General features: G+C 46.0%; 1 protein-coding gene across 15 annotated transcripts; it reads right to left on the bottom strand.

Annotated features, from left to right (window-relative positions):
* Nucleotides 1–23,476: 23,476 nt before the first annotated feature.
* MVB12B (multivesicular body subunit 12B) lies at nt 23,477–136,168 on the bottom strand. Of its 15 annotated transcripts, none has more exons than XM_073314858.2 (10): nt 135,894–136,168; nt 122,520–122,642; nt 112,430–112,537; nt 109,351–109,447; nt 105,555–105,684; nt 105,124–105,246; nt 87,336–87,433; nt 50,796–50,851; nt 48,369–48,428; nt 33,537–39,475 (listed from the first exon to the last, which is right to left on the bottom strand). In XM_073314858.2, exons 2-10 carry the CDS (start codon nt 122,628–122,630, stop codon nt 39,389–39,391), a joined length of 870 nt encoding a protein of 289 aa, XP_073170959.1. In that variant the 5' UTR covers nt 122,631–122,642; nt 135,894–136,168; the 3' UTR covers nt 33,537–39,388. The 15 variants fall into 15 exon arrangements, with proteins under 15 accessions (XP_073170957.1, XP_073170966.1, XP_073170959.1 ...); XM_073314867.2 differs by lacking the exon at nt 135,894–136,168 and adding an exon at nt 135,665–135,745; XM_073314851.2 differs by lacking the exon at nt 135,894–136,168 and adding an exon at nt 135,483–135,621.
* Nucleotides 136,169–144,179: the final 8,011 nt, after the last annotated feature.

Genomic DNA, 144,179 nt, shown 5'->3' with positions numbered 1-144,179 from the left:
CACTTTTGTAACCCAAACCAAAGATAAATTGCTGGACTATGTCATAAATATGAGGACCTGTAAGAGCTCAGTACATTATTATGTTATTATTATAATTTTATACAGAAGGTGAAATTTACATCTAATGCTTACGTCAATATGACAACAGCAAACTGAGGTTTAGAACTGTGCTTCCTTCATCTCACAACAGACAGCTGATGTTTCTTACTCTGTGCAGGCTGTTATTTATTTCTGGTAGCAGAGCTAATCATTTTGATGAGCACATATGGTCCTAGATTTATTTTGCTTTTTGAAAAACAAACAAACAAATGTGGCCTCAGCCAGTTGACCCAGTTAATAAATAGTTAAAGCAAATTAATTAGGAAACAGGAATTTTATAGATTTAGTTAAATGTTTCTTCCTATTTATGTCACTGAGAAATGATAAAATTCCTTTTATCACTCTACAACTTGTTAATGTTTTACCCCAGGACCACTTCATCTGTAATAAACATCTTAACAAAATATGCATCCCTAGGGAGGAACTGTTAATTTCCTTAAGGCCTCACACATGTAATAGGTTTTTATTGCATGCAGGTGCTTTGTGAAATTGCATTGACTTGTAATAAATGTCCAGTAAAGAGCAGGTAGCACCTACAAGGGGGAAGTGTTTGTGCACCTGTCTGAAGAGAGACTTAACACACCCTAATCCTCCATGGGCTTCTTCTCAGCTCAGCATACGAACATCATTGAGTCTCACCTTAAAGGGTGTCTGCTGCACCTAGTCACAACAAGGTAAATGCTTGGATATTTATAATAATATTTAACAAGTGAATGCTTGATGAATTTAACATATCTTTAAATATACTTATAACCATACAAGCTAAGTTATGGCATAAATTCCAATTATAAAACTCCTTAAAGCATGGGGGAAAATGCATGACTCTTTCCTCCTTATTACAAAATAAAAAGTAAGTGTGAATTTATAAGAATGTTCATGGAATTAATGCATATTTATCAACCATTATTTTTCCTAACCTTAAATGTTTCCTAATTCATTTATTCAATTAAGTTAAATTTAATAGACATAAATGTTAAAGTTTACTTTAAAAAGAAATCTACTGCCTTTAAAATGGTCATTTGTACTACTACTAGGCTGATAATTATTTAAACTTCCTCCTTTTGAAAAAGTTTTTGCTATATAATTTTGTAATTATTTATACAAAGAAGAACGATTCTGTATGGTTTTCTTTCAAAAGTTTGTTTTAAAAGGAGGTGCTCTTTGGCTCATCATGGTAATTGGAGGAATAAGAACACGGCATGTCAGTAGCATTCCAACCTAGCATCAGAATTAATTATATGTGCAGATATTAAAACTCTCTCATTGTTACTCCACAATCCCTTTATTGGTGTCTCCTTAATCTACTGCTACTGGAATGTTAACAATGTCAAGAAGCAGAGAATTATACCCACTAGGTATGGGAAAGTGGGAGATGTTTCCAGGGGAAAATGTTTCTAAAGATTAGCTAGTTAATATTAACCATTGCTGTCCAGGAAATCCTGAGTGCAGACAAGTTAGTCTGCAAAATTAACTATTCTATATATTTTACCTGAGTGTGAAAGCCCAGCTGTTTGGGGACGGACAGTTGTAATGACAGTTCTATAGTTGAGACCCATTCTTTTCCCCATGAATATTTTTTTACCAGGCTACATGAACTATGGACAAAAGGGGAGAGTTACGGATGGAATTCAAATAGCTCACACAGAAATTTTTCAAGAAGAGACCACATGAAAAATCCTTGATCAAAAATCCATCAACAGCCCATTTAGTATCCGGCCTGAAATACTGTTTATGAAAAGCAGGCAAATGAAGCAGCTGGGCATGTCCTTCAATAAGACAGGATAAATGTTTTCAAAAGCACTTGAATCTTAGACGCCTAAGTCCCATTTTCAAAAGAGACTTAGGCACTTAGGAAACCCCCTTGACTTCAGTGGGACTTGGGCTCCTGCATACCTCAGTCTCTTCGGAATGTGTGCAGAGCATTGTGGAAAATTTTACCCATATTTAAAACGAGGACAGTAGAATGTTCTGATTGTTTGTTTTATGAAAAGTGACATAGGCTTCTTAATCAAAATTTCACTTTAAATCCCTACGGACATGTCTTGGCTGGATAGACGAAGGCCTCGATTCAGAAAACTTTAAGGATGCGCTTGAGTTTTTTTGATGCTCTACTGAATTGGGCCAATATGTGGGATAGTGCAACATGACGTTAAAAATCCAACATTCCTGAAACTGAAAGCTTTGCAAAGAAAAGAAGAATAGCAAATGGACATACTATGACGCAGAGCTTCTGAAGAACAGAAGCTGAATAATTAATCACTAATTAAGTGGAAAAATATATTCAGTGCTATGGAGAAAACCACTCCGAAACTGAGAATAATGAAATGAGACAAATTTGAAGTCTTGCCTGAATAAATAACAAATGTTAGAGAAAAGATTGAACACCAGCCACTATGTGTCTGCAAAGAACTGAGGCCAAGGGTAAGATGGGAAATAGGGAGAAGAATGCTGGATTCTTAAAGCAAACACCAATTGAAATGTATAAAAGAGAAAATGAAAGGGAAACAATAGTTAACTTCAATGCTGGGCAAAGAATGGAAAAATAATTGTTAGGGTAAAGATAATTAAGTCCCTATTCCAGCAATATACCTAAGCACATGCTTTACTTGAGCTCATGATTAATCCTGTTGAAGGCAAAAGGAATTAGGCACATGCTAAAGTGCTTTGCTGAATCGGGGCCTAAGAGACTGGGAGATTGTGGTAATTTTACTCACTGGTGGCATTCCGCGCTCCTGGAATGAGAGTGCATTGTCATGTGCAAGGCATCTCTGAAGGACCAGCAGAAAAAGTTGCACAGGCCACCAGGAGCAGGAAGAGGCTTTGAGTAGGAGTAGGTGCTATGCTAGTTACATGAGATGATGAAGAATACCAGACCTGGAAACAAACTGCTGAGATGTGACTATAATGAACAGCAGGACACCAGGCAGTTGGGACACTGGTATTCACACGTCTAAAGGGAAACGTGGAGGACAGCAAGCCTGCTGTCTGTGCTTTACAATAGCTTGAGATCAGACAATAGGGACTTCTTAGGGTTAGTTGAAGTTCAGAACAGGCAGGAAGCAATTCCTAAATCAAGGGTCACTGACACACAATGAATCAGGTACTGGAGAAGGCTGCTTGGGATAGCCGTGTGTTGGACAATGTAAAGCAGGGGCAACTGGCTTTGTGTAGCTATTTGGTGCCATCAGGGCTCAGAGTGATATGAGCACCAATCACAGGAGGGCTAGATCCACCGCCTGGTACATGTGAGTACTAAGTATATGTACTAGTGGTACGGAAACTGCCAGCACCCGACATCCAGAGGAACAAAAAAGTAGCCACCAGTCCCGCCCCCCTCTGGATTCATGTGGAGCGGCAGAACCCAAAATAACCAGAGAGAGAGCGAGCGCTCCTCTCGCTGCTTTACGACAGCGAATGCACTGAATATGGTGACATTATTATGCCACCATGTTGATGTGACCCCAGGATGCAGCCATGGCAATCCAATTGTATACACTCACACCAGAATTATTTCTGGGGGCCCTGAAACTCCTTGACAGCAGTTGAGCACTGCTGATAAAGGGCTTGGGGCGAAGAGGAGTTGGAAGCGGTATGGGGAAAGACGAAATGATGACAGCGGGTGGGAAGGAATTAGAAGTTGTGTCTTCATGGACCATTCAAACTAGAGAAGTAGAAGGAAGAGAACACAGCATGAAGCTACTCTGAGGGCCTTGGACTAAAGAAAGTATTACAAATAGCAAACGTCCTCACTTCTCGAAGAGGACTCCATGGATACAGCCCCAGGCCAGCGCTCACAGGCCAATCAGGACATGAATCTTCGGCTTTTACCAGGGGCTGAGGTAGACTGAAACAAGAAGGGGAACTGTCACTGCACCAGCTAATGAGGAGGGGGAGCTGCTCCTTCCTGTTGGGGGTCTGGGGTGGGCCTGGGGAAATCTCCCTGTACTCTGAGTAGAGGCAGGTGAGATGCACTTCCCCTTGTTCCCTCTAACTTTAACACTTGGCCCCTACCAAAAAACAAACAAAAAACGGGAGCTGAAGGCTGGACAGCATTGCATGGCAAGTTAGCTACAAGGCATCACAGGACAGAGAACAACACAACATTCTTAGAGGATATCAAAGCGCAATCATCTGCCCCTGTGAGCAGCAGGGAATGACACTATTGCTGTGGTCATGTGATGCTCTAAGCATCAGTAATGTGATAACTCCGGGAATCATTGGTTCCAATATCAGCGGCGTCAGCTCAGCCCTGGTTCTCACCCAGAGCTCCATGTCGGCTGCTATGTGGAGGTCTTTCAGGTGAAACCTCATAATCAGTCTGTTGTGTGAGGAGGACATTAGAAATCCCATGGATTTATTTATTTGCATGTGAGTCAATGTCAGAGGCAGCTACAAACTGTAGAGAGAAAACATCACTTCAGGGCAAAAAGGACTTCGATGTTCTGTGGGATGAAAGATGTGACAGAAGAGTAAATGATCACTCCTGTCACTGTGTACCATGTCCTCATAGAGACGGAATGGGCAGTCAGTTAGGAATGTCAGACCAAGAGAAGCTGCAACATGTGTAGCAATGCACTGAATCCCTCCAGGGTGGACTGAAGGTGATTTAAATCACCAATTTTAATCGTGATTTAAATCAGCAACAGGAAACCTTGATTTAAATGATAGATTTTAATATTCTTTTGCATTTGTACATTTTAGTTATTTTCCTAAAGAAAGGTGGATTCTCATTGCTTGGTAACCATTAAAACAGGTTATTTAGCAACTAGATACAGCCTTTCCACTGTATACCAGTGCATATTTATTTAAGCAGTTATGTACCATAACTTACATTTATTCAGATTCTTAATTTTTACATTTTTAGTATGTTGGAAAATGGTGAATAATGCTTTTCTTATTTACTAGAAGATGATTAAATTGACTCATTGTTTGTGTCAAGCTACATTTAGATGGAAATTTATTTAACCAATAAACAATTTTAGAGTGCTGGTTTTGTGCTTTTTAATTAAATTTAAAACTTCCTTATATGTGCTGGATACATAAGGGAAAAAAGAAATTTTATCAAAATATATTTTGCATTTAAAATTAACCAGCTTATTAACAAAGGAAGTAAATGTAAACTATGTAAATATAGTTAGAGAATTTATAGTGATTGTTTCTGGTCACTGTGTCCTTCACATTTTTAGAAACAATAGATCTCATCCTCACACCTCATTTTTATTCATAGATTGAAGAGGAAAACACACTTTCCTGCTTTTTCAAATTCCTGTTGTTTTCTCAACTCTGAATGAACTAGTCATTGAACTGAACTACTTGAATAAACTGAAATGAAAATATTATCTCTGAGCTACTGCTGTCGAAAGCTGGGTTAACTCTTGAATAAACTCTGGTTCCAGATGCCTGCTCAAGGATTTCCAGCAGTTCAGTGGTCTGAGTTTCTCTCAAACTTGGGCAGCAAACATGTACTGCTTGGATATTGTTTTTAAAAAATAATTTATATTATTTTAATAGATTATTGTAAGTTTAGGCCTTATATTTATTGTCATTCTTTCAAATTTAATATTAAACAGTTTTATTTTTTAACAAGGAAAACATCATTTAAATAGAAAAACAATTTAAAATATAAAATCTAATGTTTTTAATTAAAAAAAATCCTTGATTTTTGTCCATCCCGGCCCCCTCTCAGAGGGAAGCGGGAGAATATAAACAGTGACAGGAGATATTCTTGCCCCTTCTGCCTTTCCCAGATATTTCAATAAAACCCGTTCAATTTTTAGTTTGTCTCTAAATTGGATGAGATCTTGTTCATGAGAAGCACTGTGAAATCATGAATACACCATTAGAACTGGCTACAAGAAGAGGTGGGGATTATTTTAAACTTGTCAGTAAACAGGAGCAGATTGCATTTTTCTTGGAAAATAGATAATAGCCACAGGATCATTACTGTGTAAAACAGCCATGTCCCCAGATCCCAGTCAGGGCCCCTTTGCACCAGACACTGTACAGACCTGACGTAAAGAGACAGTTCCTGCCCCAAAGAGCTTATGGTCTTGGTAATGACAAGGTGCCACAGGCAGACAAAATTTCTCTTCTGCCCCATGGTGCAGCGTGCTATGTGTTAGTGGTGGGGGAAGGAATGGCTGCACGTACAAATGCACAGTCTGTCAGTGCTTTGGGATCCTTCAAGATCCCAAATGGACAAACCCCAGTCCCCGAGATATCCATTCCTGCACGGGCATGCCATCAGAGCTGAATTCTACCCTAGCAAGAGAGGCAGGTGGGCTAAATAAAAGCCAAGATATAAGTGACTGGTGATTTTCAGTGTTCTGCTTCAGAGCCCTTAGAAGGGCCTGACTCTCAGAAAACACGGAGTGCCAGCTCCCTGAGAATCTGCCCCCTCGAAGGGTTTTCAGGGTAGGCACCAAAATCACCAGTCACTTTTGGAAATCTTGGCTAGTAGTAATAATGGGCTACCATTATTAGCAGTTTTCTGTCACATCTTATGGCAGAAACTCCTAGGAGCTCCGGGTCACTAGACGCAAGAAGGGGTCAGCTCATCCTCGCCAGCTAGTAATTTTTCTCAAGATTTCTGAAAAATATTCAGACTGGAACACATTCTATCTGTTACCAAGAGAAATGTTTGTTATGCTAAAGCATACTCACCCTCCAGGGGAAACAGGGAGGAAAAAGAAACATTTATTCAATTTTTGTTTTCCATGGAGGGACCAGTCCTGCCAGTCCTTTATGTGCCCAATGACTGCTAACCCCAGTTAATAATTCTGGGGCCTGGAGGATCAGGTCCAAACAGAGTAATTTGTATTTCCTGTCAGTTTGAGTCAGTAGCTTTTTAAAGAGATTAAATAGTAGGAATGAGAATCTTCAAATAAAGAGAAGGTATTAACAGCCTCTTTCAGGTTTCTGGAGCTGCCAGTCACAGAAAGGAGAAAATCTTAAATAAACTCACTTATTTTATCTACGCATTAGCTTCATTTTCCACTGTTTTGTGGGCACTTGTGATTTCTGAATCATATTGACTGTTTTTCCAAATATTCTCCCAAAAAGGCCGGGTATGGTGTTTTTATGTTTCATGTTAAAAGACTCTTAGTAGAAGGGGAAAAATATTGAAACAGGAATCATAAAGGCAAATGTAATTAGGAAACATATGAGAAGATTCAAAAAAGTTCAAAAGAATATGAGAAAGGAAATGGATAAAAAGTAAATAAAACACATTGTTTAAAAATGTTTCATATTAGACTGTTCCTATAAATGTTTTAGCTTTTTATTTTATAGATTTCATGCTATTCTAATCAAATTGATTTTTGTAACTTCACAACTGAAACTGCAAACCGTCCAGCCTGTTTTCACATTGCTGGGGTGGCCTGTCACGCTTTTATATTTCTCTTGCTGGGGAAAAATAAAGTCAGTGAAGTGAGCCAAAAAATTCTAATTCCAAATCTTTTATAGAAACTTCTACTGAAGAAACTCAGGCACCACCTCATGGAAAGATCAGAACAATTGGGTCAGAACAATTCCAACTCCCGGGCAAATCAAAACCTGACTTAGTTTACTCTTGTTCATGAAGAGTATGTAAACTTGTAAAAGGTAGTAATGAAAGTATAAACTCGTACTGAGGAAAAACAAATCTTTGCTGGAGAGGATTTGGGTATTAAAAATAAAGCAAACACTGTGTCAAAATAGTAGAATTAGAGTTGCCAGGGTAATCTAAAAAACAATTTAGAGATGCAAGGGTTTTGCTGGCCAGCAGTCATCTGGACGAAGGTCCAATCTCATCTTTACAATCAAAGAGTTAACTGTGATGTCCCAGCACACAAATAAGTAAATGTGGTATAATTAGGAAACAAATTCTTCAGACATCTTGAAAGGGGCTAAAGACCTTTGATCTTTATAGAAAAGAAAACATTACAATACAGGCTAGCTTTTGGGCTCTGTACACATTTTATACCAAGGCAGAGGATGGTATCTTTCTTAAAAATCAAGTAACACCTAATTCCATCATACCCTAATTATCTTAACTGATTTCATATGTCTAAAGGTATTTTACCAAAAGATTAGAGTAGAAAGAGGGACTGACAAAATAATTAAATATGCAATTTGCCAACCTTGGGCAATATGGCTTTGAAATCACCTTTTCAGGAAGTTTTACAGCTTGTTCAGTGACATATATATTGCAGCCTTCACATTCTTATTTAAGCTCGTTTGATTACTTTAATGGATTAATACCTGAGTACCATCAGCGTAAAGACTAATACTCAAGCCTGTTTCTAATTTGACAGACGGCACTAGTTCCCTTCTGGTGTTATGACAAAAACTATATATGGACTCCTGAATTTTTTTTAAATCACAAAATTCCACTTTCCAAAATAGTTCTTTGAATATAAAAATATGCCTCTATCTAGTGTTGTTTTCAGTTAGTTGAAATGCTTTCCTGCACTATAAGGTTTCTGTGACCTACCCAGCATGCACACAGCCAAACGCAATATGTGGCATGGTACTTTCTAACAGAATAGTGCAGAATTGCCACTTTAATCCTTCTGGATTTATTCTGGGTGGTAACTTCTTAACGACTCCATCATTTGAGTTTTGCAGCAATTCACAGTTCTAAGGCACTTGCCAGTATGAAAGTATGCTGATTGTGCTGCAGTTTATCAATACGCTACTGAAAGAGGGAAAGAGTCATCGTATGGGAAATTGGTTCTGTTTCTGTCTGCAAAGGGACGTCACTCAGACTTGGCTTACAAACAGGCTTGTCTTCTGGGATTGAGGAGACCAACCCACAGCTTCCCAAATCTGCCGTATTTTAATGTTTTGTATTAGGGAGTCTTTCGAAGTCTGTGTTTGCATTAGAGAAGGCTAGTCACAGTATACCCCTTGTATAGCTCAGAACAGTCCTGGGGGATGTACAGCCATATTTTGCCATGTGTTTTCAGTATATTCTGAGCTTTGATACCTGAGAGACAAGTGGGAATGTATAAAGTATCTTGTTTTCCTTGTCTGTGAGCTTCAGATGAGTGTTTCGCTGCAGATAGATGCTGCGATATGGCCACAGTGGCTTTGTGCCATATTAGCAGATTCTGGCCTTCAGCGGTTGTATCCAGTTCTGAGATGATCACTTCAGTATAAGGGGGATCATCCAGTGGCAAAGAACCAGCCCCTGGCTCCTATGGCGTCCCCCACCCTGGTGCCAATATAGCGGGCTTGGGTGCAGGATGCGCTGATATGGCACCAAGCCCTGGCTGCTCTCTAGCCCCTTAGGGCTGTTAGCCACTGGTCTCAGTTAGACCAGCCTGGGGACTGCTCTACCCTGGCCAGGGGCTGGCCCTGTACACAACATATTCAGGACTGGGAGAGGGCACAGGGGAGCTACAAGCCACCTTTCTACCCCAATGCACACTACACACTTCTATGCTCTAGCCAAGGATCTGGCACAAAGGTGTCTTTTGCCTCTTAGCTGGCTGGTAGCCCCAGATTAAAAATAACAATTTCATTTTGTATAATGCATTAATTGTACGAATAAAATTTTGGTAGAGTTCCTGCATTTGCATGCATGCCCCCTCTCCTTCCCGCCACAAAATTATGTGCGCAAGTTTCATTTATTCAGTGTCCAGAAAACTGTTTTTTCCTGAACGTTATATAACTATGAAAGAAAATGCTAAATGATAGAAGCTGATAAGAATGAATGTTTTCTTTTTTGTGCCAAGGACATTTAGAGATAAAGATGTTTTTATATTCTTTTTAAAATGAAACTAAAATATTTAGCTATGCCCCCCCCCCACACACACACTATTTTTAGAGAGAATGAATTTGCCTCCATCCTTAGTTGTGACATTGCCAGGCTCCTCTCTAATGCTGAGCATCACCAGTTCCCACAAGCTGCCCAATCAGCCTCTCAGTTGTGTGTGTAACTCCCAGGGATGTCTGAGGGGGCTGCACATGCACAACGGAGAGAATGAGGAGGCCCAAGGCATTTCCAGGTCAGTTCCCTGGTCTAGCATAGAGAGAACGTCTGCAATGAGAAGACATGGAGTTTCCCCAATACGTGTCAGCAGTAAGTGGTGGAAATACAGCATTTCCGGTTTTTAAATTTTGTACGTTTCATGGCACATTTGCAGAACAACAGCATCTTTCACTCAAAGATCTCAAAGTGATTTGCTAACAGAGACTGCTCACGCATCACAAAACCTCTGTGAGGTGCAGTTGGTCAGCATTATTATTGCATAAAGGGCCACATTTGGATCTCATTTACCCAGGTGAAAATCAGGCCTACCTTTTCTGAAATTAACAGGGGACAACTAAGCGAGAGCAAAATGCAAGCCCAGAGGCATTACGTGATTTGGCCCTGATCACCCAGAAAGTCTGCAGCCAGAATAGAACCCAGAATTCTTGAGTCCCAGTTCCCAACTCTGACTACCTGACTGCAATTCAGGTATAAAACCAGATAAACTAGAGTAAAGGGAAATATGCTACTAACTTAAAAGTAATTAAGTAACAAGGCTCACGCTGAGGTAATTAACACACCTAGTGAGGCATTCACTCTGCACTAGATGAGGGGAAGTATACTAGTTCAAGCCTCTCTTGGAAACCAGCCTTTTGCTCCTAGTGCTCATCTTACAAGAGCCCCCTCGGCTACTACTGTTCTGGCCTTGTGTACTCCAAATGCTGGTGTTTCCAAGGGCCCTAAGAAAACCAGGCTCCAGGCAAAAGATGCCCTGCTCACAGATCAGTTCAGTTTGGGTTTTGTAACACAGAATATATTGGGCCATTTATTGTTATAGTTTTAGGATGGAAAGAGAAGCTTTAAATATTCAATGTAAATAGCAAGTGAGCTCATGTTTGAAAATTCACAGAGTTCGAGTCATTAGAGATGGGAAAGTCCTCCTACTTCAGCCATTCCACCCAGCAGCCAGCACACACTGTTCTCTAACTTAGCCCAATGTTAATGTCCCAAACCATGGGACTTCCACCTCTGTTCTCAGGAGACCATTTCCCCAGCCTGAGGGAAAGTGGCAGGCAGGGTTTCCTGATCTTCCCACCTCTGAGAACACGCTCCTGGGCACTCAGAAAAGGGGAAGACGTCGGCGTAGTTCAGAAATACATACTGGTTTGAGGAACAGAAGATAAGAATATAAAAACAGCCCTACTGGGTTAGACCAAAGGTCTATCTAGCCCGGTATCCTGTCTTCCAACAGTGGCCAATGCCAGGTGCCCCAGAGGGAATGAATAGAACAGGCAATCATCAAGTGATCCATCCCCTGTCGCCCATTCCCAGCTTCTGGCAAACAGAGCCTTGGGACACTATCTCTGCCCATCCTGGCTAATAGCCATTGATGGACCTATCCTCCATGAACTTACCTAGTTCTTTTTGGAACCCTGTTATAGTCTTGGCCTTCACAACATCCTCTGGCAAGGAGTTCCACAGGTTGACTGTGCGTTGTATGAAAAAATACTTCATTTTGTTTGTTTTAAACCTGCTGCTTATTAATTTCATTTAGTGACCCCTAGTTCTTGTTTTATGAGGAGTAAATAACACTTCCTTATTTACTGTCTCCACACCGGTCATGACTGTTTAGACCTCTATCATATCCCTCCTTAGTCATCTCTTTTCCTAGCAGAAAAGTCCCAGTCTTATTAATCTCTCCTCCTACTGAAGCCATTCCAACCCCCTCATCATTTTTTTGCCCCTTTCTGAACCTTTTCCAATGCCAATATATCTGTTTTTGAGATGGGGTAACCACTTTTGCACGCAGTATTCAAGATGTGGGCATACCATGGATTTATATAGAGGCAATATGATATTTTGTGTCTTATTATCTGTCCCTTTCTTAATGATTCACAACATTCTGTTTACATTTTTGACGGCTTCTGCACATTGAGTGGATGTTTTCAGAGAACTATTCACAATGACTCCAAGATCTCTTTCTTGAGTGGGAACAGCTAATTTAGACCCCATCATTTTATATGTATAGTTGGTATTATGTTTTCCAATGTGCATTAATTTGCATTTATCAACATTGAATTTAATCTGCCTTTTTGTTGCCCAGTCACCCAGTTTTGAGAGATCCTTTTGTAGCTCTTTGCAGTCTGCCTAGGTCTGAACTATCTTGAGTAGTTTTGTATCATCTGCAAATTTTGCCACCTCACTGCTTACCCCTTTTTCCAGATCATTTAGGAATATGTTGAATAGGACTGGTCCCAGTACAGACCCCTGGGGGACACCATTATTTACCGCTCTCCATTCTGAAAACTGACCATTTATTCCTACCCTTTGTTTCCTGTCTTTTAACCAGTTCCCAATCCATCAGAGCCCCTTCCCTCTTATCCCATGGCAGCTTACTTTGCTTAAGAGCCTTTGGTGAGGGACCTTGTCAAAGGCTTTCTGAAAATCTAAGTACACTCTATCCACTGGCTCACTCTTGTCCACATGCTTGTTGACCCCCTCAAAGAATTCTAGTAGATTGGTGAGCCATGATTTCCCTTTACAAAAACCATGGTTGTGGAATCTCCATCATTGGGGATTTTTAAGAGCAGGCTGGACAAACTCCTGTCAGGGATGGTCTAGATAATACTTAGTCCTGCCTTGAGTGCGGGCACTGGACAAAATGACATCTCGAGGGTCCCTCCAGTCCTATGATTCTAGGCCTGTGTATCTGTTTAGTTGGCCTGGCTTAGTTTCACTCTGTGACTCCTCGTTATTCCCCCGGGGACCCAGCACAATTCCTCTCTCTCTGTGGTGTTTACCCAGTTCAGATATCTGGTGTCTATGGTTATGTCCCTCACACTGCTGGCAGTAATCAAATGGGCTGTGATTGTGCAAACATGCACATGCTTAGCTGTAGGCAAGTGTCTTCACATTGCCTCCAAGGGACTGGTCTCATGCTTCAGGTTGGGCACGTGGGTAGGTGTTGGCAGGCCCTGGGCCTCAGCCCTCTTAGTCCTTCTCCACAATCAGTCCCAGCATCTGATCCTTTTTGCTGTTCTTTCCTGACTCTTTCTAGGGCAGGGGGTCTCAAACTGGGCATTGGGACCCCTCAGGGGGTCGCGAGGTTATTACACGGGGGGTTGAGAGCTGTCAGCCTCCACCCAAGCCCCGCTTCGCCTCCAGCATTTATAATGGTGTTAACTATATAAGCAGTGTTTTTAATTGATAAGGGGGGTTGCACTCAGAGGCTTGCTCTGTGAAAGGGGCCACCAGTACAAAAGTTTGAGAATCACTGAACTAGCCTCTTTGCGGTTGCAATGGAGTGGGATTAGGACAGCAAGAGAAGCAGAATTTGTTAACATAGAAGCTGCACTGCAAATGTGGCACAATGGACTGCTGACAATAAGGGTAAAGCTCATCTGTGCCAGAGACCAGTGCTGGTCCCAGACTGTGGAACAAACTCTCTAAGAACTAAGGAGCATCACAAACCTCCCCTCCTTTCACACCAAGTTCAAGGCACAGTTCTTTGCCCTGCCTTCTCAAACACAAACACATAGCAACATGTGTGTATAATTTATTATAAAATAATTCCTGAACAAAACTCTGCACACACTCCTCCCCCAGGGAGATGATGAGAGACCAAACACGACACACGTGCTGGTCCCATCACTTAAAGCATGGCTACAGAGTGCTCAGCTACTACAGTGATGAGCCTGGTATAAGCAGAGCCCTGCGTGGATACAAACTTTGTATCCGCATCCAAGGTCTGTGGAGATAAAGCAGATTTGCAGGGCTGTAGGTATAAGAATCTCCACAGAATAGAATAGAATCATCCCCGTCCTGATCTCTACTGACATAAGAAGCCCCAAATGCTTTCATCCATCGCAGGATTGTTTTCTTGCTTTCAGGAAGGATGGGTTTCTATTAGTTTTCTTTGTAAGTTGCCATGAAAAGAAAGAAATTAAAATCCTCTCCTCCCCTCACAAATCGCAGCCCCAGGAATGGCCACTGTCTGGGTTAACCTGTAAAAGGAAGGACATGTGAAGTGATGGCTGACCTGTAGCTCATCAGGTTGGGTTCTAGACGGAGTGTTGGTCACCCAGATCCCGAGGAGCCATGCTGGCTCAGGGAACACTGTGCGTCAGTTCTCAGTGCCAAGGGATTTAACAAAGCAAGCCCAGGGCTTCGGTGACGTTTGTGGCACTGCATGTGGTGCCAGGAGCCATATTGCTCTGAGCACTGAACATCAGACGCACTCAGAGAGAAGGTGAATCTCTGCTCAGCCTCTGTTCTTTCTCCTTTCTCCTGATAAGCGGCCAATGAGCTGACAATGGCTCTCCTGGCACCATGAATGATCCCTGGGAGACCTATGCCCATCAGCCTTCAGCAGCACTGTACTTCCCTAGGGATGGAGAACTTCAGGTGATTTAAAGGTTTGCCTGGCGTAAAGCATCCTGCATCTATTAGATAAACCAGGCTGGATCTAAGGGACCAAGTGGTAAGCATCTTCGGAAAGCCATGGGGGGGGGGTAGATCAATAGCTCTTAAGGTCAGACTGCCGCAGGGGGTTTGCAGTCTGCCTTGTTCTCCATGAAATCAGATTTCATGAGAGCTTCACTAGCTATATTTCACTTTTTCTGCTTCCAGACCTGGCTGAAGCCAGAAGGGGCAGAGGATGGGGAAACCGAGAAAAACAATGACACTTCTTAGAACTCTGACAAATATTTCAGGTTCTGTTTGGTTCTGAGTCACTAGGTACACTTAGTCAATGACACAGATTAGGATTAAAAAGAATGGAATGTCAGAAAGCCCTCTGAGAAGCTGCAGTGAAGTAAATAAACTGCTGCCCTAAAATATGAAACACCCTCCTCTTCCCCCGTTTTGGTGACATACAAACAGCATTGCACCACTGCCCCAAGACCTAACTGTTTTAATCTTTAAAATCAGAGACAAACAATTTAGCTGAGCGTCAATTTATCACAACATGCCCCCTCCTCACTGGCGCACACACAGACCTACTTATCAGCTGTTGTAAATATAGCCATGCTAAAATAAATCCACACATGATTATACAACCAAGTGATGCATGGCAGGAGGGGAAGTGTCGCAGAGATGCTGGACCACGGAATCCACAGCTAAATCCTTTGTGTGGGCCCACGTTCCTCAGGGATGGGTGGGAGCTTTCGAATGGGGGCCTCTCTCCCCTCCCCAGCGCCTGGGCCAAGCTCAGTTCAGTGGGATGGGGCTTAGGCTTTTCCTATTTGAAAGTTGCATAAGTGAGCAGGCAGGGAGAGCTGGGTAGTAAAACTTGCCCTCTGCGCACCCTTTTCCCCTTGAATATTCCCCTTAAACTTTATCTGGTCACATTTTGAGCATAAAGAACCAAACTTTACCAGGCAAGTTTTTCTCAGCTTACACTGGTCGGGTCTTGGATCTAAAACTCTTTTAATATGACCTGTAAAGCACCTAAAGAAATGCCCCACTGTCCTCTAGAGATTCACCAATAACGAACGCTACCTCGTCTCAAAATCTGACCTGTCATCAGTTTACTCTAATCGAACTGACAATGTCTTCCAGTTTCTAAATATCCCTTCAACTAAAAGAACTAACCAAACTCCATGCACACTCCCAGATGTTGTGGCTGCCATTCCTTCCCCTCCCCTCTCTTTATAGTAGGAGCAGGTTGCCAGCCAATCTCTAGGTATGGATGGGTCCCGACGTCAGCCTTGCCAATGAGGCTGGAGCAAAGACAGAAAAGCGACCAGGGATACTTTCTAACTATCAAGGCCCCTTTAGGATGCCCACCTTTGCATATTTTGGCTCCTGCCAGACTCGGAAAACACCTGAGGATGAAAGTATGCCAAATGGAGAATGAAAAACGATGGGGGGGGGGAGCGTGGGAAATTGGGTTCATTTTCAAACGAACAACAAAAGGCTAAAATAAGGTTGGGAAGTGTGTAGATTCCTAGGAGTGGAGCTAATGCGAATCATCATGGAAGATCTGGACCCAAGGAATAAAGAGAGCATTTTGAATGAGTTTACTGTGAAGAGAAACCAAGTATTTAGCAGTTAGAAATGGCAGCAAATGCTTCAGAATTAGAGCTGCTAATGTTTCCCAGCAGTACCACTTCATAACCCACCTAGTCCTGTGACTGGATGGTCAGGCCTTCGAAGGACATACTGATTAAAGAACATTTTGCAACCTATAAACTTGGTGCAGTTTAAAAGAAGTCTTTTAACCTTGGAGGTCTTATTTTCATTACTAAGAAGCTGGGAAACACCTTGCTTTCCGCAGTTTGATCCGCTAATTAAGGAACTGACAATATCTCAGGAGCTGCTGATACTCAATGCTTTTAATAATAACATCTGCTTACTTCCTTCGGGCCTTTTTAGAAGAAATTAGGTACAGGTTTGTATGCCAAGGAAATCAGGGATGTCATGAATCTGCACCCTGCTGGGAAATGCATAGGGGCTGCAGAGCTATTTTTGCCAAGCTCCACAGTTGTCTCCCAGGAGAAGCCCTGGCAAGAGGAGGCAGATTTCATTCTAATACCTGCCTCCCCTGGGGAGGGAAACGAACCTGCAATCACCATTCCCATCCCAAAACGGAGCCTTCGTACTGTACTGGAAACAATGTTTTGGATGTGGCCTACCAGTGATCTGGGGATCACAGAAAGATCCAGCAGAGCCAGGCCCGATGCTGTGAAGTTTTTCTACCATTTACTTTTTGGCTTTGGGAGTTTGGGTTGTGGCTGAGGGTCTGACGGTGTTCTGTGGGCATGATCAACCAGTTCTAACCTACAGAAATTTGTCTTTTGTCAAAGCAAAAAACATATGAGGCAAAACAACCAATGCTTTGTTCTCTGCAGTTCAGCAGAATCCTCACTAAGAGTCTCTGACTACCCTGCCCATCCTGTCTGGGGCTTTGGGATCGCTGTCCGTTTTTGTGATACCTGGCATCCCACTCCCACCCCTGCACTTTTTCTGTCTCCTGTAATCAGCAGACGAGTTCCTTTTTGGCTTTGTAGCTCTTTCTGGGGAAGGCCAGTGTTGATTTTGAAGGGGGGGGGGCACTTTTGGTGGCCTACAGCTGCTGCTCAATAATCCACTTCCTGGCTACGGGGAAGGGAGGGCTTTAAACTAGGTTCACCGGGGGAAGGAGACGAAAGCCCTGAGGTAAGTGGGAAAGCGGGATACCGGGAGGAAGCACAGGCAGGAATGTCTGTGAGGGGAGGGCTCCTGCCTCACACTGGGAATGGGGGGCGATCAACAGGTTATCTCAAGTGCTTATATACAAATGCACAAAGCCTTGGAAACAAGCAGGGAGAACTGGAGGTCCTGGTGATGTCAAGGAACTATGACGTGATCGGAATAACAGAGACTTGGTGGGATAACTCACATGACTGGAGTACTGTCATGGATGGTTATAAACTGTTCAGGAAGGACAGGCAGGGCAGAAAAGGTGGGGGAGTAGCACTGTATGTAAGGGAGCAGTATGACTGCTCAGAGCTCCGGTACGAAACTGCAGAAAAACCTGAGTGTCTCTGGATTAAGTTTAGAAGTGTGAGCAACAGGAGTGATGTAGTGGTGGGAGTCTGCTATAGACCCCCGGACCAGGGGGAGGAGGTGGATGAGGCTTTCTTCCGGCAGCTCATGGAAGCTACTAGATCGCATGCCCTGATTCTCATGGGTGACTTTAATCATCCTGGTATCTGCTGGGAGAGCAATGCAGCGGTGCATAGACAATCCAGGAAGTTTTTGGAAAGCATAGGGGACAATTTCCTGGTGCAAGTGCTAGAGGAGCCAACTAGGGGGGGAGCTTTTCTTGACCTGCTGCTCACAAACCGGGAAGAATTAGTAGGGGAAGCAAAAGTGGATGGGAATCTGGGAGGCAGTGACCATGAGTTGGTTGAGTTCAGGATCCTGACACAGGGAAGAAAGGTAAGCAGCAGGATATGGACCCTGGACTTCAGGAAAGCAGACTTCGACTCCCTCAGGGAACAGATGGGTAGGATCCCCTGGGGGACTAACATGAAGGGGAAAGGAGTCCAGGAGAGCTGGCTGTATTTCAAGGAATCCCTGTTGAGGTTACAGGGACAAACCATCCCGACGTGTTGAAAGAATAGTAAATATGGCAGGCGACCAGCTTGGCTTAATGGTGAAATCCTAGCGGATCTTAAGCATAAAAAAGAAGCTTACAAGAAGTGGAAGGTTGGACATATGACCAGGGAGGAGTATAAAAATATTGCTCGGGCATGTAGGAATGAAATTAGGAGGGCCAAATCGCACCTGGAGCTGCAGCTAGCCAGAGATGTCAAGAGTAACAAGAAGGGTTTCTTCAGGTATGTTGGCAACAAGAAGAAAGCCAAGGAAAGTGTGGGCCCCTTAATGAATGAGGGAGGCAACCTAGTGACAGAGGATGTAGAAAAAGCTAATGTACTCAATGCTTTTTTTGCCTCTGTCTTCATGAACAAGGTCAGCTCCCAGACTGCTGCGCTGGGCATCACAACATGGGGAATAGATGGCCAGCCCTCTGTGGAGAAAGAGGTGGTTAGGGACTATTTAGAAAAGCTGGACGTGCACAAGTCCATGGGGCCGGACGAGTTGCATCCGAGAGTGTTAAAGGAACTGGCGGCTGTGATTGCAGAGCCATTGACCATTATCTTTGAAAACTCGTGGCGAACGGGGGAAGTCCCGGATGACTGGAAAAAGGCTAATGTAGTGCCAATCTTTAAAAAAGGGAAGAAGGAGGATCCTGGGAACTACAGGCCAGTCAGCCTCACCTCAGTCCCTGGAAAAATCATGGAGCAGGTCCTCAAAGAATCAATCCTGAAGCACTTACATGAGAGGAAAGTGATCAGGAACAGTCAGCATGGATTCACCAAGGGAAGGTCATGCCTGACTAATCTAATCGCCTTCTGTGATGAGATTACTGGTTCTGTGGATGAAGGGAAAGCAGTGGATGTATTGTATCTTGACTTTAGCAAAGCTTTTGACACTGTCTCCCACAGTATTCTTGTCAGCAAGTTAAAGAAGTACGGGCTGGATGAATGCACTATAAGGTGGGTAGAAAGTTGGCTAGATTGTCGGGCTCAACAGGTAGTGATCAATGGCTCCATGTCTAGTTGGCAGCCGGTGTCAAGTGGAGTGCCCCAAGGGTCGGTCCTAGGGCCGGTTTTGTTCAATGTCTTCATAAATGATCTGGAGGAAGGTGTGGATTGCACCCTCAGCAAATTTGCGGATGATACTAAACTGGGAGGAGTGGTAGATACGCTGGAGGGCAGGGATAGGATACAGAGGGACCTAGACAAATTGGGGGATTGGGCCAAAAGAAATCTGATGGGTTCAATAAGGATAAGTGCAGGGTCCTGCACTTAGGACGGAAGAACCCAATGCACAGCTACAGACTAGGGACCGAATGGCTAGGCAGCAGTTCTGCGGAAAAGGACCTAGGAGTGACAGTGGACGAGAAGCTGGATATGAGTCAGCAGTGTGCCCTTGTTGCCAAGAAGGCCAATGGGATTTTGGGATGTATAAGTAGGGGCATAGCCAACAGATCGAGGGACGTGATCATCCCCCTCTATTCGACATTGGTGAGGCCTCATCTGGAGTACTGTGTCCAGTTTTGGGCCCCACACTTCAAGAAGGATGTGGATAAATTGGAAAGAGTCCAGCGAAGGGCAACAAAAATGATTAGGGGTCTGGAACACATGACTTATGAGGAGAGGCTGAGGGAACTGGGATTGTTTAGTCTGCGGAAGAGAAGAATGAAGGGGGATTTGATAGCTGCTTTCAACTACCTGAGAGGTGGTTCCAGAGAGGATGGTTCTAGACTATTCTGAGTGATGGAAGAGGACAGGACAAGGAGTAATGGTCTCAAGTTGCAGTGGGGGAGGTTTAGGTTGGATATTAGGAAAAACTTTTTCACTAGGAGGGTGGTGAAACACTGGAATGCGTTACCTAGGGAGGTGGTGGAATCTCCTTCCTTAGAAGTTTTTAAGGTCAGGCTTGACAAAGCCCTGGCTGGGATGATTTAATTGGGGATGGGTCCTGCTTTTGAGCAGGGGGTTAGACTAGATGACTTCCTGAGGTCCCTTCCAACCCTGATATTCTATGATTCTATGATTAAGGGAGCTTTTGAATATGATGCTCCCTATTGGTAAGACAAGCCAAAATCACAGAAAGTTTTACTCTAAGAAAATTCCCGCCAGCAGCCAATTCCATTCTCTTGTATCTCTTCATAGGTTGTTCCCAGTGCTAGGAGTTTAGATTCTGGTGATGGAAGGTGTCCGTGGAGGACACGCAAATACAGACAGCGGTTCAAAATAAAAGTAGAAACAGGCAGTGGCTATTCTAATAAAATAGGGAATAATTCAGACCAGCCCAGGTTGGTGAACTGGTGACCATACGTCTGTATGAGCATCCCATTTCCTCCCTTGACGTCCCTCCCTGTCCCCTGTTGTTGCTTGCACTCGCTTGTCATGCCTTTCTGTAGCATGCAGCCTGCCAAATGGATCCTGGCCGAGGCCTTCGGGTGCTACCGCGATAAATAGCAATTAGTAATTATAGGCTGCTTGTACTTTATAAAGAGTAATTCTTGGCTGACTCTAGCCAAGTGGGACAGTCGTGTTTTGGCAGAGGGATGGCCTGCAAAGATTGAATAGCTCATTAGCTTCGATAGCTTCATGTCCTGCTGCCGTCAGGGATGCAGCAGCTTACCCCCAAACAGAAGACATACACAATGATCATGGGAAATGTTTATAAGATGCATCCAACTTGGGAATAAAGCAAATGTCATGCAACACGTCATTTGTCAGGGACGCACTCTGTATACCAGGATCAGCTCCTTCATGGTAGACATTCTGGCCTTCGCAGGTACCTCGTGCGCGGCCCGTGACAGCCTGACATGCCATCAGCTTCAGTGACTCTAGTACAGTTGCTTGCACAATCCAAGCACAGTGTTCCCGCAACCTTGGGTGGTCAACAAGCATCGAGTGCTCTGCTCTCAGACATGGACTTTGACACCTACCTAACGCAGCAGCCTGCACCGAAGGTTTTACATTTGAAGGTGAAAATGAAACTAACATGGGCATAGTTAGTCCCACCCCCACCTGATGATACAATTTAAATTTGTTCAGTTCCACAATCTGGGAGAGTTCGTGTCCTGTGTAACATGGACCCAGATTATACTTTCGAAACAAAAGGCTCTAACTGGCAGCTTCCAAGGAGCACACAGTACCTCGTGTGCGAGGCATTAGTTAGCAGGGAAACTGCTCGTGTGCATGAGCAGGGTGTTGTGTACCTATCAGAATGTCCTTGATTGTTCCAGGGAGCAGCTGTGTTTGTGCTCATTGACCTCAACTAAGCTCCACACACACAAGTCAATTTTCCCACTAATCTGTTGTCAGCTACAGGCCTGCTCCCCCAGCCCAGAAAGCCCTGCCACCACACCCAGAGACTGGGCAAGGCCTTTTTTCTCAGGGCTTCAGCTTTATTTCTTCTGCATAAACCTGGTAACACAAATCCTACATCGATCACCCCTTCCCCCTAATCCAGGGTCTTCAACAGGGGCCTATTGATGCCCTACAGATTTCCACACTCCAGACTCCCTGCCTGCGGGTCAGCCACAGACTGTGCTCTTCCCCAAGCCCTGACCCAGAAGCATCCTGGAAGCTCTTTTCCAATCCTCCTAGAGACCTTTTGCCTGGGAGTCACTCTGCTCCAAGGCCTGCCCCAGACACCAACCCCCTTTCCCTCAAGCACTGTTCTCCAACAGAACCCTTCCAGCTCCATGCAGCCCACAGCCCTACTTGCTGGCTTTGATAGCACCAGATCACTAGCTGATCTGTCTCAGCTGCGAGGCAGCTGATCCATCACAGGTGAGGCTGGGCTCAACTCCCTTAAAAGGCCAGCCCCACTGTGACACCCATATTTTACTCTTCAACCTGAGACATAAAATTTGAAAGGGGGAATTAATTAGTCATGTTGGATCTTTGGGTTTATTGCCCGCACCCTATGTGTATCTGACTCTGCCCTCACTGCTTGAAATGCGCACACACACATTTTCCCAGTGTCATTTCCAGCTCTCTCTCATGGACAGTGAATTGCTGAATGTTTTTTCATTGGCACCTATTACAATAACAGGGCCAGAATGTGCAAATATAATATGTCAGAGACTCGGCATGAGAAGTAGCAGATGTGTGATGCATGCAGCAGAGGTTTTCTAGGGAGGAGACACAAACTCTCCCACAGCAGCCATCAAATTTCATTGCCTGTCCTTCCACTCAGTGTTTTCCCTTTGGGTGTGAGCCAGCCGCTTAGGTATGTGAGTAAACCAGGTGTATTTATGAAGTGCCCATTTCCAAAGGGTACAGGACTGCGTTTCTGGACGCAGTTGGTACTAAGCAGTAGAATTATGCTGCTGCTATTTGGCTACCATTGTTCTGAATTTTAACAAACACGTAATGTAGCCTCCCTCACTAATATCATTTCATTCACCCTGGGCATATGCCTAGGCACATACAACTAGTTACCCCTAACAAATGTATCAACTGGCTACCGGACAGCCAGACTGAGCCCCATTGCCTGGACAGGCATCTCCCCTTCAATTCTGGACCACAACTAAGTTAAAAAATAAAATATGAGCAAATTGAGTGAGGCCTTTTTTATCAGTCTGCTATTCAATACTGAACGAGTAAGGCCTGTTTTCTTTCTTTCCTTTGTGCATGTGTGTTGATGTAATTTTCTCATGAAAAGTCCAGAACTCAGGCAGCCACAGAAAAGTGCAGGCCTCCTGCTGCAGAAACCAGAAGAAAATCCATTGGCAGCGGCTTGATGTTCCTCCAGTCCACAGCAGGAAAGTTGCCAGCTCCACAAACTGCTACATCCTATTGCAATTAAAGACTTCAGTTGGAGATACTTCTACGCCCATATAGCGAACTGCTTGCTTTCTTTAGCTTGTCTGATAGGACACTCTAGATGTCTAATGTGTCATAGACAGCAACAGCCTGTCCTTCACATAAGGTTCTGCACGAGCCATGTACATTGTTTTATGTGCAATAAATAGAACATGTTGGGAACTAACTAAAAATATGCCATTTTTTTACAATTCAAGTTTTCTTTCTGTTTTCTTAAATCCTATGTTGTTAGTGGGCTCACCAGTACTTGCTAGAGACAGCATTCTGAAAGCCCTACCTCTGGGACCAGAGACACTGGGATGGGTTAGGTTTAAACTTCATCACAGACACTTGCTTTTAACAGTTGCTCTTACAGCCCACAATAGCAGGAGACAAATAAGTCTAGCAAAATAATGTTATAATATTCAAAATACCATCTAAAGGCATTTCCTCTTACCTAAGCCACACAGTAGTTCTTGCTTACACTGTGAGCTTTGGCAAAGGTAAAGAGAAGATGACTCAAGAGTAAACAAAGCTGAAAACATAAAAGCTGTGTAATAATATGTGTAACCAAAGCTCCAGGAAACAGCATAGTGCACAAGCAGTGACTCAGCCAGAACCCCCAGTACAGGACAGTAACAGACACAGAGAAAGGTTGCCCCTTTCTTTTTGTTTTCTTCCTTTTTTTCAATAAGAATTCCCAAAATAACTGAGGACAATGGAAATGTTTCCCTGAGAATTTCCAGTTAATCCAAAAGCCATTGTCTGTCAGAAACATGTGTCAGTGAACCCTTTAATGGGCTGTAAGATCCCTTTGGGCATGGCAGAAAGGGTCACGGGGATGAGGGAAATTCCACAGGGCTGACCCCTCTGAGCTTCCAGCTCATGATTTGCCCAGGTCAGAGGGATTTCTGAGAGGGGCTGGGGAGATGGGAATAAGGGAGTATGAAATGGAAGACTCTGGGCATCCATTGGGAAGGAGACCTGCAGATCTGTCTTGGGTAACACCATTCTGAGCAGGACCTCTGGACTTGTGGAAGTTGAAGTCCTAGTTATAACAGAGAGGGAGAGAAAAACTAAATAAGAAGGGTTTTGCATATGGGGTTACGTGCATCGTGTTAGTCACTTAATGACAATGGTAATTTCTAAGTGAGGTATAGTATCATCACTATAGTATCATCATCAGTACAATCTCTTAGGCCTAATACCACATGCACAAAAGTTATCTGGTCCTACTTAATGTACATGCAAGTTGCCCTGAGAGCCCTCTTTGCTTTCCCATGATAACCGGACTGCTAATAGGCATAAATAACTTTAGCTTCAGCTGTAGTAAAGCTGAAGCCTATAGATCATGTCATGGGTCTCAACAAATCCTGTCTGATCTATCACTGTTTAGAACCAAAGGAGGTCACATTAACAAACAGGTGGTCTACATAAAACGCATGTAGAGTGTGCTGGAAACAGTGAGCTTGTTTGTGAAATGGCCTATTAAGGGGCAGCTTTGTTTTAGTGAGAGTTCCCTGGGCTTATGGCGCTGAGCACGGACTCAGACCTTCCCACTAATGGCTTGAGCACCCTCTGCTCCCCCGACCAGGCTGCAATAGCCTTTCGCAGAATTTCTGCTTGATGTATCATTGGGACTAATTAATCTGGCACAGTTCCATCATTTGCTTTGCTGCAGAGCGCATCAGCTGAGACATTTTACCCTTTTGTGCAACATATTTGTTTTAAGTCTCTCCAAATGGTCATGATGGGTTTGGATTAAAATATGAGGGCCTGATCCAGAATCCCATTAAAATCAATGGACATTGGATCAGGCCCCTATAGTATAATCCTATAGTTCAAGGATCTTTGCTTCACTCGTTGCAGAACATCCAGCATTTAAAGTGGGCATGCCAAAAGAGTCATTAAAGTTGTGCTAAGAAAATTACCTTGGCTTTGTTTTTTAGCCATCACCACATCTCAGCAAAGTTTCCTGAGGGACATTCCATTACCTGCGCATTATTGTGTGTGTGTGTGTGAGAGAGTGAGAAACCTGCACCATGACCAGTTATTCAGCATGACAACAAGGACAACTACAATACAGTACAGGCTCCACAGTGCAGGTTGGTGGGAAGTGTGTAAAATGACGTCTGGCAGAGCAGCTGGATGAATACTCATTTTAATTTAGATCCAACACTCATAAGTCAAACTACAAAGTGGTCCCATTTGGGGTATTCTCACAGTTTTTGGTTTAATCAAGCAAAATTCTAGAGGTCAAATTTCACCTTGGGAAGAAGTATGTCACTAGACTTCCAAGATTTCTGGTGGAAAAAAAAATAACTTGAACCTGTGTTCTCTAGAGAATTACACCATGATTTGATTAGACTTTTTTCCCTGACATCTAGCCCATTTTATTAACTTCTGCTTTGCTTTTAAAGGAGGCATCTACTGTTATGCTTCTCTGAAGAAGCTCATAATGTTATAATTCAAGTGTCAGGACAGATTAGGTTAAACGTACTGTATAATTCCCAAAGGAAAACAAACTTCAAAACATACTCTATTTGCCTTGTAACATGTCATGGATTGCATTAGAGTTGAACGTGTAATTCTGTCGCCTAATGTGTTAAAGTTGGCATGGATTTTATTCTGTATGCAAGGTGAGAAATTACTTAGCTAACAAAACATTTCGTTTCCCCCTCTTTGCGTTCTTTCTTTATGAGATTCTGAATGTGACATTTTCACAAAAAAACCCTGCACTTATTTGTGAAAAATGTATATTAAAACCAAAACACATCAAATGGAAAGAAATCACAGATGGTTTTATTCACAACCAGTAGAATTAATGGCCTTCTCTACTCTTTATAAATATTGGAAGCAGATGAGTTCATTACTATTTCACTCTAATAAAGAAAACCTGCTTTATTTTGAAAAAGACATCTACTTATCTAGTGTTTCTATTCAATAATAAATCTATTTTCTTTGAAAATAAAAGAAAGGCTATTAACAAACAAAAAAATCTACCTGCATGATTTGTCAACTAAATTTAAAAAATTATCTTCATTTCTGAAAATGGAATTCAAGGGATTTTGAAAATGTCACTAATTTTCAAAATAGAAAGTTTTGAAATGTTTACTTTGTGGTTGTCTTAAATTTTTACATCTTTCAACAAAGCAAGCACAAAAGTGAAAACATCTGAAAAGGCTTTTGAAAAGAAGAGAGTCAGCAATAGTCGGGTAAAGCTGTGGGCTCCTTTATCTTTAAGAAATCTGCACACATGGAGTAGAGTTTAAAAGTTTTTTATTTTATTTTTTTTAACTGTGCATTCAAACATTTCCTAGTTTTGAACACAAGTTATATTGAGTTTGTCAGACCTTCAAAGTACTGTTGGCAGCCTCTCTTGCAATGGAATAAAACATCTTACCCTAGGGAGGCAAAAGCTGAGTCATTTGTAACCCCAAACAACATTCACTGATGTGGTCATCTTGTTAGTCATGGAAATCCTGTGTTATTTCTATTTATGCTTCTTTCAACACTTATTAACTGAGAAGTGAGAGGGTTTTATATTAAACTGCATAAGATGTTTCCCTCTCCAGGGCCATGACAATCAGTTAGGTGGCTTATCAATCATTTCAGAGATACGTGTTAAAAAGGAAAATATCTGAAAAAATTCCCAATGCAAGTTAATTTTTAATACTATAGGAAAAACAAACAATAGTGAAAAACAAAACCAACCAAGCAATCAAATCCCCAAAGTGTGTGTCCAGGCTTCTAGAGTCCTTTGGCTGGCTTTCTCTCTAACTTTCATGCATGTAGTTCCCTGCTTTCTTTTTTTTTTTACAAAACAAAGACTGTTTTGGGGTTAAAATTTGCCAGGCAGTGACATTTTTGAAGACAAATTGCAGCTCTCGGTGGTTTGAGTATTAAACAGAGCAGAAGTCTGCCTTCAATGTTCAAATTCATTTATTACATTTCCTTAGAAAACAAACTGTAGAACCATAGACAACTCAAAAGAAGCCAGCTCAAGTCTTACTTTGTAACACTTGCTCCAGGTACAGGTCTGTGCAAGGAGAATGCAAACAAGTATTTTTAAATACTGGTGGCAATGTGGAAGATAACTAGTTCATTTGAATGCAATCTTCAATTCATTATATCTATTGATGATGGAAACTCAGAGCATTTCGGTTTTGTGTCATTAAGTGCATAGCAAGTTGTGGTATTTTGCATGCATGCCTGTGTTTTTTTTCCCTGGCAGCTAGTATGAGGATTGCCAAGTTCCAGATCCACCAGGAGTGGAATGTGAACTGAGTTCAGCCATTTCCCTCCTGTCCAACCCCCTTAGGCAGCCACAGACTGAATCTTCCCTGATAGCTCCAGGGGAAATCACGCCTCTCACCCAGCAACTGAGCTCTGCATTCTGCTTCAATAAATCCCGCAGGGTGGAGTTTTAAAGTCTGTAGTTTGTCTACGAAGGAAGGAATTGAGGAGGAGTAATTGAAACATCAAACAGAGAATAGCAGCTGAAGGGGAGAAGATGATTCAATGCGCAGAGATTTATGGAGCAAAATGGCTTATGTTTTTATAACAAAAGACAACTTCATTCAGAACTCTGTATGTTTGCTGCCGGCAGAGAGCAGCATGGCAGGCAGGGCTCTGCAGCCCTTGCCCTGGGGTTTATCATCCCCGGCAGGTTATGTTTGCAGCAGACAGGAAAGCACCTTCCTTTCAACAGTTACAGCCTGATGAGTGTTGCACAAACCCCCATCACTATGGGAAGTGTGTGACCTCACATCAGAACACAGCCACTCAAAGCTTTTCTACCATCTCACTCTGCCAAGCGAAGGACGAAGGCAGCACCATCCTTCCAAGGTGTCTCCTGCTCCCATGGAACAGACGTGCAGTTCCTAACCATGTGGGGTTGGTTCCCACTGTAGGTACCTGCCTCCCAGAAATGAACCCAATGACAACAGTAATTTCAGAACAGAGCCTCGGGGCTGAAATTGTTTCGGGGGGGAAGTACTGGGAATCAGTTACTTGGGAAAGGCAGAGAGTTTTGGGTTGAAAAAAACTTCCCCTTTTTGGACGTTTCAACAAAAATGGCAACATTTTTGATGAACTCTATTGGGAAATGAGAAGAGCAGCAGGAGACTAGGAGAAGCCAGGAGAACAGAGATTTTGGTAAAGTCTGGGGTATTGCATCCTGTACGTGCGTGCAAATACAAATAAGACTTTGAATGGAAGTAACTTGCCCCCTGGCCTTTGGAGACATTACTGCATGATTCTCTGACACTGTCGTTCTGATAAGAACATTGTATTTGTATTGCCCAGAAATGCAGAACCTCACACTTTGAAGGGCTATAGAGCCTGGCCACTTAAAGTAGCAAGAGCAAATTACCCAGAGGTGCTTTGATATTCTCAGTCATTACCTGAGCACAGCACTCTTCCTAAAAAAGGTCTCAGGTTTAAAAGCATCATACGGACAATAGGGGAAGAGCTCAATCATGGAAGCGTGGGATGGGCTAATTCTGCTTTACATCCAACCCACCACCTCCTCCCATTCAGCAGGTGCCACGGCAATTCTAAGATGAAGTTTCTTATTTTTTGGTTGGGGAAATGGTGCTGATTTGAAAAGGGAGGTTATAAAACATATGCCTGCAGAGAATCTCAGAGAGTCAGGTATTCATCTGATTGAATTCAAAGATGACTAAATATTTGAGTTAGCAAGAGGAGTGGGGTGAAAGAAGAAGCCAAAGGTCACAATTTACTGTGTCAGGTTGGGTACAATTTAGAAGTCAATCTCTAGCATGAAAGGCAAACCTCTTTATTTGGCGTGTCTTGAAAATATTCTTGCTCTGATTCTGGGGCAGCCTGTCTCTCCAGTCCCCCGAGGTTGGAGGTTTGCTGCTGCCCATGCACAGACATGTTCCTGTTATGGCCAATATAACTGATACCCATCAGGTGGGCTGTAGCTGTGAAAGGGGAGGGATTAAGCCTGTGATGCATCTCAGGGACTCTCTACTGTCAGCCTCCCGGCTGTTCACTTGCTCTGCAGCGCCAGTGCAAACTGTAAACATTTACTCCAGCTCAGAGCCCAGATGGAAACGGCCGGCCAAAGCTCGACACTGGCAGGTCACCCTGAGCCTGCTGAAGCAGCCCTGGCACATTTCCCAGGCTGGGTTCTGGAGCTCACCACCCGCACGTGCCACGGGGAAGGTTCCACTTGTTCTGAGAGCCCTGCGGACGTTCATTATCCCCCCACAACACTGGTCCCAATCCAGACAACTCCCCTGTGCCGTCCCAGCACTGGGTGAAAGGACTCCGTGGAGAGCGATATGCCACTGGTGAGGGAGATCTCCTCCCAGGCAGGGGAGAGCGTAGCCAGCGTGTGGCTGTTACTCCTTGTAGTTCACGAAGACGATGCACACGCAGTGCCCCGCGCATAAAGCCTCCACCCCACGCAGCTGGGCCCCCCCCGCTCTGGGAGACTGCCACCTGCAATTCGCACTGCCAAGCTGCTGGCACCTGGGGAGAGACCTTCTGGAGTTACTGGAGTGACACGGGGCTCTCCCTCCCTCTGTGACCTGGGCACGTCGTCTCCGTAGAGCTCCCAGTTCCTCAGGGCAAGGGACTGGGCGTAAGCACCAAGTTCTGGGCAGGCGTTACCATAGCTATTGACGGGTGTCACTGCCTGGGACCCCTTCGGGGACAGGCTCCAGTGGCCCTTGGCTGTGACGTGCCAGCCACATCCCCGCATTGGTCCCAGCTCAGGCACTGTGTTCAGGCCAAACATTGCGTGACCCCGCCATCGCCTTCCAGAGGGAGGTCAGCCGGGACCTGAAGTTCCTTCTCCAGCCACGGAGACACGTCAAGCTGTAAAGTTACACTTGCCAGGCAGCCCAGCTGATCTACCAGTGCCGTGGAAGCTCTGGAGCAGCTTATTCCATTACGCTTCCTTGGGAAAACATAGGATGAAATCTGATAATCCCAATTTGAGATAAAAGATGTTAGCACCCCTCTCTCCCTCCCCAAGCAAGGCAGGGCTGTTCCATACCATGGATTTCTTTCAAGGCTTTGTTCCAACCCTGGCTCAGCAATGGGGCTTCTCCCCACACCCTTTAGGAGCCAACCGTCAAACAGATCTCACATTAGGAAATGTCCCCGCCTCTCTTCGCTCAGTGCCAGTCCCAGCAATATCCCTCTGGTGCAATTAAAACATTTTTCACCAGGGTAGTCAACAAGCAAAGTGCAGCCCAGCTCTGTGAAGCGGAAGCAGTGAACTGTAGGAGCCGGGTACTGCCCATAACTCAGAGCGGGGCTGTAGTTCAGAGTTAATTATAAGACTCTGCAGAATTCCAGTTTATAACATTTGTAAAAAGGCTTTGGAACTGTGAGCTGATTAGAGCAGCTCTTGGCCTGAGAGAGCTCTCACATTTTGGCAGGGACCAACCTGGAGCCACATGCAGCCTGGATTCACCGTGTCTGTCCAGTTTCAAACAGGAAATGCGGGAACAGAGAGTGGCTCTGTGGGTGGCCATTTGGGTGAGGAAAAGCCGCAATGCTGCCAAGTCACTGTGTGCGGAGAGGAAGCAGTGACCAGGGAACTGGAGGGAGGTTTAAAGTTTGGACTTAGCAAATTCTTGTTGACTGAGCTTTCTGGAACGGTGACAAGCCAGCCCACCCCAAGATGCACAGAGTGCTCCCTAGTCCTTTAATTTATGTTCCTATCGAACACGCTCCATACTGAGCATGATGCATCATGCCACTTCAGCCAGTAGAAATCTTTGGCACTGCGAGGCTTCCCCAAGGGGACACATCACTGTGAACTGCATTAGCGCTAATCGATAAATGATCTGGAGGATGGTGTGGATTGCACTCTCAGCAAATTTGCGGATGATACTAAACTGGGAGGAGTGGTAGATACGCTGGAGGGCAGGGATAGGATACAGAGGGACCTAGACAAATTGGAGGATTGGGCCAAAAGAAATCTGATGAGGTTCAATAAGGATAAGTGCAGGGTCCTGCACTTAGGACGGAAGAACCCAATGCACAGCTACAGACTAGGGACCGAATGGCTAGGCAGCAGTTCTGCGGAAAAGGACCTAGGAGTGACAGTGGACGAGAAGCTGGATATGAGTCAGCAGTGTGCCCTTGTTGCCAAGAAGGCCAATGGGATTTTGGGATGTATAAGTAGGGGCATAGCCAGCAGATTGAGGGACGCCCTCTATTCGACATTGGTGAGGCCTCATCTGGAGTACTGTGTCCAGTTTTGGGCCCCACACTACAAGAAGGATGTGGATAAATCGGAAAGAGTCCAGCGGAGGGCAACAAAAATGATTAGGGGTCTGGAACACGACTTATGAGGAGAGGCTGAGGGAACTGGGATTGTTTAGTCTGCAGAAGAGAAGAATGAGGGGGGATTTGATAGCTGCTTTCAACTACTTGAGAGGTGGTTCCAAAGAGGATGGTTCAAGACTATTCTCAGTGGTGGAAGAGGACAGGACAAGGAGTAATGGTCTCAAGTTGCAGTGGGGGAGATTTAGGTTGGATATTAGGAAAAACTTTTTCACTAGGAGGGTGGTGAAACACTGGAATGCGTTGCCTAGGGAGGTGGTGGAATTTCCTTCCTTAGAAGTTTTTAAGGTCAGGCTTGACAAAGCCCTGGCTGGGATGATTTAATTGGGGATGGGTCCTGCTTTTGAGCAGGGGGTTAGACTAGATGACCTCCTGAGGTCCCTTCCAACCCTGTTATTCTATGATTCTATGATAATCCTGGAGCTCTGGATACAACGAAGGGTTTCAGTACAGGAGCGAGGGATGCATAACATACCCACACCCACAGTGACAGAGACGCTGCGTTAGAAGATTGTTTCGATTGCAAAGCCAAGCCCTGAAAAGTTTGGAAAAGTTTGGAAAACTTTTAAGCTTGCCTGTGCAACCTTAATTTGGCCCCCTTTTGGGTATGCTTTATAATACAGGTTTCAGAGTAACAGCCGTGTTAGTCTGTATTCGCAAAAAGAAAAGGAGTACTTGTGGCACCTTAGAGACTAACCAATTTATTTGAGCATGAGCTTTCGTGAGCTACAGCTCACTTCATTTCGTCATCCGATGAAGTGAGCAGTAGCTCACGAAAGCTCATGCTCAAATAAATTGGTTAGTCTCTAAGGTGCCACAAGTGCTCCTTTTCTTTATAATACAGTTTTTAATTACAAGGACTTTGAGGTCGCTAAACTTTGTAATTAATGAAGAGACTATGCACTGGAAATACTCACCCAACACAGTCACAGCTAAATACATCTGGGACATGCCCAGTGACAGGAAATATGTAGAAGATTCACGTGATTCACTGTTTTTCCACAGAATCCCTAAACTCTGACTTTTCCCAACTTTTGAGTGTTTGATTTTTCAACTTTGACAGTTTTTTGGGGTGCAATTTCTAAGGTTTAAAAAAAAAAGCAAATTGAAAAAAACCGAGAAATTCCATCCTGCAGAACCATACTGACCCCACATGGGTCGTCAGCGGGGTGGGGACCTTTAGATCCACAGCACAAGCCTCTGCCATCGAGCTCAAGGAGTAACTGGTAGCAGTAGTTGTCGGCTGCTATCAGTGTAGAGCTCAGCAGCCGGAGAGCGGCGGCTGCTGGCCGAGGGCCCAGCTCTGCCGGTGATGCCCCAGCAGCAGCACAGAAGAAAGAATGGCAATACCCTGACCCCCCTACAATAACCTTGCAACCCCCCCCCCCCCCGCAGTGCCCTTTTGAGTTGGGACCCCCAGTTTGAGAAACACTGGTCTCTCCCGTGATATCTGTATCGTCTAGGGTAAAAGCACACAAAAGACCAGATTTCACTGGGGAAGACCAGATTTCACGGTCTGTGACGCGTTTTTCACAGCCATGAATTTGGTAGGGCCCTACTTATAAGGTGCCATGTTGATTTGGTATAATTCTGGTTTATCAAAATGTTGTGTGGTTTCAATGCCTTACAGAAGTATTTTACATCAACACTACTGCCTTTATCAACCCATCTTGAATCTCATCAAGAAATGATAAAGGCAACTCCATGGAGCAGTGCCAAGGAATTTACACAGTGGTTCAGTTCAGAGTAAGTGTAAATTCACTTCACTGCTCTCCTTGGTTTCTCTCAACTATTTTCAGAGCATTCAGATCTGGACTCTGATGTGAAGAGCGATGAGACCGATGGAGTGGAGGCAGAGAAGTGGTTTGGCTCAACCTGTCCACCTTGATAGTTAGAAGAGGCCAACTGCCAGCAGCTGCAGCACTAGGAGCCTCTCACTTTTAGGGCACTGGCCCAAATGCACTCAAATCATTTGTGACCTAAAGTCTTTATTATCTGACAGCTTTTTGGAGTGGGAAAGAGGAGCTACGTTCAGTTCAGATGGCCTAAGATGTCCTCATCACTGAAATCAACATACCACAGATGGTTCTGTGTCCTACCTCTGCAGCAGGCTGACGGTCACTGGATCTTCATGGAGCTTGATGACGCCTTCTCACGCTTCAGGTTGGTTCTTCCAGGCCAGAGTCGTGCCACACGCACCTCTGATTCTAAGGGTGTGTTAAGTTTCTTAAACTTCATATTTTAAAAAAAAACAAAACATCAGGGAGAGCGAACCAGTTAAAACAAACTTTTATTTAGCAAATTATATTAAGAATACAGACTACGTTATCACACAATGAAACTTCCCTTCGTAAAATACAGGAGGGTGATCTAAAATAAATATAAAAAGTCAGAACATTCTTCGGATTAATGCACAGTAAATTCACTTCCAATAGCCCAACAAAAATGCAGCATCTTAAAAACATTTCACAACTGCATAAAAGGTTTTTCTTTTCCATTTCTATGACACAACAGTTAAAATTGTTGCTGTTAGGAATTCGTTTCACAACAAACAACCCGGAAAGCTTCAACCAGTTTGGTTTCCCTGTACCAAATGAACAGACAAAACTGAGCAGCACTGCACTTCCTCTATTGACAACCATGTCTGACTTTTATGGCTCAGAATTACCAGTGCTGAAGTGTGTCTTGTTATCCTCTCTCTTCATTGCCGCAGAGAGAGCTTTACCTTAAAGTAGTTCTTTAAGGCTCAAAGGCTGAGGTAATAGTTAATGCAATGATATGAACAAACCCTTTGTGATGGGCGGAATTCAGCCCTATGCAGAAGATCCAGAGAAGACTTAGGCACCACTTATGTCCCACTTAAGCTATTTGGAGGACATGTAGGCCTACTGCTGGCCCTCAGCAAAGGGTCGATTCTGCCCTAAATGCATAATGTGAAACTCATAATGGGGACCATAAATCCTGTAGGAGTCAGTGTCAGGGACAAGGCCTGTCTCATCCTGTGGAAAGCTGGAGTTATTCTGCTCAGCTCCAGGAGGTGAGAATCCACCAGCAAAGCTCCTCTCACTCCAAGGCCGTTGCACTTTTCTAAAAAAGGGTAAAGCCGAGTGCAGGAGGCAGCCATCTTATGGAGCTGTTTGCTCTCAGCTCTTGGGAGCTCAGGGAAAGGGGCCACAAATCTAGTTCTATTAGATTCAACAATGGCTTTGAAGTTATAAAAAAAAATCATTTTAAATACCAAACCTCACTGCTGTTCTTCAGATGGTTTAACCCCATCGTAGAAAAGCTTGGAGCTCAGTTCTAAGCCGTCTCTATCCCTGGCTCCCATCCATTATGTTGCTTCCTAGCAAGATGGCTGCCCCTGGCCCACGCTGAGCCCGGCAGACAGGATCTTGCTGCTGAATGCTGGTGAAAAGCACGCCCCATGACTGAGGCGAGCAGATATGTGGGATGGACAAAACAGGCCACAGCTCCCCTTCCATGGGGTGCTGCCACTTGGGATCAGCAGAATATCCAGTTCCTTAAGCAATTTGTATGGAAATTTAATTCACAAAAAGTGGAGTGTGAAGGTGCAGGCCAGGTGAGGCCTGGGAAGAAGGAAAGGTGAGGGGAGCGTGGGGCAGAAGGGAGGAAAGGCAGAGGGAGACAAAGGTTGCTTGGGGGAAAGCGGCTGAGAAATGGCTTTTGCCAGCCACCCCCAACCCTACCTCTCTCACGCTACACACCCCTTTGGAGATACAGGGGTGGTGGCGGGTCATGGGATCTCCGAGGCTCCGCTAACAAGCCTGAAAACTGTGAAGTGCTGTGCCCGAGTCCACTGAGACCAGCTCGGCCTCTTCTGTCTTTGACAGTTTTGGTTTTGAGAAATTAGAAGACTGGTGAAAAACCCAAATAAACTCAGCACCACAGAATACTGATCTCTAACTAGCACAGCGGGGTCACAACGGACTGTCCCTACAAAGCACCTGGTCAGAGTGAACTCCGGGCAAGTGACGCAGCAATGGAAGGAGGGTTAGGAACGGTCTCATCCCACATGAATATGGCTATGTGATGAGGGAACGTATCAGCTAATTAACCACACTGGCATTTATCACAATGTTCACAGGCTACATCACGGGGAATAAATCCTTCCCTCTCTATTACTACTACATGGGATTTCACAATCTAGTTACCTGACTGGCCCAGGAGCTACCGGCACATATTACTGCAGTTCTGGCCTTTGCTAGGGGATCATCACCCTGGGAAATCCCAGGGCAGTGCATCACTGTTAATAATTCATCTGACTGTAAGCAAGCCCTGACTTTCCCAACACCATCTCATGAGCAGTGTCAGGAGATTTCATGATTATTTGGCAAAGTAATTTCTTCTTCTTCCAAGTGGATGCTGCACACTCCTCAGCTTGCTCTGGGGACAGATGTGGGCTGACCAAGACACACTCATTACAGGTAGGAGGAACCAGCCCTTCTGTTTTACATCCACTCACCCCCATACCCTCTGTCAAGGAGGCCTGATCATGACCCCTCTGCAGCCACTCCTACCTCAATCTCAGGGCTCAGTGCAGAGCAGCGGACACACTCCCTCCTCTGGGACTGTGCGGGCCAATGCTGGAGAACTCACACCTTGCGTGGGGAGTAAAACACGTAATGGGAAATCCACTTGCCAGTGGAGAGCAGCAACCACTAGGAACCAGGGCCAGCCCTGCATGGAGTTATTTTGAATAAGAAAATTACTGTTCAGTAATTAAACCTGCCTATTGAAATACTGATGTGATGCCTGCAGAGACAGAGGGGGGAAAGTGCCCCATAGCTCATGAGTTCCAAAGGAAATCACTTGCACTACTGTCAATCTGCTTAGACTGTTCCCTGCATTGCACTCTCAGTCCTCTTGTCTAAGGAAATACTCACAGCCATTCGAGCAGGCCTGAGAATGCACAAGAGGTTCTGACCAACCGTCCATGGATCCTGACCCAACAAACCCCACTTGCCCTACACACTTGTGCAGGTCTGCAGCTGTGCTGGCCCAGCCTATGGCACAGAAAATCTCTGATGTGTCACTGGCAAACTGCAAAAGCACAAATGTGAAGGTCAAGTGTTCATTTTCAGCTTTCCTTTGCAGAGGCATCCCTGAAACAGCTCTGCAAGGACTGGGAGAGGGCGGGGAGGAGGAAGCCTACACTGAACAAATCCTTGTCCCAGGTAGACAGCCTGTCAACACCTGGAGCGATCCAGTGTTTGGCATGTGTCGTGCAGGTAAAGCTGGGTGTATGGTCTCTCAGAAGGTGCTGAGGGAAAATGCACTGTCACTGTTGCGAAGGAGCTTATAGCATCGACTCTAGTTTCCGAGAGCGAAGAGCTACTGATGCACTTTAAGCTACTCCCACAAATAAGAAGGCAAAGCTCCAGATCGGTTTTAAAAAGCTGTCCCAACATTTGAGCTGCACCAGAGCTGGATGGTTTCCACAGCTCAGTCTGCTGAGCCGAATGCGGCAGCCTCTGACAGACATTCCTCAGGGTGCCAAGAATATGATCGGTGGCCCCCAGGATGGATCGGTGTTTGAGAACCACAGATATTGGCTTAGCTCTGATTTAGAGCAGGAGTACCCAAGCTCTATCCAACCAACGGGGCCACTGGCCTGTTCTCAGCAGCCTGTGCTGCCCACTGAAATGTGTCTACAACGGAGCAGCTGGGTCTGGCCTCTCCTGGAATGAGGAGAAGCTGTCCATTGAGATGTCAGCTCCCACGGGAGACACTCCACCTTCATCTGGTAGATCTACATGGCATAACTCTGGACCACGCACTAGCTACCCTGGTGTTAAATCACAAGCTCCCAATTCTCCAGCTTCAGTGTGTGGGGAGGGGCAGCTCTGTGACACTAACTTTCATCCTTACGCTAGGACCAATGTTGCAGAAAACCTTGATCTACCTGTTACTATGTCCACAAAGCTGCCCTCAGCCAAGGAGGGAGCTACAAATTGATCTACAATGAACTACAGGACAAATTACAGACAGCTGAAAGGCAGAAAACACAAGAGAGATGGATGGGATGGACAAATGACTACAGCGTGGAGTGAATTTGAACTTCAAGTGAACCTGAGCAGAATGACCAGGCTGACTGCGCTAGCTTCCGTGATATGTTCATTGGTTGATGTCAGCACCATCAATCTAGCCTCTGTAAAGCTTGGCAGTAAAGGCTGGCTTTGCTTTCCTGCAGCAGAAAATAAGAACTAAAAGCCACTTTGGAACCCTAAAAGAAAGGAGCACCTTCTGGGAGTCACCCAGGCCTATACCAGCTGATGCCAAATATTACAGGCCTCAATTCTTGTGCTCAGACCTGACCCTTTTATAACCATATACTCCCATTCTTCCAGCAATAGAGCTGGTCTCTAAGAGGCAGTTAGTAAAAGAGCGACTGGTCTGGAGAGTCAAAGCAGAGACCTGGAATCAGGTTCTACCCAGAATGCTATGGTGTTTTGCACCTATTTCCCCCCAGCAACACGGTACAGTGCTTTGAAACCAGAAATGGATCATTGGACAAGAAATATTTTACATATGTACAAATACAAAATACACAAACCAACAGTACAAAACCTACTATTAGTCAACACTCTGTTAGACTAGAGAACTCAGGAAAGTCAAAAGCAGTGCAAAGCGGGTCCGAATAACCCAAACCCAGAGCTACAATACCAGTATTTGTTACTATGGCAATTGCATTTTAATAGGGTTAGACAACCTGTCTTCTACAATACAAGAAGATGCACACTTTAACACTTACTTTTAAAAAATGCCATTTCGCTGCTGTAACGTAGTTTTGTTCCACAGCAGACTTGAAAAGCAGCACAGAGCTAAGATGAATGCTTCTAAAGAACTTATTACAGCAACAGACTTCACCAAGACATGCGTTTGACTCAGGAGTGAGTCAGGGACACCACTTATAAGCATGCTGAGGTCAGGGTTTAATGCATCATGCACTTGCCCAGTGGAACTATCTCAGCCTTGTCCGACATGGTCAGGTTTTAGCATTTCCCTCCCTGAGTGCAGCAGTGTGCAGGGACGGGGTGCACAAATCTCTTTCCTTTTAGCAGCCAGCAGGGGCAAATGTTTGACAACTGCCAAAGTAACTGGCAGGTTCCAGTGCCGCTTTATGCCAAAGCCATGGCAAAGCTTTCAGGTGGCTGGGAGAAGTCAGGATGGCCTTGCAGAGGTCTCGCTGGCTCTCCATAGGCCAGAGAGAGCTATGCAACATTTGCCACGATCCTCTACTTCCAGGCAATGGACATGCAGCCTCTTTGTGCCAGGGAGAGGTGCCACTGAGATCCCTGTGCTCTTTGAGCTACTGCACTTTGCCAGCGACTTGGGAGAGAGCCCTAAGTGGAACTGAGCGAGCGACCCTGGCTACATGAGCTGAAAGTAACAAAAACCATTAAGGTCTCAGGTGTATCCTGGCCACAAGTGAGCTGAGGGCAGTCTTGACTTGGAGAAGCAGATGAAGGGTTTACCATAACTCAGGGTTAGCTTGCTAATCAAAGGACACCCCTGGACTGCTGACCTGATGGTTTTGTGACCTTGCACAAACCAGAGAACGCTGCTGTACTGAGCAGGGCAGCTGGGGCAGTTTATCCCGCTGCACCTCAGTTCCCAATTTAAGCTGGTGCATTTTGTGATTTGTTGACTAACTGGCTGTATCTTTAGTCTCATTTCCCCAAATGCTCTATCCCTAGCAGGGCTCATTGCTAGGAATCTCTCCAGATTCCCATGAGCTGGGTTCATGGCGTGCAACATTTCACTTCAGATCTGTATGGAAGTGAGCATGCTGCAGCAGGTGCTATAAAGCAGGGAGAACTGCGGAAGCCATCTGCCAGGCTCTAACTAAGGGACTCCTGACCAGGAATTGTCCCAGCAGGGCTAAGGGGTGAGGGTGCCTGGCAGAAAGGGTTAACACAGTCCAAACCTCAGAAACAACATGTACAAAATGATCAGGGAGAGCGCAGGAAGGAAGGCAAGTCATTAGAAAAGTGTCCTGTCTGCCGAGAAGGGTTCCAGTGACACTGCTCATCAGGGCTCGCCTCCCATCAGTAGTATCTGGGCGCATGCGCCGCATCTCCGGGGAGCCGGCCTCCCTCGCTCCTCAGGACTGTGGCATCTGCTGACATCTAGTGGGGCTGGGGGGCAGCCGGGCAGCAGCGCTTTGCTCTGTCCTGAAGCTGTAGTCATACTAGAGAGCAAAACAAAGAGAGAGAGACCAACACAGGAGTGACGACGATGCGAGGGAGCAGGCTAAAGCTGCATCACTAGCACTAGATGCAGAGAGCAGCATGCAAGCTCTGGTCTCAGACCCAGCCTTCTCGCCACCCGGTGGAGGGCAAAATGGGGCACGCCCTGCTCCCTGGCGCAGCACTCAGAGCTGTTAAGGCAGAGCAACACATTGTACCTGGGTGAGCAACGTGCCCCTTGTCTCCATGCACGCCCACAAGCCCCTCTGCGTTCTTGCACAGAGCTCTCCCCAGCCTGCCGACAGCCCTGCTCCCACCAGTGCTGCCCAGTGCACTGGCCAGAGGAGGCCACTATAGGATGCTGCAAAGGGTCACACTTGCTGCCCCTTCCACCACAAACCAGCCCTTTAAGTCTGTGGCAATGCTATCTGCTGCCAGCTCAATACGTTGCACAACATTCATGGAGAGAAAGCAGGGGTGTCCCCCAAGCCCTGCTGATTCTTTCGCTTTTCCTCCAAAAACTCATTTTTGTTTAAAGTGTTGAATTATAATCCAGATCTGTGCTAAGGAATAAATGGAAAAGCAACTCTCAGTTAGTGGGAACAAATGCTCTTTAGCATTTCCAAGCACTGGTCCATAGCCAAGCTCCCAGAGTGATGCTGGTGTGGCCAGTGGAACCAGCAGGAACACTGTAAGTGGGAATGCAGGGAATTCCTTCCTCCAGATTAAGTAGCTCCTTGTGCTGAGATAAATTGGAACATATTATCTATCACATGAAGCAGCTGGGAGAAATATTTCTCCTCTCAGGGAGTGGGTACACAAACTTGCATCAGTTTAATTAAACTGGTTTAGTTAGATGGTGCAACCCTGCAAGTAGATGCTCTTGTTTCACCATGATGCAAGTAGATGCTCTTGTTTCATTATTTCAATTTAGTTTAAACTTGTTCCTAATCGATTTACAATAAACAGAAATAAACCGGATTTAAGCCGGAACAAAAGAGTGTCCATGTGGAAAATCAAACCTCACATGAAGCCAGCACACTTCTGGGCAGGGGGGCCCTGGAGAGCTTTGCCATCGATTTCCCTGAGAACAGGACCGACCTCAGCTGGGCGCGGCAGAACTCAGGCTATCCCGCAAAGAGCCGCTTTCTAACGTCAGCTCCAGAGGCCTTTCCGGGGCAGTGATTCGATCCGACACCCAGTGTGACTGTCAGCAGGATTCGGCCTGGCCGGCTGGCTTGTCTCCAGGGCACTTGACTCCAGAGATGCCCTGCCTGCACAGACCAAAGGACACTGCGCTTCCCTGCCAGAAATCCATCTTCGAACAGCAATAACAGCCACAGCCCAGGGCTTTTCCTGAGGATTTATGGCTGACTGGGATCCTCCAGTGAACCTCTGGCCATCAGCTCCTCCCAGCCAGCATTAATCCCCAGGAAATGCCCTAGGCCTGACCATTAGTGCTTGGAGGTTTTCACTGAGAAGAGCTGTAAGTGCATGGTAGCAGAGCCATCTTGTGGCAAATCGTGGCTCAGACACTTCCAATCCAATCCACTGAGCACGTGCTCTCTCATCAACACTGAAATATTTTGCTGTTCTGTGGCATCTTTCAGCCCAGGATCCCCAGGCAATTACAATTAGTTAAGTGGCTTAAGAACGATCATGCCAGCTGGACACACAGGAAAAACACAGCACACCGTGATTAAATGACTTACCCTACTGGCAGTTAGGACTAGAACCCGGGAGTCCCAACTCCGTTCCCCTGGCCCTAGCTCTGGTCACTAGGGTCGTTCATACCCTCGTCTCCAAAGTAACCGAACAGGCGGATGATGAAGAAGCCATTCCAGACCTCCTAGTCCAGAGCAAACACCCCCCTTTGCCCCAGGCACCTAGTTACACAGCTTAAGCAGTCCCTCTACTGCGGCCAAGAAACATATTGAAGGAGGAAATACTGAATCATTTAAACTGAACTCTCACTATCACTGCTCAGTAAAATAACCTCGGCCCTGGCTAGTACATGTGACGGTCACATGCGAAGCACACAGCTAGTTCACCAGCATGCCAGCGAAAGCCCTTCGCCCTGGCTAGTAACAGCCTTGGAGCAGAGCGGAGGGCACTGACATGGTCGATTGAGGTCTGGCAGTTAAAAGTGGCTTTTACCCCACTCTTTAAAGGTCTTCTTCCTGCTGCGACACTGGAGGGTGAGCTCAGCTCAGGAAGCACCACAGCCCCTCAGGACACGCAGGGATAACGGTCACTGAAACCACAAAACTGCAGCTCAGTTCCTCACGCCTGGTTCTGGGCACGTTTCCGGTCGGATTATGCCTTTCAGGCCCCCAGCTCAGAACGACAGCAGGGAGCCTGCATGGACAGCGGCTCCCCCTTCCCTGAGACAGCCCCTCTGAGTGACTCTGGGAGGGCTGTGCCGGCAGCACCCCCCCGGGAAGACAATGCACTGGGTCCATGGGCTGCTGGCCTCGCCTCTGGCAAACGCAGACGTGGAACCAGTGTGGGACACGGTGCCGTGGTGATGGGGCCTGGAAAACGTGATGGGCCCAGCCTCTGGTAATGAACCAGCCCTGTGCACGTGCCTCATGACGGGCAGGATGCGTATCTGAGGGCAGGAGACTCACAGCATGATCCAGCAGAGGGGCTAAACTTGGGAAAGGCCCTAAACCTTCATACCCACAACACTACTTCTCCCCGGTGTCCGGCTGCCAGCAGTACTCAGCCAGTAACCCACAGCGCATGGTGCAAGCCGAATGAGTTAGACCCTCTTTGGTCACACACTGTCAGCCAGTTTATGCTCACATGGGAATTTCCCCTCAGTCCAAGTATTTGCCAGGTACTGTCTGCAGCTAGTTCTTTGTATCTCGCGTGTGCATGGCTCCTCCCCGTGACAGGACAGAGCTCACACTGGGCTTCTGTCCCCCAGTGGGATTAGCATCCATCTAAAAACCAGCTTTCCAGTCTGAACCCACCAAAGGAACCGTCTCTTGCCCTGCGTCTGTACAGTGCCGAGCACACAGGCCCTGTCAGGATAAAACCCAACCATTCAGCGTAGGGCTGTTTCCACAGGCACTCGAGCCAATCGACTCCTTCACTGGGATATCTGGAGGAAGCCAGCACGAAAGGGCCAAACTCATATGAAGCAAATTAAAATGTGCGTGGAAGCAGCTCTGCCTGGACGCTGGGTGGGGACAGCTGCCCAGTTCTAACTGCAGCCCTGCATCGACATCCCTGTGGTGTCTGTGCAGGGGAGCCACTCGCCTTTACACACACAACGGGTCATTCGTGAACATGCGGACAGCAGGACGGGCCCATTCGGGAAAGCACCTAAGCACAGGGTTCGCTCTCGACCTATGCTCATGCTGCGTGAAGGGCTTGGTTTGTCTAGTCCACGGTCTCAGAGCTCAGTCGTGCTGCTTATCGCCGTGTGGGTGGGGGCGTTCCCGGGTTTGTACAGCTGGGCATGCACAGAGCTGGGGACTGGCCCAGCTCTACTGAACCCACTGCATCAATCCCACGGGATGACTCCATGCCCCTTCCTCTTGGCCCTCACTCATGGGTCATAAAGGCAGATATACGGCCTGCCCTCTTGGCAGAGACCCCACTGACAAGGAGTGCTCAGAACTGGGGCAACCGGCCACAAGTACCCCGCTCTCCAAGCCACTGGGGGGAGGACCCACCCTGGAGACACTGGGGGCCTGCTAAGGGGGCGAAGGGACAGGGAGGATCCATAGGTACCTAGACTCATTTCTAGTTGTACTTGTTGGAGAGGCAGGTGTTCCTAGCATGGGGGAAGGGATGGAGATGGCTCTTTCTATCTAGAGCTACCAGCTCAGGGCCTGGTGCTAAAAGGACACTGGTCATGGGTCAAAAGGCAAGGGATACTCAAATCTCCTCCCCTGCTTGTCCATGGCCTGCCCAATCTAGAGAGGTCTCTTGTACACCAGTATGGGCCCGTGCTGCTGGAGAGGGGGGCAGTTAACATCCCCTTGGCAACGATGCCATCACCGGCCTTGCCAACGAGCTAGCAGCTGCACTGCCCAGGGTCAGCGCCTCCAGGCACAGGGAGCCGAGCCAGCCGAGGACCGACATGGGAGGACAATGCCTGTGTGCAGGAGCTCTGAAGCCCAGGGGCTCAGCTGGCTGGAGCCTGGGACGTATGGGCCCACACGCTGGGCATGGACTCCCCGGCAAATCAGTGATTTCTGTTAAATCATGCAGCGTGCAGCAGAGCTCAGGAGCACCCCGTGGCTCCACTGGCCTAGGGCCGGTGCTGGAAGGGTCTGAGTGCGAACAGCCTTCGCCATGCTAAAGCCACCTCTGAGGGCAGAACAGAATCATAGGACGGGCTCAAGAGGTCATCTAGTCCAGTCCCCTGCACTCTTGGCAGGACTAAGTATTATCTAGACCATCCCTGACAGGTGTTTCTCTAACCTGTGCTTAAAAATCTCCAATGCCGGAGATTCCACAACCTCCCTAGGCAATTTATTCCAGTGCTTAACCACCCTGGCAGTTAGGAAGCTTTTCCTAATGTCCAACCTAAACCTCCCTTGTTGCAATTTAAGCCCATTGCTTCTTGTCCTGTTCACAGAGGTTATTCAGAACAATTTTTCTCTCTCCTTGTAACAACCTTTTGTGTACCTAAAAACTTATGTCCCCTCTCAGCCTTCCCCTTTTTAATCTTTCCTCATAGGTCATGTTTTCTAGACCTTGAATATCACACCGCCCTACCTCTGACAAAGGCGCTTCTATCAGGGGATCTCGTAGCACTGAATGTAAGAGGGCGGTGTCATTATCCCCATTTTACAGACAGGAAACCGGGCACAGAGAGGGGACATGACTGGCCCACGGCCACTCATCAGGCCAGGAACAAAGTCAGGACTAGAACCCAGGTCCCCGGACTCCCAGTCCAGTGTTCTGCCCACTAGATCACCCTGTTTCTCTGACACCTAAAGCCACACAAATGAAAACACATTTTTGCCATCACATCTAGATGACTGATTCTGTACAGTAACTTATTTTCATCTGGACTGTAAGCTCTTCTAGGCAGGGACTCTTCTTCTGGGTAGCATCTGGTGTCCTTTAGATAAAGAAATAATCATGTAGGCTTCAGGTAGGGATGGTCTCTTTTCTATGCTTGTATCATATCCAGCACTATTGGGCTCCAGTTCCAACAGGAATTTTTGGGTGCCACCATCTTATAAATATTTACTGCTGATCACAGAAGTGGCAAGCTAAGTTATTTTCTAGCTGCAATAAAATGTTACATCACTAGATGGAGCTACATGACCACAAATTACTTTGTGACAAAACCTGCGATTCTTTAAAGTTAACCTTTACAAAAGGCAGTTGAAAAAAAGAAAAGTGAACACAGACAATATGGGGCTAAGGAAATTTGCTGCCTTGGCAACTGAGAAATGGGTATTTAGGTGCCAAAACCATAAGGAACTCCTGCCTTATTCACCTTATAAAGAAAGTGATCTATGGCACGCAGCTCCCAGGTGCATATGGAATCTGTGCAAGGGAGGATGTGTCAAGAAGTTGTCTTCTCCACGAAAGCTTTTTAATCGGCAAACATGTCTTCATTAATTTTACCTCAATGTCGTGATGTCACAGCCAGCACTATCAGCCCCAAGCTAAATAAGCAATAAGCCTCATTTTTCAATACACAAACACATAAAGATGTCAGCTCAAACTGTTTACTAATTAACACTTAAAAAGACACAAATTAGATATGCGTGGCTAAGAGCAATTATAATCAAGACGAATTTCTCTAGTCATTTGGGAACAGAAAAAAATGCCTAATTGCTGGAACCAATGTTTTAAAAACTGAAATCATGCCAGTTAGCAAATATGTTCATTTAAAGAACATTTCATGTGACTACACTCTGGAGAATTGACTACAAACAGGAGAACAAGGAAAAATATTTCTGTATAAAATTAAGATTTTAAACTCTTGTAGATTTACAACTTCTTCATTAAAATGTTTGCAAAGAGCAGCCTATGAAAAACTGTAGCAATTAAGTGGTTAAATAAACTGCCTTCCTTGTCAATTTTAAGAGAATGATTAATATTAGATGTTCACTTTACTAATTAGACTCTCACTAGACTTTTAGCTAAATGCCAAGTTAAAACTGAGTGGTGCATTCTGTCGAATGTTTGCGCTGAAAAGAGCTGGGAGCCCAATGGTCACACTTTATTGTTAACGATGTTACAGCATGGAGGTTTAAGGCAATATTGAGCCGTCTGATAAATTGCTCTCTACGGTCTGTGGTGTTCTGGGTGTGAACGGGGTTGAGGGCCCTCTTCACTGGCCGTAGGTGTCACTCTGACCTGTACAGAAGATGGTTTAACTTCTTGAGACCATCGCCTTCTGGGGATTTCGTTACCAATGCATTACACAGGTCTCGCTATGCAGGGGCACATGCGGTGCATGACAAACAAGCACAAAATCCCTTCCTGGACCTGAAGGCGGGAACAGCAGGGTCTTTTCCGAATGTATAAATGCCCCCACAAAAGAAGTAAACTGTGCTCTGGTGACTAGGACACTCTCCTGGGTGTCAGGAGATTTGGATCCACCCCTGGCTTTGCCACTGACCTGCTGGCTGACCTTGGACAAGTTGCTCCTCCTCTCTTTGGCAGGCGACCCTCCCACCCTTTGGTTTGTCTTCTCTATTTAGAGTGTAAACTCCTTGTGGCAGGGACTGTCTCTACAACGCCCAGCACAACGGCATCTTCATCCAGGTGGGAGTCTCTAGCCCCCAAAAAGCTGAAAGTTTGGTTTGTTCATGTAAAGGAGAAGGCTGTTATCACAGCCTGGAGAACGGCTGGTACAGTTGGCATATTCCACTATATAAAATGAATAATCATTCCTGGAATTCTTTGGGAATATTTCTGTGTGGCATGCAGCTCCAGGGAAAATGCTCTTACTGCGGTTGGAAATCCAGCAGGTTTGCTGTAATGGAGCTATTGCTTGCAAGGGAAATAAAGCTACACAGAAATTCACAATATTTATATGCACATCTCTTTGTATGCAGACAAGATGCTTCATCAAGGAATACGGGCTGCATAATTAAACTTTTCATTACTCTGAAACACATGTGGCCTGTGATGGGAGAAGGGGATGTTGGGATGGAAGGCTCCCTTTCACTGCAGCACAAAATGAGAGTGACACTCATGTTCCCTCATATAAGCTGGTTGGGGGGTGGCACACTGAAAAGGCTTCTTAATCCATGACTCTTTGGAGCAGTGCTTCCATGTCTGGAGGGCTCTCCCGCATCCAAGATCTTGCACACGGTGCTGGGCTTCAAACCTTGACTTTGAAATCTAACATCTTCTTAATCTGCCACTCTAGCAAGATAGACAAAACCTACCAACTAAAACATTGGTGCTCAGTGCTGATCCTAGCAACAGATGCTAACAGGTCAGGTTCACGTCGGGTGGAGCAGCAGCACCCGACACTAGTCAGGCTTTGCATGGACCAAGCTGGCCTTCCTTCTGTGGTCTTTGTGATACACAATTAGATGCTGTTCTGCTTTTCACTCAGGGTATGCAGTGAAACCCTGTGCACCAGACCCGGTGCACCAGAGATACCCCATGTATGCCCTCAGACAGGAAACTACTCTATACCCTCACTCTGCCATTTCTCAGTAAGAAAGGGAAAATAAACGCATTAACCTATTATCTTATATGCTATCTGTATGCAAGTGCCCCGGAGGAGCAGGTGACTGATGGTACAGAACAGCAAGGCTCTAGGATTTGAGCTGGCTTGTCACTGATACACATTTCCATGGGGGAAATGACGCGTGGGATACTCTGAGATATTCCACAGCCAGCTCGCCTGGCTGATAAACCCTATTATGTGTCAGGGCAAGGAATTATTCACAATCTGGATTCACTTTAAATCTGAATAACTTGTTCCTGAAGATTTGTTAGCTTATAAATAGAGTCTTCCTTATTATGGAAATAAATATGAGAATTCCTAACTTCCCATAAAAATACTTGAGTAATAAACCACTGTGTTTTGTTGTAAAGTCACCTATAATCTGCATGTGACACTCCTTTCATTTTTATGACATATTACAAATCAAAGACAAAAGGATTAGTCAGCTGTGTTTCTGCGTTGGCTACGATAGGTTCAGAAATTTTGCTGTGCCACATTGATTCACTTTGCCCTCACTCCGGCCATCCTTCAGCACAGGAACCTGTTAGCTGATAACACAAAAAGGGAATCCCAAAGGAACATGGTTCGACCAGCTCCATTTTTAAGACAAATATTCCTCTCAAAGGGAAGCTGCCTCTGAACAGCTGACGGCTTACCATCCTGCGGTACAGCGCATGTGCACACTAAAACACTGCCTTAGGAAAACAGCAATTACACAAAACCAGAGGTGGACACTACTCTGGTTTGATCCTCTCTCTCTTTTGAGGGTTCACAGTCTCTAAAATCTCAGCCTATTTGTTCCTGGTGACAAGTTACGTTCACCATCAAACTGAAAAATTATGAAGCAGTTTACCTGACACTGCTTAACTGAGTTCAATTGCTTCCTGAAATGGAAGAGGCAATCTCACACAAACAGTGCCCTGTTTGGGGAAACACGTAGTTTGTTAATAAGCGAGAAAGAAAGGTTAAACAAAAGAGACATCTGGAATTAAATGGAGGGTGCAGATTTTGCTGTTAGATTCAACACTTAAAGCTTCTTCTGGCACAAATCACAAAAGGCATTTGTAATTTTGAGTTTACTGTTTGGCTTAACTTAATGTTGATTTTACCCACCAGCAGTGACCTGGCAAAGCGAGCTAAACTCTTTCCATAAGGGAGGGAACCTTACAGCTACGCGAGCACAGATTTGGCTGTGCCTGTGCTCAGAGTCCCACAGAGCCACTTACCTCCTTTTCAATTTCTGCCAGGGATTTGATTGTGATGCCCAAGAGATCAACTTGCTGCATCTAAAAAAACAAAAAAACAAAACAAAACACCCCAAAGACCCGGGAAACATGCTATTTAGTTTTCAGAATAATTCAGCAGATACATTCTGTCACTGGAGAGTCAGAGGCACCAGCTATAAATGTGTGTGAAACCCTTTCCCCCAGTACACCACACCAACATAGAGGCAGGTGGACTATGGGCAGTGATTGCAATGCTTGCTTATAACTAACCAGGATTATTTGCCATTCTGGACAGGGTCATTTTAAACTGGTAAATCCTTCGCTGTCTTCCTGACAACGGCTATTGCACCACTGTGTGTAACACACCCTGGATTTTAGATGGCAGTGGGGACATAAGCAGGAGAGGCATTAGTTGTGGAAAAGCCTGACCACGCTGACCATCTGGTGGCAATGGTGTCACGGGAATCTTAAGGAAGGATTAGCATGGCCTAATCGCTCTCTGCATTTCTCCTAGCAGCAGGGGGATCCCAGTTCTCTGGGAGCGTGAGTGGAAGGGATGAACAACGTACACACAATCCTTTCCAGACAGCAGTGGCTGCAAAACCATCACATTTTACCTGGAGTTTCTATAATCACAAAACAAAACAAAAAAGATGCAACACCAGATGCAGGACATGAAGAACAAGACACAGAAGACAGTTCCGTGTTTTCAGTTATAATTTCGTGTTCATTGATTTTTAAAGAGATATTGTTTGAGGTACTGGCTGGATTACGGGAACTGTAATGGAATGTGGAGCTTTTCAGCTCTAGATTACAGTCTTAAATTAGTACCAGGCAAGCAGTACTCCAAAGTCCTTAAATGGCACTTATTTGGGACTCTCCAGGAAATCCATTCCTATGGACAGGTGTTCACAAAACACACCAGCACATTAGGAACTAACCAGCACCTGCTGACCATCGCAGCAGATACACTCTGGACTGAACAGGACATGAGCCCTCTCCCTTCAGAAACAGACACAGGTCAGAGTTTAGAAACCGCAGTGCAGGGCAGCGTGAGAAGTTAACACGGTCACTGCCGGTGCCGAATCAACAGGGCTGTCAGTGCAGACCCTGAATTCACCACCAGCACGACGTTCACTTCAGAATTCAGCTGACAGCATCCTGCACATGGAAATGCAACCTCGCCTTGCTGCTGCACTTGCCACACTTTGGCATATATAATCTCTCAAACCAGAGGGAAACATGAATACTAAAAACGTTTTTCTAGCCACGTTTCTATTGCCTGGACCCCAGCGGAGGTCCAGCTGTTGTATCATTAGGACATAACAACCTCGCTCAACTTTCTAGGCTGGAATTGGTAAACAGGACAGCACAGCCTCTCTCCACAGAAACTGGAATCCTGCCAGCGTAGCCATGGCAACCAAGCTACCTTGGGTCAGCTAAAGTTACTTGCACTCCACGTGCAAAATCACAAGCATTTTTCAAGATTAAGCAGCTTCCAGAAAGATGTAAGTGATGCATATTGTGTTTCATTGGAATGGAGGCACCGCCCAGGACTCTCAGCTGTAAGTGCAGTCCCAGAGCAATATTTCTATGACCCCGCGACCAGCATGTCAGGTCCTGGGAAAGCTGAGCTGCTGGTTCTAACAAAGATGTGGATGCAGGCTGGGAACAATTTTACTTTGGCTCAGCAGCAACAGGCCAGACCCACAATGGAACGTCCAGGGCTCCCACCAAAGAACTGAAAACCCCTCATTTTTAAACACAAATTACAGTAACGTGCTGGTTCGATCAAGTATTCATGGGCGATGGCAGCCCTGCCACCTTTGCTCCTGGGGAGGGCTTGAAGGTGCCTTACCAGCCTCATACCACTCTTGTGCAAGGTCTCACCGCAGCTTGGCATGGCTCTCTGCGGAGTTATGAAGAACAGGGATGAAAAGAACCCTGCAATATCTCTAACTCCCAGGGAGCGTCTGCAGTAGCCACAGTGTCATTAGCATTGCACTCAATTTCTGGGATCTGAAGGAACAGGGCCACCTCTATGCAGGGAAGGGACAAAAGATAGACTTGGAAAATCAGGTATTTGCTCTTTTTTTTTTTTTTTTATATAAACATATACAGACAGTCTCAACGCAGCCAGGAATTTACTCATGATCTCCTCTATCTGGCAGCGATCGAGGGTTCAGCTAATAGAGGAATTTACTTTTAGAAATGATTTGGTGAAACAATCTGAACAGCCACCCACACGTCAAAGGAAAGTATCCTCAGGTGCATCTACAGTCGCTCTGGTGAAATTCACCCTTGTGCAGGGGCAGCGCCAGGACTATGCACCAGTTATGTTCCACAAACTTAACTGGTGCCTGTGCCTTGTGAGTGCCCTCCACATGCGGGCGAGCTTTACCCTAGAGAACGACGGCAGTAACTTACCCCTTCAGGAGCGCAGGCAAACTTATCTGAGATCATAAAAGGCACTCCATCCATGGCTGAAAAATACAGATGAACAGAGAGTTGAAATCTTGCATCAATATTCTGATGTCCAATAACTTACTGCGTTTCCAGAAAGACACCACGTATGGATCACATCGACATTTGGCAATAACGTAACAGGGTGCAAATCACTCAGGGCAGACCTCTCTGCTAGCTCTCCCAATTGTACTGCCAGTTCAAAGCACAGGGGGGCAGTCAGGTATATTCATGATAACATCCAATATCATTCTGGCCATTGGCACAATTTCATAGACTGTGTTCTATGAATCTGCTCCCAACTTCAGTGGACTGAATACAGAACCAACCTCTCAAGCAGGACAGCGTCTGGAGCCCAAAACAAATGCAGCTGGCTTAAAAGGACAGACTTCCACTTGCCACTTACTGTGTAATAATAGTTTGCATATAAACTGCAACATAAAAAAAGAACCCTCATGATGTAGTACGTTTTCCTAGTGAGAGAAAAATCAAATGTTTGGTTCAGAGGACAAGATGTTTTTTGCCCCCTAGAACACCAGGCACTAAACACCCCTCAGGCAGACTTACGGGGGAGGTTTGGAGAAACGTGTTTGCAATCCTTTAAAAAAAAATCCTGACCCTAGAGATGAAATGGAGTCTCCCAGTCCATCAGGATAAATGACCTTCCCTTGCCAATCTACTACTGATGAAAACACTAGACAGCAAATAACCAAATGCAAATATAATACACTAAACACACAATCCACTGGAAGCAGGTGCCCATGAAATCAGAGTATCCAAGACACCGGGAGTGGGGTAGCTGTGCAGTGGGCAGCCTTGAGTCACACTGCCCTGGCTCTCTTGGTTGCAGGACAACCTTAGGAATAGGCAGCGGGTTTTGAATATGCTTTGGGTTGTCTTCTCTTTTAAACCAGGATAAGAATCTTCATTGTACTGTCACTGCCTTTGCAACCCTCAAAGAGAGCTCTGAAAGGCACCGTAGCCCAGGTGAGCTAGTTTATTTTTGGAACCTGCATCTCTCAGCAATTCCCATAAAATTCTGAAAGAGGCACATTTCCAAGCCAGCACACTGAGTCTTGAATAGGCTTTATAATTTATCCACGCTGCTTATTTGCTTCAATCCTTCCAGCCCCTTTCCATTTCAGCTCTGAGAAAAAGAAGACATGACCATGTCCCCAAAACAAGTCTAATGCTTGCAGTGGCCTCTACCCTAACTCCAAACAGTCCGAAAAGCATCAGACCCAGGGCAGTGTTTCTTGGGCTCTCATTTGAAATGCCCAGGATTCTCGCAACTCTTTGGTTTGCGTGCCTAACATCAGCCAACATGGGCGAGTTCAGGTGTTGGCTGTAGGAAGATTTTCATACATTTAAAATTTTACATGCACTTTATATAATTGTTCTTTGACAAACCAACTCAGATGGAGGCAGGGTGCTGTGTGGCAGCAACACACAGCCGCGGTGTTATAACCACCAAAACATACAGAGGAGAAACGGTGCCACAGAGCCAAGCAAGTTCTCAAACCTGGGAGACTGGCAGCTCTTCTTACAGGGGCACAGAGATGCCTTGGTCAGCCAGACAATGGATTTTGTTAAATAAGTTAAAGAAATAACCCAACACTCGTCTGTTTGTTCCTCTAACACAGCAAAACAGCCACAGAAAAGCATCAGTAGGCTCCCTTAGTCTTTGAGACTGTCGTTAAAAAAATGCTGATACACAGTACAGAGAAACCCAGCAGATGAAAGGAAGGATGTGCCAAAGGCTCAGTAGCGCAATTAGCATTCTCCTAAACAAACGAGCTTCAACAGAGCTGTAATTAAGCAGGCCTGTAATTAAGTATATGCCCTTTATCATAACGATCATGCTTAAAAATGGCATGATGCATGGAAGTATGTTATTAATGCTGTAATCCCAAAGTGAAAGCAGCATACATAGGAATCAGCGTGTCAGGCCCGTCACTAGGCTGTTTGTAAAATACATTAAAGGGAAAAATCAGAAAACAATGAGCTCATTCAGCTGTTCTTTTTATAGGCAGGCACTAGAAGTTGAGGATTTGAAATACTTACTGATTCAGGAGAGTTTAAACAAATAATGCACTAAGCTGTCATTGCCTGTCCCTCCACCAGTCCTAGACTAGGGGAAGGGAAGGGGGAGAAAGTAAAGTGTTTTTTTCCTACCAGCCCCATACCTGTGTTTGACACAAGGGTCAGTGGTTTGGAGAGTGTGGGGCCAGTCCACAGAATGCACATTGTTTGGAACAGGACTGGGGCCCAGCTGGAAGTAGGCTGCTCTCCAACCAGTGTCTGTGTGGGAATCTCTCCTAACAAAACGAAGGGGTTTCAGCTGGTATCTTTTACCCTGACTTCACACCTGAACTATTCTGTTGCCTGCCAAAGAAAATGCTCCAATGGGCGTCACCACTGATCTGAAGAGTCCTGCACCCTGCCCCCACCTGTTGATTTCTGTAGGTTGAACATCAGTACACAAAGCGCAGTGGGACCACAACTGTTCCAACATGAGACACCATGTGAGAGAGATTTAAAATGATGGGGTTTTTAGAAGCACTTTTTCCAAGCCCAGTTTTGTGAGCGTTTGTAGCAATTTTGGGGACAAAAGCCCAAATTTCCTTGCAGGAATCTGAATCCAGATGGCTAAAGCATGTTTGATATGGGGATATTTGATCCCACCACAATATCGAGTCATGTTCAATGAATGCTCACATTTACATTCTGTGGGCAAGGATTTCCCCCAAGCATTTCCCCCGGCACATCCTGGGCAATACTGCAACCGAAATAATCATTAACAACAAAGCACAAGGGACTGCAGGGAGATGGGGAGGCAGCCAGAATCTGGGTGTGGGGCAGAATGGAGTCACTGAATGCAAGAGTCACCCCCACTTACCGAAGCCTCCCTCCCTTTTCTACAGCACACTGTCCCCTAGTAACCCTCAGCTAGCCCAGCATGCCAGCCAGTCTCCTAGAACTTGGCAGCTGGAGGTTTGGTGGTTTCAGTCTTGTTTCCATGGAACAGGCAATCAGGAGACATGGCGCACCATCACGCTGGGACCCATTGCCACGTAGGGCCAGACTCTACCCCAATTGCTCCGGCTGAATAAGGCCACACTCTGTGAGTAGCTACAAGGACGTCAGTGGCGCTCCTTTGCCCAATTCGATGTTAGTGCAAGTGTGGGTGGCAGAATCCAGCCCTCAAGCGTTTTTTTTCCAAATCACCATTAGCACTAAAGTGAAGTTTCTGGTAACTCACAAGGGAGGGGGCAGGTTTAATCAATGTGGATGTTAATTCCATATGAGGATGTCGTTGCAACACGATGACTGAGCAGAACAAAGACAAGGAAACAGTTTCATGACCAGTGCTGCAGCGACTATCGGCTTGAGAGGTGCAGCGTATTGGTACTTGGCCACGGGTGCGATTCACTCAAAGTGCAGCGGGAGACGATACTGAACTGTGATTTACTAGCAGCCCGTTCATTTCAAAATGAAGTAAAATGAAATCAGAAGGAGGCTTTTAATTCGATGTCCCCTGCTCCAACACTGCGCTGAAAATAATCATAATCTACAACCTTTGATTCTCTTTTCCTGGTGCTTTTCTAGAGCTCTTGGCAGTCTGTGATTAGAACAGAGCAGAGCGAAGGGTCTGCATTCCGATGGCCACTTTCAAAAGTTGTTAGCAACTCCCAGGCCAAGCCCTGCAACGTTGGCTTTCGTTCTGCCAGAGCTTGCTCAAATGTTCCTTATAGACAAACTGTGCTACAGTCGACTGTATCCAGCAACACCGTGAAGGGACAAAACAGAGGGATGCTGGAGGATGGACAAGGAAACTCTTTCGAAAGCTAAAAGCTGGTGATTCACCATAAGAAGGCGACCCTAGGCTGGATGGTGTAAGCATTATTCACAATGGGAGGGTTCCATGATCTAACTTCCAAGTATTTATAGCCTTTATAAGGGATTCAGTTTAAAAACAAAGGAAACACCATGACCCTGCACATTGGCTAACGGCATTTAAATCACTCTAACAGGCAAAGCTTTTCAGATACCTAGATGCTCCTACATATTTTTCAGGGCTGCGTTAAGCTGGGAATGGAACAGCTAAAAAGTCAAGTAATTAGAAAAATGAAGGTTCCCAACAGCAACATAATCTCAGCCCCATTGCACACAGGACGTACAGAAGTTTTGTGTATTGCTTCTTCTGTTAAAAGGTTGCTTAATATACAGTACATGCACATGAGTGAAATTCTCCCCTAGCGCAAAAGATGGGGCTTCTGTGAGGCATAGGCCTTGGGAGAGTCTGAATCTCCCTCAAGGTATCCAAGTTAACAGTCGTCGTGGGAACTTGACCTTTGGAATTTCAGTCCTGTTTTGTGTTGCCCGGGTGCAGGTTTTTAAAATGTGCACAGGCAGTGCTGCGGATGGTCCTCCCTATAGCAAAGTTCTTCACAATTCTTGTTAAAGATTAGTATTTTCCTTTGTTACATTTGTAGTCTGAGAGGGCACTGTCTATTCTGACAGGATTGACCCACGTCTTCCATTCCTCCTCGGCTGGCTGTTGTCGATGTTCCCCTAAAAGAACGTCAGATATCAACTCCAGAGAGTCAGTTACCAGCCAGCCATCTGCTGAAGGGTTCATTTTAACTCAGACAATAGAAGGGAAGAGCTAACAAATTATAAGTGGCAGCAAAACCTTAAGAATGAATTAACATCCAAGTCTCTTGGATAATTGTAATATTTCCCATACAAGACAGACCTAAAATAGAGCTTATTTTTGTGCATTTCTACTTCTACTTCTTCACACCCCAAGACTACCAAGGAAAATCATCACCACCTTGGAGATGGCATTGTACAAAGAAGGTATGGCTCTCCTAAGGAACATTTGAGCAAGCTCTGGCAGAACGAAAGCAAACGTTGCAGGGCTTGGCCTGGGAGTTGCTAACAACTTTTGAAAGTGGCCATCGGAATGCAGCCATTCTGGGGACAAATAAATGGCAAGTATACAAAGAATCATAGAAGATCAGGGTTGGAAGAGACCTCAGGAGGTCATCTAGTCCAACCCCTTGCTCAAAGCAGGACCAACCCCAACTAAATCATCCCAGCCAGGGCTTTGTCAAACCGGGCCTTTGTCAAACCGGGTGCAATGGGGCTGAGATTATGTTGCTGTTGGGAACCTTCATTTTTCTAATTACTTGACTTTTTAGCTGTTCCATTCCCAGCTTAACGCAGCCCTGAAAAATATGTAGGAGCATCTAGGTATCTGAAAAGCTTTGCCTGTTAGAGTGATTTAAATGCCGTTAGCCAATGTGCAGGGTCATGGTGTTTCCTTTGTTTTTAAACTGAATCCCTTATAAAGGCTATAAATACTTGGAAGTTAGATCATGGAACCCTCCCATTGTGAATAATGCTTACACCATCCAGCCTAGGGTCGCCTTCTTATGGTGAATCACCAGCTTTTAGCTTTCGAAAGAGTTTCCTTGTCCATCCTCCAGCATCCCTCTGTTTTGTCCCTTCACGGTGTTGCTGGATACAGTCGACTGTAGCACAGTTTGTCTATAAGGAACATTTGAGCAAGCTCTGGCAGAACGAAAGCCAACGTTGCAGGGCTTGGCCTGGGAGTTGCTAACAACTTTTGAAAGTGGCCATCGGAATGCAGCCATTCTGGGGACAAATAAATGGCAAGTATACAAAGAATCATAGAAGATCAGGGTTGGAAGAGACCTCAGGAGGTCATCTAGTCCAACCCCTTGCTCAAAGCAGGACCAACCCCAACCAAATCATCCCAGCCAGGGCTTTGTCAAACCGGGCCTTAAAAACTTCTAAGGACAGTGATTCCACCACCTCCCTAGGTAACGCATTCCAGTGCTTCACCACCCTCCTAATGAAATAGTGTTTCCTAATATCCAACCTAGACCTCCCACACTGCAACTTGAGACCATTGCTCCTTGTTCTGTCATCAGCCACCACTGAGAACACCCTAGCACCATCCTCTTTGGAACCCCCCTTCAGGTCGTTGAAGGCTGCTATCAAATCCCCCCTCACTCTTCTCTTCTGCAGACTATATAAGCCCAGTTCCCGCAGCCTCGCCTCATAAGTCGTGTCCCTAAGCTCCCTAATAATTTTTGTTGCCCTCTGCTGGACTCTCTCCAATTTGTTCACATCCTTTCCGTAGTGGGGGGCACAAAACTGAACGCAGTACTCCAGTGGCCTCACCAGAGGGGAATAGTGGGGGGACGGATAGCTCAGTGGTTTGCGCATTGGCCTGCTAAACCCAGGGTTGCGAGTTCAATCCTTGAGGGGGTCATTTAGGGATCTGGGGCAAAAATTGGGGATTGGTCCTGCTTTGAGCAGGGGGTTGGACTAGATGACTTCCTGAGGTCCCTTCCAACCCTGATAGTCTATGATTCTATGAATCACTTCCCTCGATCAGCTGGCACTGCTCCTACTAATGCAGCCCAATATGCCATTAGCTTTCTTGGCAACAAGGGCACACTGTTGACTCATATCCAGCTTCTTGTCCACTGTCACCCCTAGGTCCTTTTCTGCAGAACTGCCGCTTAGCCAGTCAGTCCCCAGTCTGTAGCGGTGCATGGGATTCTTCCGTCCTAAGTGCAGGACTCTGCACTTGTCCTTGTTGAACCTCATCATATTTCTTTTAGCCCACTCCTCCCATTTGTCTAGGTCACTCTGGACTCTATCCCTACCCTCCAGCGTATCTACCTCTCCCACCAGCTTAGTGTCATCCACAACTGATGACAAAGGGAGAGAGAGACCATCTATTTTATATGGTAAGTAAGCAGAAATAATAATAATAAATAATAATAATGTAAAAGACTCATCAATAAAGTCTCTGCACTAAAACATTCCAAAATATCAATTAAAGTTATTAGCTGAGAGATTAAATATTAAGACACAAATCCTGTATCTGTGTGGCTGGGACCCACCAGGGTCCAGCTGCATAGCTGCAAAATTAGGGCCTTTGAGATCTGTCACCTGATCTATAGCATAGCATCACACGTATTGTAAATAGCCGTGAGGAGTGTGACTACTTGGTAGAGGGAACCAGCAAATCAGATAACCTCTACACAAAAGGAGAACCCTGGTTTGTATGAGAGTGTCCCTAGGAATAGCCCCCAAGGGAAAGAACTAGAGAAAACAGGGTCTCCCTTGGCAGAATAAAACATTTCCCACATTTTTCAGGAGGTGCCAGAAGCTCTCTAACAACTGCAGTTCCAGGGCCTGTGCAGCCAGTTAATTCCATCACATTTTCTTTCCCTTGGGCTGGTTGCAGGAGAAACAGAGTGGCCTGAACTGTTCCCTCGGGGCATGGAACACATCTGGTATTTGACACGGCCACCGAGAAAGACCGCTCCCATATCCGAGGTGACGTCTTTGAGAAACCAAGACAAACACTCACCCAGCGTGCTCGGTCTTGAAAGACTAAATAATCAGTGACCAATCTATGGGCAGACTGAATAGGAGAAACAACTAAGCCACAGTTCCCAGAAACCAAAACCAGAAACTTTTATTCCTACAGATGATGCCTGTTGGCGTCACCCTCTCACCCGTACACTACTCTGTTCCTCCTCCCATCACTGGGTGCTACGTACATGTAGAAAGCTCCCAAGGAAAGCTCCCAGAGTTGTCCAAGGATCTAGTAAACTCATACTAAGGCAGTGACTGACTTTGCAAACCTTCCGGGTTCAAGCGATTCTCAGCCAACACTTGTTGAGGAATCATGGCTTAGTTATATACCTGTCTCTTTTGGGAGAGTGCTACAGAATTTAAACAGGCAAGAAATCAATAGGGATCTGCCAAAAATCAATTCTAAAGATCTGCAATATTTAACAGAGAATGGCGTTCTTTCTATGGGTTTTTAAAACTATCCTATAGAAAGCTACAGTACGGATACCCTTTCCCATTAAATTCCTCAGGGTGATGCAGAAGTCCCACAGAAAGATTATCATTCTGTATTAAATTCTGTAGGGCTTTTCCATAACTGTGTGAAGTTCATAGTAATCATGTAGATTTGAAATGTATTTTGAGATTGTATCTAAACAATAACCCTGCCCAAACCCACATATAAAGTGACTGGAATAGTCTCTTCGTCCTCAAAAGATCCCAGCAGTTAGTACAATCCCCGACCCCGACACACCCCACCTCTGAGTGTGCCAGCAACAAGTTCACTCACTGTCCCTGGACAATTCATGCCTTCCTATTTAAGCTGAAATCGTCACCATGCCATGGCTAGTTCACCGATGGCATGTGGCTCCCCTGCACTGGAGAGAGACCAACGCTTTTCATATATGGCAGGCTTCCAAACAGTTGTGTAAGAGCAATGACTTTTGGTTATTACTGACCAGACATGGATTGGAACCAGTGACCCTGTCACTAGAGGTTTTAAAGAACAGGCTGGACAAATGCCTGTCAGGAATGGTCTAGGTTTACTTGGTCTTGTCTCAGTCGAGGCGCTGGACTCGATGACTTCTCAAGGTCTCTTCCAGGCCTACACTTCTATGATTCTATGACCTAGCAGTGACACATATTCTGTATCAAGACACCATTTCCCTGCGTTGCCTAGTCTTTGCCTAGGTAGATCTGACAGGCATCAGTACAGTATCTCTTCCTATGAGAAATGGATGGGAATAATCTAAGGCTAAGGGTTTTCCTTCTGAAACAAAAGTCACTAGAAACTCTAAATCCAAGAAACCCAATTTTATCCTTTGCATAACAGTGCAAATCAGGAGCCACTCCATGTGTGAAACCAGCTTGAGAAAAGAAACAGTATCACGGTATTGGAAAACAGAGAATTTGAAATGCAGGGAGGGAAACAAAGGATAGTTGTTTTCTTCCTTCTGTGTAACTATGTCTATGGCATCTGTATCAGACCAGTGAGGTGCCTGCACCCTTCTCAGATTAAAACTGAAAAAGCAAACAGGAATTTCAGAAAGAAAAATGTTTTCAACTGTTTATTATCTCCCAGGTGTAGCTCCTCCCCAAGAGTCACATTCAATTAGCTCATTCACTGGAATTGGATACAGGAAGAACAGGGAGCTGGAAGTGAGAATCCCACTCCTACAAAACACAAAATGTGATGGACCGAATTTCCCAGAGAATTCCCCCAGAAGGAAGTAGCAGATGACAGAAGCTAGGGCAAAATGACAATCTCATTTGATGTAGAACTGCAGAATAGTGAATTCATTTTTAACGGATCTGATACGTCCTCAAGTGCAATTTGTTGTAAATTACTAAGATTTAATATTAACCTTTAAAGGGCATGTCACAAAACTATATCCTATAAATACAACTTGTTAGTTCACTTAGAAATTCTCTCTAATATGAAAAACCTCACCCCCCACTGTCACCCTTCTTTGCTTGCTGTACGGTAGATGCTGCCTTCTTCCTAATGTTGTAGATTCCAACTAAATCTCAGTTGTCAAATTAGTAATTCATCTTCCTAGAATAACAATATTTTTAGCAAAGCTACCAGATTTAAATAATCAGATCTGCCAATGCTACCCTAATTTAACCAGGCTGACGAACTTTCATAGGCAGCATCAGCTAACAATGAGTTTCTAGATGACAAAGAATTTAAGACTGGAGTTCACTACACTACTCACTATAATAAGCACTTGTTCTTTTCTACAATGTGCACATACAAGAGGAATCTAAATAATAATTGCTCTTATTATCTTGAAAAATATGTGGCGATTAATAGTGATGATAGAAATCTGTATAATTGTTCACTGAAACCTCCAATGATCAGATGCATTCTTAAAATGTCCATTAATAACGAACTTTATAACAAAGAGCATCAAAACTCAAGCCAAGCTTTTGACCATTTAAAAAATGATGAACATATGATTTCAAATATTTTAAGTTTTAACTCTTTTTATGCCCCCTCTGTGAAAGGTACTGAGATACCCTCAATATGATACATATGTCATTGTGGTTCACAGCACCAAGTTCAACCTGTTATTTATGCAAATAATTAATTACTCTTGTAGCCATCTAGCAGTTTGTCATGACACGTTAATGACTTGATAGACTTCTATGAACTAGTGAACACAGAGCAGCAGAGCGCTTTTATCGTCGTTTAATTTAAAAACGATCCTGTGTGAAATTATCTAGTCGTGAGTGATGGAAGCATAAAGAACAGACTCAGCAAAGCTTCTTTTGGATCATTGCTTTATTAATGGTAACGTCAGGGAAATGAAAAATGCTAACATTGTCATATTTAGCTCCTGGGTATAGATGAATAGCTGCTTTAGTGCTTGGAGGGTTCAGTGTGCACACTGCAGTGAGCACTAATCCTTCACACCACTGTGGAGGGAGATGCAGCCACGGAGGAGTTTACGTCCCTAGAGTCCCAAGGAAACAACAGCCACTTCTGCACTGAAATTCTCACCCCAGGATTTGATAGCTTTGAATTTCTTTTATTGCTTTCTTTTCACAAACTTTTATACAGGAATTTTCAACAGCTGATATTAAAAACCTACAAAAACGTCCCTCCTGATTGTGTGAAAATTAACCATTAAATTCAATTTAAAAAACCAACAACACTGAATATATTGCTGCCACTTTTAACACTTAAGTTACCTTAGCTTCTACAACCAGCTTCCTGCAACAGCATAACAGTCCGCAAGCCTCTCTCCAGCTCCGAAAGCACTGTGCAGGGTTTGTGTTTCACGAAGATGAGGATCTCAGAAAATAGCTTCAAACAGTCTCATAAAAATGGCAAAGCTCACCTGGCTAAAGACCACATCATTTTCAGCTGAACAGCTAACAGAGGGAAATAATGTCTTCACTGGTTCCCCTGAGAATTTGGGACTACGTGGGAACAAGTTAATGATTGGCACAGGACGCGGGCAACTCAGGAGTTCAAATCTGGCAGCTCCCCACACAAAGGGATCACTATCCAGCGTGAAATTAAATGAATATATTACAAAAAGACACGATGCTGCATTTGCAGATACCTTGGACAAATGCTAAAGGATACTGTATCCGATACGGTCAAAGACCGTAAACTCAACGTATTGGGTAAGGACTTTGGGGTAAGGACTTAATATGTTTGTGCAGTGCCCAGCACAATGTGGTCCAGATTTTGGCTGGCATCTCTTGGTGCTCCTGTCATATAAATAATCAATCCTATTAATATGGAAACTTGGCCATGAGTTGTCTGAGGCTTGGATTTTCAATGGGAGCGAAGGGCACTATGTACTCAAATCCCACTGCAATTCAAATGTGAGCCAAACACCTAACTCCCTGAGGGTCCTTTGCAAATCTCAACCTTGGTGTCTATTCTATGGGCAACCAACAGCAACGGCGTATGTGGGGCGTGTGCAGGATTCAGGGACAAGTGCCACCTCCTGATAAATCTGCTGTGAACATGCAGATGGTTTTCCCTTTAGAAGATATATACTCTCTGTAATTATGATTATTAATTATGGGGTAATGACAATGGGCTCAGTGCTTTACAAGGAGCTCACAGTCTATGGGACAGACCTGCTGGGGACTCAGAGGAGGAGGAGAAGTGATGTTTCCAGTGTAGAACAGGTCGGCTGCCTACAGAAACATGCTAGGATAGAACTGTGTGTGTGAAACCTCGCTTCTGCTAGAGGTGGAAGAGTCTGACAAGCAAGGACACGCCAAAGCCGTGCCCGGAGTAATCCCTCCACCTGATGCCAGTTGTGCCCTGTTAATTTTCGCGCACACCATTCCAGCAGTGGCGGTTATTGGCACTGCTACTGGAAGGAGACCAAGTAGCCTGCGTTACTAGCTGGAGTTGAAAGTGAAGTTAGCAGTGTGAATGCCAAAGGGGAGTTGGAGAAGGCAGGAGCTCTAAAGGGCCAAGTTCTGCTCTCAGGTGAATGGCACAGACCCACTGTCTGGAAGTAATGTGCCTGGAGCGCTAGTGACCCTTATGAGCAGGCTCGGGGTAACAGGGTGTCACAACACCGCCCATGCTCATCTTGCTAAGGAAGCTTCACTGTATTCAGTGTGTCTTTCATCCTCTGCATTTCTGCTGCTTGATAATTATCCTTGCACAGCATTATGTTTCTCTAAGAAACAGAAATGTCCTGTCCTTCCTCTCCAGTGCCCTCTGAATCCTGCAGGGCCACGAGTCCTCTCAATTGCAACTGGACTCCAGGGAGCTGGGGTCATTCAGTAACAGGTAGGATCAGGCCCCCTGCCAAAGCAATGTTTTAGCAGCAGTAAGAACAACAGGCTGTGCAGGGCAGGGGAAAAGGAGCAGGGGCCACCCCGTAGATCTGGCCATCACTCACAATTTTAGAAAATGTTTTGTTTTTTTCTATGAGCACATGAGGTTTTGCAGTTGGTGGGCGGAAGCCCCTCACAGCATGGATTGGGGCACACTTGTACTTTATGCTTTGGCTCGTTCTTACCCACTGCCCTGTAGCTTTTCGTCATTTAAAAGGCTGCAGGACTCAGCAATATTGCTCCACTTTGCCAAGTGAGTATTGTCTGTCGAGAAAGGTGTATGACAAGACTGATGGGAACGCTTTCCTTCTGCAGCATTCCTGGAGAATGCAACAGGGACAAAGCCAATAGGGTTCTACAGAAACTACTTTGGAAAACCATTAGAATTTAATGGAAAAGAATCTTCTCTGGATGATAAGCACCTTGGGGCAGGGACTATCTCTTTGTTTTGTGTCTGTACAGCACCTGTGACAAACAGGTCCTGGTCCATGACCTGGCTCTTATGCCCTATGGTAACACAAATACTAAGAGCTTTCTTTTCAAGCCATCCTAGAGGATTCAATAGCAGAGACATGATAATCTATTAAATCCCAAAGAATTACTCAAGAATTGAGGAAGAGGTTAAAATTTCCATTGATTTCTATAAAACTTCTCTATAATCCTTGTCTTTTGGAATAAAGTGTTTTATTGCTAAGTCTGACACTTTATTTGACTTCCAACATACCCAAAGCTTTGGTTCTCATCAGTGCATTTCTACCTCCTGCTCAGAATCTCATTTTTAGCAGAATGTTATCCTTTTTATGAACAATGCTTTACTAAACACATGGGAGATTCTGCTGCACACCAAGGTAAACAATGGGCAAAATGTCATGTGATCTCAATACAGAAGGAAATTATTCATAAATGTGGAAAAACACTTTACACTAGCCTGCAATGGGTTGCAAAGATCACAGGAGTATTTTGGAATGAGCCACATTTTCCATCCTGTACAGAGAAGCCCCCTACCTTTGAATTTCTGTCCATAGTGGTCCGAACATCAAGCCTGAAAAGTAACACATGTGTGCACAGGATGGAGAATGTGGCTCATTCCAATTGCACATTTGCACATCGCTAACTAGAGCAAAAAAGCAGCAACCTCCACCAAAAATCTGGCCCAACCCTCTCCCAATAAATTCGCCTGTCATTGCCAGAGGCTGTGTTCGTTGATGGATGGGCTGAAACACCTCCCCACCCCCCACCTTCAGCTTTTTTTTTTTTTAAAACAAAGAAAAGTCCCTACATGTTAAGAAACTGACCCCTGTTTATTGTGGCCTGTCTCCAGCTTCTCTCCCAGCCAACAGAGCAGACATACTGTAAATAATTTCTCAGACCAGGAGACGGGGGAAAGACAAAGTTACTCCCTAACCCAATAGGCTTCCATGACATGACAAATAAGCTGCAGCCTGACAATGTCTCCAAGACATATTGTAGTTTACTTTGCCGTTCGGGCCGGCCATCTGTGCCATTTCAACAGAGGCTGCCTTCACAGGCTGCTGGAAGAGGACTAGCGAGAGTCCATCAGTCCCCGAACAGCTCAGTAGACTCCTCCAGTCATTAGTCAAATGGCCTAATGAGAGCAAGTGAAAGCAGCCCCCGACCACCAGGAGCATTTTGGGAGGGGAGGAGCCCATGACCTGTACTAAGAGAACAAGGACAGCACTGTGCTTCGCATGGTGAGGAGAACAGGGGGTTCTGGTGAGCTGTGAAAGGGAATGTGAGGTTTTCTCCCGGGACACCTGGGTTCCTTTTTGTTCTGGAGATATGCAAGGCAAGGCTGAGTTACTGATGTCCTGGCCCCAGAGCTTGCTGGTCCTCTGGCCCCAGTGGAGGTTAGAGCAGCAGGGGCAATACCCTGGCACAAGGTTCACAATGGACAGGGAAGGATCGGGGGGGGGGGGGGGTGTGAAGTGAGCTCCACAAATCCCTCTCCTGTCCTGCTTATGTCCTGCCTCTGGAGCTCCCCTGACCTGGCCTCCCTCCCTTTATGCTGGGGTGGCACAGCCCTCCATGGGCAGAGAGCTTGCCCATGCAAGGGGAATTCCCCACTGGCTATTTCAAGTAGTTGTGCATGGCACAATGTGGCCTCAGTAGACCAGACAGCCTGGCCCCAGAACGTGAGCGATAGAAAGAAGACGGTCAAATCCAGACCTTCTGTTCTAACCCACCGAGACAGGCGAGCATTCAGAAAGGGTTGGATCACTACAGGTTAAGAATCTCTGCATCAGAGCACCAGCCTGCTCAGCTGGGGGCAAGCTGGCAATCTGAGATGGGGGAGAAGGCATGAAATGAAGCAGTTTGCAGGTCCTGGGGAGGAAGAGGAGTGTTCTCAGACAGTGAGTGTTGCATGCTTGGATCCCCCCTCACTAAAGAAGGTGGCCAGGCCTCTCTTGTTAGAGCAACGTGGGCTCGGTACAAGGATGCGAAAGACTCCAGTCACCCCAGCCATAGGATAAACACATGCACTTGCTTGTTATTCTCTCCTTTAATCTTAATACTGAATACACTCACAGACCATCTGCCCCAGGGCACTGCTGGGTAGGCTGCCCTTGTGCACCAGGCAGCGAGATCTGAAAGTTTAGCGCCGTGCTACTGAGCTCAGCCTGTTCATTCTCTTACTCCCACACTCAGCTATTTGATGTCCCTGGCATCGCTTTTGCCTACACCATTTCAAAACCTGCCTAATGCACATACAAATTAAAGCACTGAACCTTTTGCAAGCCCCAGGCATGGCATTTCCTCTTTCCAGTTCACCGGAGAACTGCCTGCTCTGCCACTGTGGCAGAGTGTGATCTAAAATGGGTTTTGAGTCAGGAGCGCGGCAAGCCTGCAGTGGGTTTTCTGGTTTGTAACAGTTCCCCAAATTAAAATGAGCCCCAATCGGACTCTTCCCTCTCTGAGACCATTCTAACAAGGCACTTGCTGCGCCCCAGAAGAGGAACAATCTTGGGCCAAGATTAGTGGCACTTTTAAAGGAATCCCCTTAGACTATAACCTCAGGAGGAGGAAAGAGAATCCTTATCTTCACATGAGATATAAAGCATACTTTCTGTAATTTCTAATTCCGGAAGCCAGAAACCTATTGGTGTGCGTGTCCTTCACATTAGGAACAACAGAGAATATGAGCAGACAACTCACGCCGTGACTAACAAGCGACAGCCACACAAGGGCTGAGGCCTACTTGGCAAGCTCTTGTCCAGTCAGAAACAGTAAACTGGAGATGCTTCAGACTAGTGGACGTTGCTAGCTCACCCCATGCCCACACTAGTAACTGTGATGAATGGATGTGTTCACGGTTTTGGAAAGAAGGCTCAGTATAGAGATAGCATTGGAAGGTCTCTGTTTTACTTGGAACAACATTAATTAAAAGCAGAAGACGGGTGTTTTGTCCCTACTGGACTGCATTATTAAAATTATTAAAATTCCTTTTGTTAATTTGAACTCAATCCTTAGAATTTCTCTACATCTTTGCTGGGTTTTGCCACTAACTTGCTGCAACATGGGAACTTCCGTGCTGAGAGATCCAGCAAACAAAACTTTTTTTAAAAATACACCTGGCTTTGATTTTGTTAAAAAATAAAAATGTCAAGTGCAGAATGGGGACAGCTAAGCAACCCCTCCCAGCTGTGGCTGCACCAGCATCTGCAGGAAGCAGAGACACTTCAAATGTGCCCTTCAAATTGCAAGTGTTTACAAACTAAGATATTGATTTTATTATTTTTTAATAAAACCTTCTTTAGAAGTCTTCCTCAAATACTGAACTTCAATGATCTCACCTGGGGAAGTGCCACTTCCTGGCAACAACCGTTAATTAATGACACCAGAGCAGGTACAAAAGAGGCTAGCGGTACTGGACGCTTGCAGAGTCTGAGAGATGGAGAGAGAAATGGTGTCTTTGAGGGCTAAGTGAGCCTCTCCCAAAGCGGTATGAAGCTGTGCATTTTCCTCCACTTCTGATACATTGGGCTTTGAGCTGAAGGAGAGAATAGGCATTTTTCAATTACCATTAGCTCTAAATGTAATGAGACAGAGACTCCTTGGAACTCATTAAACATGTAAATATCTGTCTGTATCATAGGCACATAGAGCTGCAGGCACGTACAACTTGGTCTGACACCTGAAAAAACAATATCAAGCAGTGCCCAGAATAGCAGTAGCGTTTCACGATTTGAGGTGACAAACACCTCTCTTTCTGATGAGCCTTTACCTTGATCAGTAACAGCTGCTTTCTTACAGAGCTCCTGGCTTTTGCATTTGAATTGTTTTCAGCCCCTAGGTTAGAACTTAGGCACATTTAGGGAACATGCTGCATTGTGTGATAGTATCCTGCTGCTGCGTGGGCTTGGCTTTTCCTTTGCTCCGACAGACACAGGATCATGGAGTGCCTTGCTCAATGTACTTCTTCCAGGGAGATGCTGCATGATCCAAAGCTCATAATGAAGTGCTTGGAACTTGCCTTTGAAGTGTCTCATTAAACAAGGGATGAATTTGTACGATGAGATGAAACAAGGCAAAGTATTAACAGTGGCCACTGTTCTGTTTTATAGAGGGTCTTATACCACTCTCTTCACACAGTAGAACAGCCCCTTCTAGCCAGGCATTCAGTGAAGTGACTTACGGCCATTACATGTGGTTCATTCTCAGATCCTCTCCCCAGGGGAGAGCTGTGCGTGCAGTGTAGCATAGCGTTTTGTTTCGGTAGGGCTTTATTTTGGAGGATTTCATCTTCTGAAGTGTATGTGCTGTTTGGTGTTTATGGTATCGCAAACTTGTGGAAGAAGACTGAGTGGCTGCCGCCTGGAAGTATCATGCTACAGTGAGCCAGACAAAATAGAGGCAGGCCTTCCGCAAACGTGAACGGGAGGAAAAGCCAAACCTGTTTCTCCCAGAGCAGCACTGAGGATTAAATGATCCCTTGGTGGGAAGCATCCTGCTAAAAAGCAAGCTGGTCTGTGACGTTATCAGAGCAAGACCGGGGTGCTTCCCATATCTCTGTGCTGATTGCACCTGTCCAGACACATTCCTGGACTAGCACAGGCCTGGACTGCCATGCAGCAGGGAGACCCAGACCCCCTTCCCAGGAGAGCAGGAGTTTTATTTATTTACATGTTGTCATCTGCCCATCTTCAGCACTAAGGTTGCCTCTGCGTGGAGACAGACAGAAAAGTTAAGGCAAATCAATTAAAAAGCGTGAAGCCAAAACTCAAAGCACATCAACCCCCTCCCTGTGGATACTCTCATTCAGGAGTAGAGAGCCCTCAGATTGCTTTAACTTTATCCTCCCAAGAAGGATTAAATTACAGCAAACTAAGGACACTTCACTCCTGAACAAGAGCATCCACACCGGGGCTAATGAGCTTTCACTTACGCACATTGACTTTTTACCGTCAGCTGATTTGCCTTCGCTCTCCTGACTGTCCCTGTGTGCACAAGCCAAACAGCATGTGGGCTGTGTTGCTATGCCCTTTGGCCTTCCTCACTTCTCCCCTGGCCTCCTGTGGGCAACTCACCCATAGCATCCTATCTAAAAATCCCCTGGGGAGCCAGTCATGGCAGAGACTTAGTCTTTCTAATTGCTCTGTAAAGCGCCCAACACACTTATGGGTGCAGTAAAAACAACAAGTCACAACAAGAATAGGCACACTTCGTCTATTAAACACCCAGGCTTTACCAGGGAGCAAGAGACATCCAATGAGGCTCACAAAGCGAGATGCTAAAGTAAAAGCCTGTTGTGGTGGCCAGAATGGTGCCATTCCAACCCCTCCCTTACGCCAGGAAAGGAAAGGCCTGGGAGAACAGAGCACCTATCCTGCAGGTTCTGGGTTCCTGCAAGCCAAGGAAGGAAGCACCAATCGAGGTGCTGGGCCTAACCCATATGATGGGGTTAGAGCCTGTATAATCTGAATGCAACCAAAATGTCATAAAAGGCCTAGAGGCTAAAAGTGGAGACAGGTCAGACTCGGACAAGCAGGCTTACCTCAGACAGTTTTTTCCAGAACCTGGAGATCCACATGCCCATGAAGCAGCTGTGAACTGACAAAGCACTCTGGATAATAGACTTCAGAATACCGACCCCACCCACCAAGCAGCTTCATTCATATTCAAATTTCTATAACCATTAAAAACAGTTTACAGTTACGAAGTGTCTCTGTGAATGTCTCCACTCTCAGCATTTGGAAAGAATGACTATAATAATATTCCCCCCAAAAGTCTGCGTGTAAGTCCTGTCCCATTAGAGCCAAAGTTACAGTTGTGTGAATAAACAGCACTGCACAGGAAATGCAAGCAGCACCTTTCACACTGACAGAGCAGGCATGGCCATGAGCACCGGACACCTGGTCCAGGAGCATGTGCATCAGTCCTGAGGGTAGAAAGTACCCACTGGAGGAAACCCCTTGACAAGTGCCCCGAAGAACACCGTCTGCACCTCAGGAGAGAGAAGAAGTCAGCAAGGCCGTGCCACATCTCTGATGTACAAGGGGCTCCCGAGGCAGAGCGGCGGCAGAGGGGGCTGAGGGGACACATGACTTTGGAGGTAGGTGGGTGGATTTTCAAAGATCAAATAAAAATCAATGCTGGGAGCTACCCAGAGTTGGGATGTGAACACATTGGCTCCCTGGGGGTGATGTCATCCTCCTTCATCTTGGGCCCTCTGGCCCCACACAAGCACCCATGCTATCCAGTGCTAACATTTCCTCACGGAGGGAGAGTCACCTAAAGTAAAAGCAAACTGCAAATCAGACGTTGGAGTTCTGAAAGTATTTTAATTTTTAAGTGTCTGAGTCATTAGAAAGGCCACATATTTCTATCAGGTAAATCTCATTTGCATATGCAAATTATATCTAAATACTACGCACCATTAATATGATTACTAATTACATAATAATAGTCACCGGTCTTCACACAGATCAAACTTACAGTTTTGTATCTATTAGGGAAATTGTGCTTTGTAATTAAGATAATCCTCATTTCCAGATGCTAATTATCTATATAATAATTAGCCCTTTTTGCTAATGCAAATTAAGGATTTTCATCCTTATTGGTAAAGGAGTTGCTTATTACTTAAAGGAAAGACACCTCAGAAATCCTCCCCACCCCACTAAAGGTGAAAAGGTAACTTCATTTTTATCAGTCTCATTTGTGAATGCAAATCAACCTTGATTAATCAAGTCAGAGATAAACGCGCCCGTCTCATAGCATGGATGGCTGCCTATTGCATCTTTCCTACCCTCAAAGGAAAAGGAACATTTACAGCCCACAGCCCACAAAAATATTTCAGACAGATGCAGCAATTCATCTCTCTGTTGCAAAAGCAACACTGATACCTAGTGGTGCTTTGCTAGAACACCTCCCAGAACCCCCTGGCACCAATGGGGAGTCTGAATAGGATTCTGCCTGTTTCATTGTCAAAGAATTAAAGAATGAGCTTTTGTCTAGGTAGGAAGAACAGATTTTGAGAAAATGCTTAAAGAAAACAGGGACACCGCAGTTGCATGTATTATTAAGTTTTCTGTGCTCAAAACAGCAATGAAAATAAGCTGGCACCCTCGCACGGTGACTAATGAGGTCTACCTGCGTAAGAACAGAAGGGCTGACAGCTAGCAAAGCCTACTTGGCAGGATCCAACCTGGGCTGCGATACATTCATCATCCGCTAAACCAATCCACCAATTCCACACCACCATTTGTCATTAATTATGCTAATCAGCAAACCATTACTCTCTGATGACACTAGAGCACTTATTAGCTAGTTATGGCTTTTCAAATGCATAGCTTATTGTGTATGCAAGGGCTGTGCATACATTAGCCCACAGGGAAAAAATGTCCAATTATGAAAAGAAGAAATTTGCTATTATCTTCTTCTAACAAACCAATTTAGTAATTATAAAAGTCTCTGAACTCGGAAGGGTTTTTTTTTAAAATAGGAGAGTTTAGCAACTGAAACAAGAGAATTTTGTTTGCAATAACTCTGAGGGTTGGAAATAAAGTGACATTATTGAAATGAACAGATTTTGTTACTTATACATAATTTTTGCATCCAAACTTTAAATGATCAAAGGCTTAGAATTTTTTAGAAAATGGTCTTGTGTTGGTCTGTTTTTTAAAGTAATTAATTTAGTTCTATAAATATACTCTTGTTGCTATGAGCTGAACAAATGTGTGTAATGTTTTACAGTTCGTTTACAGCAGGTGCAAGACATTCATAGAGGGAGGTGAGAAAGTGTGGTCCCCTATGTCATATGTAATTATATGAGAAAGAATCATCTCTGCTAACTCCTAACATGTCCGGGAAATACAACATCTGATAAGAGGATCTGAATGACCTTGCCGAGGCCTGTGTAACGTACACCATAGGAATACGTGGAAATTTACAGAAGCACCTTTAAAAAAAGTGAGACCACTGCCAGATCCTGAAAGAGTTAACAGATTCAAGAGAGTATTTCAGGAATCGATTACAAATAACCAACAAAAACAATGTTCTTGGATATCCAATCCATTTACAGATTCTAAGTTGTTTTGTTCACTCTGAGAGTCATACCTCTAGTTTTCGAAGCTTAATATGTGTTAAGAGATCATTAATATCATCAGAGTAAATGGGCCTATTAAAACATCTTTAAGCAATATCTGCACATAAATCTCCCTAAACTATATTTAATGACTGTACTTAAGATACATTATATGCAAGTCTTAATGAGACATTAGATAGCATTTTAAAGATTAAAATTAGAGAATTCACATAAAGTCTGTCCACTCAATGTAGCCTTAAGCTATGCTGATGAAAAGCATTACTATCAAATTATTACTTCATTAGAACAAATATTTTCTAATCATTTCTGATTTATACCATTAATCCGATATATAATAGCTATATACAAAACAATTTTCCAGTTGCAGGGGAGACAAGTGAAATTTTAAGCCTTTTAATGGCTGAGTTAATTACTTGTCTTTAGTGAGTTAAAAATAAGCACTCTTTTAAAGACCATTTCCTGTACCCCTGATTTTCTAATTTAATTGGGAAATTAAATTCTATAATCTACATTTTAAAAACGTTTGCTGTTTTACTTTTCAAAGATTAGTAAGATTAATTAAATCCAACCAGAATATACCTTCAGCCTCTTTATAAATTTTGAAAAGGTGACCATGAAGGATTTTATGCCCAAATTTGGCCTGTGTAATAAAAAGCAGAGTTATTTTCAGGCCACACAAAAAACCAGTGCTGTTTGCGCCCACTGCTGGCCCACACCGGAAGTGAACAAGCAGACTGGCTCAGAGCGGAGAGAACATTGGCTGTTTGTTTCGGCAGAAGGCATGAGAATTAAAACAAAATAAAAACAACCAACCAACCACCCTAAAACTTGTCAAATGGAGAGAAAAACCAGCTACCGCCCACCGATGTCAATGGGATTCGTATAAAACACAGTGATCAGAGCCACCAAAAGAAAAGGCTCATGTCCTGCCTGTGGGCGTAGGACAAATAATGAAAAATAACAAGAAAGTTACACAGACTCTGGCATTATTCTCTGACAAACCTACTACAGCAGATGACGGAGTATGAATGAGAACCGTGTGCTTTGGAACAACTACTGCGCTACTTGATACTTTAGACAGATGACAGGGCTGTAAAGGTAAACAGCACCTCCCTAGGCACTGTCCAACTTCCACAGGGAGGTGACAGCCACCTGCATTACCAGCAGGCTGTGTGGGGGAAGGCTGCTGCCCTGCTCCCATCCACGCCGCTCCTGGAAGAGCTGGCCAAAGGGAAAGGCAGACCGGGGTGCCTGGCAGCAATCCTGCTGCGTATGCTGGTATCTCAAATGCTGACGGGAAACCAGTGCCGTGCTCTTCATGATAATCTGACAGTTTAGTCAACATTCAAAATGAATCACAATAACCTTCTTAGCAAGGGGGGTTTGTGTGTGTGGTTTATTCTGTATAAACAGCTTTCAATTAGATAAATGAAACCCAACAACCTTTATAAATGCTTTTCAATTATGAAATTATGCCATTGAGTGATCCAGATTACGTTAATCAGCGAAAACGCCACCATTGACACCTCTCAGTAGGGCTCAGTGCATGCCACTCGGATGACTGCTTCTCCTAACAACCCCCCCCCCAATTTAACTGCACCAGTCATTAAAAAAAAAATCCTCATTTATTAGGTGAAATCTGTAGCAACAAGGCTATTTTCATTTGTTCTGCCCAGATCTTTTATCCAAAGGAGAGAAAACATCTCCATGTAATAAGTTTGCATTTTTAACTGTGTGAATTATGCATTCTTCATAAACAACAGCCTGGTTCTCTACACTGGAACTCCTTTTTATTAGCAGCACAGTAACGAACAATGAGCAATGTGTTCTATTATTCTTCTTCAAATCACAAAATGCTCCATTAGAGTAACTGTGCTGGTCAATGTAATATAGTAGATTAAATTCAACTTCTGTGCAAAAACCACTGTAAAACAGCATGATAAGAAGGCTATAAAAAATTTAATTTTACTCCAAACTATCACCAAAAAAAAAATGGTGTGAAAAGTAATTTTGCATAATCAGTACACGCCATCTGGAACAATTAACTGATTTCTATAGAACTATGAGGATCAGTCATATCTGCTTATTAAAGATCAGAAATTATACAAGTAATAAATCCTTGAAAAAACTAAGCGTACTCCCGCCTGTCAACGCTATTTTAACTTCAAATACTGAAGAACGCCTGATAAGGCTGAAAAGAAGAGATTAATATATGCAAATTACATCCAGCATTTAAAATCCCCAACAACTGTCTCCAGTTTTCTGTCCCTTATTGCTGCCTTTATGTTTTATTCATACACCAACTCACCTGTCACTTCATAAGCTATAATATTATGGGGGTATTATTAAACAGCATAAAGCCGTGCTTTAATTGGAAAGCTTCATTGCATTTTCCAATTATTTGGAGTAAATTAAAAGCAGATGCACATAGTTTAATAAGGAGTCTAATATCAGTTCCGGGAAATCAAAATTCATTGTCATTACTATGCTGTGATAGTTTTGCAAACCGTACTCAATTTCAGAGGTTTTCAAAAGAAAATCTGTCTATGCAATCTGTTAATTGTCATTCGGTTAATAACTGTTTAAATATCCAAACTACACAACAGCTTTTGATTAAAAAAAATTAAACTATGGTACTCATACAAGCAAAACAAATACACTGCAGCTCCTCTTGAAGGCTTCACTCCTCCAGCAACCAGTACAAGATGCAGCAGCCTGTCTGCATAGCGATATGAGTAGCAGTGAGCACATCACGCTGGTACGCTGGCTCCCCACTGACTGCAGAGTCCAGTTCAAGGTCTCTGTCCTAACAACCAGAGCCCTCCATGGGCTGGGTCCGAGTTGCCTCCATGGTCATTACTTGTCTCATTATAACTATGATGCACTGGAAAAACTGCACTGTTGGTCAACGGAGGTAGGCTTATGCGAGTGCAGGAACTGGCGTTCGACTCCAGATACAAGAATGACCAAGGACCTCATCACCTTCGGAACTTAATGAAAATCCCACCTTTCCAAGTTAGCTTTCCTGCAAACCAAACCTTATAAACCCGCAACCTTGGGAGGAACAGGGAGCTTATCATTATTTCTGTGTGTCAGTATTTATGAGCCCACAGGCTCAGACACTGCCTAGGACTGGATCAAGATAAATCCCTGGACAGAGAGAGAGAAGCAGGCAATCCCTTGAAGACATTATAAGCACTGGAAAAATGGATAGAGACATTGGGAGTGTAGCTGTGCACTCTCACCAAAGCTGTGACTTGGTGCATTAGCCGAGACTTAGCTCTGGAGAGAGGCATACAGGGAGCAGGGCTGTAGTGAAGGCTTTTACAGTTTTGCATAACTTAGGAAAAATGAACCTCCAAAGTTTACCTGTTTGACATAAAAAACAGCTTTATCACTGAATTAACCAGAAAATCTACATGTTTGAAAAATAATATTGTTAATAGCAGACCTTGGAGCTCCACCATTCACCAGCTGGTCAATGACCTGATTAGAGTGTTGCTTACTTTTTGTGAAAGGAGGACACAAAACATTACTGCACATCAGCAAGCAGACAGAAAACCATACACAATAGGAGAACTGATTTTAGAAGTACACACACTCTCTCTCTCATATTTTCTAGTAAATACATGTCTATACTTTGTCTAAATAAATAAGATTTTACTTTTTGAAATATGCATGTGCTGCCTTTTACACAAGACCTCAGCCTCCCTCCACCAATTGTTGGCAATAAATGGAACCTTTTACACTCCTGAAGATTGTCCAGGACTCTCTCTAGCCAAAAGGGTGGAAATTGCAATAGGGCAAAAGCAGAGGCTGACTTGAATCTTGGCCCAGTGGGGTTTCAATGCAGAGCCCAAGCCATTCAGCTAATGTCACAACTGGTCTGTTATTATGGACCTCGCTGATTAAAATTCAGTGTCACAAATTTAAATTTGGTTCTGCTTCTCTTCTTGGAGAGATGCATTGAGTTCAAAAGCTGGGATGTCAAAATGCAGCACAGGGCCTCGCCTCTAGAGAGTGGAGTCCACTAAAACACTTGAACATAAGAGGGTAATGCAAAACAACCAGAAACTATGTTCAATGATGAAGATAAAAGCAATTCTTGTGCAGTGATCCAAAACCCCAGCATCTTTCTTTTTTCAAAATTACCTGTTTTAATACAGCGGACACACTGTGCCAAGTGAACCATTTAATTATCTGCAAAAATGATGAATCAAAACAATAGTTTGCAAAAATAAATGACTAACCTCTGATTAAAACGTCTGTCCTCATTACATGCAGACAAAAGATACTATACCTTAAGCAAATGTATATCGAGGAGACATGGCCGTACTGTGGCATGGATAACCTGACGTTTTATAAAAGGAAAAAAGCATGGCGTGCTGAAATGTAAGGAAATATTTAATTTTCCTCTCTTTCTAAATCTGGAAAACCAATTAAAAAGAAGGGTTTTTTTATGTGGCGTAGACAGCGAGCTTCTGAATCCTCTGAGCCAATCACAATTCCAAAGTAGGCACTGACAGAGAGCAAAGCCATCACACGCTGAACTGTTTATAGGGAATTTGATTCTACAAACGGACCGGGCTATGAAATTCAGATCAGGGTCTGTGGCAATGGGATGGCAAACCCTTTCAGAGGTGTTTCAGGAGGAAAAGGCACATGCCAGACCCAGAGCAGTGGTACAGAGATGGGCTGTGGGAAGTCAAATTGTTTGCAATAGATGAAGGCATGTGGGAGCAGACTAGTGTGAGGAGCAGAATAAAACCCAGCCTCTGGCAGTGACTTTATTGTGCAGGGACTCCAGACCTGTATGCCTCTAGACCTGTATGCTTTATTTCCATTCCAAATGCCTCCTGAAGAGAAAGGGGGGCAGCTATTCATCCATCTATCCACCAAGTTTTTAAGAGGCTACCCATCACGGGAGTATCTGAGCACTTTCTCTCAAAGATCACTGGATTTAAAAGAAGTTTTGAACACTTAGAGCCCGACTGATTCCTGTGCCAATGCCAAGGTTGTTCTTTCCTTCGGAGCATACGTTCCACTGATGCCTGAAGTGTTCCCAGAACCCGATAAACTGCAGCACACCTGGCAGAGGGAATTCATAGTTACCCATTGCCAGGATCTCCATTATCTAGCCAGGAAAGGAAGTTGGCATTTATCTCAGGAATCCATTTGCTTTGATGGTTCCCCAGATCATAAATACGATGAGTTTCCGATGTCTTTGCTGTCTCCGGCACTCGCAGTTATAGAGCTGTGTTGGGATTATCACTTATACCTACGTCTGATCTTATGTTCTTCCCTCCACAGCACTGAATTGAAGCTTCCAAACTTTTCCTACTGCAAACACCCGGAAGACAACGCTCAGATAACTGTAGCTCTTGCTCCAGAATCTGACTCTGGTTAGTGAGTGGGGTGTGGGCTTCCTCATGATGCCAAAGTGAGACCACCAGCCTGCCCTGGCTAAGGACAGTCAGAGAGAGATGGAGGCTGGAAGACCTGGGTTAGCTCTTCACTGGCTCCCCTCTATCCTCAGCAGAGCTGGGGGTGCAATTCACAGCAAACTGGGCAAAGTTAGCCCCTTGGTCTGTTTCTAAATTAGCTATGAGCAGACTAAGGACCTGGTTCTCCTCTACATCTGAGTGCAGAACAAGGGGCAGCTGAAGGGAGCAAGCTGCAGCTCCCAGATTCAGGCCTGCTCAGTCTTGGCGTACACTAGGGCAGCAGGTGCCTCCTCTAACTCACAGTGCTGGTGCAAAGTCCCTTATTCCTGCAGATGATCAGGCATAGCAGAGCTCAGCTCCTCCCTGCCCCTGCCGTGCCCCTTTCTGCCCTGACCCCAGGGACAAAGGTCTATGCTAACTCTACCAGTTCTCCTCCAGCACAGATTTCCGTTATAATGAGGACCTTTCCCCTGTGGTATCTCTGGCTGCTTTAAGGCCACCATGTGCTGTGCAAACAGGTCTTAGTAGATTGGAGACTCCAGCCCTACAAATTTCAATGCATTTGGCACGTGAAGTGACTTGGCGAATGCTTTGTGTGAACATGTGTCACCCCATGGGCTGCTGGCCTGCGGTCTGCTTAGATGGTTGTTTTGACAATTTGCTATCAGTAAGTTGCTAATTGTGCAAGGTGAGCAGTTACCTAAGTGACACAGTCAGAGTTGTTTCTGCTACGTGATTGGACGGCTTATTGGTCCATAATCAATCCCAGAGAGGGCCCATGTGGAATTATGAGGATATTTTTGCAAACAAAAATGTCACTCACGACTGTCACGGAACTCCAGGCCCTTTTCGGAACTAAGATTTATGGACATTTTTTTGCAGAATTTGCTCTGCTCTCCTTCTCAACCATGTATGATGTCTCAAGAATTCAGATGATGCCGTAACCAAAGGCGTCATAGCACCAAAGCTAGCCACGAGGGGAGTGCCAATATCTCATCTCCCAGAGCTGCCGGGACAAGCTCCCTTTTGGATTTGTCAGGCTTTTAGTGACCATCACTCGGTCTTGCCAGTTGAATCTGGTGCTAGCGAGTGTTTACTATCCTCTCAGATGTTGTATTTTAGTCAGAGAAACCAGACATCCCACAAGTGATTGTGTGTGAGCACTACAGAAACCAGGTGTAGCATAGACTGGAAAACCCTCCCCCCCGGCACTGCTCCATTTCTTGGCTCCTTCCAAATGGGTCACCTACAGGTGATGCACAGGGCAAAAAATGGCAAGTGCAGCTGCTTCCTTCCAATAGTGAATGTTACTTTACCGGGAGCTCACTAGGTCTTGGATGCTATAAAACAAGTCAGGCATGCAGAAAACAGTTCTCTGCCTAACAAAGGATTTCAGCTCTGCTAGAGCTTGTGTCATTCGTTTTCTTATAGACAACTGTAAAACAAATCTGTAGAATAATTAGCCTCTTTTCAGGGATGTGACAGATCTATTCCATCTCAACTCTGACCTACAAACCACCTGTCCTTTACATTAAGCTGGTTGAGACCTTCATCTTCAGTTAACTCCCCTCCCCACACCCTCCCGGCACCCCAAAAAATCCCCAAACAAACAAAAAACCTGTAAGTATTCAAGAACAGAAATGGGCATTTTCAGAATACTGCAACTAAATCCAGGATTACAGCCGGAATGAAATAAAAGTGGGGTTCAGAATAAAATAAGGAAATATATTTGACTGGTACTTAGTTGCAACCCACTTCACATGCAGGTATTATGCTCTAACTGCATAAAACATTCTGAAGTGTAAGTTTTGGTCTAGGCAACAAAGAAGTGGTATCAAGATTCGTTATGAACTCCCAGCACTTCAGAACTCGGAAGGATATAGTGATAAATCAAATTACTAAAAATAGCACTCTTACCAAATACTTTTAATGCTGGCTCCAGGGATGTGGATTTCTAGACGATCTGTAACTAAATCAAACCCTTCTGCAAATGTAGAATTTAGCAATGATGTCAATTTCTTAACCCTATTTTTTCTTAAAAAGGTTTATTTAGTAATTTCTTCCCTTACTGCTACTGACAGCAGGCAATGCACTTCTGGATCCTGTGTGATGGACTAACACCACCACAGACTCCGTCCGCATGGCTGCCACAATGACATCCACCTAATCAGTTTTAAAGGACACGCACCAAAATATTTTATTTCTTTAGGGCGGACAGCTGGCAAGTGCTCTTTAGAAGTTATCTGACCAACAATGTATCAAAGTGCTCTTTACCTGTCTTCTGCTGCCTTTCCACAACCAGCAGTTCTCATATTTTATCCTTCAAGAGCAACAAACTCAGCTGTGGCCAAGGCGAATCATCATCAGCATGCTTCAGAGTAGCAGCCGTGTTAGTCTGTATCAGCAAAAAGAGATGGAGGACTTGTGGCACCTTAGAGACTAACCCATTTATTTGAGCATAAGCTTTCGTGAGCTACAGCTCACTTCATCGGATGCATCAGCAGCATGGTACCTGAAGATTTCTTCTAAATAAAAAAAATGCACAAGAGCAGGATTTCACTCACTGAAACTAGAGTTTTGGCTGAGATAAAATCAGTTGCAGTGATATCTATAAGTTTATGGCCTTCACAAATTCACTCAAAGGGACTTTGGCTACATGGTATGCACATTCTGATGGCTCCTGTGCAGGGTTTAGCTGATCGCCATATTTAGAGTCAGGAAGGAATTTTCCCCCAGGGCAGATTGGCAGAGGCCCTGGGGATTTTTCACCTTCCTCTGGAGTGTGGGGCACGGGTCACTTGCTGGAGGATTCTCTGCACCTTGAAGTCTGTAAACCATGATTTGAGGACTTCAATAGCTCAGACATAAGTTAGCGGTTTGTTACAGGAGCTGGTGGGTGAGATTCCGTGGCCTGCGTTGTGCAGGTCAGACTAGAAGATCATAATAGTCCCTTCTGACCTTAAAGTCTACGAGAGTCCACCACATTTTGCATAATACTGTCTTTATATGGACACCATGACAGCAGGTGTTCAAACCCCAAAAGCTACAAGCACTGCTTAATAAAGATCCATCTGGTGTGTGGCACAGGATGATGTATAAACATATATAAATATATTTCCATCTGGGTGCATGACACAGGATTTTGTACAAACTGAGCTTGTGTGAAATGTGATTCAGAAGTTGCCTACAGAGGAATTTCACATAAAATATAAATGATAATCCTACACAGTCACTTTCACCAGAGGTGACTTTGCCATGGCTGGATTAGCAGAGAGATCTCTAGCTATGATTACACGTGTCCTGTTGAACTGCCCAAATATACCACAAATTATTTTTCAGAAATCACAAATAACTGACAGACTATGGCTTTGCCAGGTCAGCCATTGGCTAGTGGCACAAAACACTGCCACACTCCCATGCCCACCTCTGCTCCTGAGGGGCTGAAATGGTAGGAGTTTTTAAAAAGCTGGTGCAATTTGTGCAGCGGGGTGCCAAGCTCCTAAAACAGATAGCGCTGTGTGTCCTATGCATGGCTGACTCTAACCTGCCCCACCGCAGGCCTCTCTTTGAGCAGGCAGATGTCTTCCATCTCTAAGCAGAACTTGAAGAGGGCTTTCGATGGAGTATCTTGTAATTCAAAAGGTTTATGTTTCAGTGGCACTTACACAGCAGAAAACTTATTGGAGGCAAGAACCCCAAGGGGCATCAGCATATTGGCCTGAAACACCCTGTTTATTAACTTCAGTGAGATAGCTACAGTGGTATTAAAGCACATCCAATTAGCGAGGACTGCAGGAATATTTGCACTCTTAAATCTCTTACTTTCTGAAAGGGTTAAAGCTTATTATTAGCATATAATTTACAGGTCCTTTCTCCCAGGAAAGAAATAATGCACAGTAAATGCCACATTCATTTTAATAATACATGTTACAGTCTGTGCCCAACATCTGCACAAAGGTAAAGCAGACAGATTTTTGTGACATGTCCCACTCTGCCATCCAAACACAGGCTCTTTGTTTCTTAAGTGACGGAAGGTTTAATCAAGAAAGCAGGCAATTCATCAATCGAAACAAGGCTGCTTGCACGGCCCTGACAGCACACACATGGTTTTATACAGAGAAAACCTGGCCACCTGTCAGCAGCACCTTTTACATCAGGATATACAAATATGCAGGGCGATCAATCCTTCAGCCCTGCCCATTCATTTCTTAGTTTTCTTATTATATTTTTCTTTATGCTAGATGTTGTTCTCATTCTTCGCAGGGATAGATGGTGAGACAAGGCGAGCTATGGCTGTTTGTACACTATCATAAAAATTTATATACCCTTAAAGTGACTTATTTGAGCACCATTATTATAAATAATTTTTCACCTCATTCAGGAATTTTCCCTGTAAGCTATTATCTGTGGCTGCATGAGAGGGCTCTCTCTCTCTGTCCTTGTAGCTTTGATAAGCCAAAGCAATATGCTCAGGGATGCTGAGGTCTGAAATGAAGGCAATATGTAGTCACAACAACATCTTAATTAAATTGAAGGCTATGAAAAAGGACTATGTTGTAAAATACTGAGCAGCATTGTCGATGGATCTGTCTGGAATGAGGCATTCCCTGTCCTAATGCATGGTCATTTGAAAACGTATAATAAAACTCAATCCACTGTTTGGTGCCATGCTCCCAACAGCACAGGAGACCCTTTGCAGATCCAGTCATATATAATCCTGGCTCTAAAGATGGGTGCTCCAGTCCTGGGGTGTGACAAGGTGGGGAGAAAACATCTTGTGTGTGAAAAAGAATAAAGTGATTCCAGACAGAGGCCCTGATCCTGCACCAGAGCTCTGTGCAGGGAAACCCCGAGCAGCATTACAGATTTGGGGTTGTATTTTTCTATATACAGCAAATCTTGAAGATTAATTTATTGCTCTAACTTGCAATCAAGAATCTTTTTTTTTTTCTGTCACCCAGCATTTAATTGCTGAGAGTGAAAATGTCCAAAGATCAACCAACCAACCAACTTTCAGCTCTATTTTCACCTTAATTACAGATCTGGAGTCATTTAACTATTACAGAGATAATGGCCAGGTCCAATGTTGTCATGCCAACTTACACCATCTGAGGGCAGGGCCTAGCTCTGTACGTTCAGAATACGCACTACGTGTGCTCTTTTTTACCCTCCTTGGTGTAACATACACAGATTCCCTTCCACCCTCCTTTAAAAAAAAATCTATACCAATTGTCTGAAATTTTTAATATGGGTGATGGAGATAATTATACATATTATGAAATTGATTAACTGCCCATCTGCTATTTAAATGAGGACTAAATTAAAATTGCAATGGCAGGGAAGCAGATATTCAAAAATCATTAATTATTTGGAATTGCTTTTGCTTTCCTAGGATGTCAGAATTGTGCAATAAGAACAACAGCCATTTCAGTGAGCGCCAGACAGAGCCAGCGCCTCTCCATCCGCAGCATTAGCCACCTATCACTTCTGTACCACTGCTAATGGGAGCTTACAGAAATCAGCAGTGTCCCATGTAAGCTGGCCTCTACAGGGGGCTGGAAAACAAAAGTACAGCCCAACCAATCAGGGAGCCTCCACCCTGGCTCCATCCTCCTGAAGGATTTCTCTCTAGGCAATCTGACTTTCCCACAGCAGTTCCTAGTCAACTTTCCGGAGTCACTGCTAATGCCACACGAACTGGAACTGCCAAGGCAGCAAAGGCTCACTGTACCACACTGCGGCTCCAGGCTTTCACCTGAGTAACTGCTCATTAAGAAAGATGCAGTAAGCAAGCTTTCAGAGGTGCAAATGTCCAATTATTGGATAGCAATACAGAGACTGCAGACTGGATTAGTCCCAAGGACCATCTGGCCCAGTACATGGTCTCCCACAGCGGCCAGCACTAGACTCTGCAAAGGAAGCTTTAGTGGTTAGAGACTGGCTTAACCTGTTAAAGAAGGACATTGCATCTCCCTTCCACCACTCTGCTAGCCATCGTTATATATTTTAGGTAACAATCATGATGCAGCAGGCAAAGCCACACTTGGGAGGTTCTTAGTAAATCCCTAACCCTTTATAAACTAGGCATTTTTAAATAACTGACTGCCTGGAAATGACAAATCATCAACACAAATGTGTCGCTCAGGGCTGCAAGGGACAGAAAGGTAAAATCAGTCTGGGATTATGCTAAAGGAAAACCATGACACTATGACAGAAAGCAATCAGACTTTCCTGGCTTTTAGTGGTGGTGTCTTTGCTCATTACAACTTTCTTGCAAGTGTTTTTTTTTCTTTTTTAAATCCTTCATTTACTGATAATCATCCTGAATGAAGTTTTAGGTCTGGGAATATCACAAGCTAATGACAGAACCCTGCACTGGGAGAATACAGAATGTGGCTAATTCAGAATTTCCTTGGCTCTGTGGTTCAGGGAAAAGCCTGGTTATTGTCCCTTTCAAAGGGCATTTTGGAGCTAATAGGTAGTTAGAGAGGGAGCAGATTTCACAGATGCCTATCTGCCACTGTCCCACTGACTGCTTAGCAAAGCAATATTTAGACCCACTAAATTGTTCAGATAGCTACATTTCTGCTAGTCCTAAGAGGCTTGAAAGAACAATGCAGCTACCTGTAAACAGAATTACCTTTAACCAACTGAAAAGAAACAGGGAGTCAGGCTCACATGTGTGCAGGTCGGGAATGCTACGAAGTTAGCGACTGGTGAGGACTCAGACTCCCAGTGAAAGGTGTATGATCTTCTCAAATACCGCAGCATAATGCTCTGCTCCTCAATAGAACTGAGATCCAGGGAGAGCCTGGCATACAGCAGCTACCAGCATGTGGAAACAGCACCGAAGCGGGGGGCTACATTTGCAGAACCCCCAATAAGCAGCCGGGGACACAGTATTTCCTTCTAATCCAACGCTGACCTGGCCCAATAAAACATCCAGGCTCCGTAACACCCTCCCCGACACTTTCTAGAGTAGCAGCCAGCCTTGACTTTCAGTCTATTTTGATTCCCACCCAACAGTTCTAGCCATTCTCCTTTGAAGGATTCTGCTTCACTGCCAGTATCTACTGCGGTCTCTCCTTAGACACAAGCTCTTAAACTGCAAGAAGCAAGTACAAGACCCGCAGCATGTCACAATCAGTATCCTACCTGTGCAAATCTAGACCCCAGCAGAGTAATCAGGTGTGTACATTCGTAAGTTTCCTGTTACCATAGCCCTGTAGCAAGAGACTAACGCTGTACTGTAGATAAAACTGACTGACTGCAAATTACATAGACAGAACAGGACATTTTTGAATGGCTACCACTGTGTCCGGATGCTAAATGTGCCTTTGTAATGTGAAGCACTCAGAGGGAATGGTCACAGACAGCACCTAATCAAGGCTGCCGAACAGGCAGCGACGGTCAGACGGCACACCAAGACGCCTGTCAACGCACAGGAGGTTTCACATCACTAGACCTTTTCTGTGGAAACGTTCACAGCTGCAATAGCCATTACAACAAACAGAAGCACCGCAGCTTGTATTACAATAGGCCTGGAGGAGGACTGGCAGGCAGAAAAAAAAGTTACATACTTTGATTGAAATTTGTGCAAACACTGAAGCCTATTGCTTTGCCTGGTTTTATAGGCTTGTTTTGCACTTTGCCTGTAAACATCTGGTGAAATATTCAGGGTCTGTATAAAATAGGTCATCTTTCCATGCTCGTTCTGCTGCCGGAAGCAGCAGTCCCCAGGAATTCCTACGACCAAGGGGTCTCTCCAGCAGCTTTCAGGCAGAAATATTGCTTCTCCGCCTGCGGGCGCCTGTTGGGCTCATGAGGTGTCAGTAAGTGAGAACTCATGACCTTCCCTTCCTCCCTCTAGACCGGTGTGATGTGAGCACAAGAACATGCTTTCCCTTACAGAGCCAAATCTATTAGGGCAAAAGAGTAATGAGAAAAACCAGTCCTGACATGAATTATGCCATTGTTATATTCCATACATTCAGGAATCTGAAGCTGCAGTTTTAGCAGGAGATTATCTTTTAAATAACCGTTTGATGATGGTACATGAATTAATGCCATGTTCCTGTGTTAGAAGTGTCACTCACCATTAACAGAAAGATCCTGTGGATGGCACAGGTTTGCCACCTTTTCCTCCCTTACGATGCGCAAGCACAATATACTCTATCTTACACCCACTGAATTCATGGCTGGTTTTCCTGGGGTCCCAATCAGACCTGTAAATCCACCATAATCTAGTGAGGCAACCAATTTCCTGGCCAGATTTTGGCACAATAAATTTTAAAGCCAGATATTTTCTTCCTTTTGTGAAAGTGACACAACTAAGGGAACACTAAGGCTAATTCGCTTTTCACCAAGGCTACCACAACAGTTTTAAAGGCCTGAAATTAGTCTAGGGAAAAGCACTTGAGAAAATCATTTAAGTCTGATATTATTCTGAACCGTAGCGGTTAGTGCAGGATATGATTTTTTTGTGTGTGCGCGCGCGTGTGCACACCCCCCCCCCCCACACACACACCCTGTATGTAGGTAGTTAACATAAAGAATGCCATCTTGGCACATAATACGTAACATTATTCAGAAGTTTGTAGGACCACTACATTTATTATTGCTGTGGACTACAAATGGCTTCCAGACTACACTGCTCTTGGCTCCACAGTGACTGGCTCTGTGAGATTTTATATTTATAAAAACTCCCCTCACAACCTCCTAGCTGCAGCCAGGCAATTCCAGCCTTGTATCTGAGTGTCAAGATGGGTTGCCAGGGCAAAGGTATAAAGGGGCTCAAAAATGAATTAGAGAAGTTCATGGAGGATAGGTCCATCAATGGCTATTAGCCAAGATGGTCAGAGATGCAACCCCATGCTCTAGGTGTCCCTAAACCTCCAACTGCCAGAAGCTGGGACTGGATGACAGGGGCTGGATCACTCAATGATTGCCTGCTCTGTTTGTTCCCTCTGAACCATCTGGCACTGGCCACTGTCAGAAGACAGGATGCCGGGCTGGATGGACCAATGGTCTGACCCAGTATGGCTGTTTTTGTGTTCTTTCTGGCCCAACCATCACCACAGAAATAAAGAATCTGTAGACAAAAGTCCTCCTGAAATGGGTTTGCATAGGTGTCAGCATGGGCCGAGCTTTAGGTCCAGTACCGACACGGGATCATGTGCAGGGACCGAAATATTCTGCGCTGGCTGGTTATTTTCATTTATACACATGCATGGTCTCGTTCCTGCTCATGGTATTTACATATGTATTTAGTTGTTCTTTCATTTACATGCATACTAGAGCTAGTATGAGGGGAAAAAAAAAATCAGGAAAAATATTCATTGACATTTTTTCCACATTGAAATTTGGAGACTTTTGACCAGCTCTAGTATGCGTAGGCCTGCCCCAGATGGCACATAGTGCCATTTTCTGAATAAAGAGTCAACGTGTGCTCATATCACATATGTGGTTCGTGCACGGGATTCTGGTGTCTCTCTCTTCCAGTATCCAAGACGTCTGGGGAAAGAGCATGAAAGGCCCCAGTGCTCCTGAAGAGAGTGAGATTAAGGCCACTCTGGAATTTGCAGATAATGGAGGGAAATAGGAGTATGCCCCCCACCCGGAAAAAAAGCTAGAGAGGTTCTAAAAGTAACAACCCCCTTAAAACCAAAGAGTGTCTAGTTTTTGATTTATCCCAGAGGAGGTGAGGTAATTTATGCTGTGCCTGCACACGACACACTGAGTGTGCAGGAGTTCGGTTATTTTATTTTCACTATGTATGTGGTGGGTTTGTTTGTTTTTTGGGTGGGGGTGGGAAGAAACCGGAGCAGTGTCTATGCGGAAACCGGGCTTATCACACTGAAAGAAGTGTCCTGTAAGCATGGAAAGAAGCTGTGGGTTTTATGAGGTAAATAAGGGGAGGCAAGCTAAGGATCAGGGCAAAGGGGAGAGGAAGAAAGATACGTAGAGGTGTTAGACTGACAAAAACTACCTAGAAATCCCACTCCTAGCACCCATACTCCCACCGGGCTCCACTGTTTCCAGTGAACAATGGCACTCACTGTTCCTAACAGTTGTGCCTGAACATCCTCTGGAACTAATTCGCATCCCACATGTTTTTGATGCTTGAGTGACAGAAATCTTGGAAGTCCAGTGCATGGATCCCACACCTCTTTCCTTTTTATGCAGCCAGGACTGCTCTATTTGGTTATACTTTCTGATTAAGCTGACAGAGCATAGTATAAGAGAGAGTCATCACTGCATACACTAGCTTACCTGATATGGCGTATAAATTTGAGTGCTGGTGTTCAAAGTCGAGTCGGGAGTTGTTACTTTTGCCTCGAAAGCTCGCGGGAAGCGTCAGAGATATGTGCCTGGTGAAGAGAGGGGGGAATGGAGATGACATTATTACAGAGCAGGAGAAGATGCTGTTATCACCCCATTCCTTAACCTGATGATAATTCCTGTGAGCTCAAGTGGTAAACTGCGAGCAAAAGGCAGAGTGGGCCCAAATCACAGGAAAGTGACAGAGTTGGTGACCCACCCACCCACCCGCCCCTGAGAGCAGCATGGAGCGGTATGGGGCAGGTGTCAGTTTTTCATGAGCATTCCCTTGACTTATAGAAGTGTCCCCATGATGCAGTACTAACAGTCTGCAGGCAGGCACTGAAGGAGCTAAATGTGTATCTTTCAAGCAGTCAGTGGATGTCTATTACAACTGTGGGTCTGGATTTCTCTGTAAGATAAAGCCCTGTGACCTTGCTACATCCACAAATACAATCCCTGGGCAGATGTTTTTTGAACTTGACAGCCCACTGCATCCTCCCCTCAGCAACTCAGGCTCGATTGCTCCAAACAGAACCCAAATGTACGAGGTGGTTTCCTCCTGCCCCACACTCGGAGAGGCCCAGTATTTTCCATCTCACCCTTTCCATACTGCCCTTGAGAAACCAACTAAACCCTGCCCCAGGAAAACGCTCCACAGAGCTGCACGTGGTCGCCAGCAACACAGTCCGCGGCTGGTAGGGGCAGCAACACAAGGCTCCCTCCCGCCCACTTAGTTAAAAAACTTTAATTAAGCCTTAACTTCAGCACATGCTGTAAATAAAACAAGCCTGCAGAAATGAAGTCAGGGCCATTTCAATAGCTCAGCATTTATGAACTATTAAAAGAAAATCGCACATGCTGTAGGGAATGGTGTAGAGAGTGGGCTAGAGAATGCAGGCAAGCTTCCCAGAATCCCCGTCAGCCACAGGCTAGGAGCTGGAAGTGATGCTCAGGGAATCCCAGTACTAGTAGGTACCAGGGCCAGAAATGCAAGTTCTGTCTTGTGGTCATTTGCAAGCAGTTGATTTTCAAAATCTGGAGTCTGGGGGTGTGATTATTCACACAAGCTGTTTGGCAACAGAGAAAAAAACCTAAACCTCCAACCTGACAGCCACTAACCAGTGAGGGTAAGTTTTTAGGTTCCATGCTCCTTGCACTCCCTGTTCAAGAAACCAGGCAGGGAATCATGGCCCCATGACATCTGCTTCATAATCCTGTGCTGGATCCTATTTACCATCCAGGCCGCCTCTATTAATGGCGAACTGACCAACTCTCCAATTTACTATACTTCAGGTGGATAGGAAGAGAAGGTCACAATTTCTCCTGCCACCTGATATGTCTAAGTGAACGCAGAAGAAAATTTTATTTTGTCCCCTAAACCAGTCTTCATACTTGATTCAATTAATGTGGTCACTAAACTAAACTAGAGAGACAGCTTCATCCAAAGCCCTTCAGTTACAGAATACATTTTATTAGGAGATGATATTTGCTAGCTATAGATTTATACGCTTTGATGGGAGATTCAAGCTTTTCCTTTTTAATTTAAATCTATATTTTCTACTGCTGATTCTAGGTCTGTGTGAATTTTTATTAAATGTTATCATTAATCTTCTGGACCCAGTTGCCACATGTAATGAAGATGCTTCTCTCTTCACAGCAAAGACTTAGTCTAGCATGAAGGGAAGAGGCAGCAGCTGTCCATTTCATACATTTAAAAGCTACATAAACAAGGGAAGATACTTTGCAGTGCCCATTTGCCAGAAAACAAGGTAGTGCTTTCCCCACACAAATACCATATTTTGGGGAGGGGGGGGAGGGAATGCATCATGTACTCTCCAGCAGAGAATGTCTGGCCTGTTTTTCAGGCCAAGGAATTTTTATTTATTAGATATTTGTTGGAAAAAAGCTACCTTTAAAAACAGGACACACTCCTACAAACCAGAGAAACAGCTTTAAAAACAACGATAATGGTTGTGACCCTCTGGGATAACATTGCTTTGAATTAATGTGTACTTCCAAACCTATTTCCAAGTAAACATTAAAACAAATAACCAAAAAGGCCATGTGAAAACATTTTCAAATTTAGCCAACAGTTTTCTATTGAAAACTCTGACCATGTGGGGCTTTTTGCCAGTAGCAGCCCCAGCCCAGTTACACCACTTCTATGCGTTATGCACTTTCCCTTGAGTTTTGAATGAAATTGTCCAGGAATTTACTGATGAGCCACCCAGACAATTAACAGTGAGGGACAACTGAATGTCTCTTGCTTATGTTGGGGGTCTGTTCTCTTCTTCCGCATGCATACACAGTAACCCCAATGGGAGATTCACAGGGAGAAAATAAGTCAGAACTCCAAAGGGCACATCTCTGAGCAACACAATTTAAAGGCTTACTGTAGCCTGATGAAATCCAGAGTACAGAGCGCATGGACGTCACCAGAGATTAACAACGTCTGTCGACAGAGATGCTGGATCTTTTCCATGGGGAGATTACTCTTCAGCAAAAAGACCTCAAAAGAAGACAGAGCCAGCCCACGCTCCAGAGTCAGGACATGCATATCTTAGCAACCAACCGGGCTAAAAATGATGGGTTTATCAGAATAATTCATAGTACCCATTGTGAAAGCAAATTATGAAGTTGTTGAGACCGTAACCTTCTACATACCTAAGAACCTTCAGATAAGAATTTAATTCAATCCTTGGGTTGGGACGTACCCAATGAACAAAGTACCTGACTATCACCACCATTTCCTGGCAATTCACACCAAGCACCAGGTTCATAAGTGCCATATGCTAAGATGGTGTATACATTCCACCAGCGTAATTAAAATGAATTGCTCTGACTCAAACAGACTCAGCCCACATACACTTGAGCATGGCAGTAGAGAAGCACATATCCAGCTCTTGGCTCGTATCTCAGCACCATCTCCAGTTTATTCTTAATCTTAAACACATCAAAATTAAACTCTGAACCTAGAGCACTCAGCCACACCTATGATGAATAAATTATGAATATTAAAACTGAACCTACAATTTGAAACTTGCTTTTGGTGAGCATTCAAGCCCATAACTTTCTTTTCACATGTCCATGTGCAGTGATGGCACCTCAAATGTTAGTGGAGTATTCATTTAATAATACTGAATAATGGGCACTGTCAAATAGGAGGAGGTTTTCAAATAAATACAAATGTTTTTGGATTCTCTCTCCCTTCTTCACTCAGCTCTTTTGTGAACATCCATTCTTTCTGATAGCCAAATGGGATTTCGTCATTTAGAATAAAACATGGTGCAGGGATTGGATTTAAGGGCCTCTCCAAGGAGGAAATTGAGTTTCCAGACCACAGGACAGGAGCTGGTGCCATTTCTAGTGCAAGATCAGAACTTTAAATTCTAATTTAAAAAAATGTGACATGGGGTGGCGGGAGGGGGCGGGGGGGGGAGAAGGGAAACACAGTCTAATTTATTTTAAATTAATGCAAACATTTGGCCAGGATCAATATAACTCATACCTACTAACTTGATTGCATAATGAATTTTCCTTATGGGTTGTGAAAGCCAAATCGTTTTGCATTGTAGAAGGAAAAAAAATAGACTGCCATCGAAAAAAGCAAGAAAATCCCAATTACAAACTCCCCAAGTTCCTAAACACGTATCGCGAAAGCATGTGCAGCTCTGTGGCATATGGCAAATCAATTACTAGTTTAAATTTTAAAACAAAAACATGGCAAATGTGTTGCAGAAATAATCAAGAACAACGGTTTGGTTTAGATTACAGTGGCCACTAGAGTTTTGAATACAATTAATCATCATTCCAGGCAATGGGAAGCCATATTGACACTTATTCCTCATTTGAATATTTAATTAGGGTGAAGTTCTTCATCAAATTATCACAGAACTGGGAGGAAAGCCTAGAAGATTTAAACAATTAGACTTTAACCCATTAGCATCTGCTCACCTGTGAGCTGAAGAACTTGCACCCCACTCCTGTGAAGGAAGAGCACGTTCAGACAGCAGAACAGGAATTGGGCATAATCCCTTTATCAGAAATACAGAAGGAAAGCTCTGTGGGCACTTAACATACTGTGGGTCCTATTCGGAGACGCCAGACAGAAGGCGGTTTCTTGAACTCCATTCATGTTAATCTAGAGGGCTTGGACTTTTATTTAGATATTGAGAGTTTCTTTTGTGCACAGCCTGACTAAGGACATGGGCTCCCTTGTAATGCACAATTGGGTTTGTGCTGCTATGATTGTTAAATGCCCTTCGGCAAAGGGAGTAGGGAGCCCACTCTTGGCAGATGCCCAGGCCATGGCAAGTAGGTGCTAGCAGGAGATAAATGGATAAACACTGGGGGCAAGAGAAGGAGTTTCTTGCAGCAGTTGCCACCAGGGATGAGTCAGAGAGACCCCACCCTGGCTTCACACTCCCTTGAGGCCGGGAGCAGAGATGTCCCGGCAGGGGACCGGTGGGTGGGAGACAGATTGTGGTAATGCTGGTGCTCAGCAGCGGTGCCCGGTCTGGAGAACACAGCCACAGGCTTGCCAATGGAGCCAGCGCTGCGACTCTTGCTCAGGGCAAGGACGCAGAGCCAGCTGGACACTCTCAGGCCGGCCTATCAAACGCGACAGGAGCTCGGACCACTGCTCTCGGACACAGGTGCGGGGACAGCCACTCTCAGCACCAGCGGCTGCTGTGTAGCAAGCGTCGGACTATGCCTGCTCTCGGCTCACCCTTCCTGGCAGGGCCCGTAAGAGACACCTACACTGCAGCTGGGAGGCATGACTCCCCACGCGGGGTGGCAGCAGCTTGGGCTAGCCACCTGAGCTTGGAGCTAGGGAGTCAGGTGGCCTTGGACCTGGGTGGCTAGCCCACGCCACTGGCCTGGCCATAGCCTGGTATGGTTAGCACGCTGGCCCGAACGGAGCTGGCGGGAGTCTGTGCCGGGAGCAGACACACCCAGGGGCTCAGCAGGGTGCAAATCATGCTTAGCCAGCAGAACCAGTGTCCCGAGGGAAGGGCCTGGGATTCCTGACCCTTCATTGCCCTTGTTCTGTCTCTCTCCCCCCTGTGTGGGGAGAGAGATCTCAGAGGCTTTCAAACCTGCTCTTTGCACCAGCGTCTCAGGGCTCCTCACTCCCACCCAGGCTCAGGTCACAGTGCAGGGCGCAGTCAGGGCTACAGAGCCTGTACAGCCTACGTCCTCCCTCTTTGCAGAAGCCAGCTCCTCTCTGGAATTCTGAAACTTTCCTTTGTATGTTACATTAATCCATAGAAGAAAATCTCTTTTAATGAGGAGTGATATAGTTACTAACTCTCTAGAGCCACAATTAGAGCAAACTAATTGAACTTGTGTTTTGACACACTTTCCCAATTCACGAGTGCTGCATGACATATTCACAACAGTGTTGCTGCACAGCCATGGCGACAGCAAAATCATTAGGCTAATAACGCTTATTTGCATTCTTATCGTGCCAGCAGCATGCCATTAAATACTGTTTCAGCCATTGCTCGTTTACTCTGAAAGTTTCCACTGAAAGATATTAACAGTAATTATTAGTACGTTAGTGGAATCTCTCCTATTAAGGAACAACAACTCACATTAACATACACGAATGCCAATTATTTTTCTTCAGCATCTCCACACCCCCCCACACACTCCCAAAAGTCGTCCCCCTCCATATTATAAAGTGACAAAATGGACTTTGGAGAGTAAGGAACGCCTACTCCATTGAGACTGGAAATCAGGCTTTCAAAACAATTCTCTTGAACACTGGCAAATGAAAGCAGATTGATTTAACATGGGCACTAAAATACACATATTCTGGAAAAACATTTTCTCAAAAAATTAAATATTGACAATTCCAGAACAATCCATGGTGGTATCAAACAACAAACAACAACAACAATTCAGTGCTGGTTTGCTTTAACCAATCTCTACTTCAGATGCTCTTTTACTCATTAAACTCATGGAACAATTCAACAAACGGCAGCAACAAAAATGGCACGTGACAGGCGAAGTCGCCAGAGCCCGTCAAGAGAGAGGTATGTGTAATGCACATATTATGGCCAGTTTTCGGATGCGTATTTTGGAGGCACTCCAACAAACAGGCCAAGGGATGCCCAACAGTTCCAAACAACAGTTATTAATGACTGTCTGCAGAAAGGTGATAAATTGCTCCTGAAGTTAGGGAGCAAATACTTATAAAAAGTAACAAAGGATTGTGAGGGGAAATGCCAGAGAGCCAAGGAAGCTTCAGAATTCACTCCAAAGTATCACAATGGACACCAGTATAAACAGTGGTGACTTTAACTTCCAATCAGCTCAGGTGCAACGTGGTATAGAAGTCAGTCAAGACACAGAGCTCTGACTCATGCCGTTTAGTAAACCAAACCCATGTTGTGTAACACTAACGAGGAGCAGTGCTGTGCTTTGGGGTGCCGTTTGCACTTCCATCATTTATTTTATATGCACATAAGGACCTGTGATGCAAAATTTGTAGAGCCACACAGAAATACTGCCAAATAAAACTGCATCATCTTCCACATTCAATGACTGTTACCAGAAGTTCTCACCTCATTCGCAATGCAGGACACTGTCATTGTGCACTTGGCTACCAAAGCTAAAAACCCACCCACAAGATAATAGTTTCAAGCCCAGCGTATGGACTGGGAAAGAGTTACGTGTCGATGCCACGTGGCTAGAAGTCAAAGGATTCCTTAAGCAAGTGCTCGCTTCTCAGGATAGGCATCTCAGGTTACAGTTTGAAGAAAACATGAAAGCAGATTTCCACCGTATCCAAAACCCACATCTATGATATTTATTCACAGCCCTTCACTCTTCTTGCACATGAGCATTGCAATGCTACAACACCTACCTCACAGGTGAAAGAGCTGCAGTGAGAAACAAAGACTGGAAGGTGGAGAATTATCTAGGGAACGGCTTTCATTCCAGACAATCACATAAACCCAAATATTTAAATACTTTCTAAAACCTCACTGACCCTTTGCCTAAAACAAGCAACATATGGGCCCTGTAAGTATTTCATCTCATTCCAAACTGCCAAAATATCCTATTTCTCAAAAAATCACTGAGCGTTGGGGATGCCAGACTCAGATTTAGAGCCGCCCCTCTGCATGAGTGTGCAAAAAAGGGAGTGAGTGATTCTTCCCACTGAATTGTAGATTTACCTACCACTCTCTCAGAGCTGGGCAAGGGGGAGAGGCACATGCCCAGAGTGTCGGCACAATGCACCTTTATTCAGCATGACTTCGCTTCTGCTCACACTCGTACGCTGCGTACATGGGACACTAGAGTCACGATTATTTTCCTCAAGCTAAAATAATCACTTGTAACAGGAATAAATGGAACACAAATAGACAGTCATAACAGGGAGTGCCTGGTTTAGTGTACGAAAACCACAATCCAAAGATTTGGGCTCACTGCAGAGTGTAGCTCTTACAGCTTGCTCTATTTGGAGGATTTGTTTATGATCAGAAACATTTAAAAAAGCAGAATATAACAGCTGCCAAACAGGGAGAAGAAAAAACAAATCCCACCAACCCTCTGCATTTAATTTACCCAACTTGAAAGTCTGAGCTGGAGCCCATTCAAGTACTGTAAGTTGAGGACTGCATGAAAGCGCTTAGACCTCAGACTGTAAATACGAAGGGCTCAGGAAGTTGTTGTGTTAGTTAGATGTACAGTCTGGTGTCTCTGGAGGCTGCAATGGGAAGTGTGCACAGCTTTCCACAGCCTTCGTCTCTAGAATTAGTAGTTTTCAACTCTATGGAAAATGAAATTGGGTTCAGGGATGGGGGCAGAAAGGAGCAAACCGCAGAAATACTCAAAAGATCAAATTATGCACCATAAGCTTCCATAGTGAAGATTTAAATACTATCAAATCAGTCATAAAATAACAAAGCCCAAATTCACAAGCCTCTCTCAGAACTAAACGCTTCTGTTTGCAAAATACACCATGAGTCTGTTTGAAGAGGAGAATATGGGCCTGATCCAAAGCCATTGATGTCAATGCAAAGATTTCCACTGACTTCAATGGGCATTGTAGGATCAGGCCCCAAATCACTAGAAACAGCAGCCTCATTCCCACAAAGCCTTTTAAACAAATACCCAACATTTACAAGGCCATTTCCCCAAGAAATCACACACAGGCACCTCCAGGAAGAGCACTGCCAGGCCTTTAAACAGTCACTAATGAGAGTCTAAAACCAATAAACTCTAGAAATGTTTTGGAGAAAAGTAAAAATGGTGAAAGTGATTGATGGAAACAGCTCCTCCCTGAACATACCCTCACGTACTTCAGGGTGAAAGAACAATTAGATCCACAGTGGCAGAGATTACATTAACCAGCGGACACCGCTGCAGTTTTAGAAACAAACTCCCAATTCCCCAAAAGGGCTTATTTAACAACTAAGCACACAGCTCCTTTGCATGAATACTACAAGTCGTATTCAATGATCCCAAATGACACCACAGTGGGAGAGTGCCTTTAGGAAGAGCGTTCTCTAAAGAAAAACAATACTGAGAAGACTGAAGCTTCTTCAGTCTGCATAGTCCCGAATATTTCTCCTGCCACCCTCAAAACGAGCTGACTAAATCAAACTTCTCTTAACTGCAGTTAATGTCTTTCTTTCTCAGCTGCTTTGGGGGATTCTTGGGGCTAGGAACTGCTCAGACTGTTTCAACATTTCTTCCTAATCACCATCTACCACTGAAACATACTGGACTTTAACCCATTTTTGCACTTCATGTGGCAGAGCCGGAGGCAAGTCATGCAGGGTTAATTCAAGTTTCATAACAAACCTTTAACAGGAAACAATCCCTAAAATGACCGTATGCCAACCTGCCTTCCCATCCTCTGCTCATGCAAACTGTTCTCAACACATTTCTTACGCAATGGGGGGCACACCTATCACGGATGTGCTTCTTTACAATGCACTTCCTACTGTGCCACCAAGTGGGGCTGTGGAAAATGCTTCCTCCTGGAAGTGTACAGTCTCTCGCGTTCTCATCTCACCAACCCTGCAGGTCTTTGTCTTCCAACAAATCCAAACTGAGCTCACCTGCTCGATGGCTTTTGGACCCATTCTCAACTTGACATATTTTTAGAATAAGTCAGTTAATAAAAGACTAAGTATGTTCCCCCGTATTGTCACAATAAATGTGATTTGAACCTTTGGCTCAAAGGATATACGAGCTCATGTTTGACAAGCTATATAAGCTCAGAGAATGGGTTTGAAGTGCATGAAAGAGATTCAGATATTGCTACCTGTAAATAATTTGTGTTGATACTTTTAAAAAAAGACTAGGAACAGTGAAAGGCTTTCCTCTTCCACTCAATTCGTCTTCGCGCCAGAGAGACTGGCTCAGTATTACCCTGAGTTTAGTGCTCCGATGCACCACATCCACTGGAAGCGTGTTATTGACTCCCATCCTGTATACTATAATGTCCCTACAGAAAGCCAAATGTTAATCACCTTTCAAGCTACATGCCACACAATTAAAATGCCATCAATAAAACAAAACAATTAAAAATCAGACCCCAATGCCGGAAATCTTTGCAATCCTGGTCACAAACTCAGGTATGTTCAGGGGAATATGAGCAAAACTCAACTATTCAAAATATAAAAGTAGCAAGGGCAGAAAATTCACACATGCTGCTCCTGTTCCAAGAATTGACATCAAATACTTGCCACTCTCTTACCAAAACCAGACAGAGCTCTCCGGGTAGAACATCCACACCAGCTCTGTATGTCATTACAGCATGAAGCACTCAAGGGCACAGACTGAGTCTGTAGTCCAAGCAAAGAGGAAAAGGCATGCAGGCTGGAGGAGGCTGCAAACCCATTGCTAGGAAGTTATAACGTTCATTTCATCGGCATTACTACAGGTCTCTGATTAATTAGCTGTTACAATAGCTTGTGTTCTGGCATTCCAGCCCACTCGCCCCCTACAACAGCACTAGGTATAAAACCTCCAGGATTTTCCCAGGGAACTTGCACACTCACCATTCACTGGTGAGAGCAGCCCCATGGACTGAAGTCCTTTATTGGCAGAACAGAAACTGCAGGTTAGCAGCAGTGCACGCCCCGCCCCATCTCCATTACCCTTCATTGTGCTGTACACCCCACCCCAAGAAGAAAATTTAGCCTTCACGACCCAGTTGATCCATGGCCTCTCGGCTGAAGCGGCCTACGCAGGGGACCTCTGCTGGTGGTTTCTGTAATCTGTCCACCAGGACCAGACAGGCCCCCTGCTAACAAGCTTCTGCCAAGGAGTGACTGGGCTAAATTTGCACCAGGGACCTAGAAGCGAAAGGCTCCATCTCTCCACACCAGTCCCTCGCTCGTTTTTAATTCAAGAGGAGACGAAACAAGTGTTCCAGATACCCCAGGCCAAACTGCCTAGGAGGTGGAGAGGGTAAGCTCTGAAGGTGGATGGAGGGCTTAGAGCCCTTTTGGCCTGAATGCTCTGTGAGCCCAGCAGTGGTGAAGCATGATCTGAATACAAGATGATTGCAGCACAATTCTCCTTTCCCCTAGTAAGCCATTAACCTTTCAGATGACAGCCCTGCAATCGGAATGACTGAACAATTCTCAGGGTCAGCGCAGATCTACATTCTCAAAACCTGACAGCAACATGCAAAAGTTGTGACTGAATCGCGGTCTCGCTGAGAGTAAGATTAAACGCGTGTGACACATCTTCTGCAATCAAAGTGTTCCATTTCCCAAAGTATCTGCCACAGATTGATAACATCCATGCAAAAAGTTAAGTGCAATTATGTCTGTCATTGTAAAACACACTTCAGCAGCACTGAGTGACATCTTGCTGGAAGCTGACAAATTGTTAGAAGACTGTTTGAATGACTGTGGTGGAGGCTCCAGCAGCATCTTGGGAAGGAACTTGGAAGGCACTTGCTAACCAAGAAGCCACACACGCTGAGGGAACATAATGGCTGTGACAGCCGCCGATACACAGGCCTCAGCAAGCGAGATGGCTTTAGGGGAGCTCTGCCTGTGCTGGCAGGAAGTCAGAGCTCCCCCCAGAAAAGCAGAGGTTAGATTTAATGAGAGCACGAGAGCAGGGCAGAAAGCTGAACTCATACACAGTTGCTATGCGGAACTACAGGCTGGGGCGAACTTGTAATTAAAAACTTTTGCCAGTGCTCATTCCCTAAACACCAAACTTGTGACTCTGCCAGTCTCTGGCACACACGGCAGTGCCCAGTGATCCCCATGCCATTCACACACAGCAACTAAGTGGACGTCCTCAGAAGGCAAGGCTGAAATATTTATCATTAGCACCTGCTTTCAGGAACCCCCACTCCAAGTGCCCTAAGGTGCAGCGATCACTGTGCTGTGTTAGCACTAACTTATACAAGTGAAGTTACTCACAACAACCCTCTCGACAAAGCTGCTTTTATTTGCTGAGTGCTAGGAAACTGCACAGCAAACACACCTAGGAAAGCAGTTTAAAGCTCCATGTGCAACATTCCTGTTATAGGCGACTCAAAGTCAATGGAATGGATTTTTAACACTCGCCTCTTGGATGAGAAACTGCAGGTGGATTTCTCCACACTGCCCACAGCACAGAATACAGGGAGAAAAACCCTGGGGTGACTTAATACCGCATCATCCTACAATGCACAAGGACAGCTCATCAGGTCGCACTCCACAGCGCAACGTCTCAGCCTCACTGGCATACGTGGGCCTTGGTCTAAGAGACCAGAAGCCCAGACACTTGTAATGGGGAATACCAAGGACAAGAGAGAGCCAAAGCGACACGAACATCCCCGCAAGAGGAAACATGCAATCCTTCCCCCTCCGTGCTGGCACGAGGAATTGTGCTCAACCCTTTGCCTCTTTCTGCTCTGCAGTTCTGAATAGATGCTCCATTGGAATCAATGGTGTATTACCCCATAGTAGGAAGAGGGGTGTATCCTGGATGCTTCAAGCATGCTAGCGAACAGGGAGGTCCTTAAAGAAGAGCGCATAGGTTTGCTTCCACTGCAGGCGTCACTTTTTGAGAAACCCAGGATGCTGTCAGCCAGGCACTAAATACAAGCGCATGAGAAGACAGAGACTAATGTATTTTGGTACAGATTTCTTCTCTCTCTCTCTCTCAAAAGGGCACGCACAAGCATAGTGTGAAGCCCACATTCTCAAGTCACTGGCCACCTCTATCTGAGGACATTCAAGAGCAGACGATTTAGAAAAAGCTTTTGTTCATTCAATATCGGGACAGAACTGGAGATGGAGTTCCAAGTTCCCAACGAACTAGCAAACCCTAGTGCAACAGAGTCCAGTGAGTCCTTAACCCCCTCCCACTTTAACAGGAGAGGAGAGGGAAGTCCTGATGCGGGACTGAGTGTGAACGGCCTGAACAGAACCTCAGATGGACGAAGTAGCAATGCTGATCCACAGTAAGATGCCGAGTGGAACCTCTCCCAGAGCCACAAAGCATGTGTGATGGAATTATGACACGCCAGCATCACTAGAATCAATAATTAGCCAGTCTGCTGAACCTGCCCGGCACAGAAATGAAAACTGACATATTAAGAAGCCCTCCCATATGGAAAGACTCAGCTCTGCAGTAAATTACTGGAGTGTTCTGTTGTCTATCTGTACATACCTACAGTGTTAGCAAGCATTCCGAAGCACTGAGGACTCGCTGCATATTGCCCTGATTTAAAAGGTATTTTATAAAAACGAGCCAGAAACTGAAGAGAATCCTTTCAAATATCTGACCAACCTAACAGCTCAATAGTACTAGTTGTGTACTGTGCTGTTCAGTGATTCTATCTCGGCGTTCACGGTCATTCAGAACAGACTTTTGCAGCTACAGTTGGAATATGCCCAGATGGAATAAAATGGCAAACTGGCTGCAAGTGTGTTCTCTTATCTCTGTGGTCATGTTAAAATAAAAAGTTACTCATGACTACAATCTTCCATGGACATTAAGCTTGAATAAATTACTACCCTGTTGATAAAGTGTTAAAACAGCCATTCAAGTAACATATGTTTCCTCTAATAAGAAATGTTTGCAAGGACCATCTTTATATACATTTCTATTTCTAAAAAATATATTGGATAATAAATAATCAATGTAAAAAAAACTCAGACATGAATAGATGCCTTGAATGATTGGGCTGTTTTTATTCTGGTGTAAAAGTTACCTGTAAATCATACATGGTGCATGAGAGTAGGGCCAGCTACAGACAGGTGGTTTTTACTAGGAGGCATTAATGTAACATTCAATTATTCCACCGCATACTGGCTGTTTTAACTCAGCCAAATTAGAATACATTTTATATTGACTATTTTGACATTTGTTTTATTTGGTGAGTAAAACAAAACTGATCCAATTTCCTTGCAGCCATTGTAACCCATAAACTGTACAACAAGAGGTTATAAAATCTATAAGCCTTGTAAACACTTCTTTTCAGACTGTCGCTGATGCTCTGAGCTCCAATTCTGGCCCTGTTCCCAACAGCTCTGGAGCTATTCTGCAGCCCTCCCTGCTCAGCAATAAAGTGACCCTTCCACACTTCGTGATTAAGGACAGCCACTGACATTCTCTTGCTAAGATAATTTTTCTCTTAACCATGGAAATTTGTCTGCATGTTTCTCACAGACAGAAAATGAAGACATCTACTGTAAAGACAAGATGTCTTGCTTTGATCTCGCAGGGTCTTTGTTATTTATGCAGCTTGTGCCTAGTGCAATTTTGAAACAATACAATGGTTCCAGATAAAACAATCTGAGAACTCCAGCAGGACTCCTGTTTCTTATCTTATTTCTGATATCCCTGCTCTGAGGCGTGACCTGACGGCTCTGAATGGTGCATGGGTGCAAGTTGGGATCTGCAGCAAGGACTCCTCCCAGACAGCACAGGAGAAGAGATCTAGCACAACTTTTCAGTGAAGTGACTTGTCAAAAATAAGCCACAGAAGATGGTTGAGAAGTCCCCACAATACACTAGGTTATAAGCACACTTAGGGTCATGGGCATGCCTGTACCCAGATACCGGCCTTAACCAGGATAAAGTTACCACGTAGCCCCATTAGAAGCCTTTTTCAGGCAATTTTAAGACTGCCACTCTTTAAAACGCACAGAAAAGCAAAATAACCAAGGATATGGCTAGCATCTTCTAGCCAAACAATACACGGAACTTTGGACAATTTACAGTCTCCATGGAATTCCCACCTACCAATCTCCTCAGAAATATAAATCCCAAGAATTTCCTTTAATCTGCTAGATGGCGCAAGTGCTAGAGGAGCCAACTAGGGGGGGTGCTTTTCTTGACCTGCTGCTCACAAACCGGGTAGAATTAGTGGGGGAAGCAAAAGTGGATGGGAATCTGGGAGGCAGTGACCATGAGTTGGTTGAGTTCAGGATCCTGACGCAGGGAACAAAGGTAAGCAGCAGGATACGGACCCTGGACTTCAGGAAAGCAGACTTCGACTCCCTCAGGGAACGGATGGCCAGGATCCCCTGGGGGACTAACTTGAAGGGGAAAGGAGTCCAGGAGAGCTGGCTGTATTTCAAGGAATCCCTGTTGAGGTTACAGGGACAAACCATCCCGATGAGTCGAAAGAATAGTAAATATGGCAGGCGACCAACTTGGCTTAATGGTGAAATCCTAGCGGATCTTAAACATAAAAAAGAAGCTTACAAGAAGTGGAAGGTTGGACATATGACCAGGGAAGAGTATAAAAATATTGCTCGGGCATGTAGGAATGTTATCAGGAGGGCCAAATCGCACCTGGAGCTGCAGCTAGCCAGAGATGTCAAGAGTAACAAGAAGGGTTTCTTCAGGTATGTTGGCAACAAGAAGAAAGCCAAGGAATGTGTGGGCCCCTTACTGAATGAGGGAGGCAACCTAGTGACAGAGGATGTGGAAAAAGCTAATGTGCTCAATGCTTTTTTTGCCTCTGTTTTCACTAACAAGGTCAGCTCCCAGACTGCTGCGCTGGGCATCACAAAATGCGGAAGAGATGGCCAGCCCTCTGTGGAGATAGAGGCGGTTAGGGACTATTTAGAAAAGCTGGACGTGCACAAGTCCATGGGGCCGGACGAGTTGCATCCAAGAGTGCTGAAGGAATTGGCGGCTGTGATTGCAGAGCCACTGGCCATTATCTTTGAAAACTCGTGGCGAACCGGGGAAGTCCCGGATGACTGGAAAAAGGCTAATGTAGTGCCAATCTTTAAAAAAGGGAAGAAGGAAGATCCTGGGAACTACAGGCCAGTCAGCCTCACCTCAGTCCCTGGAAAAATCATGGAGCAGGTCCTCAAAGAATCAATCCTGAAGCACTTGCATGAGAGGAAAGTGATCAGGAACAGCCAGCATGGATTCACCAAGGGAAGGTCATGCCTGACTAATCTAATCGCCTTTTATGATGAGATTACTGGTTCTGTGGATGAAGGGAAAGCAGTGGATGTATTGTTTCTTGACTTTAGCAAAGCTTTTGACACGGTCTCCCATAGTATTCTTGTCAGCAAGTTAAGGAAGTATGGGCTGGATGAATGCACCATAAGGTGGGTAGAAAGCTGGCTAAATTGTCGGGCTCAACGGGTAGTGATCAATGGCTCCATGTCTAGTTGGCAGCCGGTATCAAGTGGAGTGCCCCAGGGGTCGGTCCTGGGGCCGGTTTTATTCAATATCTTCATAAATGATCTGGAGGATGGTGTGGATTGCACTCTCAGCAAATTTGCAGATGATACTAAACTGGGAGGAGTGGTAGATACGCTGGAGGGGAGGGATAGGATACAGAAGGACCTAGACCAATTGGAAGATTGGGCCAAAAGGAATCTGATGAGGTTCAATAAGGATAAGTGCAGGGTCCTGCACTTAGGACGGAAGAACCCAATGCACAGCTACAGACTAGGGACCGAATGGCTAGGCAGCAGTTCTGCAGAAAAGGACCTAGGGGTGACAGTGGACGAGAAGCTGGATATGAGTCAGCAGTGTGCCCTTGTTGCCAAGAAGGCCAATGGCATTTTGGGATGTATAAGTAGGGGCATAGCGAGCAGATCGAGGGATGTGATCGTTCCCCTCTATTCGACATTGGTGAGGCCTCATCTGGAGTACTGTGTCCAGTTTTGGGCCCCACACTTCAAGAAGGATGTGGATAAATTGGAGAGAGTCCAGCGAAGGGCAACAAAAATGATTAGGGGACTGGAACACATGAGTTATGAGGAGAGGCTGAGGGAGCTGGGATTGTTTAGCCTGCAGAAGAGAAGAATGAGGGGGGATTTGATAGCTGCTTTCAACTACCTGAAAGGGGGTTCCAAAGAGGATGGCTCTAGACTGTTCTCAATGGTAGCAGATGACAGAACGAGGAGTAATGGTCTCAAGTTGCAGTGGGGGAGGTTTAGATTGGATATTAGGAAAAACTTTTTCACTAAGAGGGTGGTGAAACACTGGAATGCGTTACCTAGGGAGGTGGTAGAATCTCCTTCCTTAGAGGTTTTTAAGGTCAGGCTTGACAAAGCCCTGGCTGGGATGATTTAACTGGGAATTGGTCCTGCTTTGAGCAGGGGGTTGGACTAGATGACCTTCTGGGGTCCCTTCCAACCCTGATATTCTATGATTCTATGTATTTGCAATACACTGAATGTGCTAACAAAACACTGACACTCCAAATATGTAAAAACCCACAGAGAACACGTTTCCCAATCGGGCTTGCCCGGACTATGAGTTCAGAGCAACTCTTGCACCATTGCGTGCAATGCTGCATTTTCATACCAAATGCCAATAATATAAATAATTCAATTCATTCTCTGCATGTGGGGTTGTTTAACACCACCGGGCTTTGTGCAGGAAAATGTGGTAAATAATTGTAAGCTATAATTATACTCCTGTTACTATGACATATAAAATACACACTCACATATACTGCAAGAGCAAACCCATGACCTTCGCAGCGGCTCTACGGCCCTGCTGCTGCAGTTCCTTGTGTGAGGGTGGGTGGCTGGGTCTGTGCACAACGAATGGCAGCAGCGGGGCCTAAAATCACAGGTTCGGCCATGACAAAGAAAAGCAAACCACAGGCTTCAATTCTGGGGACTGGAAAAAAAATTGTTCCCCACTCTTATATAATAAGCCTGCAGTATCCACCAAGGGCATGAATGCTCCTGACTACCCTTGCCCCACTTTCCGGGGGAGGGGGAGGAGGGGAGATGGTGAGAGTAGCAGTCTAGCTACACCACTGGCCTGCCCCAGAAAGGAGACTCCTAGGCACTCAGGTGAGACCAAAGATGCTTTATATTCAGTTAAAAACAAAGATACAGGGCACCTGTGTAAAGCTCCACAACACTGTTATTGTTTGCTGGGTATTGACAGTGTGCTCTTTGGTATACAGGACACAAAAGACAGGCAGTTTCATGCTTGGAACTGTTTACCCTCTGACCCAGGCCGGCAGGCTACACAGGACCACCGGGCAGCCCACAGTGAATGCATTTTTGTTGTTGTTCTGTCAACTTTGCTACCTTCTCACCCCCATTCCATCCAGATGCCATCGATGCATGATATCCGCATAGCTTTCTGGGGACTAGCATCTATTCCCCCATCATATGAGGGTGGACCATGTAATAATTTATACAGTGACAGTACCCACTGGTCACAGTCCCACTGGTTTGAGTGTTCTGCTAAAATACACAACATGGCATGCCCAAGCAGGAGAGAACCATAGAAAACACTGACAAGTGGCAGAACCTACCTAGGAAGGTTAGGAGCTGGTGTTGAAGCTGGTACTTGGGAAGAAGGTGTCACGGGTTGCGAGGAGTCATGGTTTCGTGGAACCCTGCCCATTCGGTACCAAATACCCATATTGTTAAGTTCCCTTTGTAAGTAACAGAGAAGTCATTAATGTTATTAGCAAATGCAGCATGCACACATGATATCAAAGTTTCACCAAGAAATATCTTGTGTAATAAGAACCAGGCTAATTGCCACATAGGATCAATTAATTCTCACACCAAGCAGAATACCACCTTAAACTTATATAGCACATTCCCGTCAATGATCTCAGAGCTTTTTCACAAACATTAACACTTGCAAACCCCCGCTTAATTCCTGTAGGAAATTACAGTGCATGGGTTTGGTACATGCTGCGGTATGGGAACGTACTCTTGATGAAGTGCTACTTACCCAATGAATGTGTACTGTGGAGGGGCCTGCTTAGATCTGCCCAGGATTCGGATATCACAAATAGCAGCCTCCGTAGAATCTCGAGGGATGAATTTGATGCAGAGCCTCTTCTTTCTGAAAGCTATTTCTTCTGTGAAAGGAAACCAGGATTAGAGGCTAGTTTTTATGCATGACCAGGGTATAAAAGTTATTTATTGCATCTTCAGATCTTATGCAGATAGTTATGGCAGGAATAGGAGGTGGACAGCAAATAAGTGTACAAAGCCATGCACTGACTGAGAGGAAATTTTCTAACCCTAGTCCTTTCGCGTGGCATGCAAGATTTGTTATTCAGCAGTACTTCTCTCCACACTATCATCTACAGAGAAGATTAGATACTACATACCACAAAGAATTATAGCCTCTGTAATAGAATTTGTCAGGCTGTTGTTTCCACGTCCTATATCTCTCATATGATTTACTTCACTTGTCTCATGGTAGCATTCACCACACCAGCCGGCAGAGCAATCTCTTGGGATTGCTGTGACGAACACGGTTTGGTAGCACATATGAAAGTCACCCGCATCATTGGTCAATCCAGGATCAAGATTTTCTTCACATGGCCATTCGTGCATATTAAATTCTTGTAAGTGCCCCCTACAGCCAGGCTCAAATTGGGAGCATTCAGCAAAGCGCGGTCACCTGGTGAGACTAGAGCGGTGGAGATGGAGGAGAGACTGGACCCCAGAGGATGGCACAGGAGAGGTTCATGCACTCAGACTCAGACCTCCTCAGGAACACCTCAACCAAATGCATCCAAGACCCTATCTACACTGGGCTCTTTGCACCGGTGTAGCTCTTGTAATGGTGCAACCCCCCACTGCAGATACGCTGCAATGGTGCAATTTACCCCAGGAAGTTACCAGGGTAAACTGACCTGGCATAACCCCGTTCTGTGTTCATGCAGTGTATCTGCAATGGAAATTTGCCTAGTATGGCTACACTAGGGTATATTTCCCTAGTTTAGCCAAGCTCTAATCTCTAATTGTACCAGAAGCTTCAGTCTTAAAGAACTGAGTTAATGGAAATGCATGCTCACTCTCCCAGCTGTGGTTCATTTTGCTACCATATGCTGGCCCTTCTAATCTCTGGAAGTCAGTGTACATTTCTTTGCCCTTGCTGTTGTTTATAACTCCTTCCGCTTTAGTATAACCTCTGAATCTCATTAGTTGCTTTAGCTCTATTCTAGCCTAGCAAAATATTTAATAAAATAGGATTTTCACAAGCCTCCTGCACTCCTAGCCAAACCCATCTCAAGCCACTTCCTTCCTAGTGTCTGGCCATTGGAAGCACCATACTAATCTGCATCCCAGCGCTGTACAGACAGTGCAGATTGTGACCCTATAGGGTATAAGGCACACCATTCAAAACACCACAGCTAACATCTTTAAAGGAGCTTAGCCACAGCTCCCAGTCAAGTCAGATGTATTTGTGGGTGCTCCGCTACTCTGAAAATCAGACCACTTTCATTTTGGTGTCTAAACATGGATTTTAGAAGCCTGGCTTTTGACTCCCACATTTCTAAACTTTGCTGAGATGGCCAGGGAGCAATACATTTAGTGTGTTGTATCATTAGCCCAGGAGACGACAAATGGAAACACGTAGCCACAAATTTTACTTTGAACAAAATGAGAGGCACTTGTTATTTTCCCTTCAGAATATCACAAAGCTGGTTTTATTGGCTTGTCTGCCAGGCTCTTCACACTTTGCTAAATTCCTCCATCTGTAGCAAACTCAGCGTCAGAGCTAGAACCGCTAATTACACGTGCTCATGGAGGCCGGGGAAATGCCCCACTTTGTTTATACAAACAGTGCATGGACTGCTGCACAGGACATGGTAAATGAATCACGCAGGCCTCTCCCGCTCTCCTCAGCCACCCATTACATGAGTGTGATTTGGTTTAAAGTTATTCTCCAGCCACAACCCCATGGTGTTTCCTTGGTAAGCGATTGGCTCTACTCTTGCTCCACATGTGCTCCGGAGCTCTCGGGGGCAGTGGCACTGGGAAGTCAGTAATGGGTTACAGAATCTTTTCTTTCTTGGTCACACCTATAAGTCAACCACAGGCTGGCAGTGACTGAACAACCATCCCCATGTGCTGGAGATCCAGGTTAATTATTCACTGTGAAGCCCCTCACATTGAGCCCCTCCCTTTCAATTTACAAACTGGTCTGGATTTCATTACGGGCTCTGCAAAAAGGACCTGCAAGTATGTGCACTGGCAGAGTGACTGCAGCCCCTTCCCACAAGCTCCAGCCACTGGCCTGAGAGTGGTTTGCAGAGCTGGGGCTCAGACCCCTTTTGTAGCACGCAGGGGGTGCAAGAGTCGGGCTTAATTGGTGCAGAGGGCTTGGGGCTGAGTGGATTTTTCTCCCCCAGATTACGTAGTTTATCTGGAAAGCTGTTTTTCCCTTGCAGGAATGAAGGGAGGATTTTCTGGGCATTCTCCTTCCAATTCATCTTGGCACTGATGAGAGAGGCTTATGTGGATCCCAGCTACCCAGTGCATGGGCACTAATTTGCTCATATCTGAGTGCTATCAAGTCATATGTGTACAGTATAAGCACCACACACAAAGCTCAATACCACACTTAGCAACTGCTCCCAGAGAACCCTCCCCTTCAAAACCCCAGGGGGAATGAGGGGCTGATAAGAGAGGTGGGGCAGTGGCCCTTCAGCCATTTAGATACCTGGTGTCATCCCTTGTGTATCTAGGAGATCTAACACATTAGGAATAGTTAATGAAAGCGAGCAAGATAAGGACTATTACACAGCTGCATGCACCAGGACACATGCCAGGGAATAATTCAAGGAGCTCTTTTTAAGTGACTAATCCAGCTTTTGCTGTTTAAGTTTGACTCATCACAAAAGGTTCCTTTACAGCACTACTCAGAAGTGGGGGGGGGGAGGAGTCTTTGTGGCACCTTAGAGACTAACAAATGTACAGGGGCATAAGCTTTCGTGGGCTAGAACCCACTTCATCAGATGCATGAAGTAAAAGATACAGGAGCAGGTATAAATACATGAAGGGATGTGGGTTGCTTTACCAAGTGTTATGTCAGTCTAATGAGATAAATCCATTAACAGCAGGATACCAAGGGAGGAGAAATAACTTTTGAAGTGGTAAGAGTGTGGCCCATTACAGACAGTCAACAAGAAGGTGTGAGAAGAGACTCACCTTTTCCCAGCAGCTGAGCTTGTTTAACAGGTAACCAAAAGAGAGGTTCTGCCAGGTCTTTAAAAGCAGCTCTATCTTGCCAGATAGGTCACCTGACCCCATCGCATTGACCTGCCACCAGGATAGTTTGCAGCAGGGTCCTGGTGCTCTGCCCCAGGTGAAATCCTCTATCCCAGCTTCGCTGTGGTCAACAGATGAAGATGTGGGGCAGAAAGGCTGGGAGCCTGCTGAGCACCCAGCTCATGATCAACATTACCACACCGCCTTTGGCCAGACACAAGATGCCTTTTGGGCCTCACCTGCCCGTGCAAGATCCACCCCCGCTGGAAGGTGCAACGCTCCTGTGGGCAGTCAAGGCAGCTGCACTGAAAAGCCCCCAGCACATTTCTGCACAGCACAGCTCGGGCCCAAGCTCAATCTCACACGGCAACAAAACGCCATTTATTCCTCATCTGGCACCATCCAGAAAAATGCGGACACAGCAATGCTGCCTGCCCTTGCTGGGGCGGTGCATGGGGCACGCGTGAACATGGAGCCCACTGCTCACAAATCCTGGCATTATGAGCACACACACTTACGTGTATCGACTGTCTCCTGGATGGGGATGAAGCCCACAGGAAGCGTGTCCTTGATATCAATCAGTTTCATATCGACCAGGACATTGCCTAAATGGCTCTTTAGAGAGAGGAGAAAAACAGGTGACTGTCACTCTTAATAATTCAGGTTCTTCTTGTCTTACCGATTTGACTGGAAGCTCCCTGTTAAGCAGAGAGTGTTTTAGCAGACAGGGCGACTGACGAACGAGTAGCAGGTACCAGGCTAACAACTCAGACCTAAGGCTGTGGTTTTGTCAGAGAGGTGATAGAAACCGTGAATTTGAATCTTGGAAAAATGGCTGCCAAACACATGCGATTAAGTCCCCAAACTGGGTCGTGTTGCCACCTAACACACGGGGTCACAGCACCACTCAGGTTTGGCCCGTTCACCTGTCTCGATTGGCGGAGGTGAGGCTGGGCCAAAGCTGAGTGGTGCTGTAACTCCAGGCACCACGTCACAGGGCCTAGAGTGGGGAGCCGGGCTCAGCCCTGCAGGACAGGAGCCACCCACTGCGCGGTGAGTGCAGCGTGGGCTTGCTCTCCAACCCCGCCCTCCATTTCTGGGACTTATCAACGTTTTCCCGAACCTCTCGGTCATTAAATTTACGAAAAAAGCCTGTGCCAAAATTGTAGCTTTCCTCCTGATGGCCTACAGCACAGTATGAACACAGCCCACAGTATGAACACAGCAGGGTCATCAGCTAGGAGGTTACAGGCACCTTTGTTTATTCAGGATCTTCTGTCACACCCATCACTGTAATCCCTTAGTACCCTGGAAACAGAGACCACACTATTCTCCTGGAAAATCCCTGGTCCCTACCCAGTGAGCTAAAGGAGAATCACCATCGCCCAGTGAACTGTAAGCCTACAAACCCTATGCACGGTCCAGCTGCAAAAGTCACAGGATGTTTATATGGTTGCAACGGTGGGAAATGCTAAGGAAAGACATCTAATGTAGACACAGCCAAAGTTATTACATGCTTCTGCTAATTAATATTGAACACATATGGTGCTAGCTCCAAAAGATCGCGCCATTTGGAATGATAAATTTCATTTGGAATCCATATGAATTCTGAACCAGTGCCTTGTCCTATTAATCAAGGACTGAAGAGCTAAAAAACAATTTAGCATGACAGCCTCCACAATTGTTTAGAGACTTCATTTCCTTTGCAGTTCCCATTAAAGCCAATGTTCTGCCAATATTCTGGATTCACACGTGGAAGGAAAACAAACACTCTTTCGTTGCCACATGGCTTTTATGAACAGAAATGCAAAAAGCAATTAAAATGTCATTCTAAGCTATGAGACCCCATCAGTGTATTTTACCATTACTTCCTGAAAACTGCCACACACAGTTTTTATCTGGGCAAGCAAAATATTTCAGACAAACCACTGCTTTCTGATCACTGTGTGTGTATGAACTGGGAGGCTTTGAAATAAGAGCAGGTTGTTTAGGGGCTTCATACCTTCTGAACAGGTTGTTTTAAACTTAACAGGTCCATAGCAATACCCTGCAATCTAAATACTACACAGTGGTGATGCTGAAAGTGAGCAGTGCTGATTTTCTATAATCCGAATGTGTCAGTTAATATTTTGTCTAGGCACAGTGACTGGTGGATAAAACGGTCTTTGTTAATGCATCTTTCATGTTGTATTATTCCTACTGTCTGTCTGTTTTACACTAACATTCAACGTCTGTAAAACTGATGATTCTTCTGCCACATCAACACCAGATAGTGTGGTTTTTTCCTTCTGCCTAAGTTTATCAGCTATTGAAATGGCTGGAGTCAGTGCTGATCCAATGGAGTGTATATAAGAGTGCAGCAAACAATTTACTCAGGTAGAAGAGTTAAAGAACCGACTGTCCCCAACATTTAAACACCAAGACATGGAAAACGTCACCATGTTGGGAAATGAGAAATTCTCTCAAAGATTTCGTTACACAGTTGAGAATGATGCTCCCAATAAACATCATCACAAATTAGCCCTACAGTGAAACTCAGAGACTTAACTAGGTTAGTTCTGTTAACTAAACCAGGGACAAGGTGGGTGAGGTTATATCTTCTATTAGACCAACTTAGGTTGGTGAAAGAGGCAAGATTTTGAGCTTGAAAGTTTGTTTCCTCTCCCCAACAGAAGTTGGTCCAACAAAAGATACTACCTCCCTCACCTTGTGCCTCTAATATCCTGGGACCGACATGGCTACAACACTGCACCCAACGAAACCAGTGTCATTCATGTCAAAACAGTGTGGTTACGGTTACACTGGAGAGCTGACAGCGAGGCCGGGGGCTGGAGATTGGTGGATCCTTTGACTTTCAAGTCAAGATCCATGATCAGCCTCCTATTATTAATTATTATTATATTTATTTATTTGATAGCACCTCAGAGTCTAAGTTACGGACCAGGATCCCACTGTGCTACTGGGGGCTGCCTTTCTCTCTCTCTGTTATCAGCAAAAACACTGAAAACTGAATCAATATTGACATTCAAAACACAGAGAGCAGCAGAAGTACCCCCTATATAGAGTGCTCTCACTGCACTTGGAAAGCAAAATCTAATATTTTTCCTCCAGAAAATATAAAGTTTTTAGGATTATATTCAACTGACAAATATAAACAGCCAGTAAAGGCATCAGATCCTGGGCTTTCCCAGACTAACCACTCCTTACCCAAGTGACAGTCTAGACCACAAACCACAAAGACTGGCTGGATTTAGTTGCCCGGTGGAGAGGCACACCAGACAGCTGCTGCCTGCACACAGTGAACAAAGTCTGACTATCCACGTTGGAAAATGTGATTCTAGAGCAGACACACACAGCTACTGAAAACCCTGGGTGAGTGCTAATCTTTCAGAGAGCTGCTTTCCCCATGAACAAACAGCTGATTAAGAGAACGAGCGCACAGCAAAGATCCCATCAGTGTAGCTTGGCTACAGACGCACCTGGACTTGCTGAAAAACCTGCTTGAATTATCCTGGCTCCCCAAACTGAATCAGTTTAGGAACAAGAACGCACCAAGCAGAGTCGCAAATTGTTCAGTCACTCGGCAAATGGACTTACATTTTCTTTCGAAAACGATCTTGTGAAGCACAGGTATCTTGTGACCTTGGATTTAAATAAGCCATCTTTCCAGAGGTCAGCATCCAAGCCATCTGCTGTTTGTGCAACCTGGAAAGATGAGACAGAGGGAGAGACAGGACATGTGAGCCAAGATACAGTTAATGTATGTGCAGTACATCTTCCTCGTACCTATTCTCATTAATGCTGGCCCGAATTCTCTCAGCATCTCATTAGTTCATTTCACAAAGTAAAGTGGAGGGATAAAAAAGCCCCAACTTCTAAGAATAGTGTCTCGAGCAAGTCAGCTGATTAAAGAATCCCTGACAAAAACTATTCTAATAAGGAAACGGCAGCTTTGGAAAGTCAGCACATTACAGCACTCAGTACCATTCCATCACAAGGGGCACAGCATCTGCAAACATGGAAAGAAGGCTACATTTCAGGGATGCAGGAAATTGCCCTCCAAAAGGTGCCCCAGCTCCAGTAGTTGGGCCGGAGCCTGCCTGAATGGTACGCTCACACGCCCAGCAAGTGGGGCTGGGTGGAAGCAGTGAACCGTTGTGGAATGTTTTTTATCAAGTTCAGAAAGCACCTTGTGCCCTGAACATCAGTTCCAAGGAGCACTGCAAGCTGTGATAGTTCACAAGGGTCACAGTCACCTTTCTCCAACAGAAAGACTCACTGCAATTGTACCAGAATCGCTGCACTTGGTTCACACGCTCAGAAGAGTTAACCACAGACTTAGCTGGGCCTGTCTGAGAGTGAAATTCCCCCTTTCCCTTCAAAGGGCCTTCACTTTAGCTGCAGGGAAGGCTGTGTACGCAGAGGTGGCACCAGTGTCTCTGAAGCTCATGCATGGAATAGGTCTCCTGTCTCCACGGTGACCAGCAGCTCAGAGTTGCTCTCAACCCCCTCTAATCCAGCGTCTACTCCATGGTCCCAGGCCTGTTAGGGCAAGAACTGTTGTAACGCAGCAGGCCAGACTTCACTGGCTCACTCCCCCCCCAACACAATACAGAACGCAGGGTGTAAATCAGCACAGGATTCGACCCATCCTATCCTATCCCATCTCAATGCATCTGAACACAGAATCTCTGAAAGAATTAAAGTTTCCAATAGTGAAAGACACAAACATCTTCACAATTTAATTTCTGTTCACAGCAGAAGCCCAACCTCTTACTACATAAGAGAAGAGTCCAGGCTCTCTCTGCAACCAGGCACGGAGAGCCACCATTTCAGCGGGGGTGAAAGTGGGCTGGGCTGGTCCGGTCCCAGCCCTTACTCAGCTGACGTTAAAACACTGCCGTAGCAAAGGACCCTGCTAAAAGCGCAGCCATGGCAGCACTTTCACGTCCTTGTCCTTTGCCCCCCCTGGGCCAATGATGGTGGGGGAGGTTGGGGGCAAAAGGAGCAGCTGCCCCAGGGCTGTGATTTAAAAGGGCCCAGGGCTCCAGCTACCGCAGCAGTGGCCAGAACCCCAGTCCCTTTAAATTACAGCCAAGCCCTGGGCGGCACAGGCCAGGCAGTGCGGATGGGCTGGCTGGGGGACGCTGACCCCCAGTCCGGCCCCCGTACCAGTAAATGTTAAATGTTACTTTCACCCCTGCTCTTCAGAGAACACGTGTATGGACCACCCTGAGGAGTGGTTCAGGAGAAAAGACAGAAGCAATAATCAGATCCTGATAGGACGATCAGCAACAGGCCTGGTAACAGAACGAAGCGCTATGGGAGCAGCCCAGGTATTTACTGGGGAGCACTGTGTCAAAGGCACTCTCTTGAACTTGGGTGTCCCTAATCACCTGATTGCCACAAGCTGGGACTGGACAACAGGGGATGGATCATTTGACAAACTGCCCTGTTCTGTTCATTCCCTCTGGGGCACCTGGCCCTGGCCCCTGTTGGCAGACAGGACACTGGGCTCGATGGACCATTGGTCTGACCCAGTCTGGCCACTCTCATGTCCTTAGGATCGTCAGATGGATACGGCCAGTTGCGTCCTGCAAGCAGAACCGTGATCAGTCCACATAAATAGCTCACTCTGATGTGCAAGGCGTTTGCGAAGCATAACGACAGAGCTTGGGGATATCGGCGCAGGTGAGCACCACACAGGTTGAATGCACCCAGGGGCTTCAGGACACGTGAAAAAGTTGCCACTTCCCAGAAGGCAGGATTCCCGTGAGGCTCTGCTGCAGGCAGCGTCTGACTGACGCTTTCCCATTCATTCCATGCTTCAGATCAACACTTTCTAAGCCACTGAGCATCGCATCGTTTTTTTCTTGTTCTTAAAAAATCCACACAGTGCAGCACACCAACCCTGCCATCTGCAGGTCATTTCGCTGTGATGTGGCTGGTCAGAGTTAAGATTCACTCGCGCCTGGATAAAGCAGCAGTGTCAGGACAGCAGCCAAATAAGCAGCTATTGCAGAATAATTCTGGAAGTTGTATTTCATAGAACCGTTAGTGAAGGTTAACCACACAACTGATATGACATTGAAACCTAAGCACTGCTTACTGGCTCAGCGTGAACTGTGCTAAGAATTCAGGGCCAACTTTCTCCTGCCTCCTCTCTATGTGAAGGAATAAAATCACTGGCATATTGTTATTTATTCCAGATGACAGGTATGTGGTTGCCTCCTGGAGTATCCCACAGAAAGAGAGTACCTCCCAAGGGTCACCTGGCCGTGACTCTGAGGCTGCCGGGTGTGGCCTGTTGCACTCCCGGTCTGCTCCCTGCGTAAGGAACAGGTCTCTGTGAAGAACGCTGCAGGGCCTACGCAGCAGCCCTGAGAGGCCACGGGAGGCGTGCGCTCCGAGCAGCCCAATGGTTTGGTAGCACAAGCTCACACGGAGAAGGGGTCAATTCCTAGCATCATGGTCGAGTGGGCTCCTGACAAACTAAGTTTGTGCCTTCTGACCTACTGCCTCATGCCTCTCTCCAGACAACCGGCGTATCTTGTGTCTTTCTTTAAGACCAGGCTATCAGCTGCAGAACTTGCTTAGCTCCTGTGCACAAGCGCTTTCCTGGAGGCACCAGTGCCCGTTCACGGTGGCTCTCTCTGTGCGAGCAGCAGCACCCCAGGATCACAGCGGCGCTAAGGCCTGATCTACCCTGGAAAGTTAAATCCGCACTCCTGACCGCTGTCGCAAGCTCACATAACCACCAGCGCAGACACAGCTACGTCCATGGAAGAAGGCTTCCACTGACACAGCTCTGTTCAGTGAGCGGGTATCGCTTCACCAGCCGACAAGCTTTGGCAGTGTAGACTGCATCTACACTATGGGGCTATGCTGACGTTGCTACGCCGGTATAGTCTCCAAGGTGCAGACATCCCCTAACTGAACTCGGCTGCAGCTGCCAGAGCCCGTCATGCCATAGATTTCAGGAGATCTTGGCCAGCGGTCATGCTGGGTCTCACAGCTAGGCAGCTCCCAAACTGCCCACCACTTGGGACAGGAAAAGGGAGAGAGGAGACCAGAAAAGAAGTGGAGCAGAAAGGGAGAGGCAGACGACATTAGGGGGCCTTATTCTGCAGAAGCTGTAGAGACAGGAGGTGTGGAAGGTTTGAAAGGGAGCAGGAGAGAAGGCAGGATTTCCCTCCTGCGCTCTTGGGACGCAATGAGCAGGACAGAACAAAAAGAAAAGACAAAGGAATGAATGCAAAGACAAAGAAAATGTAAGACGTCCTCCCATTCCCCCATGGAAAATGCCCTCCAGGATCAAACCCCAAAGCCTTCTCTTTAGATTTGCTTCATCCAACAACCATCCCTGAGGTTAAACTCTGCACTTTGAGAAAGAATTTTTAGTCTCTTTTGCTATTTTGAATTCACTAGAATTAAAGCCAAGTCATTTTCCTGGGCTCTCAGGCTCTGCAATTGTAGGAGGATTCAAGACAAGCAGGTGGCTAGAGTTTCCTTCCACAGACCCACAGGGAAAAGGGAACCTCTGGGGGAATCATGTTCTTTTAAAATGCATGAGATTGAAACAGAGAGCGTGCCTGAGGGAAATCCGAACGACAGAGCCAGAATCAACAGCTGCACATTTCTCTGTCCAGGCAGGAGAAGTCCCCAGTGAGGACAGCTGGGCAGGGGCCATCGCAGGTGCAACCACCATGGAGCGATTTCAGTGCGAAGGACAGACACAGGAAACATTTGCTGCTAGCACAAGCCTAGACAACACCTCTATTTTTCACTAGTTCTCATTTTGGAGGAGGAAGAGGAATTTGTTGTGGTTGATTTTAATTGAATTTTTAGGCATAACATTTAGCTTGCTTTGGGGCGTTCATTCCCAGGCCTTTAAAAATATCTATGAGCTGCATAGATAATGCTAAAATCTGTAAACACCTGGGTCCCTGGGGGCAACAAATACACCAAGGAGCTTCGGTGTAGGCCGATTTTAACAGCTTTTAAGTATCCCTCGAGAGTAGATCTGAAGAGGGAAAATTAGTTTGTTTCTTCCTCTCAGATGTCTAAAGGAGTTTAGAGGGTTAACACTGCTGTAAGTCTATCCCATGAAGGAATGTCTGTAACACGTTTATGTCTTATGCAGATAAAGAGTGTAATCAAAAGGGGTCAGGAAACTAAATTCCAAGGAAAATAATCTGTCAGAGTCAATGGTACAGAGGAATGTACTGCAGTCGCTGACTGTGCAATACTCAGCTTGAGAGACATGCGATAGCGGAGATGGAAAACGGCCTGTTGCGGTTCTGCATTCAGGAACAAACTTGGGGGATGAAGTTTAAGAAGTTGCCTGGTCTGCCCATACCTCTCTGAGACCACCCCTCCACCCCCATCAGCTGAGCAGGAGCAGTTCTCAAAACACACACATTAAACCTCCCAGCAGCTTCCCAGGAAATCCCATTTCTTTCATTTTCTTGCCAAAATCAAGCAAAAGCTCTTCCCCCCTGCAGTCACTCACTGGCCACGCAGAGAGCACCCCTCTCTGCGTGTCCCAGCCCAAGCTGAGCCATGAAGGAGCATCCCACATGTCTGGTGAAAAAGGGGCGGGGGGAAGCACTAAAAGGAGAGGACCCCAGCGCTGTTTTTTCTGGTCAATGTGCCCCACATCCTGCCTTGAGTCACACTCACATGACAGATGCTCCCTCTTGGGGGCTCCCAGAGCCGGGGCTTCTGCCCAAGCCCTGATGCATATGCTCGTTTCTAGCCCCACGGCCCGATCCTCTCAAGCCGAGTTAGCTGGGCTGGGCCAGTCGGGGTGTTTAATGGCACTGTAGACCTACCTGAACACTTCGCTACCGTGTATGGCAATGCCCAGCACGCATGTGAGAAACACAGGGCCTCCTAGCGCCCAGCATGATGCCCGCAGCAGGGCAAGGAGAGTGATTGGCTGTAGGCGACAGATGGAGATTTTGTGCATTTGGGAGCAGCTCACCTCTGACAGGGTGTTAGTGCTTGAAACCAGCTGCAGGCCAAGACCCAGGGTATGTGCCAGGAGAGTCTCGTTCATTCCTGTCCCAGGGGAGCGCCTGAGCTCTCAGATCATCGCCTCAGCTCCCTTGCACAAGCCAGGCCTGGTCACCCTGCCACCCTCGCCTTCCCCCCTCTCTCCACTCTCCCAGCGCAGCCCTTCGCACCCACAAACCCACTCACCAACACTGGGAAGCTCATTCCAAAGCAGAGCAGGGGCAGGCCCCTTCCTAGCAACCGCCTCCCCCAGTGCACGTGTTCGCTAGTGGGTGGCCGTGTCGTCTCCTGGCGAGCGGAGGGGGCAGGACTCCTGTGGGATCTATTCCTGGCTCAGCCACTTACCAGGAGTCCGATCCAAGGCCCACTGAAGTCAACGAAAAAGCTCTCCTGGGTTTTCTGGAGCATTGTGTGGCCTGGAACAGAGACTTCACCGGTCTGGGCCACGATCGGTCTCATGCTCACACAGTCACAGGGCATGTGGGAAGCTTAATTAGGGCTGGGCTATCCTAGACAATTAGGTCAGTGAGAAATCCACCCCCGTGAGCAGGTAGTTAAGCTGACCTAAGTCCCCATGTAGACAGTGCTAGGGCCGGCGACAGGAGAACTCTTCCATCCACCTAGTACCGCCGCTCGGGGAGGTGGATTTCCAGCAGAGAGCCCTTCCCGTTGGCGTAGGCAGCGTCTACATCAACGTGCGTGTGGACAAGCCCTTAGTTAATGCGATATGCAGATCCCCAGATAAGGTGCTGTGCAGAGTGAGGCAGCTGGGGTTAACATGCCACTGACTGAAATGCTGAACGGAAACGCCCAGGCACTGCTGCCAGCAATTAATCTCTAATGCTGGAGCACCAGATTAGCCTTTCACAGCCTCTTTCAAGCCCGAAAGAACGTGAGCATGCATTCGCTTGTCAGGAAACCCGTGGCAGGAAGAAATAGACTAATGTAAACAGGAAACTTCATACATCATGTGCAGGGCTCCCTCCTCATGGACCTTCCAGCACTGCAGTGAGATCAGAGAGAGCCCGAGCCAATGCTGCTTTGCCATGGGAACTGCCTCTCGCCAGGGGAGCACCAAAGGGTGTTCGCCCCAACACAGGGCAGAGGGAGGAGCTGGCTCCCTGCAGGCAGGACACAGAGCCGTAGTCTCCAAGCACAAACTCAAACACGTCACAAGGAAAAGCGTACAATGGAAGAGACTATTTGGCACCAAACACAGTGGTGACTGGCACTGTACCAAACTTCTACCACTAGATCGGCCCAGAGATGGGGAGTGGGGACTGTGCTCCCAGGTCTGCATTTTGACATCTGGGTGCCAGTCACAACTTGCCTGACCTCTGCTTGACTTCGGCAGGCCTGATCCAGCCAGGCTCTCAGGGTTGCCTAGCAGATCACACACATCAAAAGAACAGTGTGGACTAGGCTGTCTAACCACACAACCCCCCCCGCCCCACCCCTTCTCCGAGGCCCCGCCCCGCTCACTCCATCCCCCCTCCCTCCGTCACTAGCTCTCCCCCACACTCACTCACTCTCACCGGGCTGGGGCAGGAGGTTGGGGTGCGGGCTCTAGGCTGGGGCCGAGGGGTTCGGAGTGTGGGAGTGGGCTCTGGGCTAAGCCTGGCGCAGGGGGTTAGGGTGCAGACGGGGTGAGCGGCATGGGCTCGGAGGGAGTTTGGGTGCTGGAGGGGGTGCAGGCTCTTGGAGGGGGCTCAGGGCTGGGGCAGAGGGTTGGGTGCAGGTTGGAGGCTCCGGCTGGGAGGCGCTTACCTTGGGCAGCTCCCAAGCGACGGTGCAGCAGGGCTAAGGCAGGCTCTCTGCCCCCACGCCACTCCTGGAAGCAGCAGGCACGTCCCTGCGACCCCTGTGGGAGGGCAGTGGGCTCCATGTGCTGCCCATGCCCGCAAGCACCGCCCTGGCAACTCCCATTGGCTGCAGTTCCTGCCCAATGGGAGCTGCGGAGTCGGGGCGGGGGCAGCGCATGGAGACCTCCTGCCCCTTCTACCCCCCAGGGGCTGCAGGGACATGCTGGCTGCTTCTGGGAGCAATGCAGGGCCAGGGCAGGTAGGGAGCTGCCTGAGCCCTGCTCTGCCGCCCGACTTTTAGCGGCCTAAAATCTCCTGGTTTGGCATCAGTAGCCTCCAGGAGATAGAGCCCAATTCCGGGAGACTCCTGGCGAAACCAGGAGGGTTGGCAACCCTAGAGTGGACCCAAAGCTGCCCTCAGGAGCTGCAGCGCTCAGCACCACTGAAAATCCACCAGGGATTCTCATTCCAGGCATGCAAAGACGTGTCTCGGCATTGGTCAATGCTTCAAAAACGTGCGTGAGACACAGCGGGCAGGAGCATCACACACAGATGCCTGGGGGAGGCGAGTGCAGGCAGCCAGGGGTAGATTTTGGCCTGTAGACTTAACGCCATCATTCCCCATCGCTGTAGGGGCCAAGCATCTTTCGGGGTTAATGGCACTTTGCCAGACAAGGGGGCTTCTTGCCACAGATGGCATCCCACCAAACTTGTTGGAGCGCTGCCCCGTGGCTTTGGCTTGAGGGGGTTTCTCCGGACTTTCTGCTGCTCCACGTTGGCCATGAGCAGCACGGCTGTGAAAGTGACGGTGCGCAGACAGGGAGAGGCAGGGCGGCCTGATCCCCACCTGGGAGGATGCAGACACAGCAGCTCCTAGGATCCCCTTTCCCATGGTCTCTGGGCTCACTGGGAGCTGTGGACAGAGTCTGATTGCTCATCTGCCACACCTCAGGCTGGAAGGGAACACAGGAGGGACAGAGACAGGAGGCCCGCCCTGCTTCCCCACTGTCTGGGGCTGGGGTCAGAGAACAGCTAAACATAAGAGAAGGGACAAAACTCGAGGAGCGACAGCTTCATGCCTATGCCCCAAAGGAGAGCAACCCACAGCCATAAACACAATCACAACCCCACAGCACCTGGAGAACCCACAGGAAGGAGTTTTTAGCTCCTTTACTCTACTCTGCATTAGTGTCCGACAGGCCCGTTAAGCCACTGAGACACTATCTGGATAAGTGCCCAACCTGAGCAGTAAGTCACAGGGAATGCAGCACACGGCTAATCATGCAGCACATGGCTAATCACACAGCACATTACACTCCTCATGCAGGTGACAATCCCTCAGGCTCAAATACCTCCAAGAGCCCACAACTGCCCCACTCCAGCCCCTCCACCTCCCCACAGCTAGCCTTGCTCCAGGTGATATTTAATTCGGATATCCTGGGAGCTCAGGGAGGTGGTGCAGATAACTCACTCACCTCCTATCGGGATGGGCACACAAGGGCTCCTGCTGGGTGGGCTGAAAGGGTATTTGCCTCTGGTTCAGAGAGGGGATGCTGCCACAGAGCGGGAGCAAGATACATTATGCACCAAGCAGCAGAAGTTGCGAGGCCCTGCCTAGACCATCCATCAGCTCAGCCAGACACTGAGGGAGATGCCAGTCAAGGCCATGGTGAGGGGCTGCACGCAAACAAATACAGACCAAATATTCCCCACGACCTCCTGGACGCCTCTACTGCAGACGCACTCTGTCTCCTTGCGTTTTACCATTTCTTTGGCTCATCAGTTACATCCACTGTTCCAAGCCAGGTAACCTGTCAGATGCAGCCAGTGTGCTGTGATGCTCGTTGGTACCCAGTTATTGTACTCTGGTGTAAATAACACTGGAACAGGAGGAGAACGCTCACAGGGCTGCCTCAGAGGAGGATTCACTTGGCTCTGGGAAAACAACTTTGCCTGAGCCTTTCCCTTCCCTTTTACATTTTATTCACCCCCAACCCAGTGCTTTAAAAGGAGCAAGTGGTGCCAGGCAGGTAACTGGCCCCTGCTAATTGGTCATTGTGCTGTACTGTGGAAAGAGCAGGAGGAGGGGAACAGATGGATTGGTCTGCCCTGATGGGGTAGCTATGTTTGCAATTTATAGCTATACAGAAGTTTAATACATTTGAATCTTTCACTGGTTTGGGTCACTAGCCTTAGGAAAAATTCTTGTTCTGGTTCCAGAGCAATTTGACCAATCGACCTAAGGGCTAAGCAGCTGCTAAGTACCCACATCTGTCTAGCCATGCAGATACTTCTATGGCCTCAACACTGCAGTACCCAAGTACCTCTCCCAGCTGCCCAGCTTCCTACCAAAGTCCACTTTGCAGGGTTCCATTCTGCTGGCTAAGTTCTCCCTGCAATTTCAGCTGGATGTAGAATTCTTTGCTTTCCAGCCTGAAGTGTTGCACTGTGTTGAGGTGTGACGTTAAACAGCTGATACGGGATTCATTTATACATAGATTTAATCTGTACCGTGCTTTGGAACCCTTCAAGATGGGTGTTACTAGGATTATTAAATTTGCATGCCACATTGGCCAGCTGTTTCTGGAAAGCCTTCCTCCAGATAATTACAGAAGTCTTGCGCTTCGCATGACATGCCAGTGGCGGGGAGGAGATGCACTAACATGACTGCACATGGAAAGTATTGCTAAAATACTTCCAAAGCCAAGACCTGGAGGAGGGCGGCTGGTAAAAAAAAAAAGAACCCCCGAACACGTTCTTCAAGGTGAGCACACAAACAGCCGGCCCATTCTCTGGAGGAGATACTGCTCTCTGCAAAGCAAAGGACAAACTAACAATATTCCCAAGGCATCATCAGCTCTACTTACTACGTCGTAACCTGTCGGTGCCCGGTTCCGAGATGCAACCACTCCAACTCCTGTGATAGGATCCATTGGCACGTCTGGCAAGGCATCGGAAAGGTCTCGGACTTCAGGCATTATGGACTGTGCCTGAAACAGGGAGGCAGAGTCAGAGGGCTACGCAGCAGCACAGCCCCTTAGACAGAAAACCTAGCACATGCATAGCCCGCCCGCAGGGGCTCTCTGCGTGCTGGAGCAGCTCCTGCTATGGCCACACGCACCTTCAGCATTTTAAAGTGCTCAAGCTTTCAAGGATTTTTAAAGAGGCATTTGCTTTTGATAAGAACTTACATTTGTGCCCTCTCTGATAAGTCAGGAATTCAGGCCAACAGCCTCTTCTGAGATTAACTTGATTGTTTCCAGGACGTTTAGCCTGGGCTGGTCCCCATCGAGTGCCCGTAAGTAAACCTTAGCCCATCACCCAATGAAAGGCAAACTGACCCCTGTGATTCAACCGGGCTCAGGTGGCTCTGCCATTCCTGGAGGGAAGGAAGCTACTTTGAATGACTCTGTTCCAAGGTTCCCCCTTGCAGCTCAGTAGCAGACAAGCAGAGGATTGCACTGTGAGCCTGCCTCCCTTCAGGGCTTAGCGAGAGCAGGTTAGAGACCTGGTTTACATGGCACCTGGTTCACTACGTACCTGGCACTGTACAGCAGCTGGGACACAGAACGACATGCCTGTCCCACACAGCTGAGACACCAGGGAGGCGCAAACAGGCCCATGGCCTGGAGACTTTCGCACGCACACAGCGTAGCTGGGTTTGGAGTGACTTCGAGGGGCGGGGTGTGCCAAGCGTAGCAGGGGAGCGGGGCCGAGGGAGCAGTCAGCGGACAGGTCACCCGGAGCGCGCGGGTCCCAGGAGTAGGTGAGAGGGCTGGGACAGAATTCTAGCCGGGGCGGAGTCCAGGCAAGGCTGGGGGAACGGTGCCATTGCCTGTGGCATCCTGCCAAGAAAGCCGGTTGAGGCAAGTCCTCTCTTGCTTCCAGGTAGGAATGCGCCAGGAAGCCACCCCGACGCCAAGCGATGAAAAGGCAGCACTGTGTAAACGAGCGTTGCTGCTGGGAAGCTGGCCAGACAAGCCGTGCAAAAAGCTACCTCATTCAGTTGCTTTTTCGCAGCAATTAAACCCCAGCCTCTTCAGGGCTGGTTACATATTGCTTCTCAAACAGGCAGAGGTGAGTGCTGGTGTGCACGCTTCCTACTGCCGGGTCATGGTGCAGGCAATAAAAGGTGACTCTGGTGTCTGACAGAACCGTGCTACATGGCGAGTCAGCATATCTGTAGCACCCCCAGCCGCCAAAACCCCAATGGTCAGCATCTGTCTACGATGTCAATGAAGCAACTGCCTCCAAATTGGTGTCAGGAAGAGTTCTGCTTCTAGTTTCTTGAAAATGCAAAGAAACGGAGATGCAGCTCCCTTCATTCTCTAGACAACTCAAGCTTCTAGCAATCTGGAGACAGGAATTTGCATTTTGAACCCTGGCGTTTTCCCCTTCTATTTCGCATACAGACTCCTCAGCTTCACACAGTCAGCGCAGGAGAATGAAGGCAGCCCTGAGAATGGAGAGACTGCAGCCCACCCACAGCCGGCACCTTCCAGCAAAGATGTTCTCATGTTTAGTTATATACAACAACCAACCCAAACCCAATGCTGTTGCTTGGGGTTCAAAACACTGCAACCTCCCAAAATGCTTTGCAATTGACAATTCATAACTGAAGGCATTATGCTGTGCAGTGCTGACGCAGCATAATGTGAATTAAAATACAGAATACGTAAATCTTCATAGAGATGTGTAGATACGTTTACTGATAAACACACTTCCAGGTTGCTCGCAATAGCTTTGTGACCTACTGATGCCCATCAATTTCTTTTGCTATGTAACAAATATTGATGTTAACGTCCCTTAGGTGAATCCACACTGTCCTTCAAAGAAATAATGATATTCCCTAGTTCACGACAGGAAAAGAGAGCCTCAGCAGATTTCGGAATGGCGACTACGATCTAAGCAAAGGGGAAGGGTGTCTATTCTGCTTAAGTGTTTCCGTTTCACCAGCTATTGCTGCATCCAAATGCGACAACAGAGGCAGGTACCACAGTGGCAGCACTGACTGGCAGTAGGCGAACCCAGGCTTAGCCTTCAGGACTAGTGCCAGGACTCGACATGCTAGAATGCTGGGATGAAAAAGTCTTTCCTTCCTTCCATTTGTGGAAAACACTATCCCATCTGCCCCCTAAGCAGCTGCCCCATAAGGGATTGGACATCACGACAGGCGGTCCTCCGCTGGAAGACTCACAAGAACGGAGCGTACAATACCTTTTCTCTGAAACCCACAAACCAGCAAGGCCACGATTTTCATAAGTGACTGGTGATTTGGGGAGGCCTCATTTCCAGAAAGCGCTGAGCAATCGCCCTTTGAAAATGGACGCCCATCCCTTTGTGGCGACTCACAATGGGTGTCCAAAAAATCACAGCTTTTGAAAATCTTGGCCCAAGCCATTTCCTCTAGGCAGCTAACAAACCAGCTACCTGTCCGAGCATGTGAGTTGCCTGAAGCAGCTTCTCCTCCTCAGAACCTCCCAGCCTCTCTCACACACCAACCCAGGAGTCACGGGGCTGCAAACCATGCCACAGTCCCATCCCGCCTCCGAGGGACAGCTGGCCCCAAGGAGGGGAGCTGGTGTGTTATGGAACACTGCACTACAGAGCTGGGGAAAGCCTGCCCGGTCACACTGCACAGGGGCAGCATGCGCGATTTAACCACAGATGGACGTTCCCAAAAAGAACAGGAGGACTTGTGGCACCTTAGAGACTAACCCATTGATTTGAGCATGAGCTTTCGTGAGCTACAGCTCACTTCATCGGATGCATTCAGTGGAAACTGCAGAAGACTTTATATACACAGAGACCATGAAACAATACCTCCTCCCACCCCACTCTCCTGCTGGTAATAGCTTATCTAAAGTGATCATCAAGTTGGGCCATTTCCAGCACAAATCCAGGTTTTCTCACCCTCCGCCCCCCCTCCCCCACAAACTCACTCTCCTGCTGGTTGATGATCACTTTAGATAAGCTATTACCAGCAGGAGAGTGGGGTGGGAGGAGGTATTGTTTCATGGTCTCTGTGTATATCATGTCTTCTGCAGTTTCCACGGCATGCATCCGATGAAGTGAGCTGTAGCTCACGAAAGCTCATGCTCAAATAAATTGGTTAGTCTCTAAGGTGCCACAAGTCCTCCTTTTCTTTTTGCGAATACAGACTAACACGGCTGTTACTCTGAAACCTTTCCCAAAATGGACAGTTTTGCATAAAAACGTCATTTCTTTTGAAACTTTCTCGCTTTTCAACGAAAAACCAAAACCTGACAAATTGGGTGGGGGGAGGGGTGTTAAAAACCCAGAAAATTTCTGTGAACCTTTCTGAAAACGTTCGCCAGTCTCCAGCCAGCTCTACCCCTGAACTAAAGAGTTCAGCCACATCACCACTGCATCCCCTCGCCTGCCCCCAAGCTTGCACAACGTTTAGCTTGAGATTTTAAATGCACAGAAGTCAGGAGATGCAGAATGCAGTTTGTCATCAGAACTCTCCACACTTCTGAGTTACGCTGGCTCGTTTCACTCAGCCCGTCTCAGTGCCCCTTTTAGAGCAGAGCACGGAAGGGTCACCACTTCCCCCCATCCCAGACGGCTTTCTTTCTTTCTTTCTTTCTGTGTCTAGCAAAGTTCCTCAGCATTGACTAACTGGCTCACACAGAAATGTAGCTCAAGCTGCCTGTAGCTCTTTAATCTCAAGAATTACAGGGTGATGCTGGCCCCGGACACTGTTTATCCCTGAACCGCAGTTTTGGGTTCCCATGGAACTAAAGGTTTAGTGAGAAGCAGCTGCGCAGACGGAAGACTGCTGTAGTCTATGAGAGTTAGTGAAAACCATGAACAGAATTTTTTTTTTTAATCGAAAATAAGCCCCTCGTGAGCTGCGAGCATCTAAGGAGAAGCAAATTTCCCATGCAATTCCAGAATTACCAGGGCTCCTTGTAACCATGGTTTCTGGTGGAGCTGAACTTTTTCTGGTGTGCCTCATGAACAATTTGTGTAGTCTCCCTAGTTTTCACTCTCAGTCACTGGCTGAAAATACTTGTTGCTTTATTGCACCCAGGATCAAAAATACACTTCTGCTTATTAGTAGCCCTCAAGTCTCCCCACATAGAGTTATTTTGCTATGGACACTGCCAGCAGCTGCCGGACCCTGAGGAGATCACGGTTTAAGAGAAAACATGAAGTTCCAGCTTCCGACACATGTAAAGGAGGGACCATTTCCTCAAAGGCACAGGTAATGCTGCTGTGTGGTTTTGGTATTGCAGGATGCTTGCCAGGCACAAAGCTCAGCAGTGGGAGCAGGGTAAAGGAGGGTACAGAGAGCTCAGCATAAAGGCAAATGGCTGCAGTCCCACAGCCCAAACCTGACTAGTCAAAGCTAGTAAGCCCCTGCGCTGTGTAGCTGGTCTCGGAATCCAATGAAAGCTCAACTCACCCAAATGGGATTGGACGTCATGGGATCCGGGCACCAACTCTCCCAATGTCATTCTGCTAAGAACCTGGCCTGCAGCTCCACCCCTCGCTGGGAAGGGGCAGTTCTAGGCATCTGCCTCTGCTGGCTGGCCACAGGAGCCGGGTCCCCGGCAGAGGGGAAAGCATTGCAGCGACTGAGGAGCAGAGAACAGGGCTTTGAACTCACCCACTCTTGGACAGCACAGGCTGGGTGCTCACCATCAGTTAGGAGCCCCCTTGATAGCCCCAGGAACGGGCTTCATGAAAGTCCCGTCCAGCACCCTCTGCCTGGGAGCACGCTGGCTCAACGGCGAGGCTGCTGCCTGACTGCTCGAACTGGCCCTGTCAGAGAATCCAAGTGTCTCCCAAGAGAAACAACAGCAGCAGCAAAGGTCCCTGCCCCTCCTCTACCACTGTGGAACGGTGCGCAGCTCAGAGGACTCTGCAGGGGAAATAATTCTGGGGAATCATCCAGATGCCTGGGGAACTTTGCACAGTGGGAAAGATGCCCAGGGATTCTAAATACCAGTATTTCTCTGGCCTTCTCTCCACTGGGAAGTGCTGCGGCCACACTGGTACGGACCATGCTGCACTGAACAGACACTTGCCAGAGCATCCGTGAACTGGGTTTTCCTTCAAGACCGGTCACCCTAGAATTTAGCAGCCCGTTGTCTGACTTGTAAGTGCCAGCCCAGTGGGTGTCTGCAACCCTTAGAACAAGTCACAGATCCGTGCTCAGTGTCTGGAGGGAGCTACAGACACAGGCAAGAGCTTCTGTATGTACCCTGGGGTGTAGCTCAATACAAATGCACTTCTCATTCCATTAAGGCTGACACGAATCTGCCCTCAATTTAAGGGGGAAAGGTGCCTTTGTCAACGAGGTGCCGTGTAGCAAAAGCACAAAGCTGTTTTGTGGGTGTCTGACTCACAGCATGGTGGGCAGGGGGCAGGAAACAGCATCAATCCTTACTTTGTCACTGCTCACACAAAGCCTTTTTGTACGGGTAACAGCAGAGGTTAAGAGCTAAAGAAACAAGCCTTTCTCCTTTGAGATGGCAGGAGATGGAGGCTGCAGGGCTGAGTCACAGATGTGACACTGTCTTAGGGGGCGTGGGAGATGTACGCACACAGTCAAAGGAAGGCCAGAGCTTGACTCCTATTCCTGGTGGAGCAGCACAGTGTGGCCAGCTCGACACATTCCCTTCTAGCCAGGTTCCCCCGTGACGCAGCCAATGCGGACACGGCACTGTAACCTGGCAAACAGGCTCCAACAATTATCCAGGGGAAGCATAGCCAGACTGGGCTAGACCTGTGCATAACGATAAGGGCCCAATCCTGCTCCCCTGGGAGCAGGACTGCATAGACTCGGGCCCTGGCTCCTTGAGCCAACTGGGACTAGATGTGCATTTGGCCGCAAACAGGGCTCCATTGTGCAAGGTGCTGTACAACCAGAGGGATGTGTTGGCTTCACATGAGGCTGAGGGGATCACCTCAGGGAAGGGAGTGATCTTAGAAGCTCCCTTGCCTTTGTGCTGTCTTTCACAGCACCCACAGACCCACCACGGGCTGCCAATCAGTATGCACTACACTTCCAGCCTTCCCTCCATCCCAAGCCTCCTGAAGATCCAGCTGCTCTGGGAAGCATTCCAGCTCTGCAGACCTCACCCCACCGAGGCCTTGGGCTGCGCCCTCAGACGGCTAGTGCCCCGGGGCGGGGTTCAGCTGTCACACACTGCGCCTAGCTCAGCTCCTACAGCTCTGCTGCCAAACCACGGCTCACATCCTACGAGCATGGAGCAGGAGCCTTTCCCTTCCCAGCACGTGTGCTGCGGTCAGACTTAGCTGCAGTCCTGTACTCTGCTACCAGGGGCGCATAGCTACAGCGCCATGTCACAGAAGAACTAGGATTATTCAGACAGCTCTGTTGGGCTGCGGGTTGCCTATTTAGGGCAATTTCTCATCTTGGGGATGGTCCTGGGATGTGCCTGGAATGGGTATGGATGGGGAGGATGTCCACTGGGAATGCAGATAAATATTTTTGTGAACTTTAAACAGGTCACAGAGGAGACCCTGGCTGGGCAAACACGATTGGTTACACTTCATTCCTCCCTGGGGGGCATTAATGAAGTTTGCTTGCTTTACCTTCATGTGTCTGAACTCGTGATTTTTTCCTTAACAATAAAAGAGTGGATTGAATAAAGATGGAGGATTACGCAAACATTTCTATTAGACAGCTTGTTATTACAGCGAGTTTCTCTTTAAACAGTGCAAGGCTGACCTGTAGTCCTGGCTAGACACACTGCAGCTGAGAACTCAAACCAGCTGATCGGGAGGCTGCATTTTATAATCCCATTTGATACCCTCAGTGTTTGTATAATTCCATATGGATAGCCCCCACCCCCCCAACTCCATCCTGAGCAGGGTCGCTTTGGGAAGAGATCAAATCAATTCAGAGATTGCTTCCAGCTAATGGGAAAACATTCTTCCTTTAGGTCAGTCCAAACGCCCTGTGCACACCCAGTCCACGTTGGCTGGGAGACCGAAGATGCCGAGCTCTAGGAGGGCAGATTCAAATCGCTGCTGTGGGCACTGCTCACTAGGGAAGGAGGGGAGAGGGAATTTGCCGGCCAAAGAGCTCACTTGCCATCCCTCGCAGTCCGGTAGCACCAGCACTCTAGGCACGACCCACTGCACAGGAGGACTCGTCCCTGCTTGGAAAGCTCAAAATCTAGGTCGACAAGCAACGGGCCAAGGCTGGGAGAATATGCTTTCGACAGACATTGTTCATAGTGCTGATTTTATGATTAAATAAGTCCAGAATGACCATCCCCGACTGGCCTTCAAGCTGGCTATTATTTGCTGGCCAGTCTCTTGTCGGCATCACAGCAGAGATAGGTCTTGAGGAAGGATTTGGAGGAGGAGAAGATATTCCACATACAAAGGAGAGCGTGGAGGGAGGCACACAGATGGTTGGGGAGAAGTAGACAAGTTCTTCCCTGAGATCTCCACATCACACGCTAGGGAGGGAGGGTTTCTCTATTTGCATCAGCAGCTCACCCTGAGCAGGGTCACGCATTGTTATAAATAAGCCAACTCTTAATTTTCCTTGTGGTCATCATGGCACAGAGGAGTCAGGCTCCCACACTGCGGAGCAGATGCAGCACGGGCAAACACCTACATTCACCCAGGAAATGCAAGCACTGCCATCCTGATCCATCACTATAATAAGGAGCCCAACTGCTTCTTGCTGGTTGGTTAGTGGGAGCTCTCTCCCCACAGGGTTCAACTCAGAGTCAGCCTGACCATCCCTTCACTGGAAACATGCTCCTACCACTGCCTTGTGGTGAGTTCTCCAGTAACCCTAAGGGGCAGCAGTGACCCAAACAGTGCCCCACATTCTGAGAGCTCCCCAAAGCTGCAGGGGGGTGGAAGAGGAAGAGCCTGATCCTTTAGGAGAGACTCGCAATAACCTCTGAAAACCTCATCATTCCCCCCATGCTACCCTTTGTCACGGCTAGAGGACTCTAACCAGCATTTCAACTCCATCCTGCTGCAGATAGCTGACCTGGCAGTGCTCTATGGGCCACGCAGCAGAGATCAACCTTGGGACTTCCCAACTGCAAACCAGGAAAGGGTCAAGATGTCAGAGGTTTTACCTGTGGACACGACATTAATCAGCTGGGCCGGACTTCCTGCGGCACTGGGCTCTGAGCCAATAGACTGCTGGCCTTTTAAAAGAAAATGGACAAAGTAGCCCACAGCTTGATCCTGGTATGTCCCATTCTAGAGATATCTTCAGCCTTAAAAGTGGTCAACATAACAGTGAAGAGAGGGAGGCTGGGGGCCAATAGCAGAAGATGTATCAGGACAGAATATTTCAAAAGGATGAATATCAAACAAGCATTCAGTGGCAAAGGTCACCCAAACTGAAATAGGATCCCGAGTCCGAGGATCTTTTGACCCCTTTCTACAAACGCACACACAATATTTAGGGGTTTTTAGCTCTGGGTCCATCTTTGGAGAGAACACTGCTGATCACCTGGGCTGAGGAGCACACAATCCAGGAGACACTAACTATTCATGGGACCTGTGGACTTTAACTGAGAGCCTTTATCTGCCTACAAAAATATTCCTCTCAACTGGAAGAAGCAGCGTGCTCTCAGGTAACATGTTCCAGTACCTTAGATTCCTTCAAAAGAGTTTTCTGAGTTTCTTGAAAAAACCAAGATCCTTGAGGGGGTTGCTAACAGTGCTCATTATTGAAACAAGTTACATTGTCCAACCAGGTCAAAGCCGAGTCTAGTTCTTTTTATCCTAGCTTCTCCGGTAAGACTTCATTTCACAGCCTTTGCTAACTTCCCTTAGGTCACAGATCAACAGATATACAGAGCTCCCCTTCTGACTGGTATCTTAATCCCTTGTGTTTATATCTTTATAAACACACTCTTTCCCTTTCTCCTTCCCTACCTTTCTCTCCCACCTTATTTTCATCGTACGTCATCTTCATTTGTATTGGTTTACGCTAAACGTATAATACTTGAAATGGACAATAAAGCTATTTCATTAATACGCCCTGACCACAGGCACAGGGACACTAGAGCACAGGACAAACAGACTTGCATACTCTAATGGTGAATTTCTGTTAGTTTAAAATATGGAACACTAAGGTAAACTAGAAAACCAAGTTTTACAAATTCAAAAACAAACAACTTAAAGAACAAATTGTGTGAGAATGGAGCAGATCTGATCATCTACTTGGTAGATACACAACACGTCATGAGAAACCAGCACAGCTCTAAAGCTGAATGGCAGGGAGGACAATTTTATCGTTTCCTCCTTCAACCACATGCGCTGCACTTCTGATGCTAACTTGTTACCACAAAGGCAGAATGACATTCAGCAAAGATTAAACTGAAAAATTAAAACCTCTTACTGACTTCCTGTACCAAAGGAGAAATAAAGCTACAAAGTCTATGGAGAGAGACATTACTGTAGCCTCAACTCAAATACCATTGGAAGATTGTTTGCAAGTTCATTCTAAAAAGCTGTAGCTATTAATAGCACTCTTACATTTACACAGCAACTCTCAGCACAAAGCGGATTGCAAAGCACTACAAACTGACACACAGTCACGATCCCTTCACCCACCTCCAGAACGCAGCCACACTTGGGGCGTGATGTAGCAGCTGCTCAATAGCTCACAGCCAGTTTTACGACAGGGGAGGATTTTAGGCAGACAGTCAGATTTTGGCCAGGATACTGGGTTCCAATGCCGTGGAAGCTTTGATGGTCACAGGTAGTCACAACTTCAGTTTCAAACGTCATCCATGAAGCGAGCTATCGTTTTGCGTTAGGTCCGCTCTACACTGAAGCTAAGGGAGGGCCCCGCTTTCAGTACAGCTGCTACCTGCACAGAGCAGTTACCGTCTGCAGCACAGATGGGAACCTGGGCTGGTCTAACCAGGAACAGGAACTGAAATAATTAAATTGGTTGTAACTTACACTGCAGTTATGTCAGTGCAAGTCCATTTGTGGACACTTGTGGATTACCAGTGCCCTATTTCAATTTCTCTTAAATCATTAAAAAAAAAATTGCCAAAGGAAATTGAAATAGGACACTCAATCCAAATAAAGTGTCCACACAGGGACGACTTGCACTGAAGTAACCTAAGGTTTGGATTCCATCCGAGCTAGTTCCTTCTGAGTCATTTTGGTTCCAGGGTGTGTGTAGACAAGCGCCTTTGCGTCACGGGAACTGGGCTAAAGCCTTAGATTTGGTGTTGGAGACAGCTATGCATAATGAGACCAGAACTGACACATTATGTTCAGTGCCATGACCCCATGAACTACATCAGATTTTAAGCTTTAAACATCCTACTGTACCCAGAGGAAAGTTGACGGGTAAGGCCCAGTCTTGGCTAGGATTTAAAGATGCATTGTTAGATGATGTTAGCTCTCTCAATCTAACACACACTATCACTCCAGTCAAGACAAGGCCAAACTTTAGCACAGTGGCTCTCAACCTCTCCAGACTACCGTACCCTTTTCAGGGCTCTGATTTGTCCTGTGTACCCCGCAAGTTTCACCTCACTTAAAAACTACTTGCTTACAAAATCAGACATTAAAATACAAAAGTGTCACTGCCGCACTGTTACACGTTTTTACCATATAATTATAAATCAATTTGAATATAAATATTGTACTTATATGTCAGTGTACAGTATATAGAGCAATATGAACAAATCATTGTATAAAGAAAAGGAGGACTTGTGGCACCTTAGAGACTAACCAATTTATTAGAGCATAAGCTTTCGTGAGCTACAGCTCACTTCAGCTGTAGCTCACGAAAGCTTATGCTCTAATAAATTGGTTAGTCTCTAAGGTGCCACAAGTCCTCCTTTTCTTTTTGCGAATACAGACTAACACGGCTGTTACTCTGAAACAAATCATTGTATGGAATTTTAGCTTGTACTGACTTCGCTAGTGCTTTTTATGTAGTCTTTTGTAAAACTAGGCAAATATCTAGATGAGTGGATGTACCCCCTGGAAGACCCCTGCACCAGGTATGCATGCCTCTGGTTGAGAGCCACTGCTTAGCACATGCTAACTTGGTTGAGTTGAAACCTACTGGGGAATCTAAGCTTTACCTTGACTACCTTGGTACCTGCTGAAGTACAATTTGCCTTGTCTACATTTAGAGGGTTTTGCGGGTATTGTTAGGCCAGTATAGCTGAACACGCAAAGCTGCCCCAAGTGTGGACATGGTTATACTGGTATAACGGTGCTTATAGGGGGTCAGGGAATTGGCATTAGCTATAGGAGTGTAAGAACAGTTATACTGGCGTAACTACATCCATGCTAAGGCTTATACAAGCATAGCTGTATTAATAAAAAGAAATCGCACCCCTGATCGACAGAGCTTTACAGGTTCAACGGAAGGACAGACTTAGCCTTTCAGAAAGTGTAAATTAGATCATGTTCGCTGGCCTGACCTAATCCCACATCTTTAAATCCCAGTCTAGACAGAGCCTAACACATGATAAGGTTGAGTGAAGCTGGGTGAACCTTCCCAAACACCAGAGCAGAAATACATCACTGGGACTTGTGTAAGTTGGAGGTGAATAAAGAAAGCTGCCGGTCACCAATGCCCAGCCCATGTTCCAGGACAAGGAAATGCACGTTATCAGCTCGGCTGGGGAGAGACCCCTGAGAACTGGGGAGGGGGAAATCAAGAAATACTAAGGTGTGAGCACCTGTAGCAAAACACTTCACCTCACATGCTGCTCTTTCACCACAAAGTCCACTAACTTCCCACGGACAAATCAGCAGGCCAAGGTCGCCAGGGCTCTAGATCATCTCGCAGATTATTGGAGCTACTATTGCAACTGACCCAGCAGATCAAATCACTTAGTTTATCTACACAGGCGGTGGGTGCTGCACGGAGAGGGTCTCCTCCAGAACACAATGCTAACACACACCCAGCGACGACGAACCCGGTCGCCAGCACCGAAGAGCACCCAGTCCAAACTGAGAAATTCACCATGACTTTGGCGAGCCCAGTGAACTCACTGTTGGTCTCCCTTGGTGCGCGTGGTCCCTCGGAAGGCCAGAAATAAGACCCTGGGACAACTCACATATCTAATTAAGCACATGCATAAGCGTTGGCAGAATCCAGGATTGTGCCGCGAGGCTCCAGGGACTGCAAGTTCCTGACTTCGGTCACCAACAGCTCGCAGGGGAGCAATGAGGGGGTGGATGGGCTTCTTCTCAATCCGCAGCCAGAAAAATGGTGGCCAGGACAGGGGCAAACTGGGAAATCATGGTCAGAGAGGCACAGGCAGGCTAGGCAGCCAATTGTGGCTGTAACTGAGTGCACACAAAGGCAGGGGTGCACATCAAAGCTGGAAGGCGCCCTGGGAAGCATTTGTTGTTGATTAGCCCCCTGTGAGGCTTCCGTGCCTTGCCTGGGAGCTTTTCCTCACTCCATTGTTTGCCAGAGCAGACGAATGTGTGTTGCCGCTTTCGGGGGCAGGGGGTGTGTTCTGGCTGAAGGGAGAGGACAAAGCCCGGCTGCTGCCGCCAGCCTCCCCGGGACTCAGACCCACCCTAGCCCAGCAGCTCGCCGCCGGGGAGAGGACACGAGCGGCTCCCGGCCCCGGCGCCCCCGGGCGGAGGCTGCCCGGGCCGGGGAAGGCCGGGGGCGGCCAGCCCCCAGGAAACCCGCCCTGGGGCGCCGCCCCCGAGACAAAGCGGCCCCGCGCCCTGCCCAGCAGACGCCCCGACACGCCCGCACCCTCCCCGGGCAGCTCGGGGCGACCCCGGCCGGGCGAGGCCGGCGGAGAGCGGGGCGGGGGCCGCGGGCCGGGCCGGGGACACTTAACTGTAGCCCGGGCGGCGGGCGGCGGCCGGTCGCGTCTGCCCCGTCGCAGGCAGAAGCAGCTGCTCATCGCCCGGCGCGGCCCGGCCCGGCGCGGCCCGGCCCGGCGGGAGGCGGCGGCCTGCGGGGCCCAGCGGGGCGGCGGAGAGCGGCGGGCCGGAGCGCAGCGCGGCGGCGGTGCCTTACCCGGCGGGAGCGCGGCCCCCGGCGCCCGGACCCCCCCGGCGGGAGCTGCGGCCGGCGGACACCGGCTCGGAGCCGCCGCGCTGCGCAGAGCCCCCGCCCGCCGGAGCCCGCCCCGCGCCCGCCCCGCCGGGTCTCGGCGCCCCGGCCCCCGCTCCAGGCGCGGCGCTCGGCCTGTGCCCGGCCCGGCCCGGCCCGGCCCCGGCCCCGGCCGGGCCACACGGCGACTTACCCGAGGCTAGCCTGCTGGCGCGGCCCCCTGAATGGGGAGCAGGGAATCGGTCTGGCAATCAGCCCTGCTTTAATAGCGCTAGCTATTACCAGAGACGTATTTTCTGAATGACCCTAAACAACCCATATCCTTCAAACAGCGCCTCAGTGCAAGAAAGCTAAAGTGCCCTTCTCTGAAGCGTGGCTTGTTTACTGCTGGTAGAAGCAGGAGAGTAGACTGGAAGGAAGCTGTGCAGCAAATCCAAAGCGCAGCATCTTCTAAGGCCAACATGCTGCGAAGGTCTCCTGCCTAACTGTGCGGAAGGGAGCAGTCCGGTTGACCCCACCTTAATGGAAATCTGCCCACAAGATACTTCTGTTCCACTACCGTACTTGGTACGGGGGCTACAGAAAGCTACAGGCCCATCCAGGCAGGCTTGGCCCCCCTCAATTTTAAGAGCAAGATGCCCTCAGTGGGAAGCCACCATCCAGGTCTGTCCATACTCTCTCCCCTTACAAGGCCAAGAAACGCTGGCTGGCTGAGCAGGTAGCTCATTACATTGTGCTGCTTCCCTGTTGTGACCGGCTGGGCCCCTGTATCTGATCAGTCTAGTCTTAATTACATGGCTAATGATCAAATAATCCTGATTTCCCCCGTCTGATTTATTTTGCTCATAATGTGTCTGCTCTAACTCACCCTGCCAGGTGGCCCTTTATAGTCTGATCTTTTCTCACCTAGAAAGCTAGTTCCCTTTTCTAAAATCCTTTTTGAATTACTCTTTTTCATTACAGTTCTGTAACCTCTCTGTATATCTAACCTGCCTTGTGAATAGCTAAATAACCCTCTCCTTTTCGCTGATAGGTTTCTCTGCCCTCACTTTTGCAACGGATTGGTTTCTGTTACAGACAGGCATACAGCTCAGCCAATCAACAGCTCTTTATAGCCCAAAATGTAGTTTAGGGTTGCTGAGGTTGATAACTGACCTGCTCCAGCTGTGCTGGGAGTCAGGAGAGTTCGTGGGTTCTGTTCCCGCTTCTGTGTCTGATCATGTCTAGGTCAGTTCTCTGTCTTTAACATAGCGAAGATAAGATCACCTTGCAGAGGTCCTGTGAGGTTTAATTCATTAGTCTGTGTAAAGTATTTGAGATCCTTGGATGAAAGCTGCTATAGAAATGACAATTATGATTATGTTCCTGTGAACAGTATAAACACAATATACTGCAAGAGCAACTAATGTTCATGGTCTTCTTATTACCACGGGCCACCGCTCTGTTGCGTTGGGACCAGTCCTTTGTGCTACCAGTGTTATTACCTTTGTGGTTGTTCACCAGAGACAAAGCTCAACAGATGGCAGTGTCTGAACAATGATAATGCCAAGGTATTTTTGAAAACGTTTGTATGGGTCACGGGATCTGGTCCAAGAGGTGATTATAGTGGAACCGCTTGGTAATAGTGACCATAATATAATTAAATTTAATAGCCCTGTGGGGGGAAGGGGCAGAAACACCACAGCAGCCCACCATGTAGCATTTAATTTTAGAAAGGGGAACTACACAAAAATGAGGAAGTTAGTTAAACAGAAATTAAAAAGTACAGTGCCAAAAGTGAAATTCTTGCAAGCTGCATGGAAACTTTTTAAAGATACCAAAATAGAGACTCAAATATATACCCCAAATTAAAAAACATAGTACGAGAACCAAAAAAGTGCCACCATGGCAAAACAAAGTAAAAGAAGCAGGGAGAGGCAAAAAGGCATCCTTTAAAAAGTGGAAGTTAAATCCTAGTGAGGAAAATAGAAAGGAGCACAAACTCTGGCAAATGAAGTGTAAAAAATATACTTAGGAAGACCAAAAAAGAATTTGAAGAACAGTTAGCAAAAGATTCAAAAAGTAATAGCAAAAATTGTTTTAAGTACATCAGAAGCAGGAAGCCCGCTAAACAACCTGTGGGGTTACTGGACGATTGAGATGCTAACGGAGCACTCAAGGACGAGAAGGCCATTGCGGAGAAGCTAAATGAATTCTTTGTAACATTCTTCACGGCTGAGGATGTGAGGAAGATTCCCACGGCTGAGCCATTCTTTTTAAGTGACAAATCTGAGGAACTGTCCCAGATTGAGGTGTCACTAGAGGAGGTTTTGGAACAAATTGATAAACTAAACTGTAATAAGTCACCAAGACCAGATGGTATTCACCCAAGAGTTCTGAAGGAACTCAAATGTGAAATTGCAGAATTACTAACTGTGGTATGCAACCTATCATTTAAATCAGCTTCTGTACTAGATGACTGGAGAAGAGCTAATGTGACGCCAATTTTTAAAAAAGGACTCTAGAGGTGATCCCTGCAATTACAGGCCTGTAAGCCTGACTTCAGTACCAGGCAAACTGGTTGAAACTATAGTAAAGAACAGAATTATCAGACACATATATGAACATGATTTGTTGGGGAAGAGTCAACATGGTTTTTGTAAAGGGAGATCATGCCTCACCAATCTCCTAGAATTTTTCAGGGGGGTCAACAAACATGTGGACAAGAGTAATCCAGTGGATACAGAGTACTTAGATTTTCAGAAAGCCTTTGATAAGGTCCCTCACCAAAGGCTCTTAAGCAACGTAAGCTGTCATGAGATTAGGGGGAAGGTCTTTTCAAGGACCAGTAACTGGTTAAAAGGAAACAAAGGGTAGGAATAAATGGTCAGTTTTCAGAATGAAGAGAGGTAAATAGTATGCCCCAAGGGGCTGTACTGCAATCAGTTCTACTCAGCATATTCATAAATTATCTGGAAAAATAGGTAAACAGTGAGGTTGCAAAATTGGCAGATGATACAAAACTACTCAAGATAGTTAAGTCCCAGGCAGACTGCAAAGAGCTACAAAGGGATCTCACAAAACTGGAGAACAAAATGACAGATGAATTCAATGTTGATAAATGCAAAGTAATGCACACTGGAAAACATAATACCAACTATACATATAAAACGATGGGGTCTAAATAAGCTGTTCCCACTCAAGAAAGAGATCTTGGAGTCACTGTGGATAGATCTCTGAAAACATCCACTCAATGTGCAGCGGCCATCAAAAAAAGTGACCAGAATGTTGGGAATCATTAAGAAAGGGATAGAAAATAAGACAAAGTATCATATTACCTCTATATAAATCCATGATAAGCCCACATCTTGAATACTGCGTGCAGATCTGGTCGCCCCATCTCAAAAAAGATATATTGGAATTGGAAAAAGGTACAGAAAATTGCAAAAAATTTATTAGGGGTATGGAACAGCTGCCATATGATGAGAGAGAAATAAGACTGGGACTTTTCATCTTGGAAAAGAGACGACTAAGGGGATATATGATGGAGGTCTATACAATCATGACTGGTGTGGAGAAAGTAAATAAGGAAGTGTAGTTTACTCCTTCTCATAACATAAGAACTAGGGGTCATCAAATGAAATTAATAGGCAGCAGGTTTAAAACAAACAAAAGGAAGTATTTTTCCACAGAAAGCACAGTCGACCTGTGGAACTCTTTGCCAGAGGATGTTGTGAAGGCCAAGATTATAACAGGGTTCCAAAAAGAACTAGATAAATTCATGGAGGATAGGTCCATCAATGGCTATTAACCAGGATGGGGAGGGATGGTGTCCCTAGCCTGTTTGCCAGAAGCTGGGAATGGGCAACGGGATGGATCACTTGATGATTACCTGTTCTGGTTATTCCCTCTGGGGCACCTGGCATTGGCCACTGTCGGTAGACAGGATACTGGGCTAGATGGACCTTTGGTCTGACCCAGTGTGGCCATTCTTGTGTTCTTTCTCTAGTTCTCTCTCTCTTCAAGTACTGCATCTTCTCTTCTCTGATATCATTATTCCAAACAGATACAGCAACAATCTTCCTTGTATGCATTCCAGCCACGGCACACTACCCTCTCAACAAGACTCTTAAATCTTACTGGCTAGATAAATTTCTAATTGTTATTGTTATTTGATGTTGTGAAGGCAGAGGCTTTATATTTACTCAGTATGTTAGTAGGACCTTTTCTTCCAGTGTCTAGGACTCAAACAACTTTGTTACTACAATAGGCTCACTACGTATTTTTGTACAAGTTCCTGAAACATGACTTAAATGAGAACAGCCATTAAGTAAATCCACTGTCAGAAGACAGGATACTGGGCTAAATGGACCTTTGGTCTGACCCAATATGGCCATTCTTATGTTCTTATATTCTCTTTGTCCAACCAATGCCTTTTTTGTTTCCTCTGAGTGCATCACTAATGGCTGGTACTGGCTGCTGTATCTAAAGATTAAAGATGATTATTTTGAGTGGCGAGGAGTAGAATGCGTTTTTTGGTTTGGAGAGTAATTTAGAGAGAGAGAGATGATGCCTGGTGGAAATGAGGAATATATGCTCCATACATAATATATGCCCCAAATGCCCTATTACAAATACAGAAAGATTTCCTGAACTGGAGAAGTTGGTACACATTACAGTGTGTTAATGCTTCCCTAAGGAAATGCTGATACTGAGAGAGTCTTTAGTGTAATAATATTAAAAAACGCAGCGTTTCAATAAGACCCTCCCTGCCCACCCTAGCAGTGTGAAATCAATTGATTCCAGAGGAGGAGTCTAATTGCTGCTTAGTATCCAGAAAATCTTCCAAGATGTACTCGGGTGCATGTTTCTACATGACCTGCAATAACAGTTTTCCAAGGGGAGTAGGTGGTGGTCATGAGCCTGTAGTGCTACACAAGAACAGCTTAGTTACTTCCTCTCTGGCATTATACTCACGGAAACGGTAAACTCTGTCGTGTAGCCATTGCCTAAAGAGAATATTGCAAGTCCAAGAAGAGCAACTGTTCCTGCTGCGGCATTTGGAGCCCTGAGCTGCTCCGGGTGGTTTCAATGATGACCCAAGAACACTTGCAGGGCTGGAGACCTTTAATCTGTTGCAGATTATTAGGGTTATGGAGAAGGAGCTATAGTGCCCTTTCATACTGCATAATCCCAGGCCCTTAATCTGCAAACACTTGCACATTTTAGTAATTTTAGTCAAATGAGCAGTCCCATGGAGTTCAGTGAGACTGCTTGAGCTTAAAGTTACTCATGTGTGTAAGTGTATGCAGGTATATATATTATGTTGCCATTGTACTTTTACATAATCCCTTTTCTAAGTACGTTTACTTATTTCCTTTTACTCAAACCACATTTGTGCAACACACCAATGCTGCAATCAACTGGATTTTATCAAACTTGTGTGCAGATTACCAGTGTCTTATCTTCTGGGAGTTTTTCACAAAAACACGTTGGCTTAGAGAATTTCTGTTCCTTGTTGGCCTTGATTTGTGGCTGAGTGAGACTGGTTTCCTCTCCACCTGATTTGAAGGGCACCGAGATTTTAAACTTCCAGAAGAATTCTCCAAAGCAATGAATGTACTACTTGGGTGTCCAGGCTGCTGTTTCTGAGAAAGGGGCAAGTCAGTCACTGGCCCTACAGCTCCCGCTCCTTGGACTGCACAGCACATTCTGCAGTGGCGCGTGTGCTATTTTCATCATTTAAACTCGTAAAACACACCCAGACATGAAAAGGCAGCAGCCGTGCTTCAGGATGAGGTGAGCACTCTCAGGGCACGGCAGAACAAGGGAGGTGATAAATAAAATGACCCGTGGGTTGGCCCTTTGGGGAGAGTGGGCTGTGCCAACCGGAGTCTGCAGCCAGGGCAGGCCACCCACAGACATGCTGTGCAAATACAATAGGGTTTGGTTACTGACAAAGAGTGAAACATTCTAAAATATATAAATAGTCTCAACCTGTCACCACATTTTTACAAGCCAATAAATCCAGCAGAATCCCCTCTTTGATTGCGCTCAAAGAGGAGAATGATCCTGTCTCTGCAGGGGCTATCCAGCCTGCAGCCTCCTGGGCAAAGGGAGGGTTTTATGTTAAAATCATGGTACTGGGGTTCGCCCCAGGAGAAATACAGGAAAGAACAGGTTATACCTGGGCCCTTACAGCTGGCGTCAGTGCTGCTAGTGAGACCCCTCTGAAAAGGGAGGAAGGAAGGTCAGTCTCTGGAGACGAGTCTTGTAGCCATTGCTGGGTAGGAAACGTGCGGTGGGGAGCTTGGAGAATCCACACAGCTATGGGTACAGATGACATGGGGCCCTATGCTGTGGGGCAGGCACTGTGTTGGACACATGGCTTCCCTGTTCACAAACACACATGCTTGAGAATCCACAGGAAGGTGGAGTGCATGGCATAGATCCCCAGAGAGGCTCTCCCAGTCCTCCCAGGGCAGGGCGAGGGCTGTAAACTGTATACAGGTCCTTCCCCTGACCTTGCCATGGCAGCTCCGTGCACCAGCCCCTGGCTCTCCTTGGCAGGTTACCCCTGTTCCTCGCAGGAAGAGTGGATGGGCCAGTGCCCTGGCATGCAGAACAGGAGTTCACAGTAGCATGGTTTTGACAGCACATGCCGCGTGGGCCACCGCCCAGGGAGCAGCTCCACAAAGAGGCGAAATAGCTGGCAGGGTGGAGTAACGTCCAAGACAGGAAACGCTCCCCCGGTGACAATGAGCCGCCACGTTTACATTTCAGGCAGCTTCTAAAAATAAAACGTTGGTCTGTCTGTTCTCAGGAAACCCCTGGGAGAGCCCCCAGAGCAAGACCTGCGAACATTGTGGGTTCCTATAGTTTCAGCAGAGAATGGATGAAATACGATTAGTCTATTTATTATAAACAGAGCTGGGCTGAACCTCAGCGCGGGACTCACTACGCTGCTCGGGATGAGGTCATTGGTACCTCTGGCCCATTTGATAAATACCAGAGTAGGTAGATGCTGTACCGGCCAGGGGGAGGGGCAGTTTGCTGGCAGCTGCTCCAGGTACATGGAGTCTTTGTGACTCCTAGTGGGACGCAGCACTCATCTGGCCACAGCAGGTGAAAATGCTGAGATTCAGCTTCACAAATGATCCCAGTTTGTGGGGGAAATACTGTAAAAAGCAAGCTGTGACAGAAGACAGAGTCATGCATTCGCTCAGAGATGTAATGCCAGGACACTGTTTGCGTTACTCTTTTTTGGTGTGCAGGAACTCATTTGCCTCCCAAGCCAATTTCATTCGTGTGGTGAGACGCTGCAGCATTTCTCAGGTTTCCAAGTCTGCCTTTGTGTTTGGCACCAAAACAAAACAAAAAAGAAGCACTTAGTGTTTGGTTTCAGGCAGGAACTGCTGCAGGGTGAGCTTCAGGTGCTGTCCTCTGTTTCAACTGACTTCAGCACCTGCTTAGCCTACTCTTATGTAGCTTTGCATAGCAAAGTGTCTCCTTTCAAACTACCATTTTCCTTGTATGTTTCTACTTTAAACTGTGCTTCTGAAAGACAGATGAAATGGTCCCTTTGCATCCACTGCAGAAACTCTGACTGGGCACTGCTAACAGTGAAAATGGTGTTTCTGTTAATGACATATACACACATTTCCCTCAATTATTCCTTACGGGAAGACAGAAGCCAATGGGTAGAACAAGGGAAGTGCAGAAGTTATTGGAATTTCACTGTGGTTCGCTATCATGTATCAGCGCCTAGATGCTATTGTGATGGAAACCATTTTAGAAATGCTGTTGAATTAGATGTGTTACTTGTAACATCCAGGAAAGATCTCCTCTAGATTCCTGACCAGCACTCTGGGACAACCAAGGACGAGATCTCACCCACTGAATCTATCTCCAAATGTAACGAGTGCCTGTTGCACAGTGAGAGGGGCCTTGGGAAGTTTAGCGGGTGCTTGTAGATGTCCATTCAGTGTTTACCGTTATGTGTCTAGCAAACCTGACAATTACTTTAATACTGAATCTTACTGCATTGATGTTCAGAGCTTCCAGTAACCTAGGACACTACATTGCCCTCTTAGAAGGTTGAATCTAATAACGTATTCCCCATCATATGTAAACTAATGGGGTTTTTTCCTGTAAAAAGCAGATGATAGAGTCAGAGAGATTTAATTTTAAAAGAATATTCATAGACGTTGCACCACAGCCCAAGAAACTCCACGTCTCCAGCAGACACCTGCTCTCCCCTGGGATTCCCACAGCAATTACTTTGGGAGGTGGGTGACTAAGGGAGTCAGAGGGAAGAGGGAGCATTACAATGCTCCTGATTAGAGCAATACACAGCAGGGGAGCAGCTACATTTCAAGGGTTCCCTCTGTTGAGAGATGTATTGGAATTTACTTCTGGTTGACAGTCATCCAACCACGGACCAGATTCCTCTGCATTCTGGATGCAAACTGATTTTGCTGTCTGCTCAGTTTTATTTTGA

The sequence above is a fragment of the Lepidochelys kempii genome, chromosome 16 (assembly GCF_965140285.1).
Source record: "Lepidochelys kempii isolate rLepKem1 chromosome 16, rLepKem1.hap1, whole genome shotgun sequence".
NCBI lineage: Eukaryota > Metazoa > Chordata > Testudines > Cheloniidae > Lepidochelys > Lepidochelys kempii.
This window is presented reverse-complemented; position numbering and strand designations above follow the sequence as displayed.

Bases quoted from the DNA above. Each gene is read 5' to 3' on its own strand.
- MVB12B (XM_073314851.2), bottom strand. From the start codon at position 135,548: ATGAGCAGCTGCTTCTGCCTGCGACGGGGCAGACGCGACCGGCCGCCG. The intron at 87,434-105,123 runs GTAGGTTCTGCC...TCTCTTCACCAG, and splicing joins CCAGCTCCTAACCTTCCTAG to GCACATATCTCTGACGCTTC. The intron at 48,429-50,795 runs GTAAGTTACTGC...TTGTTTTTTTAG, and splicing joins TTGCCTGCGCTCCTGAAGGG to ATGCAGCAAGTTGATCTCTT.